Source organism: Antechinus flavipes, chromosome 2, assembly GCF_016432865.1.
Source record: "Antechinus flavipes isolate AdamAnt ecotype Samford, QLD, Australia chromosome 2, AdamAnt_v2, whole genome shotgun sequence".
NCBI classification, from domain to species: Eukaryota; Metazoa; Chordata; class Mammalia; order Dasyuromorphia; family Dasyuridae; genus Antechinus; species Antechinus flavipes.
The window spans coordinates 53,036,445-53,157,570 of record NC_067399.1 but is presented as its reverse complement, the minus strand read 5'-3'; the positions used below and the strand labels follow the sequence as shown (position 1 = coordinate 53,157,570).

General features: G+C 41.2%; 1 protein-coding gene across 1 annotated transcript; it reads right to left on the bottom strand.

Moving 5' to 3' along the window:
- Positions 1–56,622: 56,622 nt before the first annotated feature.
- Positions 56,623–100,705, bottom strand: SLC7A5 (solute carrier family 7 member 5). The gene is made up of 10 exons (XM_051974820.1): positions 100,084–100,705; positions 80,073–80,198; positions 67,974–68,079; positions 67,484–67,528; positions 63,573–63,696; positions 62,719–62,822; positions 62,374–62,470; positions 60,855–61,004; positions 57,686–57,863; positions 56,623–57,322 (listed from the first exon to the last, which is right to left on the bottom strand). The coding sequence occupies exons 1-10, from the start codon at positions 100,688–100,690 to the stop codon at positions 57,267–57,269; spliced, it is 1,593 nt and encodes a 530-aa protein (XP_051830780.1). The 5' UTR covers positions 100,691–100,705; the 3' UTR covers positions 56,623–57,266.
- Positions 100,706–121,126: the final 20,421 nt, after the last annotated feature.

Here is a 121,126-nt window from a genome sequence, read left to right as displayed (position 1 = left end):
TATTATATTAGAAATGTTAGCTTTGGCAATAAGAGAAGAAAAAGAGATTAAAGGAATTAGAGTAGGTAATGAGGAAACCAAATCATCACTCTTTGCAGATGATATGATGGAATACTTAGAGAACCCTAGAGAATCAATTAGAAACAATTTACAACTTAAGCAAAGTTACAGGATACAAAATAAATCCACATAAATCATCAGCATTTTTATATATTACCAACAAAGTCCAACAGCAAGAGATACAAAAAGAAATTCCATTCAAAATAACTGAAAATAGTATAAAATATCTGGGAATCTATCTGCCAAGGGAAAGTCAGGAACTATACAAACACAACTACAAAACACTTTCCACACAAATAAAGTTAGACCTAATCAGCTGAAAAAATATCAAGTGCTTGTAAGTAGGTCGAGCAAATATAATAAAAATGATAATACCATACCAATCAAACTCCCAAGAAATTATTTTACAAATCTAGAAAAAAAGTAACAAAATTCATCTGGAAGAACAAAAGGTCAAGAATTTCAAGGGAATTAATGAAAAAAGTACTAATGAAGGTGACCTAGCAGCGCCAGACCTAAAACTACATTATAAAGTAGTGGTCATCAAAACCATTTGATACTGGCTAAGAAATGGAGTAGTTGATCAGTAGAATAGATTATGTTTACAGGACAAAATAGTCAATGACTATAGTAATCTGGTGTTTGACAAACCCAAAGACCCCAGCTTTGGGGATAAGAATTCACTATTTGACAAAAACTGCTGGGAAAATTGGAAACTAGTATGGAAGAAATTAGGGCTCTACCCACACTTAACACCACATACCAAGATAAGATCTAAATGACTTAAAATTTTTTTTAATGATTTATACAGTCATATACTTCATAAGTGATAGAAACAGAATTTGAACTCACAACTTCCTAACTCCAAGTTTGTTTCACTATGATCCTTAATAACACCCAGGTCTTTCTTTACTACAAGGTAGATTCCCTTCCCACCTCAAACCTTTGATGAATTTCAGAATGGATGAGATCGTCTAATATTCTTAGAACCAGAAGGTAGTTTTTAAGACTGGATAAGCCAATTATAACACTGTATTTTGCAAATAAGTAAACTGATTATTGGCAGTTTGTCAAAGATATGTAGGTAGTGAGTAAGAGCTAAAATTCAAATTCATGTCCTTTGTGCCCAAATTTAGCACTCCAAACAACGTGCTACCATATTTTGATAAAACAAGCTAAATTCTCCTTTTGAGTAAAAAATTTTAGTCTCAGAAAGAGATCACTGAAATCTCCCAATATACACCCACACCCACACCCACCTCACAGATTAGCAAACAGGAATAATTAATACCCTCCCATCTTCTAGTGAGGATCATTTAAACATTTTCCAATACCTGTCATCTATTCTTAAAGTCCTTATCAATCTCAAATAGCTCAAATGTACAATTTCACATAAATGTCTCATGGCATCTTTTACTTAGCAAAGTGATTCAATATCCAACATGTCTGAGCAAAGTACGCTCTGAGAACATTCCCCCTTCCTCCATCAAGAGCCAAGGCTTGGAGTAACAGATCAATAGAGCAGGTTCTTAATTACATCACCAAGATTCAGAAACCTGCCTTTTAGTACATGCTTCAAGCCCGAAGCAAAAACAAAAAACTAAACTAAATTTTTTGGAAGACCTGGGAACATATAGTACTGAACAGCCTCTTAGGACATAGGGCCATGAAATGAACAACTCTTGTAAAGCTTTGTAGTTGAGTCTTTGTCAGGTACAGGAGCATCAATAAAATAGGGATGGTTGCCAGCAGTCTGTCAGTGATTGATAATGTGAATGTGATTTCCTGAGCAAAATCTGGAGAACCTCATGAAGGACCTTTCATTGCATCTATGAATCTAAGATCACTAAGATCACTAAGATCAAGTACTTTATGGGTACTTAAGCAAAAATTAATGAAAAAATACATATTTTTCAGAGAAAGAATTGACAGCGTCTGAAATGTAGATTGAAGCATATTTTTTGTCTTTTTTTATTTATTGGTAATTCCCAATTTAATTGTCCTTTGGGATTTCCAACACATCTTCTTCTCAACATCTTCTTTTTCCTCAATAGTGTTTTGTTTTTCCAAATACATGTAAAGATAATTTTCAATACTCTTTTTTTCTTTTGGTATTTAACATTCTTTTTAAAAATTTATTTTATATATGTAAAGATAATTTTTGACATTCTTTTTTGTCATTTAATATTCTTTTTTTAAAAAATCTTTTTTTATTTTCAATATTTTATTTTTCCAAATACATGTAAAGATAGTTTTCAATATTCGTTTTTGTAAGACTTTGTGTTCCAAATTTTTCTCCCTATCTCCTTTACCTCCTTTCTCCTCAAGGTAGCAAGCAATCTGATATAGGTTAAATAAAGCATACTTTTCTAAACTTTGATATTTTTCTTGATTTTTTTTGTTTGTGTTTCACACACACACACACACAACTTTGCTAATATGAATATAGTTTGCATGACTTGACATGTATAATCAATATCAAATTGTTTGCCTTATCAAGGAGAGAGGAAGAGAGGGAGAGAAATTGGAACTCAAATTTTTAAAAAGCAAATGATAAAGATTGTTTTCCATGTAATTAGAAAACAAAATAAAATGGAAATTTCCCCCAAAAAAATCAGATTCCCACAATTAGGAAACTTTAAAGATAGTCTAATCCAACTTTTTTATTTTACAAATGAGGAAAAGGAGATTTAGAGAGGGCAACTGATTTACATAAGATCACAGAAACAGAATTTGAATCCAGGACCTTTGGTTTCATATTCACTTTCACTGTGATTGTTGCCTCCAACATTGATTGCCTATATGGTATGAATGGACAGGCATTGGTCCTGCTGATTTATCTTTGATTTTTACTACTAAAGCTTATAATTTACCAATAAAGCTTATAATTAAGTTTCTTAACCTCTCAATTATAAGTTTCAATGGTAGAAATTAATTTTAATTAATTAAATTAATTAATTAACGATGTCATTGTTAAAAATGAAGCTTCCCTTGAGGCTACAGAGTTGGATCTGGATCCTAGTTCCCAAACTTATGAGGTGCATGACCTTAGGTTAGTGATTCTCAAATTTTTTGGTCTCAAAATTCCTTTACACTCTTCAAAATTATTGAGGACTAACCCCGAAGAGCTTCTGTTTTTAGTGGGTTATATCTATTTACATTTACTTTATTAAAAATTAAAACTGATGAATTTTTAAATGTTTATTTATTTATTAATATCAATAATAAACCCAGTACCTATTAACACAATTAACACATTAATGAAAAATAGTTATATTCACCTCACCCCCCCCCAAAAAGTTAGCAGAATAGCATTGTTTTACATTTTTGCAAATTTCTTTAATGTCTGGCTTATTAAAAGATAGCTTTTATATTCAATCTGTTGTAATATATTGGCTTTTTAAAGTATTTTTTATTAGTGATCACCCTGAACCCCACTACTTGAAGACCAGCTATGCGTCTTCCAGAATTCTCTGGTACATATAAGGAGTTTGGGAGTGGTGATAGTGTCTAGTATCTTTGTCATTAGCTCCAACCCTACTATTGCTTCAATTTTAGGGGTCCCCTGAACCTCAGTTCCATTGAACCACTTAACAATAAGATTTGCTTATACAAAGGAATACTTAGTTCAAAGAGATAGGAATAACAAACAAATGGTTGGGAAGCATATTCTCCCTTCCCTTGCACCTCAGTTTTTGAGGAAGGAAGAAGATGATATTCACAGTTTAGACCTACTAGCACAATCCCACCAGCTTCCAAGTCCAAAGTCTCTCTTGGATTTTGGCTTTTCCATCCCTACTGGGACTGACTTCAAAATCCAATTTGTAATTCTTCTTTCAGAGTCATTATGGTCCTCTTCTGGATCGAGGGATTCTATCACCTAAGACTAAAACTGGAAAGGATTAGATTAAACCCCAAGACCATTTCTTGGGGTCATAGAGAAAAAAGGAAATGGGAAGGTTACCTTCACTCAGTTCAATTCATAGCACTCCTGTTGTGGGTAAACAGAATCTTTGCAAGTTCTCAATGAAGCTGGAAAGAGACCAAGAGGTTCTCAGTCTAGTAATTTTAAAGATGGCAATCTGTTCAAGTTATACACATGGTAAGGAAACACAGAATATCTTCTCCCACAAGCAAGTCCTTGCTATCATGTATAAGGCTCCCTCCACATTAAATGATCTAGAAATGCTCCCAAACCTTGTTACACTTTGGAGAAAATCCAGTTACATGAAGATATGTGTTTGAAAAATAAAGGAGTGCCTTAATCATGATTCCAGATAATTATAAATATTCTTTTTTGATATTGTACCAAAACTTGGCAGTGGCAATTAGATCTGAAGTCAGAAAGAACTAAGTTAAAAGCCAGCATCAGACACTAACTAAGCTGTATGAATGCAAATCACTCAACCTCTGTTTGCTTCAATTTTCCCTGTAAGATGAGGAAAACTATACAATAAGGATAATAATAACATCTACTTCCCAAGGTGGTGAAGATAAAATGAAGTCATATTTGTAAAGTGCCTGGTACATAGTAATAAGAGCTTTTAAAGAAAAACTTGTTTCCTTCCATCCAATGCATGATTTTGTTAGATCACAAATGAATCATTTGGAAAATATTGGCTCACTGAGTTATGCAGATCTTCCAAATGATGACAAATTTCATTATACAATATTAAAAAAAAAAACTATTCATTGATATCACCAGCAACCTAATTAGCAAAGTCTTTAACCATTGAGAAGCTGCCAACTCACAGTAGTAGATAAGTTTTCCAAAATTCTGATTTTTCACTTGAAATCTTGAATTTTATCATTGACCGCAAATACTCTCAGTTGTTTTCCTTGAAGTGACAAGCTCAAGAAAGAGTTTTAAAATACTCATGTTTGAATAACCATATTTTGTTAGTAATTCTTTCAAGTAAAAATGACATTCCATGAAAAAAAGTGACTAGTTCAGCATACAGCTCAATGATGCTCAGGCTTTTCCTTGGATTCAAAAGTGAAGATTTAACAAAAATCCTAAATTTTTATTTCTTCATCAATGGTATTCTTAAATATCTTTCATTCATCCATTGTATTATAAGTATATGGTGGCGAACTACATGGCTATGAGCATAGCCGGATGCCAACTGCTTTGATTTATGGTAAAATACCAGTAATTTTGTCAGCCATGATTTTTGGATTGAGTATAGATACCGACACAATTATTCTGGAGTGGGGGGGGGAGGGAATATGATTTGAAAAAATTATTAAATACTTTATCTATTTGAACACCACTTGTGTTTCTTACCTAGCATTCATATAGAACTTTATGATTAGTAGGTGCTGATAATTAGCTGAATGTTCTTGTTGTTTGTCAGATCCAGGCAAGTCAACATATCTCTAGGTTTGTCCATTTGTAAAGTAACACCATTCTATAGAGAAGATACGAACTCAGTTTTCATATTTGCAGATAAATCTTGAATTCACGGTGATGTAGGCTCTGGGAAACTTCTCTGTATACTCATGAGAGAAAGAAAGTAAAAAAAAAAAAAGTAAATAATTTCTTAGTATCATTATGAAGGAGCAACTAGGTGGTACAACAGATAGATCATTGGGTTGGAATCAGGAAGATTCATCTTTGTGAATTCAAATCCAGTCTCAGATACTCACTACCTATGTGACCTTGGCCAAGCCACTTAACTTCTTTCTGTCTCAGTTTTCTCATCTGTAAAATGAAGTGGAGAGGGAAATAGCAAACCACTCCAGTATATCTGACAAGAAAACCTCAAGTAGGGTCACAATGAGTCAGACATGACTGAAGAAACTGAACAACCCCAAACAGGGTCACAATGAGTTAGACACGACTGAACAACCACAAAATTATAATAAACATAATTTTGACTTTTGTAGAGCCCCAAAAAGGTCTGGGGAATGCCTAGAGGTGTGCAGATCATACTGTGAGAGCTCCCACCTCAGGCAATTGCCTTCCTGTCTCCGGCTTGTAGTTTTCTCATCTATAAAATGATGGGTTTTGACTGAATGATCTCTAACATAATTCTCAGTTTAAAATCCTATAAGCCTATCATTAAGGCATTAAGTTACCTCAAGAACAGGTTTTGATAAGGGAAGGGGGTCCCAGAATACATGAAGCTAATGGGTGTCTTGGGGGAAAAGAATTTTGAAAAAAGCTTTTTCCACTATAATTGACATCATGGTCTAGTCTTTTATTTATTTTTTTTTGGGGGGGGGGTTAATATTTTGAAAAGAGCCTGGATTTGAAAGTAGAGTTTCTGCTACTTGTTAGTATAATTCTGAGTGAGTCATTTCTCCCCAATTTGGACCAGAGTTTCATCATCTTTATGATCTAACTAACTTCAGCAACGTCTTCCAATGTTGTGTTTCTCGGAGGCAGAAGAATCAGAAGATCAAGTTCAGTCTATAGACAATTTTAAAGCACTACCATGTGCCAAATGTCACACTAGCTAATTTTGGGTGTCTGTTTTGGCGTCTCTTCTCTTCTCTCTCCCTACATTCTCTTGGTGATCTCATCAGCTCCCATGCATCCAATGATCATCTCTAGGTTGATGATTTTTAAATTGACTTATGCAGCCTTAACCTTTCTGCTAACTTCCAATCTCACACCTACAATTGTCTATTGGATACCTTGGAGATACTTAAACTCAATATAACCAAAACTGATCTCATTATTTTTCTCCTTAACCCCTCCCCTCTCAAGGATACCACCATCCTCACAGTGACCCAGACTCACAGCCTAGGTATTATTGGTATTATAGGTATTATTGACTCCTCGTTCTCTCTCACCCTGACCCCATATTTAATCACCATTATCTCTGTATGTTCACAGTACCTATAGTGTTCTGCACACAGTAATCATTTAATAAGTATTAATTGAATGACTGACTGCTTTTGAATAAATGACACTACTTTTTGAATCAATGATTCCTAATTTTACAAAGAATAAGTCCTAGGGAAAACTGGGACATTAATACATTGTTGGTGCAATTGTGAACTGATCCAACCATTCTGGAGAGCTATGTCCAAAGGACTATCAAACTGTGCATACCCTTTGATCCAGCAGTGTTTCAACTGGGTTTATATCCCAAAGAGATCTTAAAGGGAGGAAAGGGACCCATATGCAAAAATATTTGTGGCAGCCCTTTATATAGTGTCAAGAAACTGGAAACTTTTGGATGCCCATCAATGGCTGAATAAGTTAATGATCAGTAGGATGATTTCAGAGAGGTCTGGAAAGACCTACATGAACTGATGCTGAGTGAAATGAGCAGAACCAAGAGATCAGTGTACATGGCAACAAGATTATATGAAGATCAATTCTGATGGATGTGGTTCTTTTCAATAATGAGATGATTCAGGACAGTTCCAATGATCTTGTGATGAAGAGCCATCTATATCCAGAGAGAAGATTGTGGGAACTGAGTGTCATCACAAAATAGCATTTTCACTCTTTTTGTTGTTGTTTACTTGTATTTTCTTTTCTTTTCCCTTTTAATCTGACTTTTCTTGTGCAGCAAGATAATTATATAAACATGTATGCATATATTGGACTTATATATTTTTACCATTTTTTAACATATATTGAATTACTATCTAGGGCATGGGGTGAAGGGAAGGAGGGGAAAAATTGGAACACAAGGTTTTGTAAGGGTTAACTTTTTTATTAAAGCTTTTTCTTTTCAAAACATATGCATAGATAATTACCCATGCATATGTTTTGAAAAGAAAAAGCTTTGATAATTTTTAAAAAATAGACCCTATGGTTAGGAAATCCTTGACTTAAATAGTTTTCAAATCTTAACATTTTTTCCCATGCACCTACAAGTAGAAGTAAGAACTAGCCCATACTGTCTTGCAGGGGAACATGGGTTTATAGAGAGATGGCTGGATGGCCCAACCAGAGAATGAGTCAAGAGTACATTGTCAAGAATGACCAAAAAAAGACAAACAAGATTCTTTGGCCATACAAATGGTTTTTACTAGACTGGATGAGGCAAAGGGAAAAGGTCTACATTGTATTCTGCCCTTTTTCCCATAGGGTTGTCCTTGATCTACAAAATGAATCAAATTAAAAAATATTTATTTTGCATCAACTGCAAAGCACTGTGTTTAAGTGCTACAGGAGATATAAAGGAGCACAAGATTGGTCACTTTCCCAAAAAGCTTATAGTCTGATAGAGGAGACAAGATTAGGAATCAAGAGACTTGTGTTCAAATCACCAGTAGACTAAAAGCTCACCATGGAAGCACAGGTAAATCACTTCATTACTCTGAACTTCAGTTGCCAAATGTGAAGGTTTGGACTATATGATTCTTAAGTTCCCTTCCAACTTTAAAACTCTATGCTCTTGTCACACTTGCATCAGCGGGTCTCCTATGACATAGGGAGCTGAGATATATTTTTGGTGACTTCTAACTCATTTGGTTAATTGTCCCCTATAGAAGATCGAGAAATTTCAGTGTCTGTTGAGATAACATTGGAACCACAAACACAGTCAGCAATTTGACCTAGAGCAGAAAATTTAAAGGCCATCAAAACACCATTCTAGGATTTGTTTCCTCTCCTGCCCATTCCACCACTTCAGAGATGGTGGTGGAAGCATTAAACTTGTCCCATATTTATAGTTTCTCTTTTCAGCAGTATAGAAATTTGTTTTCTACCTAGTGGAAAGAACTGACCATGTGACCCTCTCCCTCTTTAATAAACTCTAATGGATCCCTATTATCTCTGGGATCAATCATAAATTCCTCTGGCATTTTAAAGCTCTCTACAACCTAGTCCCTTCCTAGCTATGCTTGTGTATTATCCCCATCCACATACTCTACAATGTAACCTTTTTGGATTATTTGTTACTTCTTACAAAGGATGCTTAATCTCCCACCTCCCTAATTTATTTTAGTGTCCCCCTTCCCTAAAATGATCTTCTGTTTTCATCTCCTCCTATTACAATCTCTAGTTTTCTTTAAGTTTGCTTGAAACACGATCTATAGGAAGACTTTCCCTATTCCCACAGTCTCTATTGCTTTTTCTTTTAAGGTTACCTTCTATTTATATATATTACTTTATCAGAATGTAAATTCCATGGAGGCAAGACTAGTTTCACTTTTTTCCTTTGTATCTCTAATACTTAGTGAATGCTTAGTGGCTGTCCCATAGTAAGATCTTGACAAATATTTATTTATTGGTTGATTTCCCTCCAATTCCCTCTTTCACAAAATTCTCCTACTTACCCCAGGCATAAAATTGCTAGTCTGAGCTAAGGTGAACAGTAACTTCCCTTTTAAAGCTCACAGATTCACAAGGCTCAATACATTAATAGGTTTACTTAGGACTTAATGGAAACTAGGACTCAAATTAGAGCTTGTAAAAAATAACATCACTTCCCTGGGAACAATCTTCACCCTCCCATCTGTATTCAATCATTTACAATGGGTAGGGGTCTAGCAGGTGCTCCTAGGGGTTGCTGGCCCACATCAGCATTCTCCTATGTGACTCCTCACAGCACTGCTGGTTCCTGGTAACTCACTCTAAGTTCCTCTCTGTAGATACACCTGCTAGCATCCTTTGGATTTCCTCAGTTTCCATGCATCTCACGGTCTATATACCACACCCCCTTTGCAGACCCACATTATTTTGTCTGCAGTTATTGGTACATCCCAGGAGATGGCGCTAGGAATCCTTAGTGCAGGGTACCAGCCGGCTCTCTCACTGGAGTCCCCAAAGTTTAAAGGAGTCCTCCAGACGGACAGCAGGGAACAAAAGAACAATTTACAAAGACGTAAAGAAAAGATGGACACTCGTGAATATAATTTTTTCTACTAATATATATACTTTTTTGAAATGATATTTGTTTTATATTTTAAGCGCTCCCTAATGTTCTCCTGGGCACATGACAATGTTCTCTTTTGTTGTTTTATTTTGTTTTGCATTTCTTTTGTTTTTTTCTTATTCTGTTTTTTTTAAATAAAATGCATTTTTAAAAAGTGTACCAGATTTCCAATTTTGACAGAGTGTGATTTCAGCCCAATATACATAAAAAGCCCTGCCTTCCAGGAAATGCAGTAATCCTTCCCCTCTTTCTTTAACAAGCAGGTCTTTACCCCAATTCCAGTAACATCAAGATATTCTAACAGCTTGTGCTCTCATCTCCCCCAACAGGCTGATGATGCATTTCTTGCAGGATGGCATCATTATTTCCTGGGGTATAGAAGCTTCAATTTGATTTCCCGCTGGGTACCTGGAAAAACATTATTCAAATGACCCAGGACTGCTTCCTGAAATATCTAAGGGGAGGAGGGAGAAGGAAGAGAAAAGGAGGAGGAAAGAAGGTGGAGGAGCAGGAGAGAAGGGGAGAAAACAGAGAGGAGAAGGAAGGAGGAGGGAGAGGAGAGGAAAAGGAGGGGGGAAGAAAGTGGAAGAGAGGAGGGAAGAAGGGGAGAAGAAAAGGAGGGAAGAAAGGGAGAAGAAAGAGAGGGTCAGGTAATTGCTCTGTGATCCTATAAGAGAGGAAAGGATGTGTGGTTTTGCAATATTCTAACAATATAGAGAAGTGTAAAAGTTTCATTTGTAAACAAGTAGAAGATAACTCAGGGCTCCAAAGTACCCATGTAAATCTCTGTACAATTATCTCAGTCATTTTAAAATGTGAAATTTTTCTTCCTATAAATTAATTCATATAAATATTTTCTGAGCAATTACTCTGTAAAAATGCCTCTCAGTGGCCCAACCTCTGTTTTTTACTGTGTTTTACCAGTTGGGCAAGTATTTTATCACAAGAACAGGTGCTTATTCCTGATGAGTTCCAGGAAGACTTTAAAAAAAAAAAATTTCAGTCACCTTAAAAGCACCGTGCTAAGTGCTGTGGATATACAAAAACTGATAACAAGTGATTCTAGTTCTCAAGGGACAAATGGGTTAGTTGGGATGACAAATCTCAGAAATATATTCAAAAATAGATAAAAATTTTTAAATAACTAACATTCCGAAGTAGTAAATTATAAAAACAGGGTAGAATATGAAGGGGAAGTAAAGTTCAAGGTCTTTTTAAACTTTAATGATTTATAAATATATTTAATTGGTTTGGGTATTATTAAAAGTTAAAATTAATAGAAAAAAGAGAGGGAAAGAAAGGAGAGAAAGAAGGAAATAAAAGGAGAGAGAGAGGAGAGAGAAGAGAGAGACAGAAACAGAGAGAGAAGTCTGAGGAAAAAGAGAGAGAGAGAGAAATTCAAAAATTGGTCAAAAGTTAAGTGAAGTGAAGGACAAAGATATTTTTTAAAAAATCTTAGCATCTGGATTAAATTCATTTGAAAAATGGTCTGATTATTGCTACCTCTGTGCTAAGAAAAATGGTGGTCCACTTTTTTTTCCTCAAACCTCTGCTCCTTCTCCATCCTCCTTGACAAGTCTTCTCTTTCCATCTCCTATAGGGGTATGGGTATATGGAGAACTGAGAACTCCAAGGGGGTTCTTTGGGGAACTTTGGGGAGGAAATCTCATCCCAGATGTCTACATCTGAGTAAAAAACCATTCTGTTCTGGCAAGTTATAACAAACGGATGGCCAATATGGAAAATAAAAATTAGCAAAGCTCTTAGTAAAGGGTTTCAAATTCCGGGTAAATCCAACATAAACACCTTATAGGAGGAAAGACAAGAATGGAACCAAATGAGAATGTGTACATGGACAAGAACTGGGGCAAACATTCAAGTCCATCTAAGACTTTAAAAGGGGAGAACACATACGTGATCTCCAGCAATGGAAGTCCTAACCACAACATTGGATCATGGAAACATCAAACATGGAAACATTGATAAGCACAGTTTGAATAGAAAATAAACAAAGGCTGCATTTCCTCAAGATCTTTCTATAAAAGTTGATTCATTATAAGAACAGGTCTAATTGGTTTAGTAACTATTGAAAGGAGATATTTTACCTATTTTTTAATTTTAAAATAAATAAATGTAGATATTTGTTCTTGGAGTTAAAGTTTGCATAGATAGCTGAGTATTGTGAAAATGTTATAAAAATGACTACTGAAAGGAATCCATTTAAATAATGAAAGACTCTGGGAGAAGAAGTGAGGTCCAGGCTCAGATCCTTACTCTGTATATCACAATTCACAAAAGTCTGAGACTTTCCCCCTTAATCTGTAAAATAAATGAAGTTGAACTGGGTAATCTGGAAGGTCTCAACCTCAAGTCTTTTCCAGAGCTGTTAGATTATTAATCCTTATCCTAATGGATAAAAACATTTTAAAGTAATAACTTCATGCAGAGCACTGGGCTAAATGATGGCTATTATTGTCTCCTCTTTAATTGTAATGCATGCAGGAGAAACTGAGCAAAACAGAGATTAGAGACCAATTTAATATTTTACTAAATGGAGAGATATACTGGGACCAAATGGATCCATGTGGTCCCAGAACTATGGCACAACATAATGTCATTTCAACTAATAAAAAAAAATTAATTTCTGATTTTGAACCACTTGACAACACCAAGAATTCTGAGGGCATGAAATTTCCTTTCTTAATCTTCAACAGCTGTGGTTGTAGGTTAAGATTAAGGTCATCTATCCCACCTTCCCATGACTTCCTAATTGTTTATTGCAAATTTATTTTGTGCCCAGCTACAAAGTGAAGTAGAAAAGTGTTACACTGGAGGTGAGAGAAGATGAAGTCTGTGGCACGCCAACAAATCATTGACTTCTCAGGGCTTTCATGTTCTCATCTGTAATATTTAAAAAATATATTTTTACTTATTTTTATGTGCATTGAAAACCAGTCTTTCTCACTTACCCAGACTCCCTCTCCCTTCTACATTGAACAAAAATAGAAGAAAGCCCTCTGTTGGAGTCCATCTTCAGTGAATACTGAGAGTGTGAATGAATATCTAAGGCCAGGCAGAAGATAGGCTTTGGAATCTCCATTTATTAATCTGAGTTTACATAGGTTTTAGGCTAGTGTTACAATATTTCTAGCTACCTACAGGTGACATCATATACCTTCCAGGATTAATGCACAATCCATACTTTGACATTTCCATATCCATTTTCACTATCAACACCTAGGTACCCATCAACACATAATTGTAAATCACATAGTTGTGGTGCTTGTCAATGCCAATAGAATTGTAAATAGTTTGATATTTATCAATACCAAAGTAATTGTCGAAAGAGAGTGAGTAAATAGCAGAAAGGACCATACGAATGTATTTACCTCAAGTATGTCTTTAATTCATTAAGGGGCAAATTGTATAGTAAAAATGCCTTGTTCCTGTCCCATGCATTCTCCATCAAGATTATTCTAAATTTATCAAGTATGTCTTTATAATTCATTTTTAGGGATGAATGGGACTGATTGTGTATGGGTCAGAAACCATTTAATAAAAAAAGCTGGAAAGATCTCTAGAAACAAAGCAAAGTTTATTATCCGTTCTCAAAATCGGGGGTCCCACCTATCAAGCAGACAATCGATGGGAGGAAACACCATAGGGGGCAGGGTCGAAGCTTTTAATCCCTAACGTAAATTCCCCTTCCCACCACTGACCCTCCTCCTTATTGGCTGAGGATCTTACATTCTAAACGCTCGAACTACCCAAGAAATTGAACTTGACCAATAAGTATATAGTTGCCCATATTTGGCTGAAATAGGGAGGATAACTAGAAGGGGGCTTAAGTATGCCCTTAGGAGGATAACAGGGAGGGGGCTTTAAGTATGTCCTTAGGAGGATGGCAGGGAGGAGACTTTAAGTATGCCCTTAGGAGAATAGCAGGGAGGAGACGCTTTAAGTATGCCCTTGACTTAATGCTTAAAGTCCTTCAGGCCTCCTCAAACTTTGAAATAGATGAAGCCTTACTTGATCTCGTTCAATTGGATAAAGTATTTCTCAGTATTGAGAATCAGAGTCACATGTTCCCTGTTTCCAGAACTGAGACCTTGGGGAGGTCATTTACTCTCTGGAGGAATGAACTTTGAACCTGAGAAGTTGCAGGAAGTGATATGACCTGTGGAAGGCAGCCAGCATTGGTGCTTATTGCTCAAGGATGGTTACATCCTTTTAGTCTATCCCATGAGAAGACTCGACCCTTTGCCTGTTAAACCCTGGACAAGCTGGAAGCTGGCCAGGTTCCAGTAGCACATGGTGGGAGTTGGGATGGCTCCCAGGTGTGTGTCTGGACCTCTCCCTGCAGGGATTATAAATGTTTTCTCTTTGTACCTGATGATGTCTCTGATTAGTTAATTGGATTGGGAAGGGAGTCTTGTACCTGAGCCATCCCACACAGGGAAATAGCTAATAGTTGAATGGCACCTTAAAAGAAAGCAGGTCTCAATAATACCTGTGATAGGTCTAGATTTAGGGTATCCAAAGGGGCAAGTTCGGAGTATAGGGAGTCGAATAGAGCTCCTCTGCAATCCTTTTGGATTTGGTGCAAGGGTAGAGAGTTAAATGAGGTCTAGTGGCAGCGCAAGAGTCCCCTATAAAGAAATTTACAGACTCAAAAAATTAGATTGATAAAGGAGGTTTATTATGAGCATAGGAAGTAAGGTTAAAGTTTAGTTCTAGTTAGTAAAAAGTGTTAGGTAAAGAGAAGAGGGCCATATATTATTCCTTGGCATGCCAGGTGTAAGACTGGCATGTTTGCAACCTCTGCAAAGAGAGGATTCCAGCTTGGCCCTTTTTATAATGAGATATTTAGCTAAAAGGGCCCGTGGGTGGAGTCCCAAGTTGGCTCAGATCTCATGGGGGATGGAACAAGCCCAGATCTCCTATTGGAATTCAAAAGGAGTGCTTTTGACCAGGATTTGTGAATCAAAGATCCTAGCTTCTTGAATTGATAATGAATCAGCTAGGAGGAGTTGGGAATCAGAAAGGAATAAATCAATCTGAAAGGACTAGTTTCTTAAAGGGATCACAACCTCCTTCACTTGTCCCAGACTTTTGCTGTTCATGGTCTTATTAAATACTGGCCCTCTACAGCCCTTGCCATAAACATGCATGGTCCTGAAAAACAAACTCCTGCATTGGCAATAGCCTAAAATATATGTCTCTCTCTATATATTTTTTAAGCTCTTCATCTGCTAGGCAGGAAGTGAGTAGAATATTTCATCTTCATTTTTTCATCTTCAGACTTCTGGGTTCATGAGTTATCATTGCATTGATCAGAGTTCTAAAGTCTTATAAAGTTGTTTTTCTCCTTCATATTGTCTTGAATATATTTTTCTCCTGGTTCTACTCATCTTACTCTGCATCAGTCCATAGTCCATAGAAACTCTTCCCAGTTTCCTCTCAATTTGTCCATTTTGACGAGCTGTGAGAATTGAGGGTAAGAGATGTAACAGCAATGGGATCCCCTTTGGTTGGTGGCAGGTTTTGTGAAAGAATTTGCAAACCCCAATAAATACAGGCACAAGGTTTATGGCAAAGAATGGGTTTATTTACGCTAAGAAAACAGTATGCTATGTAGACAGCTTTCTAGCGAGCAAACTCCTAATAGGAATTTAGGAAAGATGGGTTTACACTGAGAAGAAAATATCTTCATCAGTGGGCTAAATCTAAAAGGGCAATTAGCAAAGATTCCGGTTCAGAGTCATCTTTTATTAGCCTTTGGAGGCTTGGAGCTTCTTTTATCTTTGGCTCTAAACTGGGGCTCATATTCTGGGTGAATCAGAATGAATCTGAGAGACTAATTTTCAATTCAATTCAATTCAAAATTGAATGAAATTACTTGTTTGGGGAATTATCTGGAAAGGGTGTGTCCCTTGCAGAGGACAGGATGATTTGAGAGTCAGGAGCACCTTCCCCCCAAAGGGGACACAGTTTACATCAGAGCCTTTCCAACCCTTCCCCCCAAAAGATCTCAGTTTATATCAATTTCACCATTTCTTATGATACAGTACCATTCCATTATATTCCCATACCTTTTTTCCAAGTTTGTTTTTTTTATTTTATTAAAGCTTTTTTATTTTATGCAGAGATAATTTTTCAACAATGACTCTTGCAAAACCTTGTATTCCAAATTTTTCCCTCCTTCCCCCACTCACTCCCCTAGATCTATATGTTATACATGTTAAAATGTATGTTAAAGCCAATATATGTAAACATATTTATATAGTTCTCTTGCTGCACAAGAAAAATCAGATCAAAAAGGGAAGAAAATGAATAAGAAAACAAAATGCAAGAGAACAACAACAAAAAGAGTCATACCACAATTTCTTTAGCAATGTCCCAGTAAGAGAACATGTATTTAATTTTCTTTTTGGGTCTCTATTGTATGGTACAGCAAATCCCAATTCAAAAATACTCAGAGATATCTCAAAGTGAAGAACAGAAGTTTTATTAGGATCTTGTGAGAAATAGACAGTCCTCTCACTGAAGTCTGAGGGAGGAAGTTCTGTCCTGTCCTCAAACTTTTTAAATAGGGGGCCAGTTCACTGTCCCTCAGACTGTTGGAGGGCCGGACTATAGTAAAAACAGAAACTTTGTTTTGTGGGCCTTAAAATAAAGAAACTTCATAGCCCTGGGTGAGGGGGATAATCGTCCTCAACTGCCGCATCTGGCCCACGGGCAGTAGTTTGAGGACCCCATAGTTCATATGAGCAAAAAAAAAAAAAAAATACAGAAACTATTTACCCACCCACTACTGCTAATCCTTCTAAAATCATTGGCAAATTTGACCTTTATTCCTTTATTTGTCTCTAGAATATAGGTGGGCTTTTGTGGCAAGAGGGTCTTGGTTTTGCAAGACTTGTTTGTTCTGCTTCTAAGGTTAATAATCATTTAAGATAGTTTAAAGAGGCTTGGTTTTACCTCAGGCATTTCTCAATCAACAAATAGAAATTAGACACTTTGTAGACTTCTCGAATATCTCCAGGCCATTAAATAGTTAGTCAGATTCTTCTCTAAGTAGTTATCTCTTAAATGCTCTCTCTTGGAAAGTCTTTGTTCTTCTTCCCAGAGACTAACAATTAACAGACCTTTAGTGCTGACTGGAATTATTAAGTGATTATTCTGAGAAGTCCTCAGTTTCCCATTTCACTCACTATGAACACAGCTACTATAATAGGTGCTTTTTTCCTTTCCAGAACTTGAAACAGTGCCTGACACATAGCCTTTACTTTTGAAGAGGACGTCACTATGTAAGAGTAAAGTTAGTGTGTCTGACTGTGGCTGATTAAACCAATATGAGCGCAGAATGCTCTGCTGCGGGCCAGACACAAGTGAGTTCCTATGAACTTTTGGGATGGCTTCTCTAAATTTTCTCATCTCATGTTATTCTGAGCTACTTTGATTCTGCTTCTCTGATGAGGGCATATCCTACTGGACAAACCTGTGCCAGTGTCTCCCATATTTAATTTCAAAGTTCGTAAGAGGGATTTTGGGAGTGTCCTTGTGTCAGAGTGCTTACTCTGTGTGAGTTCTCCATAAAACAGTCTTTTTGGCAACTGTACATTTGGCATTCGAACAATGTGGCCAGCCCAGCAGAGTTGAGCTCTCTGCAGTAGAGTTTGAATGATTGGCGGTTTAATTAGAGAAAAGACTTCAGTGTCTGGTGGTTTATCTTGCTAGATGATCTTCAGAAATGGATAGTTCAAATGGAAATGATTCAGTTTCCTGGCATGGCGCCCATAGACTACATCATTGTATGTCTGTAAAGCCTGGCACATAGTAGGTAGTCAATAAATGTTCATGAACTTACTGATCTTTGTTCACTTTGGATGTAGGTCTAATGGTAGCATGGCTCTGAAAAGTCAAGTAATTTAGCAAAACTTAAAGATCACAAGGTATCAGAGTAAGAGAGCTGAGAGTTAAACTCAGTTCTTATGACCTTAATTTGTCACAGGATAACACCACAATTTAATTTAGCACATGTTTAATAAACACCCACTATGTGCCAATCACTGTGTGAGTGGAAATCAAGAACCAAATTCAAACCATGCCTAAGTTCAAGGGCCTTGTTGGGGGGTGCAAGGATACAAGCACGGGATAGAGAAATCTCCAAAATAAAAAGGAAGTCATTCCTGAGGTGGGGGGTAGATCAGAATTCAATAGAAAATGAGAACAATATTTTCCTAAGAAAACTCTGTGGCTATGGATCACAGAACATTATAACCTCAGAAAAATTGTTGCTCAATCATTTTTCACTGTTGCCTGTGACCCCATTTGGGGTCACATCTCCTTTTTAGTGCTCATCTCCTTTTTAGTGCTTTCATTTCCTTCCTGAGAAGTTGGGAGGGGGGGTGATCATCTCCTTTTGGGGGTTCTCACTTCCCTGAGAAGTTAGGGATGGTGTGACCACCTGTGTTCTAAAACAAAAGAAAATGGGAGATGTAAAGGGCTGAAACTCTTGAGTTAATGCACTGAGGTTGGTTCAAGCACTTGAGGCTAATTACTGATTGGACAATACTCTATTAGCATATGCTTGGAAAATGACCCTTCCCACTATCCTGTGCTGGCTCAATAGGGGGTGGAGTAAGACTAGCCAGGGTCACTTCTGGGCAAGAGATGAAGAAGGAAGGTAGAGGAGATTCTGCGTCCATCCAATTCAATCCTACCTCTAAACACCAAAAATAAAGATTAAGGACTTTTGCTTATCCTTGTTATGAGCCAGAACTTGAAATAAGGTGTTACTTCAGTGGAATTGATAGAAACAATGCTTAAGTTTACACTTTGAGAGTTCACACATTAGCTCACACATTAGACAAGTTTGGGAGATTCACAAGTCAGAAACCCATAATCCCACTCTCTCAGAGGAGGAATCAATCTTTGGGTTCACACCTTTAAGAGATCATATATAAGAAGCTCTTAGAACTTCAGTGACGAGACTTGAAGAGATTGAGTGAGTGAGGAGTCAGTTGAAGAGACTGACAAGCTAGAGACTGCATTCAGGCAGAACTGGGGATTCGAAAGAGGAGAGGCTAAGGCTGGCAAAGGACTAGCAACAAGAGCTCTTGGAACCAAGGAAAAGTAACTGGGCTATTTTGGAAGAGACTATAAAAGATTTGATTTTAATTCCTGGCTCTATTTGAGGTGATTATTATATTGAACTGAAACTAAGGCTGCCTCCAGAAGCCCCCCAGGAAACCTTCTCCCAGAGAATGAACCATCATATTTTGAGAAAAGAAGAACACAGTCTTGACTCTGGCTGATTCTAAGGTATCCAGGGTACTAACGTAGTCATCACAGAGAAATGCAAGTAAGACCAATTTGGTTAAAGCAGAAGGTTCCTATAAAGGAATAAACTTAGAGATGGTCAAGTTCAACCTCTCCAATCTTTTATTAAACATAGGGGGAAACTGAGATCCATTGAAGAGTTGACTTACTCAGCAGAAGTGACATTCAAAACCATCTATTCTGACTAAATCTACTATTCATTCTTTTAAATTATTAATTGTAAAATATTTTATTTTTAAATACTTCTATTACTTACCAATAACTTCCCCTTCTCCACAGAACTCCACAGAACTCTCCTTTGTAACAAAGAAAAACAGGTAAACAATATGGACAGAGACAATATGCAGAATATTTTGTATCTACTTACTGAAAACAGAGAAGATGGTTACACTATCACTATACTCAGACCAACATCCTAAGGGTATTGGTTGGTTTTTCTACTGCTGCTGCTTGGTTTTTCCCCATGATATTAATCAGTTCATATTAATCTTTCCATGTTTCTCTAAATTTGATACATTCATCATTTCCTACAGAGTAATACCACAAAAATACCACATTGTAATTGAATATCACAAAAAGCTTTAAGCATGAGCCAGAAGTAGTCATAATCCAAAGCTTAGTCTTGGTAAATTCAGAGAATTTTATTTACAGGAGGCTGGCCATAAGTTTTTATATCCAAAGTATCTCCAAATTATTTGAGGTGGGAATTCTTTTTTTAATTAACTAATTTTTTATTATAGCTTTTTATTTACAAGACATCTGCATGGATAATTTTTCAGTATTGACCCTTGCAAAATCTTCTTTCTAACTTTTTCCCTCCTTCCACCCACCCCCTCCCCTAGATAGCAGGTAGTCCAATACATGTTAAATATGTTAAAATATATGTTGAATGCAATATATGTATACATATTTATATGGTTATCTTGCTGCACAAACCCCAAACTCAGGATCTTTTAGTGAGTTGGGACCTTTGAAAAAATTATCATCTGTTCAAACTAGTTCCACGTGTATAATGATGAAGAGAGCCATCTATATCCAGAGAGAGAACTGTGGGAACAGAATGTGGACCACAACATAGCATTCTTACTCTTTCTGTTATTATTTGCTTGCATTTTGTTTTCTTTCTCAGTTTTCCTTTTCTTCCTTCTTGATCTGATTTTTCTTGTACAACAAGATAACTGTATAAATATGTATACATATATTGGATCTAACATGTATTTCAACATATTTAACATGTATTAGACTACCTGCCAGCTAGGAGCAGAGGTGGGAGGAAGGAGGGGAAAATTTGCAACAAAAGGTTATGCAAGGGTCAATATTAGAACAATTACCATGCATATGATCTGTAAATAAAAAGCTTTAATAAAAAAAAAGAAGAAGAAAAAATCATCATCTGAAGAAAGTCATCTGCACCCAGAGAGAGGACAATGGGAATTGAATGTAGACCACAATATAGTATTTTCACTCTTTTTGTTGTTGTTTGCTTGCATTTTATTTTCTTTCTCATTTTTTTCCTTTTTAATCTGATTTTTTTTGTGCAGCATGATATTTGTGAAAATATGTATAGAAGAATTGCACATGTTTAATATATATTGGATTACTTGCCATAGAAAGGGAAGGTGGTGGGGAAGAGAGGGGAAAAAATTAGAACATAAGGTATTATAAGAGTGAATGTTGAAAATTATCCATGTATATATTTTGAAAATAAAAAGCTTTAATTTAAAAAAGTTATCTTTACATGTAGTTGGAAAAACAAAATATTATTGAAAGAAAAAAGAAAAAATCATCACCTTGAAGCTTGATAATGATGGAGTATTCAATAAATTACCATAACTCTCCCATATTTACCTTGAACAACCATAAAATAGCACTCCAAAACAAATCCCAGAAAGCAGAACCAGCAAAAAAGACAGGGTGAAACAATATTTGAGCCCCAGAAGATTGGAAGATGGAGAGGAAAAATCTGCCACACTTTAAGATTTTACTTAAAGTAAAAGGAGAACATAGTCCAGGACAGAAAGCCTCCCAGGAAATAAGCAGCAAACCCTGCATCAGCAAGCCAGTCATAGACCCTGAGCCCCTACGTGCATTGGAGTAAGGCAAATGGTAATACCAAGATTTCCATCCTGACTCAAATGCCTCAGCATAGCCAAGAAAATGGGCAGACACCAACTCTGAGAACTTCCATATGTTTCAGCATAGTCCTGGCAAACTGCCAAGTATCCACATCCTACAGTATATCCCTAGAAAAACACAGAAACACCCCACAAGCTTCAGGATATAGTAGACACCATCATTAGAACTTCAGTTCAATAACAGATAAGCTTTTAGACCTCTACAGTCTCCAGTAGCACCAATCACAAGAGTCCCCTGTGGGCTGTAGAACAAATCAATTCAGATCCAGGAGAACAGCCAATACTGGCAATCTTTGGCAGAATAATAGTGCCCTCTCCACTATGAAAGCAGAGCTTAAATTTAAAAGAAAAGAAAAAGGCCAGAAAACAATGACCAAAACAACAACAATGGCAACAACAAAAGAATCTGACCATAGAAAGTTATTGTGATAAGGACATAAACTCAGAAGAGGACAACAATATTAAAATGCAAAAAATTGTCTCAGCTCGAGAAAGAATTCATGGAAGAGATAAAAAAGAAGCTTAAAATCATATAAGACAGGAGAAAAATTGGGAAAAGAAATGAGAATAACATAAGCGCATTATGGGGAAAAAAAAGTCAGCAACTAGGAAAAAGAAAACAACTGCTTAAAAAGCAGAATTGGCCAAATGGAAAAGGAGATACAAAAATTCATAGAAGAAAATAACTTCTTAAAAAGTACAATTGGACAAATATAAAAGCTAATTGAGGAAAATAACTCCTTAAAATTTAGAATTAAAGAAATGACACTATGAGACATAAAAAAATCAATAAAACAAATTCAAGAAATTGAAAAAAAGAAGAAAATATAAAATACCTCATGATAAAAACAACTAACATGGAAAATAGATCCAGCATAGTCAATATCAGAATCAAGGAAGTACCTGAAAGCTATACTCAAAAGGAAAATCTGGATAACATCTTTCAAGAAATTAGCAAGGAAAACTTCTCTGATGTCCTGGAACCAGAGGGCAAAATAAGCTTTGAAAGAATCTGCCAATCAGATAATTGTATAAATATGTATGCATATATTGGATTTAACATATATTTCTACCATGTTTACCATATATTGGACTACTTGCCTTCTAGGAGAGGAGGTGGGGGAAGGAGAGGAAGAAATTGGAATATAAGGTTTTACAAGGGCTAATTGTGAATAATTGTCCATGCATGTTTTGAAAAATAAAAAGCTTTAATAAAGGGGAAAAAAATTTTTTTAAAGAATCTGCCAATCACTTCAAGAAAGAGATCCCAAAATAAAAATTCCAAGGAACATTATAATCAAACTTCAGGACCATCAGGTCAATGAAAAAATACTTTCGAAGGGCAGAAAGAAACAATTCAAATATTGTAGAGTCACAATCAGGATTATACAGGACTTAAAAGGTAAGAGGTCATAGAAATTATATTCTAAAAGACAAAGGAGCGTGGACTATAACCAAGAATTGCTCACCTGTCATCAAGGAGAAAATGATCATTGAATTAAATAAAAGGATTTCAAACTTTTATAAAGAAAAGACTAGAATTAAGCCAAAAATTTTATCTTCACTATCAAAGTTTAAGAGAAGCATTAACAGGTAAAAAGGGGAAAGAATACATAAGAAATTCAACAGAACTAAACGTTCTATATCTCTATATGGGAAGATAATTGTAATTTTAAAAAAAATGTTTCACTAATAGTATAGCTAAAAGTAACACACATAGACAGGGAGTATGGATAACAAGTAATTTTGAGGAAATGACATTTAAAAATTAAGGGATTGTGGAATTCTGCCTTTGCTGGATGGACTCTGTCACATTAGATTGTTGAAACATTCCCCTCCTCTCTACCACATACCACTATTATTCTTAGAAATAAACATAAAGATAAATTATACTGTATTTGTTTTAAAAATTAAGGGATTAAGATAAATCAAGAGAAAGAGGAGTACATTGGGTGCAGAAGAAAGGGAGAGGCAGAATGAGATAAATTATTTCACATGGAAAGATGCAAAAGACCTTTTTATTATGGAGGGAAAGGTAGGAGGTTGAGCAATGGATATTGTTTGAACCTTAGTCTCATCAGTATTAGCTCAGAGAGGGAATAATATACACAGTCAGTTGAATACAGAAATATATCTTCTCCAACAGGAAAGTAGGAAAGGAGGAAAATAAGTAAAGAAATAGGGGACTGACAGAAGGAAGGGCAGATCAGGGAAAATGGTAGACAGAAGCAAAACACTGGTGAAGAGAGAAAGGGGAGAGAGAACAAATAGGAGAAAAGCTAGGATGGAGGGAAATACACAATTAGTAATTATTACTGCGAATGTAAATGGGATGAAATCTTCAATAAAACTAAAGCAGATAGCAGAGTGGATCAAAAACCAGAATCCCATATTATGTTGTTCACAAGAAACACAGATACACACAGAGAATAAAGTAAGGAACTGAAGCAGAATTTATCATCCCTCAGATGAAGTTAAAAAGAAGAAGGAGGAGGAGGAGGAAGAGAAGGAAGAGAAAGAGGAAAAAGAGAAGTAGCAATCCTGATCTCAGTCAGAGCAAAAGCAATAATAGACCTAATTAAAAGAGATAAGAAAGTAAACTATATCTTACTAAAAGTTAATATAGACCATAAAGCAAAATCAATACTAAACATATATACACCAAGGAGTATAAAATCCAAATTCTTAAAGAAGTTTGGTAAGTTACTGGAAGAAGTACACAGCAAAACTATCCTAGTGGGGGACTTCAACTGTCCCCTCTCAAAACTCAATAAATCCAACCAAAAAATAAATAAGAAGGAAGTTAAAAAGATAAGTAGAATATTAGAAAAATTAGATATAACAGACCATTGCAGAAAACTGAATGGGAACTGAAAGGATTATATCTTTTTATTTTTCAGCAGCACATTGATACCTATTGGGCTCAAAAAACTTAAAATCAAATGTAAATAGGCAGAAATATTAAATGTATTCTTTTAGAACATTTCAGATATTTTCATAATACGATTAAAAATTACATTCAACAAAGGATAATAGAAAGATAGATTAAAAATTAATTGGAAACTAAAGCGTCTAATTCTAAAGAATAAGTGGGTCAAAAAACAAATTATAGCAACAACCAATAATTCTACTAAAGACAATGACAACAATGAGATAATATATCAAAATTTATAGGATACACCCAAAGCAATATTTAAGGGAAATTTTATTTTCCAAATTTTTACATCAATAAAATAAAAAAAGGAACATATCAATAAACCGGGCATGCAAATGAAAAAGAAAAACAAGACAGAAAATTAAAAATCCTTAATTGAGCTGAAAATCAAAGGTGAGCTTAATAAGATTGAAAGTAAAAAACAAAACCAAAAATTATTGAGCCAATAAATAAATTGAGGAGATGGTTTTATGAAAAACCCAATAAAATAGATAAGCCATTAGTTAATTTAATTTTTAAAAAGAAAGAAAGAAAAAACAATTATCCAGTATCAAAAATGGAAAGAATAAAATCACAACCAATGAAAAAATAAAAGCAATCATTAAGAAATATTTTGCCCAATTATATGACAATAAATCTGACAATCTGAGTGAAATTAATGGATATTTACAGAAGTATAAATTACCCAGATTAACAAATCAGGAAACAGAATACCTAAATAATCTCAATTTAGAAAAAGAAACTGAAAAAGCCATTAATGAACTCCCTAAGAAAAAAACCCCAGGGCCAGAATTCTACCAAACATTTAAAGAACAATTAATTCCAATACTATATAAATTATCTGGAAAAATAAATGAAGCATGAGTCCTACCAAGTTCCTTTTGTGACACAAATATTTTGCTGATAACTAAACCAAGAATAGATAAAAACAGAGAAAGAAAATCAAAGGCCAATTTCCTTAATGACTATCGATGCAAAAATTTTGAACAAAATACTAGCAAGACAGTTATAACAATGTTTCACAAGGCTTATAACCAGATAAGATTCATACCAGGAATGCAAAATTGGTTTCATATCAGGAAAACTATCAACATAATTGAACATATCAATAACAAAACCAACAGAAATCATACGATAATCTCAATAGATGCAAAAAAAAAAAAAAAAAAAAACAACTTTTGACAAAATACAGCACCCATTTCTGTTAAATATAGTGTAAAGTATAGGAGTAAAGGAATGATAAAACCATTAGCAAGTATTACCTATAATGGGGATAACCTAAAAGTTTTTCCAGTAAGATCAGGGGTGAAACAAGGATGCCCATTATCACCACTATGATTGAATAATCTACTAGAAATGTTGGTGTTAGCAATAAGAAAAAAAATTAAAGGATTTAGAATAGGTGATAAGGAGACAAAACTATCACTCTTTGTAGATGATATGATGATATATTTAGAGAATCCGAGAAAATCATCCAAAAACTACTTGAAACAATTAACCACTTTAGCAATGTTGCGGAATATAAAATAAACCCATATAAATCATCAGCATTTATACATATATAACTGAAAAAACCCAGCATCAAGAGATAGAAAGAGAAATTCCTTTTAAAATAATTGTAGACAAAATAAAATATTTGGGTGTCTATCTGCCAAGACAAACCCAGGAGCTATGTGAATACAATTACAAAACACTTCTCACCCAAATAAGTCACATCTAAACAATTGGAAAAATATCAATTGATCATGTATAGGCTGAGCTAATATAATAAAAGTGACAATTCTACCTAAATTGGTCTACTTGTTCAATGCCATACCAACCAAACTGCCAAAAAATTATTTTTTACAGCTAGAAAAAAATTAATGAAATTCATCTGGAAGAAGAAAAGGTTAAGAATATCAAGGGAATTAATAATTTTTTAAAAATTACAAAGGATGGTGGCCTAACAGTACCAGATCTAAAACTATACTATAAAGCAACAGTGATCAAAACCATTTGGTGCAATCCAAGTCTTTCATATTTTTCTAAACTCACCAGCAATTCATGGTCTATACTACAGCAATATTCCAACTTTATTCTATATAGTTATTTTTTAAATATCCCCAAACAATATTGATTAATTGATTGATATGGCTGACACATAGTGTAGTTTTCCTGTTTTTTTTTTCCTTTTGAATAAATCTATTTTAGCTTTAACTTTATCTAAGATCATGATTATTACCCCTGCCTTTTTTATCTAATAAATTTTTTTCCTGATCTTTATTATTATATTTATATGTATCTCTTATTCCTGATCCTCCATAATTTCCTGGCTTTAATTCTACCTGCAACTTTGCTTTTCTATTACTTAACCTATCCCCATTCCAATAATGCCTTTCTTATTCTCTCTCCCCACCCTTCTCATTCCCATTAAAATACACAACTTTCTACATTCCTCCCTATCCTATTTCGTATTTCTTTATAAATTTAGAAGACTTTCATTTCCTTCTGAATGTATATCTTGTCTTCCTTTAACCCTGATCTGATGTGAACAAAGTTTTCTTCACAAATCCCTCTTATCTTCTCCCCTTTCCCTATCCTCTTACCTATTTTATTTCTTTCTGCGTTTAGAAGACTTTTATATCTTTCTATATAACAAATGTGTGTATATATACATGTGTATGTAAGTAAATACACATGTATATATACACACTTGTGTGTCCATGTGTCTATGTATATATGTATGTATACACACACACACACACACTCGTGTGTGTGTGTGTGTGTGTGTGTGTGTGTGTGTGTGTATTTCCCTCTTTAACCAGTTTCCAACGAGCGTGGGGTTCTGGAACTACCAGCCCTCCTCCCCCATCTAATGTCTTTGTGTTTCCTTCTCAGTTTTATTTTTTAGAATCACATCATGCTCAGCTCTACCCCAATCTTACTTTCAAACTAGCCACTCACTAATGACAATCTGACATATGGCTTATATTCAACATTTAAACAAATTCTTATTGAGTTCCTTGTAATTAGTCCTCGATGTTTACCTTATACTTTTCTTGAATTTTGTATGTCAAATTTTCTATTATTCAGGTCTTGTTGCAACAAAACCTTGAAAGTCTGGAAATCATTGAATGCCCCCTTTTTTTCATTCAGGATTATGCTTAACTTTGTTGGGTATGATTTTTTTTCAGCTACAACTCTCGTTCTTTTGCTATTCAATATATACTGTTCCAAGATCTGTGATCTTTTAATACAGCTGCTGCTAGGGTTTTGTGTGATTCTAATTGTGGCTTAACCATATTTGAATTGTTTTTTTCTTGTTGCTCATAACATTTTCCCCTTGACCTGGGGTTTTCAGAATTTGGCTATGATATTCCTGTCTTTCCTTATATGATCTCAGGTGATGATTGGTGGATTTTGCCATTTCTACTTTCCCCTCTTGACAATTTAATTATTTCCTGAATTATTGTATCTATTCTTTTTTTGATTGTAGCTTTCGGGTAGCCCAATTATTCTTGTTTTCTATTCTTAATCTGTTCTCCAGATCAATTGTTTTTCTTATGTGTTGTCTCACATTCTCTTTTTTCATTCTTTATATTTTGTTTTCTTATTTCTTGGTCTCTTATAACTCTACTGGCTTCCTCTTAACCAATTTTATTTTTTTAAGAAGTCATTTTCTTCCTTAAGATTCCAAATCTCCTGTTCTAGCTGATTGGCTTTCTTTTCATAATTTTCTTATTTTTCTTGAATTATTCTTATTTTAAAAGTTTTCCTCAATTTCTTTCAGTTGATTTTTAAAAGGTTTTTTTTTTTTTTTTTTTTTTTTAAATGAATTCATTTGGGGTAGGTGACCATTAGATATTTCTCTTTGGCATAGAAAGAGCTTTTTTTTTTTTTTTTTTTTTTTTAACTTGTGTCCTTCCTCCTCTAAAGATGATCCCTGGTCTTTTCTATTTCCATAGTAACTTTCTCTGGTTGGATTCTTTCTCCTTTGCCTGTTCAATATGTATATATAATTGATATAATCTATTTGGGGGGGAGGATGGAGGAACAATGCCTCTGGCCTTGGGTCCTCCTTTAATTAGTTCTCCCCTCTGGTCTGGAACCCCAAACCAGGAACTCCACCCTTTTGCAAATGTCCAGAGCCAGCAGCTTTCGTGCCCCACTGTTTACACCCATCAGGTGCGTGCTAGTTCCTTCCTGTCCAGGGCATCTCTAATCAGCAGAGGTTCACTCAATCTTCCTTGACTCAGACGCTCAGCCAACTCTCCACACTGTCCAAGAAGTGAGAATTTCTATAGCTGGGGCTGAATCTGCCTCCCAAACCTATCTAGTCCAGGGCTCACTGCTTGCTGTTTCAGGAAATTTCTGAGTGTGTTTGCACTTCGCATGGGCCAAATTATCTGTTCCAGTGGCTTCAGATCTCTGATTGTCCCAGGAGGACCACTGTTCTGTCCCAACTCTTGTTTCTTTTTACTATTCTACCTTCACCCAGGGGCATATTTTGTTTTGTTTGGAGATCTGAGGATCTTAGAATTTTCTATCTACTCTGCCATCTTCCTAGAATCCTCTCTTTTCCTCTTTTTACAAAGGCAAGTCTCTAAATTCATAGTGTTGGGACGCCAAGACATCAAAACAGATATTATAATACATGCTTACAGGGGTTAATTAGAAGGCTTCTCTTCAACAGAGTCCCCCCAATCCTTATAATGAAATGGGGAAGCTCAGGCTACTTGTTTATGCTTACATAGTAAGACTGTCAGCTTGGGTTGTCAGAGGGTTGCTTACTATTTCAATTGCCAAAGTTCAATTGCCCAGAGAACTAAGGATTAGTATTGTGGCTCATGACCCTCCATCTGTGGGTTCCCTCACTGATTATCAGTTCATATCAATTCCCCAACTGGACAATTCGTTCTTAGAAGTGGATGCTTACTAAAGTAAATAAGAGCAAATGGCACAAGGCATTCCCTAAAACCAGGGATATGCCTTCTGTACTGATAGAGAGTTCAAGAGAAAGAAGACCCACACTTAGAGAGCTCTTAGCAAAAGGCTAATTCATTATTCCTGGGTGAGAAAAGTCCTCTTCCCTTTCTGTGAGGTCCTCAAGAAGTCCCCCTTAAGTATGGAGTAACTTTCTGGTAAACACTTTGTAAAACCCTAGCACACACTTTTGATTATGTAACTCAAAGAGGTACTCTTTATAGCCCTCCCTTTCTCCTCTTTCTCTTTTTCTCTCCCTTCTATTCTCTTTCTTTTTTTTCCTTTGTCCCCTCCTCCCTTTCTTCTTTCTTTCTTTCCTTGCTTCCTTTCTCCTTATTCTCTTCTTTCCCTCCTTTCTTCAATTCTTCTTTCCTTCCTTCCTTCTCTTTCTTCCTCTTTCTTTTCCTCTCTCCCATCTTCTTTCCTTCTCTTTCTTGCTCCCTTCCTTCCTAATTTCCTTTTTTTCCCTTCCTTTCTCCTCTTCCTTCTTCTTTTCTTCCTTCTCCTCCCTTCATGTCTTCTTTCTTTCCTTCTCCTCTTCCTTCCTTTCTCTCTCCTTCCTCTTTCTCTTCCTCTCTCCCTTCCCTATTCCTTCCTTTTTTCTTTTTCTCCTTTCTTTTTTCCTTTATTCCCTCCTTCCTTCATTACTTCTTTATTTCCTTCCTTCCCTCCCTCCCACCTTTCTTTCTTCCTTTCATCTTCTCCCCCTCCCTTTACTTCTCTTTCTCCCTCCCTTTCTTTCTCCTCTCCTTTTCTTCTCTCTTTTCTCCACTCTCTTCTTCTTTCCTTCTGCTATAAGAAGAATCAAGAGAAATAAACTCTGAGTCTTTGAGCTCCTTCAGGACTCATTCGGTGTTTTCCTCTGCTTGAACATCAAGAGAAAGTGGATTTATTTAGCTGCCTACTCCCAGCAGCAATGGAAGCTAAATGAAGGCTAAAAGGCTCTGACCAGGAAAATATGCTCTTGCTTTGATGACTCTGAGGGCCCTGCCTACCTGCTTCTGCTTCTGTTTTTGATCCTGAGCACAGAATGGAAATCAGTGATCCTGAAAAATGGATTTTTTATTTCCTGTGTTCAGAGAAGAAAGCAGCAGGCACATGTTTTCCAATCCATGCACTGGAAGCTGCTATTGCTTCTGGGGAACTGGGAGGAGATATCTTATGAACTGCTCAGACGGTGAAATTGTGAAATGAATGTGAAATGTCTGTTGATCAAATCCTACAAAACAGTTTATTCAATGAAGAGTGTAATGGGTTGCTATCTTTCAGCTGTGGATTTATGAGTCTTTTTTGTTTAAACATTTACTGTTTTAGAAGAAATAAACCACTGTCCTCTTGTTGATACACATTTTACTCAATGAACATTTTTTTTCTAGACCTTATGGCTCACTTTTTTAGGGAGGCCCCAGACATAAGCCACATCCCCCCAGAGGCCATGGAAATGTCCCCCTTTTTTTTAATAATTATAACTTTTTATTGACAGAACCCATGCCAGGGTAATTTTTTACAGCATTATCCCTCACACTCACTTCTGTTCCGATTTTTCCCCTCCCTCCCTCCACCCCCTCCCCCAGATGGCAAGAGTCCTTTACATGTTGAATGGGTTGCAGTATATCCTAGATACAATATATGTGTGCAGAACCGAACAGTTTTCTTGTTGCACAGGGAGAATTGGTTTCAGAAGGTATAAATAACCCGGGAAGAAAAACCAAAATGCAAACAGTTTACATTCATTTCCCAGTGTTCAGAAATGTCCCTTTTTGACAAAAACTCACTTCCTTTAATTTCACCAAATAGTATGGGAGAATAAGTTGATCAGAGGACTTTGATCAAACCTCCCTGTTCCTACTATGTTTTTGTTCCATTATTTCAGTCATGACGACTCTTTGTGACCCCATTTGAGGTTTTCTGGAGCAGTTTGCCAATTCCTTCTCCATTTCATTTGACAAATGAGAAAACTGAGGCAAATAGGTTCAGTAACTTGATCAGGGTCACACAGTGTGTCTGAGACTGAATTTGAACTGATGTCCTCCTAATTCTAGGCCCTGTGAACTACCCACTGCATCATCTAGCCACAATATAATAATATAGCCACAATATAACACGACAGGGCTTCAAAGAAAGCTGAAAAATGCTACATGGATTTCTCCCTCTAAATTCCTATGACATCTGCTTCCTAAACCAGTTGAAAGGTGGTTACTACCATTTACCTTCAGTCACTAGTAATCTTTTTTTTTTTTTTTAATTAAAGCTTTTTAGTTGAAAAACACAGGCATGGATAATTTTCAGCATTCATCCTTGCAAAACCTTGTGTCTCAAATTTTTTCCCTCCCTTCTCCCCAACCCCTCTATGGCCTGTAGTCCAATTAATGTTAAAATATATATAATACTATATATTATATACATATTTTATAATATATATTATATAATTGTATATGTAAATGATTAATATATATAATCCAAAACATGTGCAATTCTTCTCTACATATTTCCACAATTATCATGCTAGTCATTGGTAATCTTTATTCTTTTAGGTTTTGCTTATTTTTCTTAATTAACAAAAATCTATTTTTGCTTCCTTTCATTTCCCCCCCCATCATGGAAAAAAGAAAAAGAAAATCCTTACAACAAATATTTCTAGACAAGCAAAACAAGTTTCCTTGGTCATGTCAAAAAAAAAAAAAAAAAGACTTATTGTGCACCTTGAGTCCATCATCACTCTCCCAAGAGGTAGGTTGCATTCTTTTGGAAAAGAAATCTGAAGACTTTCAAAGCCGTTTGTCTTTACAACATTCTTGTCATTGTAGAAATTGCTCTCTTGACTCTACTTTAGTTTATACAAGTCTTCCCACATTTCTTTAAAACCATCCATTAGTGGTCTTTCTATAGGTTTATGTCTCTTCCTCCAACTAGACCATAAATGCCATGAGGGCAAGGGCCACATCTTATACTTTTTGTGTGCCCAACTGGGCCTGAAACATTATACCACCATAGGAAGGGGTCAACAAATATTAATTGATTGAATCCAAGGACCTGGAAGTCCATGTAAATGACAGAATAAAATTGAAGGCTTTCATCCAACATTTGGAATCGGAACAACAACTGAATAGCTTGTGATCTTGAATAAGTCTATCTGTGCTTAATTCCTCCACAGTAAAAATGATACTACCTAACCTATATAACCTAATAATAATAATGTTAACATTTATATAATATTTACTATGATCCAGGCACTATGGTAAGCACTTTACAATTATCTTATTAGATTTTTACAACAACTCTGGGAGATGGGTCATATTATTATCCCCATTTCGCAGATGAAGAAACTGAGGCAAACAGCAATTAAGGGACTTGTTCAGGATCACACATCTAGACAGTGACTTGAGGTTGGATTTGAATTTGGGCATCAAGCAGTGTTAGGTGAATTCTAAGACCCTTTCCAATTTTAAAATGTTAAGATTCTCTGAGAATCAATATAGTAGTCTGAAAAGTTCCCTGGAGTTGGGCTACTAGATTCAGGTCTTCATTACATGTTACCTTCTGAGTCTCCATTATGGTAACCTGGAAGATGAGAGAGTTGGACCTTTTGACTTCTCAGACATTTCTCAACTCTAAATTCTCTTTTACCTAATATCACCAGCCAGTCATGACCAAAGAGCAAAGTCTCTAGGCTCAGGAAATGTTTGCAATATAAAAATAAATCCCAGTGATTATCAATGCTTTTAAGGCAACAAGCCCTGTCAGGGCTGAGTATTTCAGAATCACTAATTACTATGGGAGAGACAGGAATTTTGAATGTGGTAACTAACCATCAGTGCCTCCGGCCATCGGCATCCCCAGCAGAAGAGTACCAGGTGGGGCAGCCAAGAGGTTTAACTGCAAATGTCCAAACTTGACATGAGGACAGAAATTTTCCTTATGGGACGAAGATTATTAGGAAATTCTGAATCTCACCAATGTTACCAAAGGAAGGCCTGGGGATGTTGGCTAAAGCATGATGGGAGAGTCAAAGTCAAAGATGAGAATTTAGTCTTTGTTTCAAAATGGCCTGGCTTCTGCCATCCATCCATCCATCTACCTACTTACCCATTTTTTATATATTTATTTGTAAAGGGATAGAAAACGCTCATAGATTTTTGAAAACAGGAAAATAATGTGTCCACCAAAATAGTCTATATACAAATAAATCTTGATGTCATACCAATCTAAATGTATAATAGATTATATATGACCTTCCCATGTTTGTTTGTGGCCTGCAAAAACTGGGAAGGGTCTGCACTTATAAAAGAGGGGGGAAAGTCCCCTATCCTTCCCCAATAATCTCTGTCTCTGTCTCTCTTTCTTTCTTTCCCCTCCATCTCTCTCTCCCCCCTCTATCTCTCTTTCTGTCTCTTTTTTTCCTTTCTCTCTTTGTCTCTGTCTTTCTCTATATCTCTCTGTCTGTGTCACCCTGTTTCTGTCTCTGTCTGAATATCTGTCTCTCTCACTCTATTTCTTTGTCTCTCTGTATCTCTGTCTCTCTCTCTGTCTTTCTCTCTCTGTCTTTCTTTCTCTTTCTCCCTCTCTCTCCCCCCTCTATCTTTCTCTCTTTTTCTTTTCTCTCTCTCTCTCTCTGTCTCTGTCTCTGTCTCTCTCTCTCTGTCTCTCTGTCTCTCTCCCCCCTCTGTCTATCTTTCTCTCTCTCTCTTTTCTCTCTCTCTCTCTCTCTCTCCCTCTCTCTCTCTCTCTCTCTCTCTCTCTCCTCTCTCTCTCTCTCTCTCCCTCTCTCTCTCTCTCTCTCTCTCTCTCTCTCTCTCTCTCTCTCACACACACACACACACACACACACACACACACACACACACTTGTTCCTCCCCAACAACCTTCTCTTCCCCTCTCCTTCCACTGGCTCTGATGAAAAGTTGCTGATAGTGGCTTTGGGAGTTTAGCTCAAGGAACCAGGAGACAATTTCAGTTCTAGATTAATAAACCTGTTGACTATAAAAAACACACATCATGACACGTAGACAAATCCTTAATAAATCCTTATGAAACTGACTAGAAAGGAAGACTTTCGGGTCCATCCAGTGGAGGGCAGAACACACTGGATCCCCAGGGCCACTGAATTCTATGTCATACCCAAAGTTCAGATTCCCCTTCCAGCATCCTTCAGAACTGTGGAATTGCCCAACTTTTCCCAACTGTATTTCATGTTGAGATTTACAGAGCACCCTTCCCACAATAATCTGAAGAGGATGATAATATAATTATCATTATCACCTTTCCCCAAAGAGGTTAAAAAAGGCGACCAAGACAGAGTCACAGACAGAATTGCAGTGACCATGCAGTTCAACCACCTCTCATAAATCAGAGCTGGGATTCTGACTTTGGCTGGGCTCTGCTTTGAGTACTTTTTTGTATTATTATTTTTTTTAAGTTCACAGACCAAAAATGAAAAAAAAAAAGTTCACAGATCCCAGGTTAAGAATCCATCTACAACACCATGTTAGTCCCAAATTATCTAACCTCTACCTAAGTGCTTTCCCTACCTCACAAAACAGCTTTTGCCATTTAGTCTTCTGTTGTTGTTAGGAAATTCTTCCTTATATTTACCTGCCTCTTTCTATCTTCTAATTCTCTTCTGTGCAATTATGCAAACAAGTTTACTGTCTCTAAGGGACAGTTTTTCCAGATATTTTAAGATGGTAACCATGTTGTTGATTAGTTTGCTTTTTTTCCAGTCTTGTTTGACCCAATGACTCTGTTTAGGGTTTTCCTGGCAAAGCTATGGAAGGGGTTTGCCATTTCCTTCTCCAGCTCATTTAACAGATAAGGAAACTGAGGCAAACAGTCTTAAGTGACTTGCTTGGGGATAGTGCAGCTAGAGAGTGTCTGAGGCCAGATTTGAATTCAGATTTTCCTGCCTGCAGTCCTGGTGCTCTATTTGCCTAGCTGCCCCATGTAGATTAGTTTCAGACGGTTTGGAGTTTGGAGTCCCTAACCAGAGGCAGGACCTGAATCCGGGTCTCTATGGGTCGGAAGCCAACTCTCTCTATGACATTTTACCCCACTGCCTCTTATACCAGAGAGATGCCCAATTCATAGGAACTTGCAGATTCTGCAGTGAGCTTGTAGGATGGGAGAGAGAGGTAAATTCCGGACCCTCAACCCATTTAGTTCAGCTAACAGTGAGAAAAGGTCTTCCCATCCCACTTCCGATCTGCATTGCAAGTTTTCATAGAAATATTGTCACCCAGACCTTTGAGTTGCTTTCTTTTTAAGGCATCTGTGTTTCTACTTGCAAAACTGAGTCACTCTTTGGCCGGGGAGGAATAAAGAGTGTCTTGTTAGAACTGGTGCACAGGAAGCTAAGGGGGAACTAAGTAGAGGGCTTGTCAGAGCTGCATGCACAAGTCAGATTTATAAAGCTTTTTCTGGCTGGGAAATGGTGCTTCGGGGCAGACAGAGGAGCTGTTGGGAACCCAAAGGAGGTCGGGGATGGAGAACAATGCCTTCTGGGTACCGGGCTTTGCCCAGGGCAGCAGGAGCCAGCACCAAAGGATGTGGTTTTAAACTCCACTAGGAAGAATTCAGTTTAGGTATGTGGAATAAATTGTGCAAAAGGCATATGCCCCGTGGTATCCTTGCAGGGGCAGCTGGGATGTTCTTAAAAGGTCTTGGAGCTCATGCTGCAATAGGATTAGGGGGAAAGGACTTAGGGCTGAGAGTCATGAGATAATCATGTTACTAGGAGTTAGAAAGGGCCTCAGCTACTTGCTAATCCAACCAATGCACAAAAAGGAATCCTCACTGTACCCATCACCAGGTAAACCACATGCAAACAAGTGTTCGGTCTCTTCACACCTCCTAGGAGGAAGTACCCATCACCTTTGCAAGTACATTCCACTTCCTAACTGATAGGATGTTTTTTTTTTTTTTCCAGACAATAAGTTAAAATATACTTTTGTTTTTGACTCATTTGTTGCCCCTGATTTTACCCTCTGAGTTCAACTCTCCAAGACCCTGTGTGGAGTTTCTTTAGCAAAGATACTAGACTTTGCCATTTCCTTCTCCAGCTCATTTTATAGATGGAGAAACTGAGGCAAATAGGGTTACTGTGCCTTGCTCAAGCACTTAAGACAGTAAGAGTCCAAGGCCAGATTTGAACTCAGGAAGATGAGCTTCCTGACTCCAGGCCCCAGTTCTCTATCCACTGTGCCACTGAGTTGTCCCCTGAGTGCAAATAAAAAGAAGGAAAAAAGAAGTTCACAGAAGATAAAATGAATAATTTTGATTATATGAAATTAAAAAGATTTTGCACAAAATAAAATCTAGTAAAGTTAAGATTAAAAAAAAGAAACAATTACCTGAGGGGGGAAAATCTTTGTTCTCATTTCCAAAATATGGAAGGAACTTATTAAAATTTACTAGAGAGTCATTTTTTCATGAACTGATGCTAAGTGAAATGAGCAGAACCAGGAGATAATTGTATATGGCAACAACAAGAGTATATGACGATCAATTTTGATGGATGTGGTTCTTTTGAACAATGAGATGATTCAGATCAGTTCAAAGATCTTGTGATGAACAGAGCCATCTATACCAGAGAGAGGACTATGGGGACTGAGTGTGAATCATAACTAGCATTTTCATTCTTTTTGTCATTGTTTCCTTGCATTTTATTTTCTTTCTCATTTTTTCCTGTGTGATTTGATTTTTCTTGTGCAGCATGATATTTGTGGAAATATGTATGCTTATATTGGATTTAACATGTATTTCTACCATGTTTAACATATATTGGATTGTTTGCTATATAAGGGAGAGGGTGAGGAAAGGAGGGAAAATTGGAGCACAGTTTTTTTTTTTTTTTCCAAAGCTTAGTGTTGAAAAATTATCCATGCATATGTTATGAAAATAAAACACTTTGGGGCAACTGGATGGCGCAGTGGGTAGAACATCAGCCTTGAAGTCAGGAGGATGTGAGTTCAAATCTGGTCTCAGACACTTAACACTTCCTGACTGTGTAACCCTGGGCAAGTCACTTAACCCCAATGCCTCAGCAAAACAAACAAACAAAAAAGCTTTAATGAAAAAAGACCATCAATAAAGAATATAAACAGGCAGTTCTCAGGCAGGTAAGAAAACTAGGTGATCTATAGCTGTATGAAAAGATGCTCCAAAATACCACTAATTAGAAAAGTGAAGAAAAATCCTTCATTTCCTTGAACACTCATCAATGGGGTAAAGATAACAAAAAAAGGCCGGGGGAGGGGGGGAGGAGAATAGAAAATGTTGGAGGAACTGTAGCGAAATAGACACATTAATGTACTACTATTGGTGGACCCATGGATAGGCACAATCATTCTGGAAAGCAATTTGGAATTCTGCACAAAAAGTTACCAATCAATAAATGCCCTTTGACCCAGCTATACCACTGCTAGATCCATAATCAAAAGACATCTAAGAAAGATAAATAGGTCCTTTATGTATCAAAAATAGTAGCTCTTTTGTTAGCATCAAAAAACTGGAAGTGGAGGGGGAAGCCTATCAGTTGGGGATGTTGAAATAAATTGTGGCATATGAATGTGATCAAATATGAGGAAAAAATGATTTCAAAAAGATTTATATGAACTGATACAGAGCAAGATGAGAAGAACCAAGAGAACAATTTATTCTCTATATTATAAAAATGAACAATTTTGAGGACTTTTATAAACTTGGAAAGAATGAAATTAATAGAACCTGAAGAATAATTTTTCTAATAAAACAATAGCATAAAACAAGCAACTCTGAAAGTTATAAGAACTGTGATTAATAATGTGATGAGCTATGATTCCACATGACCCATGATGAAACATGCTATCGATGAGGAGGTGATGCCTTTGGGAAATGGAATGAGACATAGCTGGTGCCATAGTGCACTATTTTCATGAATTCAAATCAGACTTTAGACACTAATTGTGCGACCTTGGGCAAGTCACGTCATCCTGTTTGCCTCGATTTCCTCATCTGTAAATTGAGCTGGAGAAGGAAATGGCAAAGCACTTCAGTCTCTTTGCTAAGAAAGCTCCAAATGGGGTCATGAAAAGTCAGACATGACTAAAGTGACTGAACAATAGCAAATTGAGGAGATTTTTTTGGTTCATATGTGTTTATTACAAGGAATTTGTTTTTCTTTTCTTTTTCAATGTGATGGGGAAATGAAGGGGAAAATAAATTTCTATTAATTTTTTAAAATAGAAAAGTGGGAATAGTATGGATGTGAAATGTTGACTTTCAAATAAGATTATTATATTTTTAGTTTTACTTACATGTTCTACTTTGTTTCGAAGAGACCACTCTTGAAGTAGAAATTATCTCTCATTCTATATAATATAAAAAATAAAACACAGTAATAAAACTTTTTAAAAGATTACCTCACTCATAAATCTTCTCTCTTTTTCACCTAGTAGTCCTTTAGATATTTGAAGGCAGCTCTCATGTGTAATCATTAATCAATAAAGATTTATTAAATAACTAATAAGTGCCAGGTACATGTGCTAAATATTCTTTCAACCTTCTTTTTTCCAAGTTAAATGGACCCATTTTCTTCAACAGATCCACATGAGACATGATCTCAAGGCTCTTCAATATTCTGGCTGTTCCCCTTGTACACTCTCAAGTTTAACAATGTTTTTCATATTCCAGATGAAATCTGATATGCACAGAGTACTGTGGGACTATCACTTTATTCTCCTACAGGCTACCCTTCTTGATGTACTCCAAGGTCACATTAGTTGTTTTAGTTGCCATATCACACAGCAGGCTCATTCTGAATTTGCAGTCCATTAACACCCTCAGATTATTTTTTTCAAATCAGTTATTATGTAACCACGCTTCTTACTCTCCTCCAACTTGTAATGTTGACTTTTTGTACCCAAGTATAAGACTTTACATTTATCTCTATTAAACTTCATCTTATTATAGTTAGCCCAGGGCTCTATCCTGGCAAGATTCTTTTGGATCTTCTACTATTAGCTATAATATTTAACCTTCCTAGTTTGCATCATCTGCATATGCTATGAGCATGCCATCTGTGCCTTATCCATATCATTGGTACAAAGGTTAAATAACACTGGGTCAAGCACAGTTCCCTGGTATACTTTTCTGGAGACCTCCTGCCATGTTGACATTGAACCATTAACAACAAATTATTGAGAACCATCATCCACCTGGTACTAACCATATTAGTATTAGGTACTAACCATATAGTCATCTCTCTTCATCTTCTCTATTAAAATAATGAGGTACTTTATTTAAGGTTCTGCTAAAATCTGGGTAAATGCTATCCACAAAAGTCTTCTCATCTCCTAGTTTAATAATCTCATACAAAAAGTTTATCATCACTCCTTCCCTTTCCCTTGCCGGCTATCTCTTTAATGATTTGATCTAGGTTTTCCCCAGGGATCTATAGTTTTATATTCTCTGTTCTCTTTCTTTTTTTGGAAATCAGGACCCTATTTTTTCAATGTCAAATTTGTGGTCCTTTTCCTATTTCCTGTGATTTTTCAAATATTTCTGATAATCATATATATCAGTTTTTCAAAAAATGTGCTCTTACTTCTGACTCATGGTTGTATTTCTGAGAAATCTGGACAGTCTACCAGTGTCATGCCAGGAAACTCAAAGCTTCCATTTGTCTTAGGAAGAATCTGAAGATCATCTGGCAAGACAAAGTATGGGACACTGAGGTCCTTTCTCTAATTAAGCTTCAAGGATTCAAACTCTACTGCAAAAAGTGAAATTCCAGTGGGCTGGTCACATTGTTCAATCCATATTTTATGAAGAGTTCACATAAGGCAAGAGCTCATACAGAGGTCAGAAGTGATACAAATACCCTCTCAAGTTCTCTCTGAAGAACATTAGTACTGATTGTGAGACATGGGGACATAGGACCAGCCAGGACAACATGTCCACATCAAAGAAAGCATGATCTTCCATGAGCAAAGTAGAATGGCAGTAGCCCAAAAGAAATGTGAGATGTTCAAATTTAGAGCCATCTTCACTCCAAATGTTCAAGTGCCCACTCTGCGGCAGAGCCTCCTGAACTTTATATTGGTCTGATCAGCCATAGTCAGACACACTATCCCTTGACCCCAACATCATGGTGCCATTTTGGTCCTTTTCAAGAATGAAGACCAAGAACCAACCAACCAGCTTCTCTTGAGAATTGTCTTGGCCATCAAATCACTGTCATTGCTGATTTAAACTCATTAAAATTAGATTCCACAAAAGGTGCACAGAGAGGTAAATACTAGAGAATTTGAGACAAGTGAGAGAAGAGAAAGAGAAATGAAGTAGGTCTTTATATTAGAAGCTTGAGATGCTGACCAAACCTAGGAGGGGGGAGGTAAATATTAGAAATGGGGACACTGAGGAGGAAATGCATTACAGGCATCAGGTATTGCTGATAGAAAAGTATGGGGCTGGGAGATAGAGTGGGGCTTTTGGGAGGCAGCTAGTTTGGTAGACACACAAAGTATTTGAAGGTGGGTAATAGGAAATGTCTTGAAAAATGGGGGGAAACTAGAAGCTCAAGAGATGATAGTTTATCTTGGAAACAAGAAGGAGCCACTGAAAATTTTTGAGTAAGAGAATTAAACGGTCAGATCCATGATTTAGGAACATTAATTTGGTGTTTGTGTGGAAGATGGATTGAAGTGAGAAGAAGCTAGAAACAAGGAGAGTACAGAAGAGGCAAGAGATGATGGAGGTTTGAACTGACTTTGTGAGCAGAAAAGAGAAAGATGGGTGAGATGTTGGAGTGGTGACAGAGCTAGGCTGTCAATCTCTATGGAAAGTAATGAAATCATAATTCAATTACTTAAATACTTGATTTTCCCAAGATGGGAGGAAGCAAACCCAGAAGCCTTTTCTGGTCCTCCTTAGTGCCCTCTCTCCAAAGCTTCCCCCAATGTATCCTGCTTGTATATTGTGTCTTTTCTTCCCATATTAGGATATGGGTTATTGGAGAACAGTGTCTATTTTTCTTCCTAGCACTTAGCACTTCATAAATGCTTGTTGATAGACTGACTATTTGAGACTCTGAAACACAAGAACAAGATAGAGTCTCAGACTGGCCACTTGCTCCCCTTGATCCCCCATACATAATCTCTTTCTGTGGCTCATTGTTAAGTAATGTAAAATAATCTTGTCACCAGATACTCCAGGACAACTGTCATCCCTGCCCCCAGGGGATTGAAGCTAGAGTTCTTTGTTTTAAAACCAGCAACCAGAAAGGACTCCCCATCTGCCACATGCCTGCATCCAGACCAGCTGTCTGAATTTAGTCCACTGGAGAGAAAGCGTAGGGTTGAAGAATCTTCCCTATGATTAGTACTGCAGAAGAGATGGACTGGAAAAACTGATGGATGCTTGACTATATTTATTTGTTACAAGGTAGGCTTGCAAGGAAGATGTAAGTTAGGGAGTGAACTAATAAAAAAGGAAAAAAGAAAGGGAGAAAGGGAGGGAAGACGGAAGGAAAGAAAGGAAGAGAAGGAAGGAAGGAAGGAAGAAGAAGAAATGAGCAAAGAAAGAATTCAATAAAACATTAAAAATACATAGAAGAAAACAAAAATAAGATCAGAGGGATACACAATGGAACCATTTGGTTACTACCATAATATATTCAAAATGTACTATAAAAAAGAAATTATATAACAGAAAATATGCATCATATACTGTCTTCATTTTTTTCTATGTATAGTCAAATGTCCTGATGATTATTAAGTTCACAATAGAAATGAAATTTTAGAAAACTGATGAGACTTTCTGTAAATAAATACTTACAATCCATCCCCTTCCTTCACAATGAAAGTGCCGTTCTATTGCTGGATGCCCAAAATAAGAGAAACTCCTTTTAATTAAAGATATATCCAGAATAAGTAGAAAGAAATATATTTTTAAAAAACACTTTTCCTTAGAAAATTGGGAGACCAGGATCAGTGAGATTGGTGCTGTGATTTGCCCTGATCACTTCCAAGATTCTCTCTCTCCTTCATCCTCCTCTTTTCAACTACATTTCTTCCCATACTCCAAGCAAAATAACATATTACGAGATGATTCAAACCAGTTCCAATTGTTCATTGATGAAGAGAGCCATCTACACCCAGAGAGAGGACAGTGGGAACTGAATGTGGTTCACAACATAGCATTCTTACTCTTTTTGTTGTTGTTTACTTGCATTTTATTTTGCTTCTTTTTCTTTTTTTTTTCTACTGATTTGATTGGATTTTTCTTGTGGAGCAAGATAATTGTATAAATATGTATGCATATGTTGGATTTAACGTATATTTCTATGTTTATATGTTTAACATATATTGGACTACTTGTCATCTAGGAGAGGGCTTGGGGCAAGGGGGGCGGGGGTGGAATTGAAACACAAGGATTTGCCAGGGTTAATGCTGAAGAATTGTCCATGCATATGTTTTAAAAAATAAAAAGCTTTAATAAAAAACAAAAAAAAATTTAAAAAATAACACATTACCATGGATTTAATGAAGTGGATAGGAAAATTAAACTGGTTCAATAAGGATCCTTTTCAAAATACTAGTTGATGTGTGTTTCTTGAATGGGAATCCCCTTTTAACTGTCATGGCTGTTGTTTCTTTTCTCTGTGACCAGATTTGCCAAAGATGCAGTTATAAGTCTCATAATCATAATAATAATAATAACAACACTAATCCTTGTTTGCACATATGTTCATCTTATTTAAGCCTTAAAATATCCCAGCAAAGCAGGCAAGACAGGTGTGCTTATCTACATTTTACAGATAATTACATTTAAATGATTTGCTCAAGATCTCCCAGAGAAGAGGTGGAAGTGTCAAGTCTTGATTTATGTTGAGAATGGAAGGAATGAGTCTGGAAATGAATTTGGATGACCTTATAAATCCTCTTCCTCATATTGAAGGGTGAATGGCATACCAGAGCTGGAAAGGTTCTGAAATCATCTAGTCAGGAATTCTCTAAATATGGTCTTCAGACCCCAGGATCCCCAAAGCTTCATTGGGGGATCCATGAAGTTAAAACTAGCAATATTTTATAGCAATATTATAACATTATTTTAATTAAAAAGCAAGTCACTTAACTTTTCTACCTCAATTTCCTTGATGGTAAAGGTGGGGAATAACAGCATCTACCTGCAGAGTTATTGTGAGAATTAAAAAATATAGTATTTGTGAAATGCTTAGCACAGTACCTAATCATAGTAGGTACTTAATAATGCTTTTTCCTTCTTTGCCTCCTTTCTCTCTTCCTTCCTTCTTTCCTTTTTTCTTTCCCCCTTCCCTTCCCTCCTTCTTTCGTTCCTTTCTTACTCCCTTCTTTCTTTTCTTTCTTCCTTTTTTCCTCCCTTCTTTCTTCCCTCCCTGCCTTTCTCCTTCCCTCTTTTTCTCCTTTCTTTTCTTCCTTCTTCCCTTCTTTATTTCCTTTTTTTCTCCTCCTCTCTTTTCCAACTACATTTCTGCACATATTCCAAACAAAACAATACATCACAATGGATTTAATAAAGAAGTAGATAGGAAAATTCATCTGTCTTCAATGATTAAACCAGTTGTAAAAATATTTGCAATTAAAAAAAATTATTATTATGACTGAATTTTTCTTGTTTTAGAAAATGGTTATTTTTCATAAAATGCCACTTATGTTAATGTGATGAGTATGTTATTGTTATTTTAAATGAATTAATAAAGATCTTAAAGCTTTATCCATTTTAATTTATAATATAATAAATATTGATATATAAGAGGATTGTGTTACAAAATGTTTAGGGTCTAGTTCTCTGAAGAAAAATGCAGGACACATTTTTATGTTTAATCTATATTATGAATATTTTTCATCCCTTTTTAAAATCTAGCAATCAAATAAGTCCAAAGCTATGTGATTTATATATTTTTGACATATAGAGCACTGGTCCTGAAGTTAGGAGGACCTGAGTTCAAATCTGATCTCAGACACTTAATACTTCCTAGCTATGTGACCTTGGGCAAGTCACTTAATGCCCAATTCCCTCAGCAAAAAAAGAAATATATATATATATATATATATATATATATATATATATAAATTCTTATTTAGAAAACCCAATCTTGCACATGGCATACTTTGACAACTGAATTATATACAGTAAAGTTCTGTGGCTTTCTTTTCTTACTCTGAGAAGCAAGTTGATATGATCAATGTGCATCAACTGGTGGACCTAAACAATCCGGGTATTCCATAAGAATAGCATAAGAACTTCAAGTAGTGTGTATTCTGATATTGGAAAAATTTAATTTTGTTGAGGAAGTCATGGATCAAAGTAAACAATTTTTTTTTCTTTTTAAAGCTTTTTTTTTTCAAGACATTTGCACAGATAATTTTTCAACATTGACCTCTGCATAGTCTTGTGTTTCAGATTTTCCTCTCCTTCCTCCCACCTCCTCCCTTAGATGGTAAGCAATTCAATATATGTTATACATGTTAACATATGTTAAATCCAATATGTATAAACATATTTATACAATTATCTTGCTGCACAAGAAAAATCAGATCAAAAAGGGAAAAAATGAGAAAGAAAACAAAATGCAAGCAAACGACAACAGAGAGAATGAGAATGCTATGTTGTGATTCACACTCAGTTCCCACAGTCCTCTCTCTGGATGTAAATGGCTCTCTTTGTCACAAGGTCATTGAAACTGGCATTAATCATTTTAGTGCTGGAAAGAGCCACATCCATCAGAATTGATCATCCATTGTATAATCTTGTATTTGTTGTGTACAATGATCTAGTTCTGTTCACTTACCTCGGCATCATGTCAGTCTTTCCAAGTTTTTCTAAAATTATCCTGCTGGTCATTTCTTATAGAACAATAATATTCCATAACATTTATTTACCACAATTTATTCAGCCATTCCCCTCTGATGGGCTTTTCCCATCAGTTTCCAGTTTCTTGCCACTGCAAAGAAGGCTGCCACAAACGTTTTTACACATGTGGGTCCCTTTCCCTGCTTTAAAATCTCTTTGGGATATAAGTCCAGTAGAAACACTGCTGGGTCAAAGGGTATACATAGTTTGATAATCCTTTGAGCATAGTTCCAAATTACTTTCCAAAATGGTTGGATCCATTGACAATTACACCAACAATGCATCTGTGTCCCAGTTTTCCCACATCCCCTCCAACATTTGCCATTATCTTTTCTTGTCATTTTAGCCAATCTGAGACGTGTGTATCTCAGAGTTACCTTAATTTGTATTTCTCTGATCAATAGTAATTTAGAGCACCTTTTCATATGACTAGAAATGGTTTTAATTTCTTTATCTGAAAATTATCTGTTCATATCCTTTGACCATTTATCAATTGAAGAATGGCTTGAATTCTTATAAAGTTGAGTCAATTCTCTATATATTTTGGAAATGAGGCCTTTATCAAAACCTTTGAATGTAAAAATGTTTTCCCAAATCAACAATAAAAATTTTTAACAAGCAAAAAAAGAAATAGCTAATCAACTAAACAATACATCAAGCCCTGAGTTGAATCACTTGCTGATTTCCAAAGTATAAATGCTAACATTGATCATTTAATAATAGGTTCTCTCCTGAGATCAATTGGCTTCAGCACACCCCTGGATATAATTTAGATCAATAAAAATTCTTTGGGGTTCTCAGTTTTTTGAGGCTAAAAGGTACTGAGACCAAAAAGATGAGAACTTAGTCTAAACTTCCTACTTTTTAGAGAAGAGAAATGATGTCCTTAAGAGATTTGCCCAGTCATACAGTTCATTTGTTCCCCCAAGTCTGTAATCAGTCCTTCTGAAAATCTCTTCACTCCCCACACTCACTTTTCCAAAAGAGAAGTTAGAAAAGCTCACCTTTCCCTAACTTTGAGTTTTACAAGGTATTTTGAACACATCATCCCATTTGTTCTCACAGCAACCTCTTAACAATGTTATTATAGCAATTTTATATTTTCTGGAACTGAGTCTCATGAGAGGCAGAAATTATGCTCCAAGGTCATGGAGCTGGAACCCAATCCAGGGTCTTGGTCTCCAGTTCTCTTCCATTTGTATCATGGAGTTTGACTAAGACCTTTGAACCTCATTCGTCCTCAACTGGTAAGAACTTTCTGATTTAAAGGGGTCTTTCTTTTGGAGAAAGATCCATAAAGATTTTTGTAACTCTCTTTTCTCCCTCAACAAAAGTGGATTCACCAGATTAAACTCCTAATTCAGATGTTTTTATAGAGAAGAAAAGGCAGGTAAAAGCTAAAAATGGGAAGGACGGCTGATTTAGACGAGGTGAGTGGAGAGCTGTGCTGGGAGAACCCAGCTGGCAGGGTATTTAAAGACTGAATCACAGGTATCTGAAGAAGGAGCAGATACCAAAAACGGACAAAATCTTGGCCTTTATTGATATTAAAAAAGAAAAAAAAAAGGAGACTGCCCTATCATCTATGTAAAACTTTATGAAAATAAAATGCAGGTGTCTCAAAAGTCTTAGTGTCCTCATAAGCTTCAATTTCTCTTTTTCCTTATCTCCACTTCTCAGCTTCCCTGGCTTCCTTTAAATCCCAGCTTCTAGCTTTTATAAGAAGCCTTTCCTGATCCTCCTTAATCCCAGTGCCTTTGCTCTGTTGATTACTCACAATTTATCCTGTCTATACCCTGATTGTACATAGTTGTTTGTGTGTTGTATTCCTCGCTAGCCTGTGAGTTGCTTGAGGTCAGGGACAATCCTCCGCACCCTGTACAGTGCATACATAATACATACTTTATACAATGCAATACATTTTTACTGATCATATGGTCCCAAAACATTGTAGTCTCCTAGGGGAGAGTTATAATATGTCAAAACATTTTCACCTAATGATTCATTCAGGAAAAACCAAATGAATGATAAATACCTATTTCCCAGATAATAATATGATGCTTCATACACAGATATGTATATATACGTGTGCATATGTATGAATGTGTGCATATATATGTGTGTGTGTGTGTATGTGTGCTTACAAATATGTATTTGGACATCTACATATACATCTGTGCATATACATATGTATATTGGTACAATTTGTATATTTCTACATGCATGTATATGTGTGTATGTATATATATATATTGTGTGTGTTTATATGTGCATATATATTATTGTAAGTTATTGGATAGCTTATACATATATATCACTTTAAAGTTTACAAAGTTCTGTTCAGTAAATCTGAATATTCAGTGACTTAATGGATATGCAATATTCCGTATTTCTAGTGCCCCATCTATATAGCGAAGATACGTTTTCTCAACTCTTCTCTGGGACCAATCTTGGTCATTATAAATAAAAATGTTCTGTTTCATTTTATTGTTCTTTCTAGTTCAAGTGATGGAGTCATTGAGGATATCATTTTCCTGGTTTTATTCATTTCTATGAATAGGGCTTCAGTTCCTTACCTTCCCAAGTCTCTCCAATCTATGGGGGCTTTTTGGAACTTATCATTTTAGTACCTCAATTCTTTTATGGCTTCATGTCAAGGAGCACTAGAGACTTCAATAAAGCAGAAGGAAATGAGAGGCAAAGACAGAGAAAAGGAAACGTGAAGGAAAGTCCCTTTTGGGTGTAAATAAAGCATTTGGCATAGAAGGGATCTGAGGCTTTGAAGAGTTCTATAGCTTATGAAAAAACCAGCAATATATGAAGTTGCTTTCAGAACGTGATTGTTCCAACATATTGTTCCCAGGCACTTATTTTCATAAAATTCCAAAAGAAATTTGGGAAATATAACTTTCTAGTCCCCATAATTAAGGATAGGGTATCTGACTGAAAGAAACAAGCTCTGAACCAGGAAGCTGGCAAATCTCAGGGCCAATCCCAGGCTGAAGGTCTCTTCCCTTTCTGAGAGAACATTGGAAATGGCCCAGGTGTAGGAATCCAGAAATGTCCAGAGGTGATGGAGGAAGTCCAACAGATCTGCTCTTCCACTTGAGATCCCCGGCTTTATGAAGAGCCATTCAAATAGTCCAACAGCAGAGAGACCCAGCCTGTTAAGGATTATATGCTTTGTTTGAATGAGCCCTCAGATTATCAATGCTGTGATTCCACATGTCATAGTCAACTTCCTGAGACCCCACAGAAATAAGTCATGAAAGATCCATATTTCTGAGGTCATAAGTAATAAGTATATAAGGATGTTGGGGCAATGCATTCATTGCCATTACACAAGTTTGATTCTCCTCGGCTCCTTCATGAAATCTGTGTATTCTGGTGACAGTGTGACCCAGATTTAGGAAGTGCTGCTTTGTAATTGCTGTTCTTGGATGCCAAATGTCTTTTCTAAGAACTCACTGAATTCACGGGCTAATTGTTCATGGGAAACACATCAGTGGGGGCTTGTGAGCTACACTGTTAGACGCGGTCGCCCGCAGGGCTCTCCCTAGAAGCCAAGGTAGCCGTCCTTCTGGGGACCGGCCTCCTGGTTACTAGTCAAAAGAACCATAATGATGTCATCTAAGAAAAGAATGATTAAAAAAGATGGAAGGCTACATGAAAAAACAAAAACAATGAATAGTAAATAAATTGCCTCTCTGCTGCCCTGGTACTACCATGATAGAGAGGGAAAGGAGGGAGGGCCCTCAGAACGCTAGAGGGACCCTGTGTAAGGAATTTATGGGATCATGTGAACAAGAAGGACACAGGATGGGCAGGTTTACATGAGCTGCAATACTCATCACTGGGAGAAGTATCATACCACTACAGCAGCCTGGTATAGCAGGTTCCAAAACCTGGGTTCAAATCCTGCCTCTGACATATACTGGCTGTGTGACCCCAGCTGGGCATCTCTCTCAATGCTCTTGGCCAGTAGCCTCAGGACCCCTCTATACTCTCTAAAATTATTAGAAGATTGAGGCAGCTCAAGGGAAGAGGTGGGAGAAAGGGAAGGAGAAAAATTTGGAACACAAGGTTTTGCAAATGTGAATGTTGAAAACTATCTTTACATATATTTTGAAAATAAAAAGCTATTATTTTTAAAAGCTATTTACCATGTCAGAAATTAAATCATATATATTATTATAAAAATATTATATAAATATATATATACAAAATATTATAAAAATATTATATATAAAAATAGTTTTGACTTTCCAGAATTCCTGAAAGGATTTCAGTCCTCACTTTGAGAACTTCTGCTCTAGGGCACTTGTGTACTGAGACGTGCTGATCAACATTGGCAGAGGGAGTTTTCTCACCTGGGAGTCCCTATATCAATAAAATTAGAGATCTAGTCTGGATCCTTGTTGCTAATTATCTTCCAAATTAAGCTAATATGATTACTTGTATTTCTGAACAGTTCAGAAATTACCTGAGGACTAAAATAGGAAGGAGAGTCCTGAACCTTTTTGGAGATCAGGAGAAGATAACCAGGGATTGAAAACAAAATAATAATAATAATATTATATGTTTTAAAATTAGAATGGTTGGTTCACATTAAGATAGTAGAGATAGTGTCTAATGAATGTGCCTATAATGCAAATTTTTTCCTGAAGTGTTGTTTAAAAGGTTGAGATAGGATTCTTATAGTCAGACTCAGTCCAGTCAGTCTTGGCTAGTTTCCTAATACTTGTCTCCAACTGGCTTTATGGTTTCAATCCTGACGTTTCCAAAACAAACCTCAATCTTTCAATATTCATTTGGCCACATTTCAGCTCAGGTAAGGAACTTCAAACCTATTACTGTCGATCAAGGAAAGGCAAGGAGCCAAAGTGGAAAACAGGTAAAAATTGAGAATACTCAATTTATTGAATTACAGTATCCTGACTCTGCTACTACTGTATGATTTCAAACAAATTATATAATCTCTGGGTCCGTTTCTCCATCTGAGTTACTCCTTGAATTTACACATGGATACAATTTGCCCAATTCAAGGTAATTTGTGGCTGTGTACTTCTAAGACTATGTAGGTCGTGAGCCCCCACTGGTGAACTCTTTAATAATTAGCCATTGAATAAAATTAGCTTAAAATATAAAAATAAGAAGAAAACATTTCCCCACAAACATGTATTATACTCTCGTGTGATAAACTCATGATGTCCCTCTTGGATCACTGCTTTATTCATTGGGTTCTCAGTTTCACTCCCTATTCTCAGCATTTCAACTCCCATCATCAGCTGCAGCTGCATTTCTTCCCAACTCATAAAGATTACATAAAGAACAATCTTCTGCCTTCACTGCTTGGCTTACTCCCTTCCCTGCTGTGTGCTATCTCCTACAATGACCAATACAAGGAGGGAAGAGAAAAAAGGGCTTTTTTGCTCCATTTTTCAGGAGTTGAGTTGTTTCTCAATTGGCTCCCATCTATCTCTTGCTTCGGGACCTTATTTATTAAAGGATTATTAAGAACTTGTAGTACTCAGTAATTAGTGTTCCTATAATTTGATCAGTTTTGGTCTGTGAAATCCTTCATACTTTGTAAAGGAGAAACAAAGTATAAGATCTCTTTTATACTTCATTTTAAACCTCAACCCCTTGTTGCCTGTTACCTGACTCTTATCTTCCATTTCATCATCATCTAAACTGAATGGAAATCAATTGATAAAAGTTGTTTGGATCAATTCCATATATATATACATATATATATATATATAGATAGATATATATATATATATATATATATATATATATATACATAAATGATCCCATGAAAATTAGCCATCCAAATAGCCTCAAAGAAAGCAAGTGTAACAAAAAGTGTGGAAAGGGATTTTGGAATCTGAAATTCCATCTAGGTTGAATCCAGGCTCATACAACTTCTTGTTCTGGTTAATTCCCAAAATATAGAAAATCAGGGGATATGAGCTCTTGAGTAAATGATACTATGAGAGTTAGCTGTCCAATAGCCTCCAAGAAAGCAAATGGAATAAAAAGTGAGGAAAGGGATTATGGAGTTTGAAATTCCAGCTAGGTTGAATCCAAGCTCATACAACTCCAATTCATATAGGAATAGAGTTATGAGTGGCAAGTATCTTCCTCCTTCATTTCACAGAATAGGAAACTAAGGCCTAAGTAAGAGTGACTGGATAATAGCCCAAACTATAGCCTGAGAGTTATAATGAGGAATAGGAGGATGGACTGGAGGTCAGTATACATGCCCCTGTTGGCAGATCGCCAGTGAAGCTCTCCAAGGGGATGGTAGGTTTAGGGAAGGATGTTAAGGATGTCCACAATTGATCCCTTAGGTCTAGAAGTGAGTTGTCCAAAATTACCAGCACTAAGATTTAAACCCAGGTCTTCTTTCTACAAATTCAATGTTTTTAGCCTCTTTCATAAAAGAATCAAAAACATTTTTCTAGAGGGATTTCCCCCCCACACCCACCCAAAGAACAAAATGTTAGAAGCTAAAAGAGGTTACTGGCAGCATAGTAAGGGATCTCCTTGTTTCCCCATCTTGGCTGGTTTCCCAATCTTTTTTTTAATGTCTCCATCACTTCATTCCAGGTGTTACTATGGGCCTTTAATTAAAGTTATTCTGGGAGAACAGTCAGTGGGAGGTACCAGTCCAAGAAAAGGTTTTGGGCATGAACCTCTGAAGCTCCCAATTTTCCTGTCAGATTTGAGCTTCTTTTCAGGGTTGAAAAGTACCTAATAAATGGCAGGCTAATTTATAAGCCTATAATCTCTGAAGCCTGTGTTCTTTACACAAGGTTTGCATGGAGAGGGATCAAACAGCCGCAGACTAGAGCTTCAAATACAGGACAGCCAGAGCGTAGGGCTGCCTTCTGTGGTGCTCCTTAAATTATAGGATGCACAAAGACCAGGGTGTCATTAACTCTTGCTTAAAGAGTTCCTTCCTCTATTCCCCTGCCCATGCCCTTCAAATTCCTTCCCTTAGCTGGGTGGGAACGTGTGGGTGGTGGTGCCGGGAGTTCTAAGCAGATAAACACAGTTTAAGGAAATGGGGTGCAATGATGGTGGGGGGCACAGGGTCTCCAATCTTCACATCACCAAGACTTCCAGAAAAGAATGTGTCTGTAGAGTTGAACAGACTTTTACATTTTATGCCAGGGAACTGGAGAAACTGAGGCACAAAATTCATGGGATTGGGAACTGCTGTGGTGTGGGAAGGGTGAAGGCAGGGGAACCCCAGCAATGAGCACAGTAGTTGGCAATCCCCTCACTCTTTCATTCCTGCCATTCATATCTCTGGACTAGGGGGTCTACTTAACATTTGCCTATTTGGACAGGATCTGTTTTAGACTATTTGTGTCAGTTGTTGGGTATTAATTGTGATTTTGTAAGCTCCTTAAGGGCAGGGACACGCATTTTCTTTTTATCCTACACTTAGTAGGCATTTTATATTTTTTTTTAATTGAGATGCTGCCTAAGCGATCAAAAGGAATTATTTTTAGCTGGCTTTCAGAAGCACTCGAAAGGGGGCCTCCTTATAACTGGAGTTCTCTTCTTCAAAGGCTAACTAACCCCAGTATCACTTTCCTGATGAAGAATCCACCAGTTTGACTCAAGGTAGATTTGTAGGAAATTTTCAAGAGAGGGAGGTCACTGATGTTGGACCCTCTTCTGCTCCTTTGCAGCTCAGTGAAAGTAGCAGACTTGGAGAAGAAAGACCAGAAACGTTCCGTTGTCTCCTCCCCCAGAAAAGGAAAAAACACAAGAGTAAAGAAAAGAGATGGCCGGGTACAGAGGCATTAGAAATGTAATCAGGCTTCTTGGCTATTTTTTATGTTAAAAACAAAACAGAAATAAAACCAACCACATAAAACAGACTGGTTAACAAGAGACTTTAAAAAAAAATAGAAACAAACATGTTTTTTCAAAGTAGAAAATTAAGTTATTGTTGGCTGCTAGCTAATGCCAACCTTAAGGAAAGTTAAAGCAGACAAGAATGCAGATATATTTAAGCAGCACTTAGGAAAATCACAGCTAACAGGTCTACTCTTTAAAAATAAAGAGTCCTAAGGCATCTTTAAATTAGCAAAACATTAATATGTGACAAGCAAAATGCATAACAGCTATGTTTAGAATAGTTTTTTTCTTTCACTTTAAAAAATCAGCAACCATAAAACAAGTCCCTAAGATACTTGTTAAGAAATTTTACTTATCAGGTAATCCTTGTCCCACTCTCCCTCTTCCCCAATATCCCTCTTCTCAAAGTCAAATTTGCAGAACCAAGGAAAGAAAGATTAGAGAGTTTTTTCAAGAGCTGTAGGGACTTCCTGGGTGATGACCAGTTCAGAAAGGAGCTTCTCATGGGGAACACCATGAGAGAGCTGTCTGGACTATTGTCTTCTGATTGCCTTTCTCCCCATTAAGGCATGAGGACATTGTGGGTCAGGGAGTGAGGGGCCTTAAATAAAGAGATCTTTTCCAAAACACCAGGGTAGTTTGAAGTCCCCTTTTCATAAGGGACCCAAATTCATAACTGGGAAGTAAACAGTCTAAAACACTAAGTCCACTTTGGGAATTCACTGCCTTCTAAGGAACAAGGTGACTAAATTTGGAGAGAAAAACTAACCCATTGGTGAAGGACTACAAAGATGATGGTGCAAAGGCATAATTCAATGAGCAGAGAATTTTACAGAATTATGACCAACTCTATGTAGCTATTCATCACCACTAATCATTAAAAATTTGAAAGAGCTTACCCAAGGTCCAATGACAGAGAATGGATCTTTTATAGAATTATTTCCAACCCTACGTGGCCATTCATTACTACTAATGATTAAAAATTGGAGGGGGCATAGAGTAAGCTGGAAACCCCAGGCTTCAGGTATTTTTAGCGATGGGATCTGAGACATCATTTTTTTGCTGTAGGTCTCTAAATTCCCTTGTGTGTCTAGTGCATTACTTTAGATAATTGGTAAACATCTTGTAATACATGAAACTATATGAACCTTTTGAAGACATTTAAACACAGTTCCTAGTGGCAGATGATAGGTTTGGTACCTAGAGCACACAAGTGACACACTTATCCAAATCTAGTGTTTCTACTCCCTTCTCCTTCCTCCACTGTTGCCTGTTGATAGATGAATTAGAATCACATTAACAATTCATTCAGGAAAAACCAAATGAATATTTTAAATGCTGCCCAATACAGCTACTTCAAAGCCTGCAAAGCCATGTTTCAGGAAGTAGAAATCCTAGACAGAATCTTCTTAATGAGTGAAGGGAAGTGTGGATAGATTATCAATGCTTCTCACTGGCGCATTTAAGGCACAAGGGATCAATCAGTCACACTCTAACACAAGAGAACTACAGCCAGCTTAAATTTTTACGAGGTTTCAGTGGACTGAGCCTTTTTTCTCTTTCTCCTAAGCCCTAACTGAATTTTTTTGGCCAACAGACACCCAGTTCCCATCGACAGGGGTCCAGTGCCCATCTCTTTCCTCACTGAAGAGGTCCAGGGGTGGGTTTAGCTTGGACAGGGATGCTGGTGTGGGCTGAATGGGTCTCTACACTGATGTCTCAAACTTCGCCATTACGTTCTCAGTACAGGAGCGGAGGTGCTGGAGGAAATGCTGTCAGCAAGCACGTGTGCTGTGCACCCCTACACATCCTGCTAGGAGCCCCCAGGGTGGATCCATTCACTGCATCTCTGATAACCTAGGAGAGGGAACCTCTTGGATCACACTAGCCTTTCTCCGAGATGGGAATCTTCCTCAGCTCCTTTCATGCCCAGTGAGAAAAGATGGGACAATTAAAAAGATGGCTAGATAAATAAGACAGACAATGAATAATACAGTTAGAGAAACAAGATATACATAGGTGATAGAGTAACAGAAGCTATGTATACACTGATGATAAATGGTAACAGGATTAAACAGAAAAAAGGCGATTTAAGGTTTACAAAATGACAGGAACTTAATTCATCTGATCCTAACAATTTTGGACTACAGGTTTTTATAATCCCGTTTTGCAGAGGGTATTATATAAGCTGCCCAAGGTCACAAGCGTGTCATGGAAGATTTTAATCTGGTTCCCGATTCCAGGTCTGCCTTTACCCATTGTACTAACGGTATTAGTCACCGGCAAAAAGGCTCTGCAGGGAACGTGCTAAGATAGAACTTCTCAGGTTGGGGACTTCAGCCTTTTCGCTTCTCTGACGTTTTGTAGTTCCCCAAAGCGCAGATACGAGAGCCATGAATCGGTTCTAGCCGAGCAGGTACCGTGTGTTGCTGAGGTGACCTGTGGCCTGGAAGAACCCTCCTTCCAGTATATTAGCCAAAGGGTTACGGACCCACTCTGCTGTGCACCCACCTACTCCTCTGGACAGGCTGGCTGCTCCCCTGCACGTCTCCACTCCTGGTTAGACACCCTGTCAGCCACCTGCCGCTTCCAGGCTGGTGGCCGGCTCCCCAGGAGCACACTCTCCCCCCAAGTTACCCGAGACTCCCTCACGGTGCGTTCAGACCTACACCCCCCTTTCACCTGAAGCTCTCTGGAATGATCAAGAGTCCAGAACAAATGAGACCTTCCTCAGCCCCAACGCCACTCTCCCTTACAGAATATCAGGAAGGGAGGGCAATTTAACCAGAAAACATGAGGTTTTTCATTTAGTATATTCCTAACAAGTAACCGGCATGCAGGTTCAGGAAAAGGGTCCTGTGGAGACGCCCTTAGGTGGAGGAAATGTCTGAGCGCCAGAAGACCGAAGATGGTCATGGGAAAGGGGAGGTGAGGTGGGCTCTGGAGGGAGTCCTTGTACTTCCGAGCAGCAGGAAGACTGGCGGCAGGCTCACTGGTGTGGACAGGCAGTGACCGGTTTGGGGTGGTTTGGGCTTTCAGACAAGATGGCGGCTCTCCCTGAGAAGGCTGGCTACCTTCAGGGAGGAAGGCTTTGAGCTAGGTGGGCACAACTCCCGTCAGCCCTCGCTCTTGGTTTTGGCTCTGGAGGAGCACCTCTCAGCCCTCATCAGCCAGGCCCGAAAGCCTGGGCACTTGCTGCATCCAACCAGCACTGGGCGCAGTCCTGTATGTGACACCCGCCGGGCAGGGCCAAGGCTCAGGACGTGTACCAGCGCGGGGACGGCTGCATTGGGGTCCATCGTGACCCTCAGCTGCCTGGCACCTGCGTGAAACTTGAGAATGGAGGGCCCGGGCCGTGGGCAGCGAGAGGTGGGAGGGACAGACTCTGGGCCTCTCCAGGCCTCGGAGCCCAGACCTGGACCTTCCCTTCCTCTGGCACATCCAAGATCACTCTCTATTCACTAAAACCTCCTACTTTTAGTCTGCAAATATAAGGGGGAGGGTTATTACTTCATTTTTATTCTTTGGGGAGGGAAACCAGCCTAGGAGGAAACTACCTCCCGTCTCCAAGGTAAAAATAAAAATCCAGAGGTTCAGTTTGAACTAGCTCCGTTTTATGACAACTTAAAAAACCACAACCAATAACCCAACATCATAACGCAAACGAAGAGCAGAAGCAGACCGTCAGTGCGATTTAGTGCAAGCCCCCACTTAACACCAACATCATGTCAAGTCTCAGTAGTTCTGTCCACTCGTGCCCTGCAGTGTGTGGTCTTCGGAAGGTCCGCTCTCCTAAGGTACGAGGCTAGTGGAGGAGGGCTGGCAAAGGAGAGCTGCTTGAACTGAGTCTGGGTCAGTCCCATCTAGAGGTATATGGGTACAGTTGGCAGCATCGAAAAAATATTCTCATTTATAAAAAGAAATCGTATCGTTGGCATCTACTAAACTGAACCTTAAGTTAAAAATAAAATAAAATGAAGGAAAGCAAAAAAATAACACCTATTTTCAGGCCCAGGTCTGGTCTGAATGCCTAATTCAACAATTGTTTTCTGCCCCTCTGGGGCTCCGGAGGAGGTAGCCAGGAGACGTTGGTTTGTACCGTGGGTTTCTTTCAGAGCACCCTCAGCTGCCGGCCTTGAGCAGAGGAAGGGAGCGTGCCGGCAGGCCGCCCCGGCGGGAGGAGGGGAGGCAGGGCCGGGCGCACGCCTGCTTGTTGGAAGGTGGGTCGGGGCGACCTCAGGACTCCTGCGGAACCACCTCCATGAGCTTCTGGCACAGGACTGTCGTGCAGACTGGGGAGAGGGAAAACCGCGTTAGTGGGAGGAGGTGGGGGCCGCCCTCGGCGGGCGTCTGACCCCAAGGGAAAGCCGGCCTGGGAGAGGGCCCGCCCTTCTAGGGGAGCGCCCAGGCTGGCCCCCGGGGAGCACCCGGGCACCTAACGACTCTGAAACGATCGGGTCACACTCCTCTGGCGCAGATGGAAGGGCCGGGGCGCGAGGCGAGAACCCGGGGACCCCGAGGGCAGGTACTGCGCCAGCACTTGCTGCCTCCCCTGTACCATTCTACATCTGAGGAAACTGAGGCACCGGCCCCAGGCCACGTGGCTACCCAGTGTCTGAGGCTGAGCGAGGTCCGCAGGGGGCCCAGTTACTCACAGATGCCTTGGAGCAGCCACTTTGGCTTGTTTTGCCACCAGACGCCAATGAAGTAAATCGGAATTCCCGTGAGGATGATGACAAAGCCAATTGCACACTCCACTGGAGTCTTCCAGAAAGAGACAGCAATCAGGAACAGGCAGGCCAGGATGAAAAAGATGGGCAGGCTGAGGTTCACCTGGGGAGAGAGGACAGAGTCTGAGTGCCCGGGCAGGCCGCCCAGCAGGAAGGACCCCCACTCACGTACCCGCCGCATGCGCGCTCAGGCCGCCCAGCAGGAAGGACCCCCACTCACGTACCCACCACATGCGCGCTCAGGCCACCAGCAGGAAGGACCCCCACCCACGTACCCGCCGCATGCGCGCTCAGGCCGCCCAGCAGGAAGGACCCCCACCCACGTACCTGCCGCATGCGCGCCCAGGCCAGCCTGTAAGAGCCCCCCCCAATACCTGCCACACAAGTGTCATCCCTCCTCCACACCCGCCCCACACCCGCCGCACTGAGTGCTCAGGCCGGCCCCCCAACATTAAGGGCCTGAGCTGAGCCATTTGCCCTTAGCGTCTCTGTGGCCCCAACACCCCAGGAGGTAAGGGCTGGTAGGCACTATTACACAGACAGACCAACTGCCGGAGGCCAGACCTGAGCACAGGCTTTCCTGACTCCAGGTCCAGGGTTGTAGACCCTGAGCCCCCGGACAGCAGGTCCAGGGTTCCAGGCCCTGAGCCCCCAGACTGGCAGAAGGGAGAGGAGCTCCAAATGAGCCATGGGCCAGGGGAACACTCCTTCCTCAGGCAGAGTCTGTGGGAGCAGCTGGACGTGACCTAGACACTGTTCTCGGGGGGCCGAGGGAGCCCCCAGAAAGCAGCCCCCTTTCCAGGTTCAGGACGGGCCAGACGTGAGTCCTGCAGAACAGCAGACTTCACAGCCTCACACACTGCAGAGCTGCCCAGACTACCCGGCGGGACTCTTGTGGGGAAGCTGAGGGGGAGAGTCCAGGTCCCGCACCCAGCCATCCGCAAGCAAAATGTGCTCCTTTTCCCCGCGTGCAACATCTGTCTGCCCTTGGGGCTCTCAGCCCCAAATCAAAGGCTTCCAAATAAGAGACCGGCCTCGCTCCCTGATCCTCCCTCCCCACTTCCTCTGGGTTCATCTCCAGGCTCCATCAGCTGGGGCGGACTGGGCTAGTCCAAGGTGAGCTCCCACAGCCTGGGTTCCCGTGAGCAGCCCCAGCTCTTACTGAGCCTTCACTCATCCTCACAAACTAGGAGCACGTGAGTCTTCAAGACCTCAGGAGCAGCCGGCAGGAAGAGCCTCCTCCCGGCATCCCAGGAGGCCACAAGTAACAAAAGACCAAAAGAGGGGAAACGGGGTGGGGGTCAGTGGGTGGTCAGCCTGCCACTATGGGAAAGAAAGCCAAATAATTCAACCATTGTGGAGTCCAGAGAATGACCATAAAGAGGCCTGGGGATGGGGATGACTCCAGCAGGTGGAGCCAGAATTCAAACAAGTCCATATTTGCCTCCAGTGTGGATGAAATGGATTCCTGAGCACACAATGTTTTTAGAACATGGATATCTAATTTAAACAAATAGGAACAGATGGACCCAGTGTTCAGCAGGACACCATAAAACTCAGGACTAATTCCTGCTCCCTCAGTCAGTGGGACAAGCCCCGCGCCTTGCCTGTTGTGTCCCCGAGCTGTGGGGAGCTTGCCCAGGCTCACCATATTTGGCTTCCTCTTGCTCTGCCTCCTGCCCTGGCACGGCCTGTAGACAGGCAGCCGACCCTCCAAACTGGGGCATTTTCTCTTCCCTAAACTAGGTGAGCAGCCCAGGAGTCCTCCCGAGGAAGGACATTGCCTCCTCCCTCAGCAGCCCCACCAGCAGGAATTCTCTATGAGCATAACAGAGAGATTTGGGGCAAAAGCCAGGAGTTGGAATGACCTGGTCATAACCTGGTCAAACCTGCATGAGGGCTGATGGGAAAGGACTTGACCTCTCTATAGTAACAAGGACAAAGTTGTTCCCTTAAAAGGCAGCCACGGGGAGCCACTTTTGAAGTTAACTGGGAGTCTCCCCAAACCCCAGGACGACCCTTGGGGCTGGCAGGCCTCTTCTTTGGCCAGGATTCTCAAGTCCAAGTAAAGAATTAATCCAGAAAGAGAATTAAGGGGTGAACACGAGAGAACAAAGGCTCGTCCTTTCCAAGGCTTCTGAAGAAGGGGATGGCCAGAGATAATCAGGCTATCCTCCACAACAGAACCCGGGCTCGGAGGCAGCCAGCTCCGAACTTCTTGGCTGAACTTGACAACGGGCAGGAGGAGCTCAGACTCTCACTCTGAACGTGTGGGCACCGGGGACAGGTCTCAAACTGCCCAGAGAGCTGCTTCCTGCCTGCTTCACTCCCAAAAGCCCCTCGGGGGCCCTGGGAAGGGCGTTAACTCCAGCATGTAGCCTGGCAGGACCCAGACAAGTGTCCAACCCAAACGTTCACAACTATCCAGGGGAACTAGAAAACTGCCATTTAGTGCAGGCTGATTTTCAGGAAAGCCTAGAAAGACCTTCATGAACTGATGCTGAGTGATGTGAGCAGAACCAGGAAAACATTGTATAGTAACAGCCAGATTGTGGGATGATCAAATGGGATGGACTCAGCTCTCAATAATGGGGTGATTCAAGGTAACTCCAACAGACTTGGGATGGTAAATACCAGAGGGAGAACTTGCTGACTGAATTTGTAACTGTCTATTGTTTTCACTTTATTAAATTTTTCTTTTCTGTGATTTTTCCCTTTTGATCCGATTTTTCTTGAACAACATGGAAAACAGAAATGTTTTAAAGGATTACACATTTTGAACATGTATCAGATTGCTTGATCACAGAGGTTTAGGAAGGAAGGAGAAAATTTCAGAACAAAGTTTTACAAAACAGTATGTTGACTACATGTATTTGGAATAAAATACTGTTGAAAACTATCATTTAGTCCAGATGTTACTCTACTGTGGGGACATGGTGAGGACAAATGACCCTGGCTTTAAACTTGGTAAAAGGACATTCAGTTGTAGAAAAATCAGAAACCCTGTTTGAGTTGAAGTTGGAACTACCCACCTCCACAACCTTCCCAACCCAAAAAGCCAACCAGTCCCAAGAAAGACAATTGTAGCTCTCACCTTTATGGGTCTGTTCAAGTCTGGTTTCTTAAACCGGAGCCAGATCATCCCAATGATGGCTAGGGCCACACAAAGCCAGTTGAAGAAACTGAAGAAGTTGATGACGGAGAAGATGTCATTGGAGAAAGCGTAGAGCAGGGTCATGGCGCACTGCAAGGCAAAGACAGAACAGGACTGAGCCCATAGGCTCCTGCACGTGGCCATCACTCTCCTGGCCTGTTAGACAAGAGTCCAGTTTAAAGAGACTGAGCTTAAGATGTGGGAACTGCACGTGCCCACAAGCAGCCCCCGCCTCTCCCCTCAGGCTCTTTGTCAATGAAAAGCTTGTCCCAGAAAGAACAGATCTGCCAGGGCCGTGGCAGTTGTCCAGCGAGGGGAAGCACTGGGAAGGGAAATCTCCTTTAAAATCCCACTGAGGAAAGTCTTTGCGGCCCCAGCCCCGCCGCAGCACGCCGGCTGCCTCTGCAGCATCTCCCCCTCGGATGGTGTGTTCCCTGTGTCCCCAGAACTCGTCCTCGCCTCTGGCACCCAGAGGGCACTTCCAAAGTGCTCGGGGACTGATTCTCGTCCTGTTCATGAGAAGCAATGACACAGCAGGCAGATGAGATCAGAAGGCCTGGGTTAAGTGAAATATTGCTTTGGACCCAGACTACAGGAGGGAAATCATTAATAACTGCTCCAAGCCCAGTTTTCCCATCTGTCAAACTGCAGTAACAAGGACAGGGCCCTCCCAGGACCGTTGTGTGCCCCAGTGGAGACGTAAGCCCCCTAAAGCTGCCTGAAGGGGAACCATTAGCTATTAGCCGGGGAGGGGGAAGGAGAGAGTTAGTCATTTGTGAAGGAAACTGGGTCTGGAGTCGGGACGTGAGCCCCAGTACATGGTGTGTCTCCCCGTGAGTCCTTCTCTCCCAGGAGGCTGCAGCACGGCCCACCTCCGGGGCCAGGCAGTGCCCCACGCTCAGCGTGCTCTCCCTCCTGGCTTTCCTGGCCTTCTCCCACCTCCAACTGATCCTCTCTGCGTCTGTCCGCACACGGTCGGGGACAGACCGTTCCTCTGTTACACTCAGAGCTCCTCGTGGGAGGGACTGCTTTGTTTCTAACTCCAGCCCTTAGTAAGGACTTGCCCCTTCCAATGCTAAAATCCCATCTTTTGTAGCCCCAAGCCCTGAGCTTCTTGACTGTGGGCAACCATTCCCTCTCTGGATTGTTCACCTATAAAATAATGGTCTGACCCAGAGCAGGAGTCCCCAAGCCAAGCCATGTGCACACCCAGGGGAACCCAGGAAATGCATCAAGAGAGGGGAAACGGAGCACTGTAAACAGATACACTGTTATTCGAATAACTAATCCCTCCCATCCCTTTCATGGGTAAGGGAAGGTTTACTGAGAGCTGGAAGGATGGCTGAAGTCTTGAGGACCTCGGGCCCCTCCCGGCTCAGGAGGTGCAGGCCGGCTGCCGTGACCCTGTGGGCAGCCTCCTCCCACCGCCCTGGCCCAAGGGCGTCCGTGGCGGCCTTACCGTGAACACTAGGGATGGCACCGGCGTCAGGTTCTTGGGGTGGATCATGGAAAGGACAGAAGGCAGATGGCCCTCCCTGGAACCTACGAAGAACAACCTGTAGACCAGAGCAGAGTCAGGAACTTGTCTATTGCCAAGGGTCTTTCTATCTTTGTTCCAGTCTGGGTACAAGACAGGACCGGGGAGAAGCTAAGAAGCCAACCCCGGCCCCTTCCCTGCTTGGAGCCCACCCCCCAGCTCCCAGCAAGGCCCACATCTGGCTCTTTCCCAGGATCATCATCTCCCAGAGCCTGGGCTCTGAGGCTTGGCAGAAATGGGAGCCTGTAGGACAGGCCAGAGGACTACCTGGAGGAGGTGAACAGGGAGCCATTGACTGATCCAAAGCACGACAGACCCACGAAGACAGGGATGATCCAGGACATGACGCCCAGGTGATAGTTTCCAAAGTCCTACAAATGCAGAATTGGCTAATGATTAGGCAGCTCTTTTCCCTGGAGACCTCCAGGGTCACAAAGCAAGGTGAGAAGAAGCACGGAGAAAGGCAAGCCAGCACCTCATTTGGGGCTTTGTGCCTGTGGATTCTCAGCATCTCCATCTGTGATTCACTTTCTTACTGAAACTCACTAAGATCTTCAAGAAAGATCTTTCTCAAATCTATTCTAGCTCTAAATCTAAAATCACAGTCCTATAGATGGAGGTCATAAACATCTATGAAAACTAGGTAAGAGCAACTCGGTGGGCATATGGGTGCTGGGCACTGCTAGTCTGGCAGAGGTACCCCAGGGCTCCTCCCGAGACCCCAGCAGCCGGTCCCAGCTCTGGCAGCAGGAGGACCGGTTCTAACCTGCTTATGAGGTGAGGATTACCAAATGCAGGCGGAAGGCCTGGACAGGGGGGCAAGTCCAGGGGGGAGGAGACGGTTGTCCAAACCCCTAATTCCTCCCCCGCTCTGGATGCTGCCGGAGTCAGAAGGGAGGAGGAAGAGGACAGCATCATAGCAACCTGGAGGGTGGAAAGCCAGACAGTCCAAAGTTCCGCCCTCCCAGGGCTGTCTGCACCACAGGGGGAGGACCCAGGAGAGCCAGAGGAAGAGAGGCCTCTGAGCTACAAAAGTGCTGCTTCTTAAGAAAAGCAAACGGATCTTCTGCCCCTGAGGATACGCTTTCCATGAGAGCTGGGAAAAGGTCCAAGCCACGTACCACGGCCACAGCTTCTGAACTCAGCATCTGCTCAGTGGACAGGGTGGTGAAGTAAGCCAGGTTTGTCAGGACGTACACTAAGGTGACCAGAGGAAGCGAAATGATGATGGCCAGTGGCAAGTTTCTGAAAGTAGAAGAGCAGTCACGTGAGCGGTGGGAGCATGGAAGTTCCAAAGGGGGTCTGCTCTCTCTCTGGTTGGCTCTGGCATCTGCCTGAGAGGAAGGGACCCCCCCCAGACATATTATGTGATACCTTAAGACAGAGCTAGGAGACATACTATCCACTTTTGTGGAAACCTTATGTATCCACATTAAATCCCTGATGGAGACAAGTGAACCAAAAAGAAAATGAACTTTTCATCTTCCCTGGCCCAGGATCTTCTCCCTAACTTCTTTACTGTGGCCACTGGGCCTGGCCTCTTACCTACAATAATGCCTCTGATAGCTCACCCTTCTCTTCCCGGAGCATCTGTCCCACATACCATGAACCACTGTGAGAAACAACTTTTTTGGTGGTTCTCTGGAAAAAGTAGCAACCTTCCTTGTCTGGTTACGGGAACTTAATGAAGTCACTGCTAATCTTCCCACGTGGGACACTCCAAATTTCCCTCGACTCTTTGGACTTGGACTCCTTGCCTGTGTTGGCCCTGGCCAACACTGCCTGTTGTATTTATATCCAAGGGCAGGCAGGATCCTCAGGAAGACTAAATGGACACATGTTCTTAGTCAGCTACTTTCAAAAGACTCCAGGACAAGCTCCTGGGGATCCTGGTCTTTTCCTTTGTCCCTTCTCTACTGATGTTTCCTAATTGTTATTCTGCTTTTGATACTCTGGCCATTCCTTTTAACTGTTGATAAGATGCTTCTTCAGGATACCTCAGTCAGATTTCAAAAGGTCTTACAGGAGCCATATCCACCCAAATCTCAGCTTCTAGAAGGACTATACCAACCCTTAGACATCACCCTGAATGCAATTCAGATCCACCTCCATTCTGTCAGGACTGGGCTTTTAGGCAGGGTCAGATCTAGGTCTGAATTGCTGAAGCAATTCCAGGATGTGTCCTTTATTCCTGGCTCCAAACGATTTGGGGCCCAGTTCTTTGAGGAGGAAATAATGGAACCCTAGGCTGCAGCCCCAGCCAACAACCCTCTCACACACTTTCTCAAAGTCCAAAAGAACAAAGGGACCTTTCACCTTTTTCCCCGAATATCTATCCACTCTCTTGAACTACACTGAAACAAAAAGGACTTTTCCATGAATACCTTATCCAGAACAAAGACCTTTTTACCTTTTTCCAAGCATAAAATATCTTATTTGAAATAACCAGTAACAGGGATTTTACCCATGTCCAACTTAGCAACTTGCCCAAAGGCATGTAGAATTTCCCTGCTCCGACCAATTCTGCAGTTTCCCTGCCTTCCACATAGACAACCTCTTACTCTAGCTGGAGTGCCCGTCTCCCCTCTGACCAGGCCCTACCCCAAGGAAAAGCCCTCACAACTGAGAGGCTGTGTGTGGATGTAACTGCCAGCTCTCCACAAATCTATAAAATGTGTCCGAGGCCTGAAGCCACTACCCCTTTGTGGGGCAGCAACAAGCGGCGTTGGCACGGTGACTCCTCCCCCCGAGGCTCCCCTGCCTGACCTCTGGCTACTTGCTAGGTTGTTTGGGAATGAGTGGATGTCAAGTTTGGGTGAGCACAAGCACTAGACCAGCCGGCTTCACTGCGTGGTATTAAGGATGATGAGTCTAAATAATATACACGTGCACATTCTAAACCTACAAAAACGGACAAGAAGAGAACCATCCTAAGGCTCCAAGAGATCTGGATACTATCCCCTCACTAGTGAGGTCCAGTCCCATTTCAGGACTGGTTTTGTTCTTCAATGACTGCCCATCCCCAGCATCTCAGCTTGGTAAAAGTCTGAAATTCAAAGTCTGTCTGGATCAAACCCTACTAGCCTGGACCCCAAGCTCTCTGTTAAATGACACTTGGGATTTGAGCTCGCCTTGGTCTCCTGCTCTCTGACCCTGAACCAGTGGGAGGGAAGTGAGGAGCAGGAAGCTTAAATGCAAGCTTCTCTCAGAGTTTCACCCGTCTTGGGGCAGTGAGGTGACATAGCAGCAGACAGAGCCACGGCCTGGGCCAGCCTCAGACACTCAACATGTACTAGCTGGGACCCTGGGGGTGGGGGTGGGGGGTGAGAAGGAAATCACATCTTTTCTCCAGCCCAAAGGTCTCGGGTTCCTAGCCCAAGGAACGGCGCTGGAAGGGCAGCGGGGGACAGGTGGGACCTGCGGGGCTGAGGTGGGAGGCTCATCTTCGTGCTGGCTGCTCAGGTCTAGCTCTCCTTCTAACTGCTGCTGAAACCAGCTGGCCTGGACAGAAAGGGGCCATGGATATTCGGGAAGGCCGGTCGTGCTCTTGCCTCGGGCACTTACTAAAGTGAGCCCCTGGGCCTCAGCTTCCTTATCTGTAAAATGCATCTACCAGGGGACCACCCTCTGAGTTAGGCTCAGACTCCAAGGGGATACGTGTAAACTGCTATAGAAGTTCCCCTTATCCCCCTGCAGGAAACCGAGAGCTGCCGAAGGGTGGGTATGCCCAGGATGGGGCCAGGCCCTGGCACGCCTGCGCGCTGAGCAGATGCGCGGAATGGTCAACAGCTCTTAACAACTGAGCGGGTAAGGGAGGAAGTGCTCATTAAAGGAGGATGAAACGAGCTGTTATGGTTCAGGCCCGGAGGCCACGAGACACAAGGGAAAGAACGTCCGAAGGGGTGTTCTGGGCTCCCAGCCTGGCACTTGGCCCACATGGCCAACCAGTCGCGGACACGAGGCCCGAGGACACGCTCCTTCCTGTGCCACCTTGCCCAAGTCCCTTAGACCCTGCAGGGAGAGGGGCTGGCTGGGGGGCCTCTCGGGCCCTTCAAGCTCTAAGGGAGCAGTCTGTTGTGGGATCCTCCCAGGGCTGTCCTCAGTATGAAAAGGCGTATAAAATCTACTGGAAAGGCTACATAAAAGGTCTAACTCAGCCTGTATTCTCAGAGCAGTCCCTCAGTCACAGGAGAAGCAGTAAAAGCAAGCCCACTGGGCCTCTTTCAATCAGTGCAAATGATGGGCCAGCGAAGATGCCAATCTGCTGCTCTCCATCAGGAAAAGACAGGTCCAACTACTTAAGAGGCCCCATGAATGGGAAAGCGGTTTTCCTTAATCCCTGGCTGCCCCCGTGCCCTCGGCCTGGCCACCTCCGCAGGCCCCAAGAAAGACCTCTGTCTTGGAGGCAGCCGCGGCCTCTTCCTTCCTTCAGCTTTTACTTTCTTCCAAGGGGGATAAGATGTCCCAGAAATCCTTAGTGAGACAGTCTTGAGCAAGCACTTGACGGGCCTTTGTGAATCTGGCATACTTGTGAACTCCGATGAGTAAAGGTGTAAACACAAGCATTGTACTAATTAGTTCTACTTAGTACCTTGTTTCAGGTTCTGGCCTAAAACATCTCCTTGTAAGATCAGATCAACTCTAGTTAGCAGTTTGTAAAGATCCCAACAACGGGCAAACGCTTATCTATTAAAAAAATGATCTCCTCACGCTAACTGCGCTCCCACCTCTTGCCCCCCAGACCCCTGGTCCCTGCAGCGCACCCGCCCCCCAGACCCCTGGTCCCTGCAGCACACCTGCCCCCAGACCCCTGGTCCCTGCAGCGCGCCCGCCCCCCAGACCCATTCTGCCTGCTCTGGCCAGTCCCGGCGCCCAGCCTTTCTCAGAGCCCCATTGAGCTCTCCTTCTCTAAGCACACACTCCCAGAAGCATCTCTGTATTTCTTCTGGACGATTTGTCTAACCTTCCCTGGCTGTGTGCGTCTGGGACTTCGAACTCCAAACGTTAGTCATAATTTCTCCATTAGACGTACCTGTAAGGGTTTATCATCTCCTCTGTGACAAAATTCAAATAATTCCTGAAATTTAAAAGATAAAAGAGTTTAAATATTTCCCCTCACTGGGGTCTTGTAAAAGCAACAATGACATCAGCAGAGCTGGGAGGGTGGGCTAGAAGTGGCTGCCAAAGACCATATCCTTGCCACTCTCTAGATCAAATGTGCTAAGGGGATGGGCTCCAGAGCCTCTAGCTGTGACTCGGGCCTCCTGAAGGGCTATTCTGGCTCCAGCTGCTCCCAATGGGAGAGCTTTCCAGGTACGGAAACCTGGGGTCCATCACTGTGCAAGGACCACCAGGGCAGAGTACAAAGGTACTCCTCATCAAACAGAAACCTCCGTGTTCTGAGGACTCTGAAGGCCATAATGACTGAAGGTAATAAGAAGCTGTGTGCTCCCCCCAGCACTTGCTGTACCCAGGAGCTACATCCTTCTATATGAAGCAAAAGAAGAGCCTCTTGTTCTTACCAGCCCCCGTAGGCAAAGAGGCCGCTGTATAAAGCCAGCACGATGTTCCCAACATCTAACTTGGTGCCTTCGAACGAAAACTGGGGGCTTAAATTGGAGACCTCGCCTGCAAAATGAAACAAAAAGGGGGCAAGGGTGATTAGCACATCCTCAGGGGTACCAGGCTCAAGGTAATGATTTGCTGATCTTAGTCGGGATATTCTGACATTCTGAGTTCTAAATACTCCCCTCCCTCCTATTGAAAAGGCAAGTGGGGGAATCTCTCTCGAGTCTCCATCACTCCTCTGACAGTGAAAGGGCCATAAGCCCCAGAGTCAGAGGCCAGAAGGTCAGCCCAAGTTTTCATTGCAGAGACCCAAGGTCACTCATGAGCGGCAGAAGAGCCACTTGACCAATGCACCGAGGTGAGGAACAAAGAGAAGACTGAATCCAGGTCCTCCTCACCTGGTTTTGTATCATTCTTACAAGAACCAAAGATTCTACATTCTACAAATGAGAAAACAGATTTCACTTTGACTTACCCATGGGCAAGAGCCATTAACTGATAATTCTTCTGGACATCTTAATTAAGGTCAGACAAACCTCACAGATCGTTGAAGTGGGTAGAACATTGTCCTGGAGTCATTGGAGTTCAAAACTATCCTTAGACACCATTTCTGTCTGCCTCAATTTCCCCATATGTAAAATAAGTGTAATAACCATACCTTCCAGGATGGTTCTAAGAATAACATGATAAAAGTAGTTGTACAGTGCTTTGCAAACATTAAATAAATACGAATAAATAAATGCTAATTTAATGACAGACCATCCCATCACATCCACTGAACTGTCTTTCCCTGTAAAAGTGTATATAGGCCTGGAGAAGGGCATAAGTGACTTCCTGCCCAGGCTGAGAAATCAGGGAAAGGTTAAGCTGGAAAGGAGAAAATACGGTTTTGGGGCGAAGGCCTGGGAGGTCAGGGACACCAGGAGGCCAAGACATTGGCCCAGTTTTCCAAAATCAATACGCAAAGACCTCCAGGCTTCCCGGTCACTGACCCGCACATGAGGGTTCTCCTCTACTTTAGCACATTTTTGTTTCCCAGTGACATCCATATCCTCCCGTGATGACTCTTTCTTGTGCTCCCCCCACAAACTGTCCGAACAACATGCTTTATACTCCAGCCATCCCCTATCCTAAGTCAGGGCCAAGACAAACAATCACCTCCAGCCTTGTGTAGGGGGCCCCAAGAACAGCATATCAAAAGTGAAGATCGGGTCTGGAAGAAACCATCCCTGCCTTATGGTGAGCAGCCCAGGGGGAGGGGATGGCACGGGGCTCTGACTAAGCGAAGCGATTTCCTGTTGTAGAACAGACCACAGGGGCCCCGACCGCGCTCTTCCTGCCATGATTCAGGACCCTCCTCCATAGCCAGCCAACAACAGCTGTGCAGTGAGGCAGATCTGGGGGTGAGTGCTTTAAGGAGACCACCTGTGGCCATCCTGGGGTGGATCCTTAGGGGGAAGAGAAAGTGGGCAGGAGACCCTCAGAACATCAAGGAAGCCCACAAGAAGCAAAATTTCCAAAACCAGAGGCCTGGAAGCAAAGGATTTAGGTTGAGTCACATTGGTTCAAAACCCATGACTTCTCATTACTCCCTACCTAGGGTTATCTTTTATGGCTGCAATTATGCCTCACACCTCAATGAGGAGGGCCAGAGAATGCCGCAGAAACAAAGCGGGGGCTCAGGACCCCAAATCCCTGCCCGTTAGCAACCACCACCACTATGACCACAGCTAGGTTTGCAAAGTGCTCCAACAACCCTGGCAGGTAGGTTCTATTGTTATCCCCATTTTACAGATGAGAAAACTGAGGCAAGCAGGTGTCTTGCCTGTCACACAGCTACTGAGTATTGGGGCTGGATTTGAACGCGGGTCTTGGTGATTGCAGGCCCAGGATTCCCACTGTAACACCCTGTTCCATGGTTACGCCATAAGCCCAGGGTAAGTAGGGGTGGGCTGCCATCCTCCAAGGGCTCAGTGCTCTCACTGAGTTTTTCAGGAACAAAGCCACCCCCTCCCCAAGTCAGGGGACACATCTCTCAGCCTTATGACAAAAACAAACTGCTCAGAGGCCAGGGAATCCCCAGCAAATACTTTTCCTCTCTCTAATCAACAAATACACTCGAGAGAAGGACGACGTCGCTGCCCGCTCTCCGGCCCAGAACCCTGCGTTGCGCTGCAACAAGTCACTTATCGGAGAAGAGGGAACTGCAGTCAAAAGCAGAGGTTTCTGAGGACCTGGAGCATGGGAGCAAGATGAAACCCGGCCTGCCGCTTCCCCTGCTGGGTGCCCCTCCCGTGCTATGTGCCCCCCCACTGCACCTCTCTGCATCCCCCACCCCTTCCATGTCGCCATCTGGTCCTGCGAGATCCGGGTGGGCTTGGCACTTCCTGGGTTTAATGTGAGAGACACGAACCTCTCTGCAGCCTGTTCTGGATGGGCCATGGCTGCAGCTAGCAGGGGAAGGCCACTGTGGGAGCCAGCTGGCTCTGCTCTGGGCTCCCCTGGACAAAGGGGTCGGCTTCCCTAAACTGGGGGTTTCCTTCACCTCACTGTGGGACAAAGAGACAAGCAAGAGATACACAGTCAACAGCCCTGGTTTTGAATTTTACTCCTTAGTAAATTCCCGGGGCCCCAGTTTCCTGCTCTATAAAAGCGGGGGATACTGTCCAGCTAGCATTTGGGTGGGGGGCAGGCGGCAGCAATGCATGCTGCTTTCTTTCAGGATCCAGTCCTCGAGAGTCTGGTGGTGCTCCAGAGGGCAGAACCAGGAATAAGGAAAACGGCCTCAAGCAATGACCAGACTTCTCTGCCAAGGCAAAGGCCTGGGCCATCACCTCCCCCAGGGGCCGATGAACAGGTTTTTCTCCCTCTTTTAATTCTTAGGAGAGAGAAGGCCATAGGAGCAGGACAAACACCCGGATTATCTTTTCTGAATCAGCTTGGCCGGGGTGGTGGGCTGCTCCCCTCGCTGGGGGTGCACCTGGTGGTGCCGGATTGTACCAGACGGCCACAGGGGTCCTTTCCAATCGGAAATGCCGGAATTACAAATAGAGAATATAAAGAAAAGAAAGGGCCACAGGATGACTCGTTTACAACAAACTATTTTCATCTCTCCCAACATGAAACCTGAGCGGGCATCCAAGATAAGCACAGGATTTCCTACAGGTAAATGCTCATACAAATGCTTCAGGCTCCGAAGGGGCGCCGAGGAAGCGAGTACCTTTCCAGCAGACTCCCCAAGTTCCTGGGGTGGTGTCCACTGCTCCAGTTTGTTTGTTTTTCTTAGAGGCTCAGAAGTTACTTGGTCTTTTGATCTGTAGCCTAAGACCCAGACTAAGGATAAGGGAAGAGTGAGGAAGGGGCAGACATCTCTCCTCATCCACCTCCTGAATGAGACAAACAGGAAGGTTCCATGGAGCACTTTCTCCTCTGGCTGTGATGCCCAGACCAAAGCCTCTCACCCCACGGGAGGCATGAGTACAACTGGGATGGACCAAAGGGCCCGGCAGGAGAGAGGCTCCACTACCTCCCAGGAAGGTTTCCTGGGAACCCCCCAAGGCAAGGCGACAGGCTCTGTCACGTGCCCACCCATGGGGCTCCTACAGCAGCTGGCAGTCGCACCCACGGCAATCTCCTTAACGAGAGTGATTCTTCCATCTGGGGCATTTCCTGACCCTGTATTGCTACAAGATCCTTCCCCCCACCTGTTGGGCCTTAGAGATACGTGCTTTAGACATCTTCATTGGCAAACAAGGCTTCCAAGCCCAGTGGGCAAGATTAGGGTATGGAGGGGCTGGGCAGACAACCACTCACTCACTCACTCGGGTCTCAAAACTGAAGGTGTGAAAGCTAGGACAAACCATAGGCTCCGAAAGGAGGGCATCCTCCAACGCAACTTTCAAGATCCCGGCCCAAAGTCCGCTAGGAAAGAGCCATCAGGTCCTAGGCCTCTTAAAGGGCACTTACATGATAACTACTGGGCAAGACACTTCTTGAGCCTGAGAAGGAGCTGCAGAAGATGCTCTCTTTCAGTCCTAAAGCTACAATTCTGATCCAATGATCTCAGTCTGAATGGGCAATAAACCACAGGGCTCAAATACAACTAAAATGCTTCCTCTGTCCTTCCTCTTCAGTCATCCTTTGGATACTCTCCTGCATACTCTACATTACGGGAGTTTAAATATAGACAGACTAGGTATGAGGAAGAGATTCTAGTAGGGAAGGAAGACCTCAGAATGTCCTCACTCACCTTTATAGATCCAGGAATCTCAAACAACACATTTTCTTTTGTTAGCTGTTAGGAAGGCTATCATGGAATGGCCTATCTAAGACAGACATCTGGAGCTTAGTTCAGGAGCCTGTTTTAGAGAGGCAATTAAATGCTAACAAGTTTGAGGAAACTGAGTCAGTCAGAGCTCCCCTTTTGATGATTATTTCAACAACTCTTCCTCCAGGAGAGAGAACGCATTCTTTAACTAGTGCCAGCCACCCACATGATTTGGGCTTTTCTTCTTCCTCCACCAACAAGACATTGCCAAGAATTCTGCTGCTGGGGAGTCTTGCCCCTCTCGAGGCTATGCTGGCTCGCCCTCTCCCTCCACAGCACTTTCTGGCTCTCTTGGCCACAGCAGAGGGAACATGTCTTGTCTGGGTGCTTGCTCTTGACAATGGGCAGAGCTCAGTTAGAGTACGTGCAACAAAACTGACTCCTATTCCCTAATTCCCAGACTATTCCAGGCTCCCAAGGCCTGGTGCCCAGTAGGGGCTGGGACTCCTTCCCTAACATGGGTGGAGGTGGGAGGAAAAGAAGGCAGAGCAGGACTAGAATAAAGCAGGAGGGGATTTTGCTGGAGTTATCTGACAAACACTAAAGTGCCAGTAAATGCTATTAAGTGAGGCACTTTGATCAGGACCAGAGGTGCAGCTTGGTCCAAGAAGCTTACCCAGGCCTGGGTAAACAGTAGTTGGCCTGCTGGATATTGCCCCCCCCCGCCCAAATCCTAAGGAAGCTTGCTATTCAGAGGGATTATAACATAAGGAGCCTTTCATAAACCATTCCATTTTGTCCCAAGTCTGCATAAAGGCAGTTAGCAGAGAGCTGGCACATCTGAGTTAGACAAAACCCACGACAGTCAGCGATGGGGGAGCTAGACAAGAACAATCTGTGGCTGAAGGTGCTTTGGTCTTGGTGTCCCCGCCATGTCCAGTGTGCAACAAGCAGGACCCATTGTTGAAGCTTGGTCAGAGGGTGCAGGGAGTTTGGGTCTCTATGTGAAACCAGAGGCCTAGGAGGGCTGGCTTCCCCTTCTGGCCCTGCCACTAGTTGGCAGTGAATCTCTCTGGGCTTTTCTATCTTTCTAAAATTTATTCTAAATCCACAAGCATTTATTGATAAGTCTCAATTATATGTGAGGAGCAATGTTAGGTTTGGGGGATGGGGTGAAGCTAAGAAGTGTGAACATACATCTATAACCATCCAAGGGAGTTCTGGCCTAAGGGAAGAGGAGGGGAGGGAGATCTTCACGCAAAGACAGCTTGATTTCTATCCAGGTTTCCATGAGGCAGAGATGAGGAGGAAATGCAACCCAAGCCAGGATAAAGGTACGGCCATAGGGTTCAAGTAGAATGCCGGTGGGCAAGACCAGAACTCGGCCAAAGCTGGAAGCAGGAAGCCCTGCTAGTCCCTCTGCAGTGCTGTCTTACAGAAAAAATCCCACATTTTGGGGATGCTCAATTCCATGACTGGCTCTCCCTCCATCAGCTCTGGCCGACTTCCTCAGTAACCGAGTTTCTCATACTGCGGGCCCAAGGAGAAATGAGGGGAGGGATGGCATGGCAGGGAGAGCCATGGTGGCTCGGGTCCTTTCCAAGACTCACAGGACAAGCTCTACTTTTGAGGGATTTAGAATAACCAGCATTTACAGAGGGCTTTGAAGTTTGCCAAATGATTTCTAGCTATCTCATTTTATCCTCCGAACAACACTGGGAAGTAGGTATTATCAGAGACTCAGAGTCGAGGGAGCCGAGGCAGACAGTGCTAAAAGCTCACAGGAAAGAAAAACTGAGGGCCCAGGGAGCTATCCACTGCCTGACCAAAAGCGCTATTACTCTTTTCCTTCTCCTGCTTATCCTGTTTTTCAAACTGGGTGGACTTCATTGTCTTTTGCACAGCACCTAGTGCAGGGGTCTCCCAGTTAGCAGCATATACCAAGTGTTCACCATTGTATTTAGAAATAGGAGATAGCTGTCCTTAAGGCTAATGAGGAGTGGGGGTGGGGTTCTGCCTGATCACCTCTGGGCCACAGCTGTCTTTGCCAGCTGTGTCGGCTCCCTCCGGGTCAGGAGCTACTTTGGCTTACAAGTGGCAATGAGCAAGCTGGGCAGTTTCCCTACAACAAGATTTTCTAAATATAAACACATTTAAGATAAAAGGGGGTTGGTTTGTTCAGAGCCAGATTTGTCTCTCCCAAGTAGCCAGAATTTTTTCTATCTACTTTACTCATTTAAAACTCCTGCCATGTATTTGCTGCTGCTCAGCTCACCCTACCTGACTGTAATTGGCACTAATGATTAGCAGGGGTTATGCTAGGGCAGCCCAATGTCAAATTCAAAGGCAGTTGGCTCCTTATGGGTCTGAGTTTTCAACTTGACCCTTTAGGCCAATTCTCAGCATTGACTTAAGAGATCATGGGTTTCCACATTTCTGGTCACTATTCTCAAGTGAGTCTCTGAACAATGACATCTGACAGATTGAGAAAATAAAGGCCTCCACCTGTCCTCAAGCTGCTGTACAAGTCTAGCCAATCCATCTGGGACACCGCTAGTAAATTTAGTAAACACCCCCCCCCCCCCACACTCCATTCAGAGGAGGCCTTTGAGTCCTAAACCTGAGATTTCTGTCAGGATGATTCTCTTCCTTTTTTCCTTTTTAAGGGCTGGTAGGTGAGCACATTGCAACTGATACAAAAGGTTCCACCCTACAGGGAGCTTGGAGATCTAGGGGTTTCCAAAGGGAAACAGGATCTCCTAATTCTGATGGCTCCTGTAGGGCCCTGCTGGGACAGTCCCATATGAAGTGATGGACCTCTTAAACAGCTGACTGTGGCTTGGGGACACTGGGCTGAGTAGACAGAAAGTCCGTGCCGCCGGAGGGTTCGGCTCCCGACTGCTCTCCACGGGGCTAAGGCAAGACAAGGGTCACACTTGTTCTGCTCTTTTATAATTGTCGGTGGCTCTTTCTAACTTTCATCACAAACCCAGACTTGTCCAGATCCGCTCTGATTCAGCATGGCCCCACCTCCCTCCGTCTCCCACTAGCGGCCCTGTGCCTGTCTCGCCGTGCCTTTGCTCCCGATGCTCTCTCCCAGTGCCTCTGACAGCCACAGGGTACTCATGAGCCAGAACACGGGGGAGGCAACAGTCCAACTTCCCATCTCTTTGATCTGATCTGGGGGCTCCACACAAGTGAGGCATGTGATCTTCTGAAGTTATTATTCCAGATGCTATATTAATGCAAAATATGGCAGATCAAAAAGGAACCAGTTAAAACACGTTTGGCCCCCATCCTGAAAACCGAGTCACAAGTCTTCCCACTGTGTGCCTGAAACAAGAAGCCATGGGACCTTCCTGCTTGGGGTCAGATTCTCACTCTCCCAGGGCATTCAGCCTTCTTTCAAAAAAGGGCAAGAAACAGTCCCACGTACACTGTATTGTCTGGCAGACAATCAATCTGCCAGCGAATCTTTTGAGAGAAAGAACAGTCTACAGCTCAGGCCTGTTTTTAGACTTCCCCCCCCCCCCCCCCTTAAAAAAGCTCCCTGCCTTCTCCCGCCAAAAAGGATTATACGGTGTGTATAATTAAATACAATAGCTTTATTAACCCAGGGTGAGCAGATGCTTTGAACTGAAATACTTCTAGTTCAAGCTTGCCATTGGCCTGGCCTGACCCTGCTCTGATGGCTCCCAGGGTCAGGCACCTAGAGCAGCTCCAGGGCCTGGCTGCTTCAGTCAGATTCAGCCTTGTGCTTATTTCTCCACACACCCCCCCCACCCCCTTATTTAAACAAGGCTGTTCAGGCGAGGGCTCACCCCATCCTAAGCCCCTGCAGAGAATCCTTCAGCAGCACTGCCCCGGCAGTAACTGCATGACCCACTTCTGTTGACAATGAAATCGTTCTTAAATCCCATGCCCAAAGACGCTCTCCTGGCCAAAGATGCAATGTGGCTTTGGATCCTAACCACTCTGGCTCCCACTGCTAATGGGACACACTGTCCCTCTAACTCGTTATTAGCACTGAGTCTTCCCTGCCCTGACACTGTTACTTCCAGGGGAGGGACCTCAGACAGAAGAGCTCCCGTTAGGAAAACTCACCGTCACTGAACACATGCCAGCCAGAGTGGACAATGATAGAGTGCAAGGCTACAGAATGCTTTGGCCTGGGGCCAATTCCTCTCCGGAGGAAGCTGATTGGGCTAAACGACACAAAGACAAGTAATACTCTGAGAAGCTGCCATCATTTCTGAAGGTATACAAGAGCTTAGCTTGAGGTCAAACAAAGCGGGCCCTCCCAGGGCAGCCTAGGGTTGCTGCTAGAAAGAACAGTGCCCTTCATTTTCACCCTAGTGCTCCCGGTAATTCACTATGGTCCGATGCTACAGTTATTTCTGAAATATCTGGGAAGAGCCAACAGTCGGGAAGGAGGCTCTATGGCAGTGCTATGAGTGGCTGTGGAACGCTCCTGTTACCTTGACATTGGTAAACTTTACGACCTTGGCCAGGTCACTTCATCTCTGGGCTTCAATTAACTCATCTGAGACCAGTTTTTTGGTCACTCTGGAATTTAGGCTTAGGTTTTCTTCCGACTATGATTATGAAATCAGTTGGGAGATGGAACTTAAGGCCTTCTTTTACTGGAAAACTTTAAAGCTTTCCTAAAACACTACCACCACCACAAATGAGATGTAAAAGCATGGGATCCCTGGTTGAAAGCTGAAAGGAACCCAAGATGAAATGAAACAGTTTTAACTTAGTGATGAAAGACCCACACTTGCACAATTCTCAAACATCTCTAGTGAGCAAGGCCATGGGTATGAGTCTGGAAATTCATTCCCAAGGGAAGAACTAGAGAGCTAACACTGAGGTCCCTAACGGTTGGACGAGGGGAGATTAAGAACAAATTTCTCCTTGTCTTTGGATCTTGGAGAAAGCAGCTTGAGAAGTAACAATGTAGCTAGTAAAAATCTTAGTTCTGCTTATGGCCATTTAAATAAAACATGGGGTGGGGGCACTAACCCAGAAATAGAGGACAAAAGCAAGAAATGAGAAAAGACCAATACCAAGGAAAGCTATTTAACTTCACTCACCCACGAAACAAAATGTCATGGGAACCAAGTACCCCTTCCACCTCCTCGGAGCTCAAGGCCGGCCAAGTTAGTGAAGAAGTATGTTCGACTTGGCACGTGTTTTCCTACAACAATGGTGACCAAAATGGTCAGGTTCAGTGAGCCCAGGCCACAATGACTACTACTATGATGGACCCCTTTGTCCTAAAATCAACCAGGACTGAATAACACATACACATAAAACCACAACCCACCAATCCTGCCTCCTTGCATGGGAACAGAATCCTTGTAGTGTCCATTCTCACTCACATGCTTAGAAGGCAAAAGAGCTCCTCCTCCTCCACCACCCCTTATACTCTAAGTCAGCAATCCTGGGTATCAACTACAGGAAGGCTGGCAAAGGGCCCGGGCGGCTGGGGCGCTGCCACTGGATTGCAGAAGGACAGTGGCCACTGGGTATTCTTTATTGCAAATATTGAAGAGTAAATGCTATGAAAGTATATTAGCTGGAACCTACAATTTATGAACAGGAAGCTATTTAATATTCACAGAGAAGGTTCAAAAAGACTATAGATGAGTGACCCTCCACTTAAAATGGGAGTGAAAAAAGGCTTGAGGTCACAGATCCTTTGCCATCTACATGCTATGAAGACAAACAGGAATATGGTCTCTTGGACCCAACCACAATCTCCTACCTCTCCAAACTGAACTCCCTGTTCTAGGCAAACTGGTCTATGTTTCATACAAGAGAAGAATTAAACGAAATTATGAAATAATTTCTGGGTGGAAAAGGGAAAAAGCTGCTTTTGGTTGTTCTTTTGTTGCAAATATGTAATACAGAGTTCTAGTTCCACAAACAGTTTAGTTTGTTCTAAAAAGCAAAAACAAAGCCAGGCTGAAAAGCCAAATAGTTTCTGGGAGGACATTGGTCTCAGAGGAATGCCATGGTTCAAGACTATGTGGTGCAGTAGAACTTGTGCCAGGGGGACCTGCAGAGTCTCCCACTAAGAGACAATTCAGACATGCATCCAAATTATACCTGGCTAAAGATGTCCTAAGGAAAAAAAGTAACTGGAAGAGTGTATCCCTTGACCTGGACTGAGGAGTCCTGGGATTCACCTGTGGGTAGGGGAAGAGAAGTGAGCTCTCCAGGGCTAAGGTGCTGGTGAAGGTTTTAAGGTTCTTTTCAGTTTGGACTTAGAAGGAAGAGGTCAAGGAGAACAAGGAGGTTCCGGCCCAGAGAAAAGTCATCCTGCGGGTCAAGTTCTTCTATGTGCAAGGTATAGTTAGCAAATACAATAGACATTTACTTCATTCTGTCTGAAGTAGATTTTTGGATTCTCTCGCTGATTAAAGACAATGATCAATTTAAACCGAATTCAGCTTGTGACGGGGCAAAGAGTTGAATGAGCTCTACAGGGAATATATAAAAGGCTAAGAATAAAAAAAGGGAGACACAACTTTCAACATCTGGAGCAAAAAGAAGTTATTTCAGAAATCTTTGAAGGAGAATTCTGTAGGAACTGCAATTTTTCTATAAGGTCAGGCAATAATTAAGACAGGGGAGGAGGCAAGCCCAGCAGTCTTTTCCACAAAAATCTATCATGTACTCAAACAGAAAGTTTCTTTTCCATGGAGGTTTTGACCTAGTGTTGATCTGCTCAGATGACAAGGGGTCAGTGTTGACCATCACATTTTTCAAACCAAGATTTCCACAGTTGGGCTAGGTCCTGTGGACTTGGGAGGTGTGCTCCAGGTGGTCTCCCTCCTGATGTCACTCAAAGGCAAACAGGCCTGGTCACTGGGAGCAAGTTGATGGGTCTGGATCATCATTCGCATTCCACCCTACCCCACCCCCAGCTTACTCCATCCAGAACAGCATGGACTCCCCAAAATCCAAAACCAGCCCCTACCTGCCCAGACATTTTCAGCTTTCTCTAATGATATGAGTCTCAAGTGCAAAAAACTACTGTGTTCACAGGGAATACTTGGACAAATGTGCTTTGTAAACTTTAAAGTCTAAATGAAAGAAAGAATTACTGTTATCTCAGGGTTTGGTCTGGGTCAAAGCCCTTGCCACAATGCCCTCACTTCTTAATCCCTACTTGAATCATACCTGTTCTGCAAGGATCAGCCCCTCCATGAAACCACCCTGTAACCCAGCAATCTTGTTCTTTTCTGAGTTACCACAGGTCTTTTCCCTGGTACTGTCAGGGAATGGGGGGAAGCCCCTCCAGTTTGGGACCACCGAATATATATAAATATATGGCAAGTGCCTCAGCAGCCTGGCCTCTAAAGCCTTATACAATTTGCCTCCAACTCAGGGTCCAACTGTCATTTTTCATCACTGATTTTCCTTCTTTGATCCCAGGGAAAAAGCTGAAAGGGTTTTCTGGAACTATCTGGAAGTCTCCCACCATCACCTTTTTTCAGACTTGCTCTTTTTCCTCTTTAGAAAATAGCTCCTTGAGAGCACAGTTTTTCAATTAATTGTTGTTCTAGAAGAAACTAAAAGAAGGACATTGTGCACATCTTTATTTTTTAAAGAGCGGCTGTGAATTTTGTCCTTGGAAAGGCTCTGAGAGGGCTGAAGGAGGGAGAAAGGGGAGCATGGGAGAGGTGTGAGGGGAGAAGCGGGGAGGAGAATGACATATGATACTGTGGGGATGTAAGAAAGAGAAAAGAATACCAAAAAATGGAGCTGTACTTACCCTTTCCAATTTGAATGAAGCCAAGGAGAATGATCAAAGCCAAAGCCAGCAGTTTTGCAGCAGCAAATGCATCTTGGACCCGTGTGGCTGCCTTCACGCTGTAACAATTCACTGCTGTGAGTAACACTGGGGAAGGGGAGGATAGAAACAAAAAAAAGATTAGTTTCTACTGCAGCATTAACAGTCTTTGATGTTAAAAAAAAAAAAACAAACCAACAACAACAAAAAAAAAAAAACACAGCAAAACCCAGACCTCTCCGCTCCCACCATGCTGGCATCCAGCTGGTATCACCTCAAAGAAGTGCCACGATCCAGTCATGGCCCTTCCAGAAGGGCTGGTTTTGTGCCCATCTCCCTCCTTTCTTCATCCCTGCAACCATCAGCCTGAGGCCCCCTGCCCAGAGCCTAACAGAGGCCCAACCAAGGCCAGAGGGCTAAGTCAGGCTCAGAGTATGTTCTAGGGCTGGAGGGAAAAGGGGAAGGCCATAGTGAGCACACCTGCTTGGCACGGGAGGGCTTGTGATAACAGAGAGAAGGCCAAGCTGTCCAACTCAGAGAGTAATCTTCTCAGTACAGAAAAGGTCACAATTCAAATGGCTACTTGGGAGTTGAAATCCAAGATAAATAGGGAGATAGTAAGAGAACATAACATGCTGCCCAGGCCCTGATGAACCCTGAAGGTACTGAAAGAACCATCCAGATGGGATTGCTAAGGCCTTGTCAGTGCTCTCAGAAGATTAGAAAGGATGGGACAAGTGCTACAGAATCAGGAAGGGGGAAATGTTCCAAATATTAGAAAAGGGAAGGATGGGAAATCTGCCAGCTCCACTGGTCAATGGGCTTGGTTTCACTGAACAGCCAAATTCTAAAACTATTACAAGCAAGAATCAACTACTATCTAGTGAAGGAAGGAATGATCACAAAGAGCCAACATGATTATGTCAAGAACCTGTTATGGTAAACTAACCTCACTCTTCCTTTTTTGGGTAATCCAACTACATAGGAGTACAGAACAAATGCTTATTAAGTCTAAAGCTGGTGAGGGGGAAGAGAGAGAAAGAGGAAGAGGGGAGAGAGAGAGACAGAGAGAGAGAGAGGAGACAGACAGAGAGAGAAGGGAGAGGGGAGAGAGAAAGAGGGAGAGAGGAAAGAGAAATAGAGAGAGAGACAGAGACAGAGAGAAACTATTGACTTTGGATAAATTTACTATGAAATTCACTACAAATAAATGTAAGGAAATCAGAACACTTGGGTTCAAAAATTTCTAGATTAGGGAGGTATAGGCAGAGAGATGCAGGAGTTTTGTGGATTGTAACCTTAATAAATCTACAATTTTAAAACTTTTAAATTGAATTGACCCTGCTCTCCTTTCTCTCTCACTGGCTATGCGATTTAATGAAAGGTAAAAATCAGGCTTCCCACCACATCATTCTACAAAACTGTCCTCCAAAGCTGCTCATCCTTTTCTCCCTTGGGCTCCCCGCTCTCTCCTTCCTCTCCCATTCCAGGGGGCCATTCTCTTCAGATCTCCCACCTGCAGGAAAAGTGCCCTCTGCTGAATCACTCATCTCTAAGCAAAGAACTATGGGAAGATGCTGGGGAGGTTGGCCATTTCCTCTTCCAGCTCATCTGACAGATGAGGAAACAGAGGCAAACAGGGAGAGGTGACTGGCCGGGGATCTCACAGCCAGATGTGATCTCGGGAAGACAAGCCGGACCCCATGCACTGTGGCGCCCCCTAGCAGCCAAGGCCGCCACAGCACTTCAACCTCCCTGCCTCTGGACTCGGGCCCCAGCCAGGCACAGACAGGTCTGACGTTCCTTCGAGAAGCCTTCAATGGTCTCCCTGTTGCCTTTAGGCCAACATCCAACCTCCTCTGCCAGGGCCAACCTACTGCACCCCCTCCACATTCCAGCCAAGCTCCTGGCTGTGGGAAAGATGGAGCATTCCATCCCCCGCCCCTGGAGTCCCAGCGTGCTGCCCCTGCCCCCTCCTCACATGCCCCAACTGCAGTCAATCCTGCCTCGAATCCTGCCTCGGGGCCATCCCCACCCCCACCTCGGCACACAAGTTGCTGCTGCGGGCTCCAGAAGTCTTTGTGAATTCTAAGCAGAGCGCAGCCTTCTGTGGCCCGAGGTTCTTGGGGTTCCTTCTGTGTCTCCCGCCGTGCATAAAAGTGTCAATAAATGCTCATTAAAAACAGCTTAAGGTCGCACAGGTAGTAAGCACTGGAGTGTTTGTAATTTTGCCTAATTCAAAAGACTCCTTTTCGTCCAAATGCTCCTCTGGAAGGTCAGGACTCAAACCTCGGTTCTCCCAGCAAATCCAATGCTCTGTTCAAACCAAAGGAAAGGCTGCTTCCCCACATTCCTACTAGGGATCTGTGGCTTCAAGGACAGCCCTCACTTCTGGGTCACAAGGGCTCCCACAAGAAGGGCTGATGAGGAAAGGAAAAAGACCCAGTTAATTGTTTAAAAGTATAAGGTCATCTGGGCACCAGAAAGGAGCACCAGTTTCCTGTCAGGATAGTGCACTTATGGGCCAGTTCCAGAGCTCGCTCCGGGGAAGGTTTCAAAGCACCTTCCAGGAAACGTGGCTGTCACACTTGGGCAGAAGTCACACTCGGGCCAACTTCTGCTCCTCCATAAAAGCAAGAAGGGAAGAAAAAGGCTGGAGGGAAAAAACAACAACATTATTTCCCTTAGACTTCCACTTCAAGATGCTAATACTTCTTTTAAAAAAAATATTCTTTGTTGTCCATCAGGATGCTGGGATCATTTCTTCTCATCAGGGAGGAGATGAGCGAGTACAATTTTAGCCAACATTTCCAGACATAAAGATTCGGAGGAAATGAGGTGAGATTCTTTTTCCAGCCTAACAGTGCTGGGACAGGCTTCCCCAGAGACTGTCTCAAATTTCCCTGAATCTTTTACTCAGGAAAGGCGTTCAGTGTCTCACATGGCAAGATGGGACAAATATTGCGTCATTCATTCATACTGCTGCTGTAGTAAGTCTGGACCCCCAAAAACTACAGGTCCCAGAATTCAGTACAACAGCAGAGCAGATCCAATGGGGACCGCATCTCTCAGGATTTCCCCAAACCCACGCTTCTAAATAAAATGTGACAGCTGGAACACAGAGATTAAAAAAAGTCACCCTGGACTCCCCTGGGGTTGAATGTGGATAAGTGAGCAAACTGGACTGTGCCTCCTCCCTAACGCCCACACACAATTTTATAATTTTTTTTTTTAAATAAAAACTCCTTATCCACATCCTGTTTCATGAAGATATTGCCTCAGTTTTATCTGTCAAGGTCCAAACCTCAAGTGACTTCGGCTACAGACAAGCAGGAGCTGAGCCCAAGAATTTGTATTTTGCTCAATCAGACATTCTAACAAGGGTCAGTCTGCCTGATTTGTGGGAAGGCCCCGTTAGGGTGGACATCCAATCTCCTCCCTAGTTCTGCCATCCAAAGGAAGAGCCTGTGCTGATCTCAAGGTGACTGGCAATCATGGTAACCTGGAACTAGGGGACAGCTACCCCATGTTACCAATCTCAGATGTCCATAGTGTTCTTCCACCCCCTCCTGCCAATTCAATGATAAGTCTATTTGAGAATATTTCTTTCTAAACAGTAACAATTCTATTCCCCTAAACAGCTTTTAGCTTCTCATTAGATGGAAAAAGTACAACAGAAATTAAGACCATCTCTGGACGTGGCTCTTTTCAACACCAAAGTGATTCAGGGCAGATCCAATGGTCTTGTGATGGAGAGAGCCATCTGCACCCAGAGAGAGGATGTGGGGACCGAGTGTGGATCACAATATAGAATTTTCATTTTTTCGTTGTTTGCTTGCGTTTTGTTTTCTTTCTCATTATTTTCCTTTATAATTTGATTTTTTATGCAACATGGTAATTGTGGAAATCATACGTTTAATATATAGTGGATTACTTGCCATCTAGGAGAGGAGGTGGGGGGAAAAGAAGGGAGAAAATAAATTTGAAACAAACAAACAAAAAAAAGATATTAAGACCATTTCTTTGCCAAATCACCAATTGTCAAAAATCTTGTGCTCTTACATAGAAATGTGTAACTGAGGCACTGATTCTGGGTCATCCTTGGCCCAAAATTTTCTTGTCTCTGCTCCACAGAGACTCGGGACCCCTGATAAAATTTGCATCTTTCCGGTCTACATTGCTGTTTATTTTCCAGCTAGTGCAATGTTACATTGTTGTAAAAACCGTAAGTGCTCCCTATGTGCCAAACTCTTATGTAAAAAGAAAGCCTAAACAGTCCCTGCCCTCAAGGAGGGCATTCTGAGAGGGTAAAACAACATATAAGGGAGCAGTGTCCAGAGAGGGGATCAGTCTAGACTAGTGGGGGAGGGAGATGGAGAACAGTGTTGCTGAAATGACCAAGCAATGGAAATAAGGGAGGGGGTTGGAGGAGAAGAGTCGGTACACATATTTTTGCCAGCAGATGACAAGGTGGCTAAGATAAAGCAGAGCTAAACCAGCCAGATATATCCACATGAATTTGTGCTAACTCACTAATAAAGTCTGGTTTACAAACAGTGGCAAACCGATATTTACCAAGAGTCTGGGACAATCAGGAGTGAGACTAGCTACCCTGAGCTCCCCATATGTGTGCTAGAGGAGGGAAGGGAAGAAGAAAGGGTAAATGTAGAAGGCCAGTATTGAATAAATCCAAACAGCAAGAGCCGATACTAGATACCTGAGACCTACTCTCTGTTATGGAGAACCATTCAAATTATTGGTTCATCATTTCCCTGACAACGTCCCTGACAATAAAGGCATACTTGATAAATTTAGAATAATCTTGTTGGAGAATGCATGGGACAGGAACAAAGCATTTACTTTACTATTTACCCCTTAACACTGAATTAAGGACATATTTAAGGTAAATACATTAGTATAATTATTTCTGCTATTTACTACAGTTTCCACAAGTATTTTGATACTGATAACATCACAAATATTTACAATTCTGTGTTGTACCTTGTTACTGATAGTTAAGGTAGATATTGAAGTGTCAAAGTATGGATTGTGCATTAACTCTGGAAGGTATATGATGTCACCTGAAGGTAGTCATATTTTAATACTAGCCTAAAAGCTATATAAATGCTGTCACCCAGATGAATAAGGGAGATTACAAAGCATATTCATTCACACTCTTGGTCAGGAGTTCTCAAACTATGGCCTGCTGGCCAGATGTGGCAGCTGAGAACAATTATCCCCCTCACTCAGGGCTATGAAGTTTCTTCAAAAGGCTCACAAAACAAAGTTTTTGTTTTTACTATAGTCTGGCCCTCCAACAGTCTCAGGGACAGTGAACTGGCCCCCTATTTTAAAAGTTTGAGGAGCCCTGCCCTAGAGACTTAATGGATGACTAGTGAATGAAGAAGGTGGGGAGAGAAAACTTTTTCTCAATAGGTAAGCTAGCTGTTCAGACTAAGACCTCCAACTCCAAGTTCAATGGTTTCCCAAGGCACACCCAAAGACCAAATGGTTAGTTAAGGTGAGTAAAGGACTTGCTTTTTCTCAAACATCCACTCTCCCAGAGTTCTAGAAAACAGCATTGCTCATTACAGCAAGATTTAGCCCTGCCCCAGGCTGCTAATTCAGGAAGGGTCTTAGTTCTCTCTAAAGGAAGGGTTTCCCCAATAACTGCAACAGAATAATTTCATGGCACTTATGTATAGTTTGTGAGATAACCAAAACTGAGAAAATTCAGTCACCTCTGACCATCAGCTCACAGCAGAGAGCCTCTTTCCCATTTCACACATTTCTGTTACCTGGAGCCACAGCTCTCTGAACAGAAACAGTGTAGAGTTTGGTTGATTGAAGAGGTTGTCGTCCCATGTCTTACATGAGCACGGTGGGGACCTTGGAGAATCTCTGATCTAGCCTCTCATTTTGCAGATAGAGACTGCTCTCCAGAGCCTACAGTGGCACTAAGACATCCGGCACCTGCATCCTGAACGTATCAAGCTGGGCAGCTCTTAAATAAAGAGCATCTGTCCAGTGAACCCTGATAGCATTCTCAGCAGGACAATGCAGAACAAGTCAGTGGCTTCCTGGAGGTGAAGCTGTCCTGCCCAGTGGCCCGCATATAGGCCAACAAAGTCAGGCGCATACATCCAAAATCCTGTCCAAGAAATCTTCACAGCCCAGAAGGATGATTTGCTGTTCCCTGAAAATGAGTTTGTTCTGTGTGGTAGAGCAATTAGATTTCAAGCTGGATTACGCAAAAAGAACTCACTGACCACCCCCCAGCAGGCCACAACTGACTAAGCACGGGATGAGTTATGATCATTCACTTACACAAGAGTGCCTGGCCCAGGGAGATGTAGAATTAAGAGAGGGAAATGGGAGTTAGGAAAACCAAGCTCTGGGCCTGGCTTTGCTGAAGAAATCACATGTTTTCTGCAGGCCTCGGTTTCCTTCTCTGGATAGGGAGTTACAACTTAGCTCTAAGTCTTAGGAGCCTGTGGTCATGGACATCCTAGCCAAGGCGCTCTCCTGTCCTGCAGTTCTCAGGATCTCCCTGCCTTGTCATGTGAAGCTTTCTGAAGTTCAAAATGAGTGGACCCCTCTCCTTTTCTTTGCTACTCCCCATCTTCCACTGCTAAGAGCAACCTCAGCACAAAATGAGGGGGGAGGGGGAGCACATCTCATTTTAGAGGTGGAGGCAGAGGCCAGCAGACAAGCTGGGGAACAAAGGGGTTGTTTCATTGTCTTGATCTAAGCTGCATACCACATCAATGCAGTAGGCAAAAACCATCCCATCAAAAGGCCCCAGAGTGCTCTTGGGGGACACAAGAGACAAAGAAAAAGGCCAACATTAGCCTCTTTGAAAGATGGTGGGATTTCAGTCATTAACCTTTTTCCCTTTCCATGATGTGGATAATTATTAATGCCATGTGCAGTTTAAAAAAAATACATTAAAAGGTTGAAGCAAGCTGGTGAAGAGAAAAATGAAGGCTATTCCTAAATGTTTCAAGTCATCAGCAAAGCCCTAGTTGGGGTTTTCTGGCTATTTTTAGGCTATAGACTCAGAGCTGCCATTTGCATTTTTTAAAATACTGGGCACTTTTTTTCAAAACAGGAAACTGTACTGAGACTATCAGGAGACAAACTTGGTCAAACGGTCATCAAGAAGCTCTCTGTCTTTTCCAGTTTGTTTTTTGGTGAGGCAGGCAGCAAATTCAGGACTCTAGGGGATCAGCCTAGGCAGGGGATTCAGCGTCTGCTTCAATTGCTACCATTTCTGTACCTTCTAACTCTGTGCAGATGAATGTTTAGCATAGTGACAATGATTGGGGAGGAAGCCTGGTAGTAATTTAGATCTGGGCTGAGCAAGAGAAGGTAAAATGCTCACCAACTTTGCGGGGTTTTGTTATTCCATTTTACAGATGAGCAAAGTGACACTCGGGTGAATTGCTCAGTCCCAGTTGTTGGGATAAATCCCATCTCTTCAGAGAAAAACTTCTCCTAAGGATTTACTCAAATGATTTAGAGATCTAATCATATTTCCCATTTGTTTCCATCCATTTCCATGAGCAGTGACTTCTTGATACTGAGCAAAAAGTAACACTTCAGTTTGAAGGGAGTATGCAAAAGCATCCACTTCCAAAAGAGTTCCCCAAGGAAGAACAACAGAGCTCCCAGAGTTTCAGTTATTCCTCCGTAAAAGGCAGTATTCAGAGCAGAGAACTAGGCTTAGAACACCAACTTGTAGAAGTGACCTTGAGTGATAACTTAAATTTCTTCCCTATAAAAGGGGGATAATTTCCTCCCAACTTACACCACAGGGGTGCTGAAGGACAAGATGAGAGGTTTACTGTATACTGCCTGTCTGGTTTGACTTTCAAGCATTCCCCAGTTTGGCTACAGCCTGCCTTTGGATGCTCTCCATCCTGCCCCTCGACCCCCCACAGGCATCTTTGCATAGGTCACTCCCCCAGGTCCTTCAAGGCTCAGCTCATGTCTCACTTAACTCCCTTTGAGGTTTTTACAGTTCTCAAACCCCTAGCTCTCAACAATCCTTCTCCCTCACACCATCCTGCCAGAACTTTCTGGCTCTAGGTTGCTTCACCTAAGCTCTATGAGATCAGAGCCTGGTTTTCATTCGGCCTTTGTAAATGCTTGCTGGATTGCCAGAGTCTATTTCTTTGTCCCTGTTGTGGGATTAGTTGGTGATGGTTTAGATACAGTGTGTCCTAAGGGTTTTAGTGTAGCTTCCATGGGACTGGCTCACCAGCCTTGTAAACTTAAAGCTAAAGCTGGAAACTGAGCTAAGACTTCTGGGGCATCCTGTCATCATTTTTAGCTTTAAATCTAAAACACTCATCCTTTGAACCTAGAAAGGAGGTAATGTATTTCAAGACAGCTTATTGTAACAACAGTACTTTTAACTACATTAAAACACAGGTCTATCATATAGTTAGACTAAAGGTGGTACCTACATTTCCCTTTTACCAAAAAGACTTTAGGAAATAGTGAACTTTTCACAGGAAAGACTGGCACATCTGCTATTTCAAAATAGGTTACGTAGGAACGAAAAAACACCTTCCTAGTCCCAATACCTCAGATGAGGTAACAAGTCCAAGAAGGGAAAATGATTTGCCTAATGTCAACCCTTAGGGGCTGATCCTTATGTCACTGCAAATGGTCTCTTAAATGAGAAAAGAGACAAGCAGAGCAAGAAAATAGCAGAATTCAACCCAAACCATACAAAAATCCCGACTTTATCAGCCCTTGCGGGAAGAGAGGAGAAATATTGTCTGGTTGAATTCTCCTTCCAGGCTCCAAAGGATTGCCCATCCCTGGCTGTCTGCTGGCCACGTGTTCTCAACTTACACAAGTGCAGGCAAGGTACTGCATGAAATCCTGGGGCTATATCTAGTCAAAGGGCAACAGAGGCCAACTGCCATTATCTGGTGCCCGGCCAGATCTGTTGCCTCACTGGGCACCTGCGGTGCCGCAGGGCAACCTGTGTTCCTAGTTCCGATTGCTCCTCCCATGCCTTAAGTCAAGACTAGACCAGACCAATGAGCCTTTCCAGGCTCCTAGCAGGGTTCTGCTCATGATGGGCATTTAATAAGGAGACAGAACACAACTGGCAACTTGTTCTCTATGTGATTTTTCCTTACCTTTTTTAGATGTCTATGGCTCAACTATCTCACCCCTGAATAAGAACTGACATTGCCCAGGCTCTAATGGGAGTCTTATTGTGAGCTCAACTTAGCAGCAATCTGGGGCTGATGGAGGCAGGGGATCGCAGCCACGTCCCAATAACTTTGCTGCCACCCCCTCAAGGAGAGGGTCCCAAAAAGCTGTCCCACTCCCAGAATACTGTAGAAAAAGAGCCAGGGTAATAGGGCAATTCTGGGAGAGACCTCATTTTTCCAAATGAAGAGAAAAAGCCCAGAAGTTCCATCCTATAGTACTACATAGCAGAAGCTGGATTCAAACCAGGTCCTTAAGATTCTATGCCCAGAGAGATCCCGTGTCCCATTAACTAACCAAAGGGGGCCATCAAGGAGTCCCTAAAGCATGCCCTTGGACCTTCCCTTTAAATAAGTGGTTTTTTTCCCATTCCATAATCCCAGCTGGCAGTGAGAAGGGGCATGAGAAAGTCACAGGATTCAGATGTCCTGGGGTCCCTCATCATCACACTGAGGAATCTCAATCTCCTCAAAGTGGAATGATTCATAAGCAGGTGGGAATGGAAGCCACGCAATCTGACTCCAAGTCTCTTCTTACTATGTTAGGAAAGCAAAATTCCCCCAGATTAAGACAGACCCAAGATTAACAGACTCACAGGAGGCCACCGATACAAGAAGGCAAGAATGCCATGGAACCAGAGACAATCACATTCATGACCTCTACTCAGAAAATCTATTTTTTTCTATCATATATCATCAAAGTCCTTGGATACACCCTCCCCCTTCCCTTAATAGATCTGAACCAAAATGACCCTTCTTTTGAGCAAAGGATCATAGAGGTGAGAGGGACCTTTAGGATTTATCTAAATCCCCTCATTTTACAGATAAGGAAACTGAAGCCTAGACTGAGTCTAGAGGGAATAAAGGAAACCAGCTTCACTGGTTCCACATTCATTTCTATCACAATCCCATCCATAGATGGTTGCCCCAGAACAGCCTTTCCCCAAGAGTCATATTTGCTGATAGTGGGTGCTTTCTCTTAATTCACTTTCTATCTCCTAATTGAACTAGACTTGCCAGTCTTAAATCTGGATTGCCCAAGCTCTGGCTGTGGAGCTATAGTTTAGGGACAGGAAACAGCACGGAAAAAGAGAGGGCACTTGTAGGAGAGCAGAGGCAAGAGCCAGTAGCTGCAGAACTTACTTAACTAACTTTAGTCAGGTCTACTCTTTGGGGCTGAGTCTGACCCATAATGGAGCCAGTCATTCCCAAGTCTTGTCTTCTCCAGGTCCCGGGGCCTTCAAATAACTACTGACCATTGGCCTTGGGTCTCTACCATTGGACACTCTAAGATTCCCAGTGTCCTTCGGAATTGTGGTGCCCAGAAGTGACTTCAGGGGGAGGCTGTCACTGGAACTTTCTGTTCTGTACAAGGATGGGGCAATTCCGGGTGACCTCCAAAGTCCCTTCCTACTCTATGATCCCATGATCTATAAATTACAATGAGGATTAGGATTAGGATCCAGGAGAAATGGATTCTCAACTCCCTTGGAGATATGAGATTTAAAATGATACACGGTAAAACTGCCAACTCAAGGTGAAAGTCAGCAATATGAATGGCACAGGGAATCCACCTGAGGGAGGAAATCAGTTTTTACCACATAAGGTGCAGTTTAGAAAACCCACAGGAGATGTCACAGGGAGGTCCACTGTCTTCTTTATGTCATTTTCTGACACTGTGCCACTGGTGGGGCTGCTGTACTTTTAACAAGTTCTGAATTGAATAGTGACTCATATCAAAATCAAAACCAGGAAAGGACAGCCCTAGGCAATGAGGAAATATCAGGGCTTAATAGTAACAGACTCATAAATACCAGATTTTCTAACTGCTGGGGAGGAAATGTGCTTGGTACATGGGGTTCAGAAACCCAATAAGATAGTTTTACTGGTATTGAAGTAAAAGCCTTTTCTGCTTGAAAACAACAAACCTCACATTTTAAAAAGCACCTTGGTCATGGGGTTAAGTGGAAAATGTCAAAAAAAAAAAAAAAAAGCTAATTCTACACTGGAGTAAAATGTTACCTTTTCTCAGTCACGTTCTTTCCAATTGGAAGCCCAGCTGGTCTCGCTACTATTTAAAGAAAAAGCATGGGGTGGTATAGAACACTGGACTTGGAAATCTAAAAGACTCAAAGCTGGATTTGAGTCTCAGGACTAACATTTCACCTCCTTTCCTTGGACCATATCTGACAGTACTAAGAAATGAACTAAACAAGATGTTTCTAAATGTGGAATTTGTAAACTATAAGGTCAGATCCACTACTTTTTCTACACATCCCCCTTCTCTGAAAACTTCTATTCACACTATATGTCCTGTAAGAAGATTTGTTTGTGTTGTTGCCCCTCGGCAGAGACTGTATTTTGCCTTTATTTGTATTCCTAGCACTTAACACAGAATCTGGCACACAGTAAATCCTTAATAAATACTTCTTGGCCAGTCTGATTAGATGATCAATAACATGTTCATTGCGTCACAAGTTTTAGAGCCAGAAGGGACTTTAGGAAATATGCTATTACTAGAACAGAGACAGAAATCATAAAAGCCTCCATAGCTTCATCAAGCATCAAGTGTAGTCAGGATTAATCTCATTTCCTTTCTGACCACATTAATAGAATGTGGGAATGTTATAGACATAGTTTAGCTAGATGCCAATAAAATCTCTTTCTGCATAGGCATGTCAAACACATGGCCCACAAAAGAAATAAAAACCTTTAAAAAATACAATACAATATCACAAAACAAAAAATGTTAATATGCTTAATAATATAGATTAACGTCTTTTTATTTCTATTTGATATCACTAGGTTAGACATTAGGGCAGTTAAAATGGATTTGTATCTGGATGTGGACGAATGACAAGAGGTGGAAACTGCCCGGAAATAAAATTGTCCCAATAGTATAAATGCTCTGAGAGATGGCAGTTATCTAGTCACCACATGTTGCACATATAACTTCATGGAGACAGGGGTCACATAGCCAGTTTGCCCTGTCATGATGGCACAACAACATCAAACTGGAGGGAGCTGTGTTATGGCCATTGTACAGATTACATCAGAGGCATGGGAAGTAAGCTGGCCGCCAATAGTACAGATCATGGAAGTCAAATCAGAATCACAAAGACAGCCAAAGATTAAGCCAGATGGATGGCTTCCTTATTATAGGCAACCACTATAATACCTTTGTAGCCAGTTTCCTTACAACCACAGCCTACAAGACTCCCCATACTGTTGTTTCAGATGTTGTACATTCCATATACAAAAGCATGTTAACAACATGCTACTGACCTAGGGCTAGATTTCTCACATTCTCACATAACCGTTACCTTGTAGGATAGGGGCCCATTTTCACGATCCACCTTCAGTCATGTGCCTATGTGAAATGTTCCCAATCAATTCAGACTTAAATCCTATTATTTTTGCTTGACTTACAGAGAAGCAGGGAATGATGTTCACGTGCTGACTGATGGAGGCTGACTTTAGTTCTAATAATTCCCAGTCTATCACATTCACACACTATTCATGACCACCATAGGGTTCTCATAAAGCTTCAAAACACCAGAGAGGCAAAAACTTGTAAATCCATGCCTCAAAGTGACCATGTTTCCTTCACTAATCCCTGAGTTGGAATGTTTCAATGGGATTTTTTAAATTGCAAAAGTGGGATCACCTCTTACAGGAACCTCATGTTCTTCAGATTTTACTTACTATGGGTAGATATTAAAGTCTTTCAGTCACTTTCTATAGAGCCCACAAATATATGAAATACCCATTTGCTCAGGAACCTGCTATGGATAGGAATTTAGGAATATAGAATTAATTTTCTCCAACCTAAACACAATGCAATAGAGATAATGACTATGTGAACACTGCCCCCAGTGTTTACTTTTAAAAACAAATAGCATTTTAAAGAATACCAGAGCTTTGTAAATATTAAAACATCAAAAACAAACAAATATTCTCTTTGGCTAAAGGAAAAAGTTTTATCTCCTCTTTGAAAGGTGATCAGCATAGATCATTCCTACTGGGTGCCTTTTTCTCAAACAAACCTTCGAAGCCCAAAGCAAAATTCCTAAGTTTGAAATTCTCTATCTTGCCACCTTCCAGATTTAATATCGTACAGGGCCTTGGATATATGCTAAAAAAATGAGCACTTGAGCTAATCAAGACTTGGAAATGTTTTCGAAGATGAGGCACTGAAAGCACCCCTGGTCTCCCAAAGCATGGGAAAATTAAAAATGGGGGAAAAACCCAACAAGGCATGTGTTCAAGGGTAAGGATTCAGGTTTGAATCGGGAAGACATTTTGGGAGTAGTTCTCAAAGAAGTTGGATTTGATCATTTTTAACATTCTAAGAAGGGAGGGCCTAAAGGTCAGGAGGGACAGTCCTCTCCTCCAAGCCCAGGTTCCAAGATCTGTCCCCTCTGAAGCAAATGGCTCAGGCTGATCTCTCCTTTGGGTAACCCCTATTTTAGAGGGACTCTGTACCCTGTACCCTGAGAATTAACTTAGTCTTCACCACAAGAACAGAGGTACAATTAGCAGGGGTGGTGCCTAATCTTAAATAACAGCTTCACTTAACCTAAACCTGGCCAGAAATCCAGAAGAATCAAGCCTGGTAAGCCTTGGTACCTCTTTGCCCAAGGGCCCAGTTCTGAGGCTCAGGCTGAGGTGGGACCTTCAGCAGGACACTGCCTCCTATGCCACCTGGCAGTCTGCTTTATCTCTGCATATAAGCTAATTACAATAGGATTAAGTCAGGTTCACCACTTCCTAGCCTTTTCCTCCAAAGCGCAGACCTTTCTCGGCTGCAGAAACACCAAGAGTTAGCTCATCAGAGAATGGTCTAGAGTTCCCTTTCATTCTCTCTCAAACTCGGAGAACCTTTGATGTCCACTAATGTTCCAAAAAACATACATGAAGCAGAATACCTACCTATAGGCAAGTTCAATTTCAAGTTTTTAGCAGCCCCTTAAAACAGCCCATGGGAAAACAACCATCTCAAGTAATTGTGGATAATGTATGAAGTCTAGAGGGACTCTATGGGATATATTTGGCTGAAGGCCGGCCTCTTTCAGAATCCTCATGTCTTGTCTCACCTGAGACCCTGAGCAGAGGCTCAGGTTCTCAGGTCTTACTCTTTACCAGTAGAAGGATGGAGCTGGACAAGATGAGGACTAAATGCTTACTGATGCACAGAATGGTTTCTGCTGTACTTGGAAGGCTTAATGAGTTTGAGATTATAGGGAAAAGAGGAGATCAAGGAGACACAATGCCAATTCAGACAGCTATAGGAGAAGCTAACAATGGGGCATTGGCCCACTAACCTAAAGCTTCCTTCTCTGCCAGTTATTTTTTGAGTACACATTTATCCTCACTAATGGCTGTTCTGATAAGAAGTCTTGCCTTTTGCAGAAAGTGAGTCAACTGTACAGAGGCATTCATTAAACCGGATAATCTACACTGTCCTTGTGAGGAAGAGTTGTAGGTGTCCTCTCACCAACTTCTATACAAACATCCCCAGCCTGCAGAACAATTCTCCTGACATTCTAACTGCTAACTGGCACTGTCAGGCCTGTGGGAGAAAGGGGTTTTAATTAACAGAAAAGGGGACAATGCAGGAATTAGCAGGATGGATGGTCTGAAACCCTGTAACAGATCCTTTATCTCAGCCTGGCTATAAGTGCTTTAGAAACATTATTTTATCTGATCAACACAAAGCCACGTTAATGTGATTTTTCAAGGGAGTAGTAAAAGAAAGCTGTCCTTGGTGGGACATGCCCAGAATGCTAGAAGGAGGTGCAAAAATCCAACAGAAACAAGCCTGTTAAGTCCACAAAATAGCTTTCAAAGAGATGCCAATCTGGCACATAAACCAGAAGGCAGAGGCTCTGGGAGTTGGGAATGAGGGCATTTGTGAAACCACCAAACAGCACTGAAAGCTTTGGGTTAGGATTAGGCTCAGGAATGGCAGGGATTCTTTTTCTTTTCTCAGATTTAATTCATGTGGAGATCCCAGGTCTTTTCAGGCCTCACATGTGATGTGAAGAGAATTGGCAATGCCCCAGAGCCTTCAGCTCAACTCTAAGTTGCTACACTTTTAAAAAAGAAAGGAAAGGAGGGAGCAATGAAAGAAAAAACTGAGTGATAAGAGGATAATATAATATCAAGAAGCAGCAAGTCTGCAAAATGTTTTACAAGACATTTCATTTTATTATCACAACAACCCTGTCAAGCAAATATTATAATTCCAAATTTTTATTCACAAAAAGAACTCGCAATGAGAAAAGTCCCTCTATCAGTGCAGCCTGGTGCACCCAGTACACTCCCCTGCACGCAACCCTCATAAGCGCCCCAGCAGGAGACAAGGCTGGGATAGCCCACCATAGCCTGCCTGGGGCACTGCAAGGTCAGCTGCTGTGCCCCGCCAGTGTTAGCCAATACCTTGAGGCTCCCAACGCAGACTGCATGAGCCTCCCATGCATTGTTATAGAGACAGAGTGGACAGAGCAGTGCCATATACATCAAAAGCAACAGACCTTTTGTGGTTTATGCAAGGAACTACCTGGGAACAAATGCCTGCAGACTGAGCAGAAGCTAAAAACACGGTCCATGAAGGTAATGAATGTTCTGAATTTGGAGAAGCCTGAGCACAAATTTCTTCCTGGCTATCCCCCTCACCAAGTTCTTTCCTTCTTCCTCCAGGCTTCAATGTCCCTCTCCTTTCAGAGTAACTGATGGGTGGCTGTACCTCACCCAGAGACACGCACTGAAGAGAGCTGACTGCCTGGCACCCAAGACCCCTGAAGGGGTTCCACCACTCCGTTCCAGCCTTTCTGTCATCGCTCTTCCACCAACCCAGTCCAGAGGTGGTGTGTCGGGATGGGCACGTAGGACCTCCCTCAGATACCAGCAGTGTGGCCTGAAACAGTCACCTCACCTCATCTGGTAAGCATCAAAGGTGGCTTCCAGCTCTCCAGCTTCCCGACATCCAAATACTTTTGTCTAATTCTTCCTCTCTCTGAGGGTTCACCTTTCACCTCCCCTCCCCTCTATCTCAGCATGCACCTTGTACCACATTCCCCATCACTCCAAATGGATGCATTCTGTTCTTTTTCACTATCTTCAAGCTTAGCTTTGACACTGAATGCTTCCATTGTCTTTTAATTACAATCACAAGGGGTTTTCTTACCATTTTAAAAAAGAACAGTCCTCTTGTCAAGCATGTCCTACTGGCCCATGAAAATAATTTCAGTCAACTTGCTTCCTGATAATTCAGTATTTGTCAGAGATTACAAAAACAAACATGAGATATGCTTTTCTCAAACATGACCAAATTTGTTGATTAGTTTTACTTGACTGTACTTTTATAAGTTACAAGGGATGGCTGGGGAAGGGGGGGGAGGGGATTTATTGGAAAGAGTAAAATTTCAGTAATTAAAAAATATATATCAAGTCCCCATTCCCAATTTATCAGGCTTGGGCTGGATAAGGACTTCGGTACCAGGAGCAAGGCTGAGATGGAGAAGGACACAATTAAGAATGGGAATTTGGGGATTCTACTAGTGCTTATTTACTGATGTGCTGGATCATTTCTTTCTAGCTTCTCTGTGGCAAGAACAGATTAACCACCTGTAAAGCCATCTGGGTTCTCTTTAAAAGACATACCTCTGTAAGTTATTATGGAATAGAAAGAAATTAAAATTAAGTGCTTCTTGGAAGAGAAAAAAAGTTGGATTAAATATATATATATGTATATATGTGTGCCCTTCAGAAAATCCTTAGAAGAAATGACAAACTCCTTTGAAGAGTTTCTCTTTCTTCAAACATTTAAGTATTTTAAAATAATTTTAGTATCACATTTTAACCCTATTACAATTTCTTGATAGGTCTTTTCTAAAATCTCCTGACTCTATCAGTCAGGGTTTTGTTTCCCTGAAAATAGCACATCTACCTCCCAATCCTGCTAGATTGAGTGCAGTGAAGGACTGAATGTCTCAAATAGCCCAACAGCTGGTACTAAATGGATGGGTTTTTCAGGATGTCTAGGAGCATCTTAAATGATCATGTCCTTAAAACTGGACATATGGCCTAGTGAATTAAAGTACTAAGAGCAGAGAGGCCAAGCTGTAGCTCAAGAGCCCTGGATGTCACAAAGAACAGATTCAAATCTCACTTTCTCTCCTTGTGACCCGAGGCACGTCTTTATATAGCAACAAGTTTAAAGCTGTTCCCCAACTCTCAATATGACCCTGGGAAATAACTACCTCTTTTTGCCTCAGTTTCCTCATATGTAAAAAAATGGGGAGAATAGGTCCTATCCCTCAGAATTGCTGCGACAAGGGCAACACAACTAGTTGCTATTATTGCTATTATTTTTGTGAGGCAACTGAGGTTAAGTGACTTGCCCAGTTACCCAGCTGGTAAGTATCTGAGGCTGGATTTGAACTTGGGTCCTTCTGAATGGAGGAGGGCCAGTGCTGTATCCCCTGCACCATCTAGCTGCACCTGTTGCTATTATTAAAACCTTCCTAGATCTGTTTCCTTATCTACAAAATGACAACATTGTCCATGATCATATACAATGACAATATAATTTATGACCAAATAAAATATGTATTATATACTATTTATACCCGACTATAATGCATCTATGACCTCCAGAGAAGAGTCCTGAGAAATAAGTCCATTCTGCCTCAGGTTTTTTTTCCTTCCCAGGAAAGGAGTAGGGATGTCTCATGTTCAGCACTGTAGCTTTCTCCCATACTCTTCATCCTTCTCCCTCCAAGCAAGATACTAGAATCTATCTAGTTCAATTTAGAATAATTTTTTAAGCCTCAGGTTAGACAGGAATTCATGAACAACCACATGGACTTCATTATCCTTAAGTTCCAAATTACCAATTCTAGATAAGCCGGTTTAGAGACCTCCGCCTCCCTAAAGGCAGAAAGAACAGGTAGAAAGATGAATGAACAAATTCACTGTCTTTTGAGTTTTCTCTTCTAGGTACAGTCAGCACCTCTCTCCTCCACACCCACCCCACCTACCTCTAAAATAGAACAGAAAATTCTGCAACTTAAAAGCTCCCCAGGAAAACCAGTTTTCCCCCTCCTTTAAAAAAAAAAAAACTCACTAATTTCATATACCATATGGTAAAAATTAAAATAAATAAATAAATAAAAGCCTACCTACCAAGATTGTCAGTTTCTTCCAGAGAAAGGGAGTGGAACCCTATCTCTGCCTTTGGCAAATTAAGAGAAAACCAAGTTTATATTCTAGTTCTTTAGAAGAATTGACTGAGGTGACTGGCTTGAAAAGCAGGTTAGAATATAAAATCCAGGTACAGTTAGGAGAAAATCAATGTCTAAAGGCTTAGGGGAATAATAGTACCCCACACATTTTAAAGGGACTAGATCAAGACCAACAGTCAAAGGGCCGATTCACGACCATGGGTCATTCCTCATCATGGAAGAAAACCTAGGCTAGATCAAAATTCTTTACTCCACACTTGTTCCTATGGTTTCCCCCAGAATGGAAGTGCCTGGATGGGCAGGGCCTATTTAGACTGTCTTGGCCTCCCCAATCTGAATTTATAAGACATATGATCTGGCCCCTCTAATTAAGAGTTTAAGTAAACGATTGCTCCATCCATTCCTCAGGTCCCTCCACCACATGGAATCACATGTCTGAGGGTGACCAGAGAGTGGCAGACCCAAGATGGGATCTAGGAATGGAATCATATGTGTGCCATGTGGGGGGGAGGGAGAGGAAGGGGAGATTCTGCATGTGGACACCTCATGGGAAGGGGTATCCTTGGAGTAAGGAGTGAGATAACAAAGTGCTGGGGGGGAGGGGGGAAGGAGAATAATCAGTCCACTAGGATTTATTAAGCAAAGAGGCAATGGAGTTAGGCAGTTGAGCATTTATTAAGCTTCACTATGGGGATGGAGGGGTCAGTGGGTCAGTCATTTGGTAAGCATTTATTATGGGAGGGGGGAGTGAATGCCAGCATTTATTAGGAGCTTAGTGAGGGAAGGGGGGGAGGGAGACAAAGAGACACAAAAGAGAGGAGAGAGAGAGAGAGAGAGAGAGAGAGAGAGAGAGAGAGAGGAGAGAGAGAGAGAGAGAGAGAGAGAGAGAGAGAGAGAGAGAAGAGAGAAGGAAAAAAGAGATAGAGAGGGGAGAAGGAAAGGAGAGAGAGAGAGAGGCACAGAGACAGACAAGAGAGAGACAGAAGGAAGAGAGACATGAGAGGGAGAGAGAGGGGAGAGGGAAAGAAAAAATTGACGGAAGGAAAAGAGACAGACAGGAGGGAGAAAAGAGTGGAGAAAGACAGAGAAAGACGAAGACTCAGGGAAAGGAGAGGAGGGAGGAAGGATAAAGTTGGGGGGAAGGAAGACAGAGAGAGGGAGAAGAGGAAGCCCTAATTCCAACAGGGTGGTCAGCCGCCACCCCGCACAGATGGGGAATTGGTGACGGAGCTGCTCAGCAGGGGCCTCGTGGCCGTAGGGTTCATTCATTCTTAGCTGTCGCTGCCGGATTGGGCACGGAGTGCGGGGGTGGGGGTGGGTGAGTCATTCATTCATTCATTCAATCCTTCCTTCCTCCCCTCTCCGCCTCTGCTGCCCTAGCCCCGCGACCCCCGGCCCCTTGCCTCTTCATCCCCCAGCCTCTTCGCTTGCTGCCCTCCTGCATCCTCGCCCCCTGCCCTGCGACATCCTCGCCCCCGCCCTCCGGCATCCTCGCCCTCGGCCCGCACTCACACACGCATAGGCACGCCACCAGCTTGGCCGCGTCTTCCGGCACCGGGCAACTGGGGAAGAGCGGCTTGAGCAGGTAGGTGGCGAAGACGAGCGCCACGATGTACTGCGACGAGGGCCGGATGATGAGCAGCTCCACCCAGAGCTTCAGGAAGGCGGGCAGCGAGCCGTAGACCTCGAGCATGTAGGCGTAGTCGCCGCCGGACTTGGTGATGGTGGTGCCCAGTTCGGCGTAGCAGAGCGCGCCCACGATGGAGAAGACGCCGCACGCGGCCCACACCACGAGCGCCAGGCCGGGCGAGCCGGCCTCCTTGAGCACGCCCGTGGGCGCCACGAAGATGCCCGAGCCGATGATGGTGCCCAGGATGATGGCCACGCCGTTGAGCAGCGTGATGGAGCGCTGCAGGGTCACGCCCTCGTCCGTGCCGGAGCCCGAGCCCGAGCCGCCGTCCGACCCGCGCCCGTCGCCGCCGCCGCCGCCGTTCTGCCGCCGCAGCATCTTCTCCCGGGACTCGCTGTCCTCTCCGGGCCCCGGCGCGGCCCCGGCGCCCGGGCCGGAGGCGGCGGCGGGCGGGCCGGCGGAGCGGCGCTGGTGCGGCGCGCTGCTCATGCTGCGGCCGGGTCCGTGAGGAACGGGAGCGGCGGCGGCGGCGGCAGCTGCGGCGCGGGGAGACGGCGGGCCAGCAACCGGGTGGGCTGGGACAGAGGGAGGAGCGAGCGAGAGAGGGGAGGAGACCGGGAGGTGCTGCGACCGTGCGGCGGCTACGACTGCGCCCGCCCTTTTGTGTCCCGAGACTGGCGCCGGGGGGCGGGGGCGGGGCCGCACCTCCTACAGGTGCAGAGCGGCCCGCCCCGCTCTCGCCCCGCGCGACAGGGGGCGGAGGGAGGGCTGCTCCCCGGCGGTGCTGCGGCGCCCTACTGCGGCCGGGGGTCTGCGCGCTCGCACTATTCTTTCGGAGCACGTGGCCCTACTCCCCTGTCCCTCACCCGCCCCAGGGCGTCTTCTCCGCCCCCCCCCCCCCGTTACCCCCCACCGGGCCACAGGGAGGCTTTGTTCTCGCTCCCTGAACTTCCCCCAGGGCCCAGCCGCGTGTCTAGCCGTGACCTTCTCCGGGGTGGAGCGCAATTTATTTGGGGGCGGCGGAGGGCGGGGGAGGGGGAAGGGGGGAAAAGTGAGGGAAATTAGGGGGACCTTAACCAAGACATTAATGAAAAAAAAGGGCTTGGATGAGAGGAAAATGGGGGAAGAGCTCTATGCGAGGGCCCCAGCATGGATAGTAGTGAGGAGAAATAAGTGAGGAGAGCTGTAAGGGGGCCCTCAGTATCGCTATTGGTAAGAAAAGAATGGACGGGGGGAAATAAGTGAGGAACACAGGAGGGGGCCCGTAGTATTGCCTATAGTGAGAAAAAAGACTTTGGGACCAGGAGTGAGGAGCACTATAGGGGGCCTCTAGTGTTGGCTTTTACAAGAAAATGACTTGGATAAAGGGAGGGTAGTGTTGCCATTAACATGAAAAAGGAAAACAACGTTAGAACAAATGTTAGAATAGCTCTCCTTGAGACTGGTTGGGAGTTAGGGGAGAGCCCCATACGCTTTACTATTTATCCCTAGCGCTTCAATTATTAAAGTGTCACTTAAATTCATTCCAGAAACATTTATCAAATACAGACCTGCTGGTCAATAAGGATCTGTGAAGCCCTGTGCTAAGTGCCGCGTCCAGTTTCCCCAAATTACTGGAAATACAAAACATTTATAAACACACAAACGCGTCACATCCTTCCCTACAGAAGTTTTCGTTCTACTGCAATCTTATTCTCAGAATTTATGAATATTGTTCAGCCCACTCTTCATTTGACTGAGAAGGAAATGGAGACCTAGGACTGAACAACTTGTCTTTTGTTATATACCAAGTCAGTGTGGGAATCAAACCTTACACTCGATTTAATGAGACGTCTAGTCCAAGACACTTCTATCAGACCCCGCTCTTCTCTCCCTCCCCACCCCTTTCACTTTGATGTTTCTAAAGAGGATGTGCAATTCTAAATGTTTCCAGTTTTGCAGTCCAATCAGGAATCCATTTAGGCACATGAAATCTGTGACAGATGGACTTCAGAAAACAACCTAGATATAAAGAAATTTTAAAAGCTCATTATAAACAAATTTTAAAAGTCCTTGAAAGTCAACTTGTATTTTTTTTAAGTTCCCACATAAAACAGTAAGCTTTCAAAAAACTCTGTGTACCTAAAGTCCATCATACTTTGGTCCAGAATACAATTGTTGAAGGAAAGATGAATGCAGGTAAGAGTAAAAATTGCTGCAGATATGCAACATAAATACTGAAGTAATGAATAGAAGACTCATTATAGATGATGGAATGAGACCAATTTCAGGCTGACCAACAACAGGTCAACATTTGCCCATTACATACCTGAAAGGAAGTACTGGAATTTGCATAAAGAATGGAGGGGATGTCCCCCCAAAATCCAAATATGGTCTTTAGAGAATATATTTGGCAAGAAGTGAGACCTGGCACGAAAAGATAAGGAAGCAAAAATGGGGGAAGGATGAGTGATAAAGCATTCATTAAACACTTACTATCTAGTACTGTGCTAAACCCTGGGGAATCAGATACAAGCAAAAAAGACAATCCCTGCCATTAAGGAAAAAGCAATGTAAAAAGAAACTAGAAATAGAAGTTAGGGAGAAAGAGGGAGGATGTCTAGAAATAGCCAAGAAATGATGTGGATTCCTCTCTGGTCAAGAATCCAAGATTTCCCCTTAATAAGTAATAAATAGATACTATGATACGTATGATCTGGAGTGCTGGGTTAGGAATTAGGAAGAAACTTCTTAATTGGTAACCACATTTTACTTGGCATTTATCAGGAAAGGTCTGAAATGAGTAAATAGTGACTATTTCTTGAAACCTTTACAAAAAGCGTGCTATGGGCTGGTATTACTGCTCACATGAAACTCAAGTCTTCTGCATAACTCATTTATGTAGCACTTTCTCATTTACAAAATGGTATAAGCAAAAAATCCTTATTCCACTTGGTAGATGATGAAACAAGCTCATATGGCTTGCTCATGGTCACATATCCTCATTGATTAACCACAGTCCTTGGCACATCATAAATATTTAATAGAAATAACTTTATTAAGAATGAAATGACTAATTGAAACTAACATGTGAGCCATATTAATATAAATAAGCTTGCTGTGGGCTCTCCCTTTCTATATCATTTTTCTTCATAAAACAAAAGTGATCTGGATATTTCCTGTCTTAGAGTAAAAGGGGATTCCAGGAAATGATCTGACCACTCCAGTTAAATTCACAAGTGGGCTAATTCATATGTATGCTACAAAATTTATAAGATTGAAAAGCATGACAATCTAGGTGGTACCTAGGTTCTTGCTGTAAATCATTAAATTACATTTAAAGCAGTATGGTGCTTTGCATATAAGTGCTTTTGTCATTCATTAAATTATAGATAACAGGAACTATTAAAGTTGGAACTGAAATTCCCTATTTTGTTCTTTTGGTCTCGGGGGGACAAGAACGTGTATAATTCAACCAACTTTTCGCCCTCTGAAAGCAGACTTTGTCCATGTATGAAATCTATGTAGTAGAGAAAGAACAGTACTCTGAAAATTAATATTAAGTTAAATTTTCAGTATGAGAATGTATACCTCATAGGATCATAGAGAAAGAGGTGGGTATGGCTGTAGAAGTCATTGAATCCACCTTGGAAACAAGTCCAGAGAGAAGATGTGCTTTGCCTTTGCTCACTGGTACTAAGGGTCAAAGCTAAAATTTGAACTCTGGCCTTCAGACTCCAAATTTTGTGCTCTTTTAACAATGCATTGCTGTATTTCCATACATTTATCCTGACGTCATCATAGCTGATAATATATCCCAATGTTTATATTTTGAATCTCTGACTTCCATAATGTAGAGATATCTCAATCCTGTTTTGCCCAATATCTCGATCAATAAACAGCCTTGTTAGGCAGAGAATGCTAGCAAAGCCTGCCACCTACTGGTAGAATAATTTTGTTTTTGTTTTTGTTTTTTTAAAAAAACTTTTTTACACTGATCATCACGGTCTAACTTTGGGGAACTCCTGCTAAGACCATGGGGTCTGCTGTATTGAACCCATTCTTTATATTGTATCCACACATAGGTTTTGGACCAGACTCAGTTCTGGGGAGCCTGACTTCTAAGGAGATGGGGCTAGGTTCCCTGTTCCCAAACTCTTCAGCAGGTTACACCCCTACCTACTCCAGAGCCCTTGGATAGTTTCACATATTATAGTTTAGATTATGTCTCAGGGTTTCCCCCCAAAAGTGAGAAATAAAGGATACTTGATGAACAATATAAATCAGGTATCACAAAGTAATTCCTACAAATATAAGAAGAATATACAAATATACAAAAAGAAACTTAAAACAGGATTCAAGAAGTTATAATTCCTGTTAAAATCTTGCTGGGAAGCTGCTACTTAAATCACATCAGCACATAAAGGTCAAAGGGCTTCTAATTAGACACTTTACATTTCACTTTGGTTCTGCAGTGCCTGAATAACTAGCTACTGGTTGAGTTAGAGTTAGTTGGAAACATAGATTTCATCTAGTTTAACTAGTTCATGAATGAAGAATGAAAAAGCATTAATATATGCAAAGCATTATACTAACTGTTGCAGATAAAAATAGAAAAGTATCTTTTCTCTGAGATTATTTCCAATTTATTTTGTATTATACACTGGACCCAACTATTTGAGCTGGTGGTTAAATATTTGGTATGAGAATTCATAACTTGGAAATTGGATTTGATTTATTGTGCTTTTGATTGTCTGGATTTAAGAAAGTGATGGGGAAAATGTTAAAAATGCAATTTAAACTGCCTCCTTTCCTGGAGTTTTCAGAGAGATGACTGTTAAACATTTACTAGCTACCCCACTTGTGTGTGAGTATAATATATCTTGAATATATCATTGTTTGGATGGTATCTCTTCAATAGAATGTGAGTACCTCAATGGCAATTATTGTTATTATATTTCTTTATACCCTTAGCAGTTTAACACCTCCTACAGGAAATGTTAGTGCTTTTCCTCTAGTAATTATTTCCAATTTGTGTTCTCCATAATATAATCTTTTCTCAATATACTGTAGAGCTTCATGAAACCTGGTACTAGGCTGTTTACTTGTTGTTGGTAGTTTGTTAAATTTTCTTTATACCCCTAACATTTAGCATGCTACCTTGCACATTTGTTGTTGTCATGTCATTTTAGATATTCCCAATTCTTCATGACCCTATTTTGGGGTTTTTGTGACAAAGATAATGAAATAATTTTCCCAAAGATACTGGAGTGGTTTGCCATTTCTTTCTCAGGCTCATTTGACAGATGAGGAAAGTAAGATAAACAGAATTAAATGATTTGTCCGGTGTCTAAATTAGTGTCTAAAGCTAGATTTGAACTCAGGCTCAGTGCTCTGTTCACTATACCACCAAGCTGCCCTCTTGGCACATAGTAGGTGTTTAATAAATACTAATTACTAGTTGACTTGCAATGAGCTCATATTCTGCTAGGAGGAATATCGAAGCAGATGGCAATATATCTTCCTTATTGTCATTTTCACTGACATAATGTAACTTTCTGATGTGGAACTCTTACAGTGCCAAGGAGTCTGATGCAAGACTCCTTTCCATCCAGGTCACAAGTAGCAGTTGCTGCTGGGGAAGCAAGGATAGGAAACAGTTGCTAATAGGAGTCACATCTCCACGTTTCTCCTCTACGGGGTCTGGGCTAGAAGCAGGGCTGGTAGTTGCCTCCATCACTGAAGTTCTTGGGTTTACCAATGATCAACAGGAGTTGGTCAGAGTTTTGTGTTGAGGATGGGAGGACCCTTTCTCTATAGGATTTACTCTCCTTCGTGATGTCCAGATTGAAAGGAGGGATAGTGAGATAATGGATAGAGGAGATGCGATTTCTCTTACTATTGCTCTGGTTGTTAATAGCAAATCCCAGATTCTCTGTCTCCAATCCCAGTGTTCTTAATTTCCCAGGAAATGTCTTTTTCTAAAAAATGTTTTGAGAGATACAATTTTAAGCCCTCAAATTAAAAAGTTAAAAACAGTTAATAAGAATGAATGAACATTCTACCTCCTTTTCAAAGATAAATTTTATTTTACTTAACTCCTTATTTCTGGGAATCATTGAACTGAAGTTGGATGCTCATTTGTTTGGGATGTCTTAGAAAGCGTTCTCATTTAGAATAGATTTCCAGTCTCACCTCCATTTCTGTATAGGCCACAAGACCAAAATCAACAGACTAAAAAACTAAAAATGAAATAGGACCTACCATTGTTCAGCTATTTGGAAAAAGATAGGGAGCAAAAACTCGGAAATCCTGATTTTACTGGTTTGTGAATAGGGTGTGAAAGAACAGATTTGAATATGAATATTTACCCAAAAGTTTATTAGTCATGAATATTTTTATCAAGCAAATATTTGTTCTTTATAATTTTATAAGTGATAATCATCTACTAACCTTTTTACAACTTTGTTTTTTTATCCCAACTGGTTTGTTGAGGTTTTTCGTCACTGTTCCGGATGGTGTACATGTAGTTTCCTCAGTAATCAGATTCCTGTTTTAAGATTAATTTTTTCTGACAATACTTTCTGCTCAATGTTTGATCCATAGGCTAAGGTGGCAGGACGCAAGGAGAAGGAGTACTTCCAAATTCCTTCAGATTGAATACAATCAAGTCTCAATTTGGAGGGTAGTCAAATGGATAATTGAAAATGGTACACAGATGCCTACCTCCTGCTTTTGCTCACACTATTCCTTGTGCCTGAAATGTCTTGCCCCTACATTCCCACATGTTGAAGGCCTATCATTCCTTCAAAGTTCCAACTGGTGTCTCCTCTTCCATGAAGCCTTTATTGATTGTCCCAGATGGAAGTGAGCATTCTATCCTTTAAAACCCACAGTACTGTATATATATCTCTCACATAACTTCTCACCTGTAATTATTTCTCTTACAAGAAAGCCACTTTGATCAAAAGCCGGATATATATGTGTATAGTTAGTTATATGTGCATGTACATGTATGTATGAGTGGGTGTGTGTATATATGTTTATTTATATACATACACATATAAGTATATAGATACATAAACATATTAAATGTTTTTTATTCTATCACTCTATATTTAATGAAAGGAGCTGCTAGAATTTCATTCTGCTCAGGTCTATAGAATTTCCTCTCTGCATGTTTGAAAAAATTAGGAAATGCTTTCCCAAAGCAGAATTCCACTTCCTGAATTTCTGCTTTCCTAAAAGTTGTAATTCTCCTATCTAATACTTATAGTTAAACAAATATTTAAAAAACCTTTTGAACATGAACTCCTAGCTTTTTGGTATGGCCTATTCCCCTTTGTAGCTTGATAAAAGCTCTGGACCCTTTCTCAGAATCATGTTTTTAAAAGAAGAAAATAAAATGGAATTACAAAGCAAGTCAATGGATAGAAATAAGATTATCCTAACATTTGTTTTTTAAGTTCATGGATCTAGAATAAAGACTCCCTGTTTTTAAAGAAGGTTGCTAATATAGAGTATTGTTTTTTTATTTGAATTAACTATTCCATAGATTGAATTTCTTCTTTGTTCTATAAGTTAAGGTAGAGTTTCTTTAAGGTTAAAGTATAATATTATCCACCTGAAAGCATGTTTGTTGTTCTTGATGATGTTACAAAATGTCACTGTTTTTCAGTTTGAGTATTCTACTCTAATAAACTGGAGTTGGGGGAAGAGGAAGGAAAGGGGTAGGGAAAAGAGTATATTTTATGGAGATAGTTTTCATTCCCAAAGTCTCTTTATTTGTCTCTTCAATGCAAAACATAAAACATAAACATAAATCATGAGTAGCCTGTTGTCTCTATTTTCCCATAAGTGAACACATATAAATTTAGCAACACTGAAAAGAGTGAGGCCAGAGGATCTGGATTTAAATTTGGGCTGTGCGACATTGAATAAATTATCTAACCTCTCCAGACATTAGTTTCCTAATCTGGAAAATGAAGGCATAGGGTCTTATCATTTCTAAGGTCTCAACATGCTACAGTGGAAATAGCAGCATCTCTGGCGTCACACGTTTTCGTCTTGTTGGATCATTTCAGTCACGTACAATTCTCTTTGATCTCTTTTAGAACTTTCTTGTCAAATACATTGGAATGGATTTTCCATTTCCTGCTTCAGCTCATTTTACAGATGAGGCAAACAGGGATAAATGACTTGCTCAGGGCCACACAGCTAAGACGTGTCTGAAGGTAGATTTAAACTCAAGAAGATGAGTCTTCCTGACTCCAAGCCTGGCACTCTATGCACTGAATCTTCTGGGCTCAGGTGTTTGGGCCAATAATGACGATACAGGGCCTTTATAACCTTGGCCAGATCATTTACGTCTCTCTGCCTCAGCGTCTTCATTTGTAAAATGAAAAGTTGACGATCTCTTCTAGTTCGAATTCTAGGAATCTAAGGATAACTCTTTGGCTCCAAGTTCTGTGAGCAGGACTTGATTTTCACATTCCAGTTGAAGAGGAACTGCAAGGAAAAGAAAAACAGAAAATTGGGCTGTATAGAAAGTATGTATAAGAGAATTAGGGATTGCTTATTAGAATTGGGATAATTTATATCTGTACTCACCCCACCTCCACCAAAAACCCCAAACCTAGAGCAGGACTAGGTCATGAAATAACAAAGAACTCTTGATTCCTCTCAATTTCAATTTGCAGATTATACAGATCCTCAGATAACTGATGTCCTCCATCATCAGCCAAGAAGGGAGAAGGAAAAGATAACATGTTGCTGCTTTGGGTTTTGGGAAGAGTACATTAATCTTAGAATCTTTCAGTTATCATCCTTGAAAGTGAAATTTCAGTTTGTTCCAATAAGTAGCAGAATTTCAAGAACAGGAACATTCTGTAGGGAGCCTGGGCTCATGATAAAAGCTGGGACTTAGACTTGTGAAGATTTAAATTTGAATCCCAGCTCTAACTTGCTGGGGGCAAGTTACAGACCCTAGGGTATGTCCCCTAGAAGATTGGAAGAATGTTAGGGAAGAAGCCCAAGCTCTTTGATGAAGATATTCTTAGATTGACTGTAGGTTCTAATTGATTATCCAATTATGTCATGTTACTTAAGAATTATAAATAATATGTATTTTAACATATTTAACATGTATTGGACTACCTATCAGCTAGGGCAGGTGGTGGGGGAAAGGAAGGTAAAATTTGGAATAAAAGGTTTTGCAAGGGTCAATGCTGAAAAAATTACACATGCATATGTTTCATAAATAAAAAGCTTTAACTTTAAAAAAGACTATCACTTTTCAAAAAAGTAATAACACATTTTCCCTGTTAAAAAAAAAAAGAATTATAACTTCCAGTTATATCTGATCCTGAAGCCGACTAAGAGAAATAACGATAGCCGATTAAGAAGAGAAAAAGGAAGAAAAAAATAAAATGAGGAAAGGCTTTAGGCTTAAACATGAGTATCAGCATCACTTATTGTAGTAAAACAACATCAATAATTATATTGATATAACACTTGAAAGTTTGAAGATGAATGTGGAAAGACAATCATCTGAAAATAAGGGTAGAGTTTAGAGGTCATGAACATCCAAGCTTGAGAGAAGTTCCAGCTTTAGATCCCCTAAATATACTGGATTTCACAGACTGACATAGAGGTACGGATAAGGGGAGGATCCCATAAGGACTCACCAATGAGAGAAAAAGATTGATTTCCATGTCTAAGAGTCAGGAAGTACTACCTAGTCACTCATCTATGCCTGAAGTTAGGAGTTCAGATTTAGCCCTGAACACTGCTATTTCTGTGATTCTGAGCAAGTCTCTTATCTCTGTTTGCCTATAAAATGGAGATAATAGCAGTACCCACCTCCCGAGATTATTGTAAGTATCACATGACATATTTGCAAAGTGCTTAGCACAGGACCTGGCACATAGTAAGTGTAATAGAAATGTTAGCTATTATTATTATTATTAGCTACAATTGTACTTTAAGTTTGAGCCCACTATTCCTGGGGATCTTGTATTTGCAACAAAAGAGTGTTTTCTAACTCTCTCAAGACTCTTAGTAAACTCCTTTTCCAAAAGCTAATGGAATTTAATGGATTCTTATCACTGAAGAATAATTTACTGACCCATGCTGATGAGCTACAAACTACACACCCTTAGGTTTATCTCCAGAAGTCAGCAAGGGACTGAGGACCCAGTCAGCCAATACCAATGAGAGCCGGGCAAAGATTTGATGGTTTATAATCTGGTAAGTAGGAGTTACTTTTCAATAATTATTTTTTCAGGGTCTGACAAAAAACACAATTTTTGGTGGTGGACGAGATAAGGTGAGATCTTTCAAGACAGTTGTGAAAATCGAGTAAGGCTTCATCTATTTCAAAGTTTGAGTAGGCCTGAAGGACTTTAAGCATTAAGTCAAGGGCATACTTAAAGTGTCTCCTCCTTGCTATTCTCCTAAGGGCATACTTAAAGTCTCCGCCTTGCCATCCTCCTAAGGACATACTTAAAGCCCCCTCCCTGTTATCCCCCTAAGGGCATACTTAAGCCCCCTCCCTGTTATCCCCCTAAGGGCATATTTAAGCCCCTTCCCTGTTATCCCCCTAAGGGCATACTTAAGCCCCCTCCCTGTTATCCCTCTAAGGGCATACTTAAGCCCCCTCCCTGTTATCCCCCTAAGGGCATACTTAAAGCCCCCTCCCTGTTATCCCCCTAAGGGCATACTTAAGCCTCCTCCCTGTTATCCCCCTAAGGGCATACTTAAAGCCCCCTCCCTGTTATCCCCCTAAGGGCATACTTAAGTCCCCTTCTTGTTATCCTCCCTATTTCGACCAAATATGGGCAACTGTGTACTTATTGGTCAAGCTTGAGTTTAGAATGTAAGATCTTCAGCCAAATAAGGGTGAGGGTCAATGGTGGGAGGGGGAATTTGCGTTAGGGATTAAAAGCCTTGACCCTGCCCCGTACGGTGCTTTCTCCCTTGATTGTCTGCTCGATGGGTTGGACACCCGATTCTCAAGAGAACGTATAATAAACCTTGCTTCACTTCTAGAGATCTATCCAGTCTTTTTTTATTAATGGTTTCTGACCCACACAGTGGTGTTGTTATTTTCCAGTCAGATCTAATTTTGTAACCCCATTTGGAATTTTCGTGGCAAAGATATTGGGATGGTTTGCCATTTCCTTCCTCATTTGTTAGATAAGGAAATTGAGGCAAATAGTGACTTGCCCATGGTCATACAACTGGCATAAGTCTGAGATTGGATTTGTATTCAAGTCTTCTTGACTACAGGCCTGGAGCTCTCACAGCCTCAAATAGATGCACAGCCCAACACTTCCCCTTACAAAAACAGCTCTTTTAAAAATAATCAAGTCCTAGGCTGGTTGTGAACACTCTGAGGTCAAAAAGAAAAGATAAAGCTGTTTTTTTCAGCTTATTATGGTCTACTGGTTAGAATAAGCACAAACCACAGGCATTGACCTAGCCCTACAAGGTCATGTCTCAGGTGATTTCGTTCTCCCGTGGTATTCTAATCTATTCATTCACTTCATTCAATAAATTTACACTAAGTGCCTATTATTCCAGGCTGTCTTAAGCATGTTTACAAAAATTGGGAAAGACAGCTATTGCCTTCAAGGAATTTTCTCCTTCTGGTCAAAGCCATGGTTGAATCAGGAGCAACTAATTCTAGGCAAAGTTGCTTGCCACTAAATTCAACCTATTCAATAAGGATTTACAAGTTTTTACTAGGTTATGAAGCATAAGCGCTAAAACCTAGAAACACGAAAGCAATCAATCAAACAAACAAACAAACAAAAAACAGCCTGCGGAGAGCTTCCATTCTGCTTCAAATGAAACAAAGCTTTCCCACACACTCTGTCCTATATTTGATCTCTTCCCATCCAGTTAAAAAAGAACAGTGTTGTTGAATGAACTCTTCCTTATTAGCTCAAGAAACAACAATTGGGTTGCTAGGCAAGGGGGAAAATACTTTTCATTTATGGAGGCCACATCCCAGTTGATTGTGACAGCTGCAGAGACTTTGGATGTTGGGGAAAAAAACAATGGCCAAAAGATCAAATTGAACAAAAGGGCTGTGAATGGTTGAAAAAGTACTGTAATCAATCAATAATCATTTATTAAATAGTAAACATCTGTTAAGCCCCTTTCTATGTGTCAGGTATTGGGCTAAAGGAGGGATATACAAAAAGAGGTAAAAGGCAATCCCTGCACTTAAGTAGTTTACAATCTAATCCATTAATAACTAATCAATAACTTGGAACTAGTAAGTGATGCTTAAGCAAGGATTATTGTGGTCGAAGTTGTGTTGGGTACCACTTTGTCAAGGACAATCTCCAGGACGGGAGAGCACATCCCTTTTTGTTCTAGGCCACTTTTATTGATGATCCCAAATTCAAATCAACAATTAAGCCTCTATTGTTATAAAAGCTTTCTTTTATGGACAGAAGCAGCTACACCCAAAGAAAGAACACTGGGAAATGAATATAAACTGCTTGCATTTTTGTTTTTCTTCCCAGATTATTTATATCTTCTGATTCAATTCTTCCTGTGCAACAAGAGAACTGTTCGGTTCTGCACACATATATCGTATCTAGGATATACTGTAACCTATTCAACATGTAAAGGACTGCTTGCCATCTAGGGGAGGGGGTGAAGGGAGGGAGGGGAAAAATCGGAACAGAAGTAAATGCAAGGGATAATGCTGTAAAAAATTACCCTGGCATGGGTTCTATCAATAAAAAGTTATTTAAAAAAAAAAAAAAAAAAGCTTTCTTTTGGGGACCGTGGACACAATAAACTTTTTAAATACCACTGTCTCTTGCCCTCATGGGGCTTACATTCTTTACTTCTTTATTTATAATATATATTGCTTTATAAATCATGTTGGGAGAGAAAAATCAGAACAAAAATGAAAAATAATGGGAGAGAAAAAAAGAACAGAAAAAAGAAGTGAATATAGCATGTGTTGATTTGCATTCAATTTCCATAGTTCTTTTTTTTTTTTTGGATGTAGATGGCATTTTCTATCCAAAGTCTGTTGGGATTGCCTTGAATGGGGCTTATAGTCTATTAGGGAATGGGTTAGTGGGGAAAGCATAGGACCTAGAATCAGGAAGAGTTATTTCCAAATCTTTGGAAGCTGTTTAACCCTGACAAATTGCTCAACCTTAGCCTAAGTTTCTGTAAAATGGAACCACCAATCCTACTTACATAACAGTATTGTTTGAGAATTACATGTCTATAAAATACTTTGTAAACTGGAGCCCAGTATGTCCTTGTTAAAAATAGGGCTTGTCCCTTTTAGTAGTAGCAAGGAACTGAAAATTGAATAGATGCCCATCAACTGGGGAATGGTTGGATAAGTTATGCTGTATAAATGTAATGGAATATTATTGTTTTATAAGAAATGATGAGCAGACTGATTTCAGAAAAACCTGGAAAGACTTACATGAACTGATATTGAAATGAACATTGCATAAAGTAACAGTAAAATTATGTCATGATCAGCCATGATGGACATGGCTCTTCTTAATACCATTGTGATTCAAAGCAATTCCAATAAACTTGGAATAGAATGTGCCAGTTATATCCATAGTTTTCTCTATGGAGACTGAACATGGATCAAAGCATTGTACTTTCACCTTTTGATTGTTTTTTTCTTTCTTACGTTTTTCCCCCTTTTGGTTTGATTTTTCTTGCACAACATGACAAATATGGAAATATATTGAAAAGAATTGCACATATTTAACCAATATCAGTTTGCTTGTTCTCCTAGGAAGAGAGGAAGGAGGAGGTAAGAGAGGGAGGCAGAGAAATTTGGAACACAAAATCTTACAAAAATGAATGTTGAAAACGATCTTTACATGTAATTGGAAAATAAAATATTATTTAAAATGGGTTAAAAATAAAAACATTTTCTTTAAAATAGGGCTCATACTCAAGTAAGTGCAGCACAAGGGAAAATGGGATGACTGAGGAAAAGATTCAGGCAAAATGTTAAAGGAAAATTTAAGGAGAAAGAGAACATTTTCAGTTAATATGCTCAGGACCTTCCTTAGGTCTTAAAAGTTGAAGCAACATTGTAGAAGATCTTAAATACAAGTTGAAAAAGTTTCTATTTTATCCTCTACCTGACAGGGGTCCTCAAACTTTTTAAATAGAGGGCCATTTCACTGTCCCTCAGACTGTTGGAGGGCCGGACTATAGTAAAAAAACAAAAACTTTGTTTTGTGGGCCTTTAAATAAAGAAACTTCATAGCCCTGGGTGAGGGGGAAATACCATATCCTCAGCTGCTGCATCTGGCCTGCGGGCCATAGTTTGAGGACCCCTGCTCTAATATATAGAGAATTTTTTGTTTTTGTTTAGTTATTTTCCAGTCCTTTCCAACTCTTCATGAGCCATTTGGTAAAGATGCTAAGTGGTTTGCCATTTCCTTGTCCAATTCATTTGATGGATGCGGAAATTGAGGCAAACTGAGTTAGGTAGCTTACCCAGTCACATAACTAGTAAGTATCTGAAGTTGGATTTGAATTTTTGAAACTGACTGGCCTTAAGTAGGATGTAGACATGGAAGGGAAGAGATAGGGAAGAGTTAAAGACAGTGGAGGTATCTTCTTTGTTAATAGAGGTATGATTATACTTTTGAACGAGATAAAATGAGATCTTTCAAGACAGTTGTGAAAATCGATTAAGGCTTCATCTATTTCAAAGTTTGAGTAGGCCTGAAGGACTTTAAGTCAAGGGCATACTTAAAGTGTCTCCTCCCTGCTATCTTAAGGACATACTTAAAGTCTCTTCCTACTATTCCCTCCCTGTTAGCCCCCTAAGGGCATACTTAAGTCCCCTTTTTGTTATCCTCCCTATTTCAGCCAAATATGGGCAACTATGTACTTGTTGGTCAAGTTCAATTTCTTGGCAGTTCCCGCGTTTAGAATGTAAGATCCTCAGCCAATAAGGATGAGGGTCAGTGGTGGGAGGGGGAATTTGCGTTAGGGACAAAAGCCCCGACCCTACCCCCTACGGTGCCTCCTCCCTTCGATTGTCTGCTCGATGGGTGGGACGCCCGTTCTCGAGAACGTAAATAAACTTTGCTTTGCTTCTAGAGATCTATCCAGTTGTTTTATTAATGGTTTCTGACCTACACACTTTCACTTGGTTTATAACAAATTCTTGTCACTAAGTTGACATGAATTCTTACCATTTTTCCCACACTCTGATGCCTCTCCCATTTTTGTTATTTCATACAGAATAAAGACCATCAAAACAAAAAGAGGAAGCCTTAAACCTTAAAAGTTCAGCCAGAAATCTCGTCACCTGCAATCACATTACAAAGAAAATCCCATCCTCAGAAACAACAGCCCCTTACACATCTGTTATTGGCTCTAGTTCAATGGCAGGAGTGAAGGCCTTCTCTGTTTATTTTTTGTACTATTGCTTTGAGGGTAGAAATCAATGTCCTTTCCTCTAGGTTTGTTTGTGAATTCATCTCATATCTGCCCAGGCTTTGTTGAGCTCCCAGGGGTATTCCGATTTCTTAAGGTTCACATAGGTTTTTAAAAATAACTGTTAAAAAATCCTGACAAGGGACAAAGACATTTATCTATTCTCAGAAAAGGCTCTCTATCAATCTACGTCAGGCCTTCCATGATTACTCACATCTGTCCCCTACTTTCTGCTCACAGGGACTCCACCCTTGTCCAGACCCTCTTTTTTAGCCTGGACTATTGTAATTGGACTCCCTGTTTTCCAACACATTGGGTACTATCCCACCAACATAAATCCCAACCCATGTAAAAGTTAGTAGATCAGTTTCTTGAACTGCTGTGTTGAAAAAAAAAAAATCATCTATGGCCAACCCTCTGATTGTGAATATCCTCCCACTTGTCTTGGTCTTTTAATGACAGACACTTAGGCTGCCTCTAGACCGCCGTACTCATGGTTGTCTTGCACAATATGGCAAGTCAAAGTGGTCTTCCTGATGTTTCTCAAACATGGTACTCTATTTCTCACCTACATCTATCTTTGCGTTGGATATTTCCAAGGTATTCCTTTTCTTCGATCCCTCACAAATCTTAGTTTCCTTTGAAGTTTGATTCAAATGACATATTTTACATAAGTCTTTCTTCAGTCCAACAGCTACTAATTTCCTTCCCTCAAATCACTGTCTTTATTTTTTATGTGCTTATTTGTATTTGTTTTCTTTGTTGGCCAAATGCAGCCCGTATGGGGTCAGGGACTGTTTTAACTAGGACAGTACCTGCCAGGCACATAACTTTAATCCTTGTTTATTGATACTGATTGATTGACATCACTGTGTCCCCTAATTTCCATACAGAAGTCCTTGAGATCCTAAAGGGAATATTGTGTTAGGAAGAACCCAAGTCAGAGAAGCTCAGTTATTTCATACACTCACCTTGGTATATAGCCTATATTCCAACCAGACTGAATTATTTGTTTCATGAACTCAGAATTGTATTTCTTAAAGTAGTCTCTCCTTACCTTTGCCACTTTAATTCTTCAGCTTCCTTCAAGACTAAGTTCATAAGTCATCTCCTACTCAAGCCTTTTCCTGATCTCCCCAATTATCCATTTTCTCTCCTTCTTCCTACTATGTTTATTGGACTTCAGTTGATTTCTTGTATTCCCTTACTCCTAGGGGGTAGGGACTATCATTTAGGTCTCTATTGTTCCAGGCTCTGCATATAGTAAATGCTTAATAAATTGTTAAATTGAGTTGGATTGGAAGACTCTTCTGATAGACTAATCAATCCCTTTTTCAAACAAAAATCTTTTCTACATTATCCCTTACAAAATGATCATTAAACCTTAGATGAAAGAAATCCAAAAAACATGAAAAACCACAGACTTATGGAAGTATCACATCTGCTTTTGGGCATTGCTACTAAATAATATCCTTCTGATAAGGTCCAGAGTAGCTAGGTGGGTGTTAGCTGAGAAAGCCTGATTCACTGTAGAAAATCTGGAAACCTAGATACTCCAGGATACAATCTGGGAGGACCTCTGATTGAATAATCTCAACCATAAAAGAGAATTTTTTTTCTTAGATATGCTTTTTGTTCAGGTGGACCTTCATTATAATCCTATCCTAGATGGGGGGGGGGGTCTCTAGAAACCCCCTCTTATTTTATCTAATTGGAAAGTCAAATTATGCCAAACCCTAAAGATTATATTTCCCTATAAAAAATCTGCTCATACTGTCTCTTTTAGGGTTAACCTTTCAAGGCATAATCCCTGTCCCCTCATTAACCCCTTTAGTTTTCTAACTTATCTTTGAGTTCGCCCAGCCAGTCAATGGGCTACTCTCATCTCATGGTGTCATCCTTTTAATGGCATCTCATGTATTTGTTTTTCTCCTTTCTTTGCTAACTATTCTTGGATTTGGCCAACTCTTAGAATTAATACAATTTTTATCCTTGAGTTGGAGGTCTGTTTACAAATTCTTTCAGGACTGCTTGTGATACTGGCCCATCACCCCAATATAGTTTTGGGATCCACCCACTAACCCCATCATTCTAGTGACCTGGCATGGGAAGAGTCTGACTGCACCCCTAACTAACCTCAATACTTCGATTTAAGAAAAATCTCAGCTAATCTTCCCTGTTCTTTCTACTTCTACTTTCTGGGACCAAGTAGAAATCCAATCTTCTGAGTAACAGATCTTCCTCAATCAATAGTCAGTGAACAAGCATTTATTAAGCATCAACTTTGTGCAAGGCGCTGGGTTCAGCCACCAATGATACAAAGAAAGGAAAAAAAAAGCCCCTGCCTGCACTCGAGATGCTCACAGCCTAATGAGGGAAATAACAGGAAAACAACTACATACATCATACATATGTATACATAAACATATGCATGTTTGTGTGTATGTAAGAATATTTATATGATTAATGTATGTATAACACATATTCCAGATAAGTTGGAAATAATTGATAAAGGAAAGGCACTAAAATTAAGGGGGAATCAGGAAAGACTTCCTATAATCCTATATATTTATTCCTACATATATTCACTGGGGCTTGAAGGAAGCTGAGGAGGCCAGGAGACAGAAATGAATGAGAAAAAATTCCAAGCATGGGGAATATGAGAAAAGAGAGAATTCTAAACATGGGGGACAGCTTAACTGCTGAAGCCAGCTTTCACATCTTGTCTGTCTTCTCTTTATCCTGGCTTAACCATATGGCTCTTAACTAAGAAAAACTTCCACTTGGCCTCCCTATCACAGATCAGGATCTAGGGAGAACATGTGGTAACTCAGGATTCCTATGTCCAGAGCAGACTAAAGCCTCTGGGTACATCTTTCTGCATACAAAGGAGGACTAAAACCACATTGCTCCTGTTGGAAAATACTTTCAACTTCTACTTAACATGTGTTCTATTTCTTTCCCCTCATCTTTTTTTTTTTTTTTTAAATCATTTTATCAACCACCATCACCACATAACAGTGTCTTTTGATGTCCAAATAGAAAGGAATCCTTAAGACTTTCATAAAGGCAACAGAATAGGCAACAGCAGATAATTCAAAGTCAGATTATGTAAGACATACTTTTAAATTTAATCTACATTAACATTTTCCCCACCACTTCCCTGAATCTAGACCATAAATAAGACAATAAATCAAACCCTTATTTATAGCTTTGCTGATTTCCAGGGTATAAATGCTTACAGTGAAAATTTAAGTCTTTCAAGAGGTAGTTCAACTGACTCAGTTGAACTGGCAAATGCTAAAATGAGTTTCAGAAAAATTCAGATTTATTTTTAATCTCTCGGCTCCAAAAACCAAAAAAAAAAAAAAGATTTTTAACCTTTTCTATATCTTGGATCACATAGTCTCTTAAAGTCCCTGGACTCCTTTTTCAGAATCATGTTTTTAAGTGTACAAAATAAAATACAGAGTTAATACAATGGAGACAAATCATATTGAAATAGTTATCAAAATATTTTAAAAACCAAATTCACAGATCTCCTGGCCTAAGATATGGTCAGAATAAATCAAAGAACTTAACCCCAAAGTATTTGACATGAATATCTATTGTTTTTATTATCTGTGATTGCCAAGTATGCCATTATAAGATTTCTGGCTTTACTTTTAAAGGTCAAGGTTTCTTCTGTTTGATTTAATGCCATTTTCTATTTATATAATCGTAAAAATGGGAGGGACGCTGGCAGAGTATCTTGAACCCATGGAAAACACATCTTTGTGGATTAATTGCAGATTTCTGGCAATTTCATCATGACAGCATAGAAACTGATCATCTTGGGGCTCTCAACCACTTTCAGAGATTAAAGGTTTTAGAAGAAATACCAACTGGAATGCAGAGGGATGTCCTTAGCTAGGAATTCCCTATATAAATAAATAAATGAATGAACGATTGAACAAAATCATGGATTTAGTTCTCACTTTGTTCCAGGCATTGTTCTAAGAACTAGGAATACAAATATTTGCTTGTTTGTTTAAAATTTGGCCTCCCTATCTCTCCTGGATTAAAAATACTCATAGACCAACCCCACTCTGATCGTGCTGGAAGCTTTAACCCGCGTGTTTCTGACCTGCCAGTTCATCTCTATTCAGACAACCTGGAGCTCTCCCTCTCTGGTTGTAGAGATTACAGTCTGTGCCATCAGGCCCTTTTGGATACAAGTATTTAAAAAGAGATAATGCTTGTTCTATAAAGAAGTAACATTTGAATAGAGGAATACTGCATATGGAGGAGAATAGTGATCAAAGACGAATGTTTTGTTCTAGGAAGATGAAAAATAGAGGTGGGAGTCGGAGGCTGGGGCTGATACCTTATCAGACAGATGGTGAAATGGCTTGGTTGGATGTCTGAATGGGATGTGAAGCTGAGCCATATTCTGGACTCTAGGACCAGCCAGCAGATTTAAAGAGTTAAGTGGGCTAGTTTGTACACAAGCGGCCAATGCCAGAGTCGAATCCTAGGGCCAGAAATTCAAAAATTAGTGGATTAACTTCCCCTAAGGGACAGAAGCCAGGATTTGGAAAGATCCAGTTATGGAAGTGCAGGCCTTAGGTCCATGTGGGCAGGAGCAGATCAGCAGAGAGATGTCCTTGTTTGATGGCTGAATGGAATGGGATAATGAAACATTTGTCAATGAAATCATAAATCTAGTCCCTGCCCTATCTACTCTGAGGTAGTCCAAGTAAATACATTTTCAGAGTATGAAAATTCTCTCCTTTGAACACCAGAACTTTACAGGATTTGGAACTAGAAGAACCTTAGAGATCACTGAGTCCAATTTGCTATTTAATTGATTAGAAATGTGAAGGGCAGAAGTTCTAAATATGGACAAAGTCATATAAGTAGCAAGTAGCAGATCTAGAATTCCAGCCCACATCTTCTAATTCTAATGCTAGCATGCTTTCTATTACATTATAATGCCTTTCAAAGTATCGGGGATAAAAGTTTAATAAACAGATTAATAAAAATTAAATTCAATAATTTAACAAACATTTATTAAGTACCCACTATGTGCAGTTAAGAACTAGAAATATTAAGATAAGTGAAATCATCTTTCCCTTCAAAGAACTTACATTCTACTGAGGGTATATACCATGAAAACAGATAAATAAATAGGAGATAATCAAGAAAAGGAGAAAACTGAAAACTGGAAGAATCAGGGAAAGCTTCTGGTAAATAAGTGATGAGGAGTCTGAGGATTCTGATAGAGATGACTAGGTAGAAAATTCTAGGAATAGAAGAGGACAGAGTCAGAAAATGAGAAGTAAAATTTAAGGAAAAGCTATATTCTAATTTGGGAGAAAATAGATTGTGCAAAAAAGAATGATACTAAATAAGACTGGAATGGTAAATCGAGGCCAGGTTTGGGGAGGAACAGGAAGGGCACCTTAAATACTGAGATTTTTTACAAGAAGCAATAGGGGGACA

Bases quoted from the DNA above. Each gene is read 5' to 3' on its own strand.
- SLC7A5 (XM_051974820.1), bottom strand. From the start codon at position 100,690: ATGAGCAGCGCGCCGCACCAGCGCCGCTCCGCCGGCCCGCCCGCCGCC. The intron at 63,697-67,483 runs GTACGTCTAATG...TTCTACTTTCAG, and splicing joins GAGATGATAAACCCTTACAG to AAACTTGCCACTGGCCATCA. The intron at 57,864-60,854 runs GTGAGAGCTACA...CTCTCTCCCCAG, and splicing joins ACTTGAACAGACCCATAAAG to GTGAACCTCAGCCTGCCCAT.